Source organism: Nymphaea colorata, chromosome 1, assembly GCF_008831285.2.
Source record: "Nymphaea colorata isolate Beijing-Zhang1983 chromosome 1, ASM883128v2, whole genome shotgun sequence".
Taxonomy (NCBI): domain Eukaryota; kingdom Viridiplantae; phylum Streptophyta; class Magnoliopsida; order Nymphaeales; family Nymphaeaceae; genus Nymphaea; species Nymphaea colorata.
Window position 1 is genome coordinate 28,581,940 of NC_045138.2, and position 141,715 is coordinate 28,723,654.

General features: G+C 38.0%; 11 protein-coding genes across 24 annotated transcripts in view; 7 read left to right on the forward strand and 4 right to left on the reverse strand.

Moving 5' to 3' along the window:
• Positions 1-1,004: 1,004 nt before the first annotated feature.
• On the reverse strand, positions 1,005-4,719 carry LOC116252899 (auxin-responsive protein IAA2-like). 2 transcript variants are annotated; one of them, XM_031627547.2, is made up of 5 exons: positions 4,071-4,719; positions 3,630-3,883; positions 3,376-3,520; positions 1,802-1,866; positions 1,005-1,279 (listed from the first exon to the last, which is right to left on the reverse strand). In XM_031627547.2, exons 1-5 carry the CDS (start codon positions 4,547-4,549, stop codon positions 1,209-1,211), a joined length of 1,014 nt encoding a protein of 337 aa, XP_031483407.1. In that variant the 5' UTR covers positions 4,550-4,719; the 3' UTR covers positions 1,005-1,208. The 2 variants fall into 2 exon arrangements, with proteins under 2 accessions (XP_031483407.1, XP_031483465.1); XM_031627605.2 differs by having other exon boundaries at positions 1,798-1,866.
• Positions 4,720-15,414: 10,695 nt separating this feature from the next.
• LOC116261521 (lysM domain receptor-like kinase 3) lies at positions 15,415-24,333 on the forward strand. 2 transcript variants are annotated; one of them, XM_031640322.2, is made up of 11 exons: positions 15,415-16,960; positions 17,810-17,881; positions 18,664-18,951; positions 19,432-19,574; positions 19,733-19,822; positions 19,920-20,025; positions 20,743-20,894; positions 20,959-21,056; positions 21,159-21,306; positions 22,885-22,992; positions 23,880-24,333. In XM_031640322.2, exons 1-11 carry the CDS (start codon positions 16,336-16,338, stop codon positions 24,042-24,044), a joined length of 1,995 nt encoding a protein of 664 aa, XP_031496182.1. In that variant the 5' UTR covers positions 15,415-16,335; the 3' UTR covers positions 24,045-24,333. The 2 variants fall into 2 exon arrangements, with proteins under 2 accessions (XP_031496182.1, XP_031496191.1); XM_031640331.2 differs by having other exon boundaries at positions 19,920-20,019.
• A 1,360-nt stretch (positions 24,334-25,693) lies between these two features.
• LOC116250363 (senescence/dehydration-associated protein At4g35985, chloroplastic-like) lies at positions 25,694-29,594 on the forward strand. Of its 5 annotated transcripts, XM_031623999.2 has the most exons (6): positions 25,697-25,977; positions 26,145-26,219; positions 27,097-27,805; positions 28,309-28,475; positions 28,677-28,761; positions 29,258-29,594. In XM_031623999.2, the coding sequence occupies exons 3-6, from the start codon at positions 27,102-27,104 to the stop codon at positions 29,415-29,417; spliced, it is 1,116 nt and encodes a 371-aa protein (XP_031479859.1). In that variant the 5' UTR covers positions 25,697-25,977; positions 26,145-26,219; positions 27,097-27,101; the 3' UTR covers positions 29,418-29,594. The 5 variants fall into 5 exon arrangements, with proteins under 5 accessions (XP_031479854.1, XP_031479859.1, XP_031479866.1 ...); XM_031623994.2 differs by lacking the exon at positions 26,145-26,219 and having other exon boundaries at positions 25,694-25,977; XM_031624006.2 differs by having other exon boundaries at positions 26,145-27,805.
• Positions 29,595-31,801: 2,207 nt separating this feature from the next.
• LOC116265755 (uncharacterized) lies at positions 31,802-37,876 on the forward strand. Of its 2 annotated transcripts, XM_050080616.1 has the most exons (5): positions 31,907-32,047; positions 35,062-35,368; positions 36,141-36,251; positions 36,342-37,326; positions 37,428-37,876. In XM_050080616.1, the coding sequence occupies exons 4-5, from the start codon at positions 36,351-36,353 to the stop codon at positions 37,634-37,636; spliced, it is 1,185 nt and encodes a 394-aa protein (XP_049936573.1). In that variant the 5' UTR covers positions 31,907-32,047; positions 35,062-35,368; positions 36,141-36,251; positions 36,342-36,350; the 3' UTR covers positions 37,637-37,876. The 2 variants fall into 2 exon arrangements, with proteins under 2 accessions (XP_031502485.1, XP_049936573.1); XM_031646625.2 differs by lacking the exon at positions 35,062-35,368 and having other exon boundaries at positions 31,802-32,047.
• Positions 37,877-39,869: 1,993 nt separating this feature from the next.
• LOC116245882 (MMS19 nucleotide excision repair protein homolog) lies at positions 39,870-66,558 on the forward strand. The gene is made up of 23 exons (XM_050075555.1): positions 39,870-40,117; positions 42,148-42,210; positions 42,350-42,404; positions 43,861-43,958; positions 47,001-47,159; positions 47,261-47,320; positions 47,458-47,646; positions 49,817-49,870; positions 50,664-50,750; positions 50,864-51,617; positions 54,474-54,850; positions 54,984-55,057; positions 55,795-55,883; positions 55,987-56,096; positions 56,182-56,334; positions 57,697-58,601; positions 60,011-60,086; positions 60,209-60,320; positions 61,170-61,246; positions 63,749-63,829; positions 64,052-64,131; positions 64,213-64,287; positions 66,146-66,558. Exons 1-22 carry the CDS (start codon positions 40,016-40,018, stop codon positions 64,238-64,240), a joined length of 3,783 nt encoding a protein of 1,260 aa, XP_049931512.1. The 5' UTR covers positions 39,870-40,015; the 3' UTR covers positions 64,241-64,287; positions 66,146-66,558.
• Positions 66,559-66,717: 159 nt separating this feature from the next.
• Positions 66,718-77,061, reverse strand: LOC116253359 (tryptophan--tRNA ligase, chloroplastic/mitochondrial). Of its 2 annotated transcripts, none has more exons than XM_031628152.2 (15): positions 76,891-77,061; positions 76,655-76,792; positions 75,935-76,022; positions 75,053-75,094; positions 72,982-73,071; positions 72,769-72,891; positions 71,869-71,940; positions 71,071-71,183; positions 70,937-70,958; positions 70,784-70,849; positions 69,769-69,825; positions 68,488-68,534; positions 68,109-68,190; positions 67,175-67,264; positions 66,718-67,042 (listed from the first exon to the last, which is right to left on the reverse strand). In XM_031628152.2, exons 1-15 carry the CDS (start codon positions 76,956-76,958, stop codon positions 66,908-66,910), a joined length of 1,233 nt encoding a protein of 410 aa, XP_031484012.1. In that variant the 5' UTR covers positions 76,959-77,061; the 3' UTR covers positions 66,718-66,907. The 2 variants fall into 2 exon arrangements, with proteins under 2 accessions (XP_031484012.1, XP_031484005.1); XM_031628145.2 differs by having other exon boundaries at positions 76,655-76,795.
• Positions 77,062-78,347: 1,286 nt separating this feature from the next.
• On the reverse strand, positions 78,348-83,527 carry LOC116253373 (transcription factor MYBS3-like). The gene is made up of 4 exons (XM_031628164.2): positions 82,986-83,527; positions 79,708-79,916; positions 79,076-79,604; positions 78,348-78,700 (listed from the first exon to the last, which is right to left on the reverse strand). The coding sequence occupies exons 1-3, from the start codon at positions 83,278-83,280 to the stop codon at positions 79,083-79,085; spliced, it is 1,026 nt and encodes a 341-aa protein (XP_031484024.1). The 5' UTR covers positions 83,281-83,527; the 3' UTR covers positions 78,348-78,700; positions 79,076-79,082.
• Positions 83,528-95,099: 11,572 nt separating this feature from the next.
• LOC116246102 (uncharacterized) lies at positions 95,100-102,919 on the forward strand. Of its 3 annotated transcripts, none has more exons than XR_004170640.2 (12): positions 95,100-95,429; positions 96,020-96,105; positions 96,204-96,281; positions 96,672-96,784; positions 96,897-96,959; positions 98,202-98,303; positions 98,384-98,942; positions 99,910-100,115; positions 100,360-100,523; positions 101,393-101,532; positions 101,616-102,013; positions 102,288-102,919. XR_004170640.2 is itself a non-coding variant. In XM_031617807.2 (11 exons), the coding sequence occupies exons 1-10, from the start codon at positions 95,320-95,322 to the stop codon at positions 101,526-101,528; spliced, it is 1,617 nt and encodes a 538-aa protein (XP_031473667.1). In that variant the 5' UTR covers positions 95,100-95,319; the 3' UTR covers positions 101,529-101,532; positions 101,616-102,098. The 3 variants fall into 3 exon arrangements, 1 of the variants encoding a protein (XP_031473667.1); XR_004170641.2 differs by having other exon boundaries at positions 102,315-102,919; XM_031617807.2 differs by lacking the exon at positions 102,288-102,919 and having other exon boundaries at positions 101,616-102,098.
• Positions 102,920-110,176: 7,257 nt separating this feature from the next.
• LOC116245890 (RING-H2 finger protein ATL17-like) lies at positions 110,177-110,584 on the forward strand. Its single transcript, XM_031617495.1, has one exon. It carries the CDS (start codon positions 110,177-110,179, stop codon positions 110,582-110,584), a length of 408 nt encoding a protein of 135 aa, XP_031473355.1.
• A 14,489-nt stretch (positions 110,585-125,073) lies between these two features.
• Positions 125,074-125,649, reverse strand: LOC116245898 (probable E3 ubiquitin-protein ligase RHB1A). The gene has a single exon (XM_031617507.1). The coding sequence runs from the start codon at positions 125,647-125,649 to the stop codon at positions 125,074-125,076; it is 576 nt and encodes a 191-aa protein (XP_031473367.1).
• Positions 125,650-136,726: 11,077 nt separating this feature from the next.
• The window catches only part of LOC116245717 (2-oxoglutarate-Fe(II) type oxidoreductase hxnY), a 7,079-nt gene continuing 2,090 nt past the window's right edge, over positions 136,727-141,715 (forward strand). Inside the window, exons 1-9 of one of the 4 annotated variants that reach the window (XR_004170588.1) lie at positions 136,727-136,966; positions 137,052-137,247; positions 137,318-137,416; positions 138,431-138,482; positions 138,669-138,790; positions 138,870-138,979; positions 139,067-139,125; positions 140,460-140,516; positions 141,632-141,677. Coding sequence is in view for 1 of the 4 variants with exons in the window: in XM_031617229.2 (XP_031473089.1) it covers positions 136,889-136,966; positions 137,052-137,247; positions 137,318-137,416; positions 138,431-138,482; positions 138,669-138,790; positions 138,879-138,979; positions 139,067-139,125; positions 140,460-140,516; positions 141,632-141,677 (810 nt within the window). In the remaining 3 variants the exon portion in view is untranslated. The remainder of the gene's footprint in view (positions 136,967-137,051; positions 137,248-137,317; positions 137,417-138,430; positions 138,483-138,668; positions 138,791-138,869; positions 138,980-139,066; positions 139,126-140,459; positions 140,517-141,631; positions 141,678-141,715) is intronic. The other 3 variants (XR_004170589.2, XR_004170590.2, XM_031617229.2) reach the window with 3 other exon arrangements.

Genomic DNA, 141,715 nt, shown 5'->3' on the forward strand with positions numbered 1-141,715 from the left:
CCCCTTGTTAGGTGTAATGTTTGGGTCCAAAAAAATTCTAAGGCAGACTAACAGTCTGTCAGATTGAAATTGATAAGAACGAAGACAAAAGAGGCCTCCCTATACGAACAAAATGGAAAAAAATGAATAACCTTTTTTAGCAAAAGATAAACCACCCTTGACAGAACAAACGATTGTCTGCTCCCAATCAGTAGCCGAGCCACATGGTGCCTGGTGTCATAGGTTATATATTTGATTTTATATATATATATATATCCTTAAAAACATTAATGTAATTAAATTGGTGCTCAGCTAGAGGAACAACATATCCACTTTGCAGCAGAGAAGTTCAGGGCCCAGACTTAATCATATATTAAAACCCTTGAATGAAGGGTTCCTGTGCGCAAGGTACTTAACCATTGAGAGGGGCCAAAAGGCCCCCTTCACCCTCAAATAGGCCAGAAGAACACATGCCATGGGGCCTTCGAATGTTCGGGTGATCTAGGTGACAAGACATCCTGAAAAAGATGAAAAGGGTGCCTCTGAATATTGTTTTCCCATCTTCTCCCGTTCGAGGCAATGTTGTGCGTTGCGACGGGGTCGAACAAAGGGAATCATCGATCATCATCCCCGTGATCCTTTTCTCCATGCATGTATTAATTGTTTGTCCCCATGCATCACCCCGTGTGGGGATGGAAGTTCTAGCACATGAACTAGACAGGCACACCAACCATGGCCTAGAAGAACGCGTCATTGCCCATATATGTTCCTTGTCTCTGTGTTCTGCTGTTGGGTTTCTCTTTCTCGATAAGCTTGTTACTGTGCACATCTTTTCTCTTGTTCCCTTCTAAAATAGCAGCTTAATTGGTGTTGGGGATGCAGAGAAAGTACACGTTTACCATGATCTACTCCATCATTCCTTGGTATAAAGTTACTCTAAATTTCTCGTTTCTATGCATAGATTGCCAGAAATCCAGCAAGACTAGCAGAGGGAGATAGAGAAAGAAAGAAAGGGAGGGAGCAAATTAAGGTAAAAGCAGGAATACCAACTTGCAATTGCATCAGAAATATTAACCAAAATCAGCATCTGATGTACATCTTTCTTCTCTCAAGAAGCAATAAGACAGTGGAAACAAACGCAGTAGTCAGTCAGGTTGCTTCATCTTTACATCCAGAATAAAGCAAACCAGGAGATGTCCCAAAATGAAAGTGAAGGAAGAGTCTGCGTGTCAGACGAGAACGTGATCACGAGCGACCTGCTTCATTTCAGCCTTTGCTTCTGAGCTGACGCTTGGAGGAACTGTGCATGACGACACCAAATCACCATAATTAATCATTATCCTAATAAATAGTTAACTGTTTGCCTTTTAGTTTCATAAGAAAGTAAATGAAACTTTGTTGCCACTTATCAAAAATTTAATTAGTTAGAAGATAGATAGTTCTAAATCCTCAATATGCACATTGCATATTACTGCAGTAGATAAGCTGTGTTGCAAAATCGGCCTCAAGTCACCAACTCGAATTGAATCGACGCAAATACTGGAGCGCCACGTATCATTCCGTGTCCTTTTTTTCTAAAAATGTTTCAAGTTTTTTCTTATTTTTAGAGCTTTTTTATGTATTTTCATTAATTAATTTAAAAAAAATAAAGATACTTTTTACCGATTCATCGCCAATTGAGCTGAATCAGCCAAGAAAAAGATGAATTTATGTACTATTGTTTCACGAATTTTAGTGTATCATCCCAGATTTCTCAAGAAAGAATCAGAAGCAAAAGATCAATGAACAGAAAAATCAAGAAGGAGACGGATATTTTACCCACCAAGCAGCCCGGACAAGTCGGAGCTCTTCAATACCCGCAGCCTCTTCACCGACTTCACAAACATTCTGCACCATGTAGAAATAAAAATAACTCTTTTTTTTTTAATTCGTTAAAAACTGTTATATATATATATAATTTGAATGGTGATTTTGCATAGCTAAAGTTAACAAACTTACACATAAAGAGTTTTCGGATAATTGAGGAAAATACAGAAAAATTTATTTTTTCATACTGTTGATAGAAAAATAAAGAAAAAATTACTTTTTATTTTTTTTCCTATCATGATGGATTGGACAACTCACATTTGATATCTCTTGTTGTCTATTAATTAAGAGTCATTGGACTATATATATATAGAAAAGATAGTATGATCATCATGATAAATGGTTAAAAAAATTAAAATTAAAACATTTATTATGATGAATGGTTGAGAAAAAACAAAAAGAAAATAACCCTTGTATGGAAAGACAAATTCTCCTATTTTTTCTCTCATCCGTTGCAATGACCGGATGACTCTTATGAACAAAAAAAAAATATGGATTTTCTGTCGACCGATGTTCAATAGGACAGGGGTCATACAAGTCATTATTCAATTCTCTCTCTCTCTCTCTCTCTCTCTCTCTCTCTCTCTCTATATATATATATATATATATATATATATATATATATATATATATATGTGTGTGAAGATAAATAAACACAATGGTGAAAGTTGTCATGCTTTGTGGAATTGGTTATTTGTTTGTGCGGGGGTTTGTGGCAGTGAATGGTCAATTTTACCTACAGACACAAGTCGGGCTGTTGGCTCTTTCTTTTCCTTGACTTGTTGCGGCGTCCGCCAGTAACCACTAAGGCGAATGATAAAAGCGAAAAGTTGAAAGCATCTTTTTCTTCTTCCATCGGATAAAATAAAGGATTTCAAAAACTGACCAATTTCTCCTTCTCCGACCATCATGGTCGACAGCAGGAACAGAATTGTCCGCGTCAAGAATTTTAGGAAAGAGGTCAGTTTCTTTTGTCTTCTCTCTCTCTCTTCCCTTTCTGTGAGTGTGTTGAGAGATGTGGTGGTGGTTGCGGGGTTACTCACACAGTCAGAACGACAAAAGACCGTCACAAATTTGGCGGTGTTCAGTAACAGAAACGTGCTGCTCGTTCCAAGCTAGCAGACAAGAAGATGATGCCCTGCTTCTCAGCACCAACAACGGATGAGGTGCCAATTTCAGATAAATATCGAACCAGGCCAACTGTAACGACAGTGCCAATCTATTCTCAATCTAATATAACTAGTCTAGTTAGAATTCAGGAAATAGGATTGTTATAATTAGCTAGTTAATTACTTTTTATTATCGGTTCTGCATCTAAATTATTTTCAAGGAGCGGAAGGCAGGAAAAGAAATGAAACTGTGATCGTTCATTTGAAGGTATCAGTTAAGAGAAGCAGCAGAAGGTAGAAAACAGCTGAAATTGTTGTCAATTTCTGTGTATGTTAATAAGATATCTGCTGTGATTTCTCCTGCGATCACCGTTATTAATGGTAAAACAAGAAATAGCAAGACAGAAGAAGGAAGACGAACCCCCATGGTACATCACCGGCCAACATCCTGTCCCCTTCATCATCTTCATAAACCAGCGTGTAGTCTCCACTACCATCTAGCAGTCCTGTGATAGGCTTCTTTTCTCCACTACCATCCTTAGCTGCACTCATGGTATCTCTTTGAGCTGAGGGAAAACGGAAAACCGAAGAGGACCACATTTTAGAGGAAAAATTGTTTAGAACTTCAGGAAAACCATGGAATCAGTAGTTTCTTTGGAGGAAGAAAACAATTACCAGCGAGAAGAGCGCGGAACAATTCATCAACAGCAACGGAGAGTTTCTTGTAACTGTCATATGCACCAAGGTCAATTTTCCTTCCAATGGGAACTCCATCCATATTTATCTTCACAAACAACCCTTTCTTACAGCTTTCTGCCTTACTCTCCTTCACAGAAGCCCCATAACTCTCAATTTCCCCCGATGGTTTACTGGAAGAGCTAGCAAAATTCTTCCTGAATGATCTTAAGGGAGGCCATCCAACAACAACCCTGTTTTATTTATTTATTTATTTATTTTTTCGGAGAACAGAATGAACGCATGTTATCATCATTCCAAAAGTGCAAATCTTTACTGCGTTTCTAACAAGTTGAACTGATACCAACATTATGACAAGGCTACAACGCCAAAAGGAGAGAATCAGTTTCCGAAATAATAAGCAAAAATTGAAGCAAATACCTCTGTTCTGACGCAGCCGTATTTGTGTTCTTCAATTCTAGCTGCATTGCAACTGGAGGTGGCTCCTTTGCCATGCTTGGCACAGCGGTCTTCTGTTCAAAATGAAGAAGGGCGGTCTGTTTGCTGGGCAGCACAGTCAATGAAGGTTGTGTTGAAGAAGACCACGCGACTAAGTTATGGATGCTTCCTTCCTTAGTTGAGAAACCATCTACAGTGTCTGAAAACATCCTCTTTACACCAACAGAGTTGGTTCTGCTCTTCGAGTGCAGGTTATCACAAGGATTCTCAGGCAGATGGGTTTGCCTTCCTTCCGGCCAATCTCCTCCAGGAAGGGCTAACCTCAGCTCTGTCTCTCTGGTCTTAGGCCCAAGGTCCTTCTCCTCCAAACCACCAACACCTTCATGCTTTCTCCCATCTCTCACCCCAAGCCCCAAGTGAAACAGAGCCCTCCCACTCTTCTCCTCATCTTCTCTCTCCATTGTCTCACCAAACTCCAGAACTCAGCGGTACCCACATTACAGAAACTCCTCCCAATGACAAAAAAACTCAACAAACTTTAGTTATTTTGAAACAACCGAGCTGAAGATTGAGAACTTCAATCTTTTAACACAATAAAAATCACTGGGGATGATGAAAAGATCTAGAGAGAAAGGCGTGGATACGTGAGCTTTTATACAAGGTCGGATGTCTTGACCACGGTTAACATTGAGGGAGGGAAGGTGTGCTTAACCATGGTTAAATAGTAAGGGAAATATGAACCTAGCCTATCTACGCTCACGCAGTCACACTTCTCCTCTTTTTTCCTTTCGTAAGTAAAAGCAAAGGTAACCAACGATCCGATAAAAGAAGGCAATGACTGCCTACCCCTTAGTTTCTTATGTCTTCTCCATGTAATAGAAAAACCTGAAGTGACTTTTTTTTCTTTTTTCACTTTTCAATGCGAGTAAAAATTCCCAAGCTTCTTCAAACCAAGGTTAGACTGCTAACCTCCGCGTCAGGTTACCCGACACCCGAAGCTGGACTGGTTGCAGCTCATGATGAACGGCTGGAAGCAGCTGCTTCATGTTCCCGTCCTTGCGATCTTGCCACCTTTCAGCGGTAGTAGCAATTCAAGCTCGCCCTGTTGGTATCGAGTTTTTTGTATAACAAAATTGAAGACAAGAAGTTCCTTAAATAAGAGAATAGACAACAAAAACAAAATAGAAAAACAAAATATACAAAACAGCAGTACAATAAAACAAAATAAAAGAGATTGGAAAAGAGTGGATAGACAGAACGACAGAGTCACCCAACAACAAACAAAAGACAGTGTCGTAGCTGAATAGCAAAATAGACATCTTCTTGCACAAGACGTGCCACAAAATCCCACAATGTGAGAAAGAGAAAGAAAAGAAGAATATAGGAAGGAAAATTTAAATGGTTGACTATAATGTATAGATTATAAATTAAGAGAGAGAAAGAAAGAAAGAAGAAGAATATATAAAAGAGAATTCAAACATCTTAGATTATAAATTAAGAGAGAGAAAGAAAGAAAGAAGAAGAATATATAAAAGAGAATTCAAACATCTTGGTTGACTAGTTGAAAGCAACATAAGCAGTTAATAAAGCACTATAACCTGTTGTTGCACTGTAAATCATCGGCAATATTCTGATGATAATTGTTTTTTATGATAATTTTTTTATTTTGAACCATTTACTAATATTCTGTTCTTCTCATATATATATATATATATATATATATATATATATATATATATATATCTATATATTCAGTAATATTTTTACCAATTCACAACTAATTCAGTTGAACTGCTGAATCCACTAATGTGATTCGTGGTTGGGCTTTTTGTAACACTGGTCAGTACTGTGCGTCCTTGAGTAAAGTTAAACATATTTGTTTAGCACAAAATCTGAGGTTCCTCAATTTTTCTTCAATCACATCAAGGAAATAAAAGGTGGGAACCTTTTCCAATTGCAAGGGTTTGTATATTGCGAATATAAAGTGATTATTAATAAAGAAATGAACTAAAGCATTCATGTGGGAGTCGCCGCATAAGGAATATTCTGAAGCTCCTAATTGCAGCCAAACAAAATGACTTCAGAATGTGCATCGAAATAAGGGGAAAACAAAATGATTAAGGGGCTAACATGGCCCTTTATAATATCAGACAATACAAAAGCAAAATTGTTCTGTTGCAAGGATAAAACGAAAATTGTATCGTTAAAATTAAATACATGATGTAAAAGACCTTATTTTGTTGCAGGAAACATAATACAATTATGAAAATGTTTCTAAATCCAATGTTCAAGTACTGGGTTTGGTTACACCATGTTTCCTGAAGTAACAACATGGTCTTCTATGTCATACTATTACAAAGACTCAATGTTCTTTGTATTATGCAACTCTTGCCCTAGAATGGTTGTCATCATGTGCAAATGAATCGAGGCATCCAAACCAAGCACAACAAGTGGGAAATTGAAAAGTAGTAGAAGATTTCGGCGAGGGCTAAAAGTTGTTGTGGCCAACGGCAAAGCTAGAAATTTTTTTTTTGGAGAGGCTCATTCACAAAAATTTATATTACAAAGGGCACTCATATATATAACAGAGCAAACATTTGAATATGTTAATGTGAAAATAAAGAAACATTGAGAAGCTTTGCTCACAGCGGCCCCTATGCAGTTCCGCGCAGGGCCTAGCATGGTGGTGGAGCCCTTAAACTGGGTTCATATATATATATATATATATATAAAGATTCATTCATTCCTAGAGTTCAATACCTCATTCAATAATTTTTTTTTTTTTATCCAACTCATATGAATCAATAAAAAAGGCAAATCCTTTATGATGCACAAGATCAGGCTCAGTTATTTGATAGAGTGAATAGATATGCTATTTCTTGAAATCTTTCTTCTAATTCAAAATTGTGGTACAACGTTTATCTCCCTTTGTTTCGACAAGTTTTTGTTCAAGAATGATATATATATATATATATATATATATATATATATATATATATATATATATATATATATATATATATATATATATATATATATATATATATATATATATATATATAGAGAGAGAGAGAGAGAGAGAGAGAGACTGATTCATTAATAAAATAATAGAGAAAAAATGTTTCTACTTTTTGCTCAATTTACTATGGCTGATATAAGTTAATGAACATTAGCTGATACGGCCTATCGTTCAAGGTTTTCATCCGGGCTGGAGGCTGACATTTGCGACAGTACTGACAACTATAGCCACCCTACTTGCATATATATATATATATTATTAAATTGCAGATAATTAATTATTAGTTTGCAGTGCATTCATGAAAGGCAATTAATGAACCCCCAATAACTACCTGCTAATGCACATTAGTAAATTGCTTTCAGTAAGTTCAGGCGGTTTCTTCCTTCCGCAGATCATATCCTTCAATATTTAGCTACCAGAGCAAATGAGTGGAGTCCTCACAGCCACTTGTAAGGTCTCAGCTACGAGGGATATACAATTCAATAAATTGTTTATGCAAAAGATTCTTGCTCATATCTATCCATTCAAAAGCTAAATGATTCTCCCTGTGCTTGTTAATTTTGACATTTGCAGGTGGAATATACGCAGCCTTTTGAGCTTACTGAAAATGGAAACAGATCATTCAAAGTAGCTTTGGAATTTCTTGGGCAACTTTCAGCATATGTCTGCCTCTATCTACTGTCTCCTCAGACTTCTAAATGATCTTTAAACGTGCATGGTGGTGCTCTCGACAACATAAGAACAAAAGCAGCAACAAATCTTGACATTTTATGAAGCCATCTTCGTATGTCCTTAACAGTTACCAACTTAATGATAATTTGCACTAAGAGGGTCTAAAACTGAAGGAAAAACGTTGGCCGCTCAATTTATGCAGTAATCCGGGGTCCAAAATTTAATATTTCACTGCCATAATATACAATTCCGATTATTATTATTATTATTATTATTAACCTGCTTTCTACCAATTATTGCAGGAATGACTAGCTGTTTAATTACTCTCTCTCCCTCCCTCTATCTCTCTAAGTGAATCAACCAAAAAGATCCTTGTAAAAGGATTAGCATTATGACTAAAAAAGGAGACGCAAGAGTGCAATGATGAAGAGCATCTGTTGTTCCATCCTTTTTCGATCAAAATATTCACTTGGTTGGCTCTATAGTGATATATCTTTGACCTCCTTTCTTTTCGATCTCTTTCCTCGTGCAAAAAAATAAGCAAAATCTGGATTTCTTTCACTTTTTCTTCCTAGTTTTGCTTGTATAGATGGCGATCAGGCCCAGCTAACTAGCCTCTCTTATTAAACGAGTATTTAGTACATGGTTTCGTGCATGCAGAGTCAGAAATTTTTCATGAAGGGGATCGAATTATAGTTTCAAAATTTTGGCAGAGCCCAAAATATTGTTTTCCAAAACTTTCATATAAATAAAACAAGTAAACTTCTTAAAAATTTATTAACCCCCCCACCTAGGGCGTATCTTCCTCATAATATTACGTTCCTAAGGTGAGGACATTACATTATTTTTCAAATCACATTTTGAAAGAGATTTGGTATCTCTACCGTCCCTTTACATGATTCAATATGTGCTTTTTGAAGGGTGGAAGATGCAAGAAGAATTCTTTGGAAATGTAATTGGACAGCAAGAAGAACAAGTTTTGTTCCAAGCTAGCTCATGTCCACAATGATGTGACATTTGAAGGTCTCCATTCAGCTCACCTTTTGGGTGCTTTGAATTGGTGGAAGGGAGGTGATGAGATCCACCGCTCATGAGGCCCACCAATTAGGGGGGCAAATGCCTGTGTTTCACAAGAAAAGAAGATACTCCACATTAGTACAAGTGGGATCTCTTTTTGAATTGGTGGGTTTAGTTTTTTTCTTGGGTGCAAGTGATTTCATGTTGGTACATTGATGATGACACATGAGTGCATCTTTTAGAAACTTCAAAACATTTTTATAGCTAGTGGGTGTGTGGATCTTAGGTCTTGTTTGATTCGATCCTATGGTTCCCGCAAATCCATGGGCTCAACGTAACCATGCAAACACAGTATAGAAATTAGGTTGTGTTTGATAGTCTCGGACATGAGATCTGAGGCTGATCTAAAATCTCTTTTATATGGGACCTGCCATGTAAATAAACTCCGAAGATTACTAGTATGAGAAAAAAAGAATTTTACAAATCCTTAGTTTGTGGCCAAAACTTCAGATTTGAGGTCGGACGAGAGAGGGATCTTACTGGATCTGAGATTCCCAATGAGCTCAGTTCACATCGGGTATCAGATCGAAAGATATCAAACACCCTTTTAAGGATATCAAAGGATCCGATTTTGACTGGAAGTTCCACTGAACTGCTTTAAATAAGTCGGACATGAAAAAGAAAAACTTGAGATTCAATGAGGTAAGGTCGAATTTATATTTAAGAAATGACATTCGATTTGGATTTAGATTCTAATTGAGTTTTAAATAAATACCAGATCGATATCAGTGTTAGTATAGCCGGTTAATTCTTTTATACCCAATATCCTTACATTTTAAAAGTCGGTTGTTTTATTGTTTACAAGATACTACAATGTGATTTAGATTAGATTGTGAGTTTAAAATTGGATTTGAATTGTAAATTTAAAAGTAGGATTAGCATAAGTATAAACTTTTTCTCATCCACATTTGATTTCTGAATTTCAAATATATTAACATCCGGTTAACCGGATACGGTTCAGAATTCGATCAACCAGTTCAAATCTGATGTGGGCACCTCATGTAATTTTTGAGTAATTATAGCATAATTTCAAATGTTTGGAAAGACATTTTTTTGTCCCTGCTATAAGTTGGATCATGCAAATAACATCGGGCAATCTAAATTGTATTTTTTTCTTTCCGAAGGGAGTAAGTGCACTGGCTTGGGCGAGTGACTGGTAGACAGCTGGTCTGTGGTTCAAGTGGGTATGGATGCAACACAACCTTTGTGCCATTGGAGGGAAAAGTACTGCAGTGGAGTGCAGACTCCACCCGCAGGTACTGATGCAGCACTAGACCAGTAGTGGAACCACTGCCCATTCTTGCCCAACAAAATCTTATTACAATGTCTCCTGATTACATTGTCATATCTCAAAATTCACATGCAGTTCCTACACCAAACTTGTTGGCGGCAGCACTAGACCAGTAGTGGAGTTGATGTCCGCCACTGCCCACTCTAGCCCAACAAAATCTCATTACAATGTCCCGAGATCACATTGTCATGTCTCAAAAATTACATGCAGTTCCCACACCAAACTTGCTGGCGGCAGCACTAGACCAGTAGTGGAGCCGCTGTCCGCCACTGCCCACTCTAGCCCAACAAAGTCTCATTACAATGTTTCGAGATCACATTGTCATATCTCAAAAATTACCTGCAGTTCCCACACCAAACTTGTTGGTGGCAGCAATAGACCCGTAGTGGAGGGCGCTGCCCACTCTAGTGCAATGTTTCATATCACATTGTCATAACTCAAAAATTATATGCAGTTCCCACACCAAACTTGTTATTATGTTCATGATTAATAGCGTGTTGGAGTCATTTTCTAAGCAAAATGGGCTTATGTTATTTGAAATTTATTGAATGTGCCACTCTAGCAACCCTTTCATGTCTTTCATTTCAAATTGTAAAGGACTATGTCTCATACGGGAACATGTCCTAATTGACAAGTTGAGCGAGAGGGTTATCCCACCGCCTAGATAAGAGCGAGAGGGTTATCTCACCGCTTAGATAAGAGAGAAGATCACAGTCTTCTTCTTCTTGCCTCCAGGGTTTAGAGTTGCATGGGTACCAAATGGTGAGATCTATACATGCTTCAACTTGTACATAGGACTCAACGGTACCAAATGGTGAGATCTATACATGCTTCAACTTGTACATAGGACTCAACCCCCTTTATGGTATAGGAGTATATCCACGGGTTTCGAACTTGAGACATGCCAACGCACCCAAAATCCACCGGTGTTGGGGAGCTTCATTAAGTAGTCTAGACACAAATGAAATATGCAGAATCAAACACGGACTCCCTCCCCCTGGTTAAAGGCTTAAACCCAAGGACTTCTAAGTGATGGAAGAAGGTTGAGAAATCGGTACCTGGGCTGTGTCTCTCTTGGCATTCGAATTAGATTAAACCGATCCAGGTTTGGCTGGTACTGGATATGAAACCTGAATCCAAATTGTGGATGTCCAAAAATTATTAGGAATCGAGGCAGGGTCCTAAGCTAAGGTACCATTATGAAGTCCTCCAGCCTGGACGTGCCATCTCTGCATAGTTTGAATTATTGGATCAAACCCAAAAGCTGGCGTCCCTGCACCAGCAGCACATGGTGTTCTCCTTCTTCTTCTTTTCTTTTTCCTTTTCTCTTTCTGGGGAGGAGTTTAACTTGTTAGGTTCAGATCCAGGACAGAAAAAGCGGGGAATAAATATGAATCATGGAGCTCATATGAACAACCGGAAAGTTTGCTTCACCCCTGCTTTAAGCAAGGAAAATGATAGCTCTCACTCTTTGAGACCAGAAGGGCCGGATGGAAGCTTCTTGTGCATGTTTCTTGTGAGTGTGTCGGGGTCGAACATACTGTTCATGTATTTTTGCATGAGCGAAAGGTTAACAACCCACTGCCTAAAATACATGTACTTTGTATCCACATAATTGTATATAAAGACGCTCCAGTTGCCTTGAAGATTGACTAACAATCCTGCCATATGTTGCTCCATGGTTCCCTTTTTTTTTTTTTTATTCAAGGTCAGCTCCAAACACCAAGCCTTACAAGGACAATGCAAAAAACTCCAGCCAACAATTCAAGCTTAAAACTTCTTCTAGGTTCTTCAACACCATATCTTTCACATTTGATTAGATGCACCTCATTTAATTTTATTTATATGTTCCCATGCATCCCATAAATATAGGACACTTCAACTTTTTTCCCTTTCTTATATGAACAAGTATCAAGTAGTCCAATGGACAGCACATGGGATTCCAATAGAATAATTATAGTTCTGATTAACTATATTTAATTACAACACTAATTTTTTAAGAATATGAAACAGGCCAAAAAAAAAAAAGATTTATAGTGTCTAGGTGTTTGTATCACTTGCTTCGAAGTCGGTATATTGCATACTTATACGTAGGAGATTGAATACTCGAAGGCACATCGAATTTGACCACCCTCTCTACATGACCCCTGGTGAACCAGGGGACTCTGTAACAAGGGGTCAACCTCAATGTGTCCTCGAACCAGTAGCAAAGCCACATATAAGCTGGTATTGATAGTTACTTAGGCCCCACACCAGCCTCATGCACACTTTTCCTTATTATTTTTTATGTAAGTGTCACTTATCGAAAGGAAGTTTTTAAAATAGTGTCCTTCAGCCAAAAATTTCTTATTTTCCACTGCTTAGAGCCACGGGCAGAGCCAAGATTTTCTTTAAGAACGGGCCGACAGTTCAACTTCTGGAACTGAGTAGGGCCAAATTGAATTCAAATCCAAAAAATACATGGCACAATTAAAAAATTATATTTCTTTAATGTAAATTTTTTTTTTTCATTGGTCAGAGTGAGGGGGCCATGGCATAGGCGGCCCCCTCCCTCCCTCTGCCCCTGCTTGGCGCATTAACACTGCCCTCCAACCTGCCCATCTCAGCCAGATGGGTGGTCGAGTGGAATCACTATCAAGATTGACTGCTCAAATCGATGGGATCTCCTTACGAAAACGGACAAGTGGCGGGCCAGGGTTTCAGGTGTCCGCAATTGGGTCAGGCCCAGTCAAGCTGGTGCAGTGTCCATCCCTAGTCCCATGTGGATATATATATATATATATATATATATATATATATCACTAAAAGCCAGATAGATGGTAGCTACTCATCTTGTACCCAACTTGTTTTACGTCACCTAGACACCAACTGCAACCAATTTGAGTAGACCAGTGGAGTTAACTTATCTGTGAATATGCAGTAAAGATGTTGATATTGATACTTATAATAGTTAAGCTGGGGTTGGTTGGTTGAGATCAATTAAGTATTAGGAGACAAGGGACGTGTGGTCGTCGTCCCAACTGATCGGGCACCCGACTTGACAGATTTGTCGTGGCTGTTAGTGAAGTACGGGATGTGAGTCGATTGGACACATTTGATTGTGGAATATCATCCTGTGAAGTTGTAACATTTGCTCAACTTTCTCTTGTGAATTATTTTCAGATCAGGTCGGGGCGGCCAGCAAATATTTGGAACTTATGGTCTTAGAAAATATAAGAAAAAGTATAGTCGAGCCAGGTTGAGATCTAAACTTAAGAGTGGTACATAAAATCCAGTTCGATAAAGGGCTAGGTCCAATCCAAATATGAACCGTTATCCTGTTTGCTACATAATTTACACTCTTCCAGTAAGTGTAAAACGACATTATCTCATCGGGGAAAAAATCGGATTTAACGCGATGAGACCGACACCGGGACAGTGAAATCTGTGAGCGCGGGACCAAATTCTTCAAGGGAATCGGTTCCATAATCCTCAGTTCTTCTCGGGTCTGTCTATGCGTGTCGCTGCACCCACAGTCATTTGTATCGGCCGATACGTGTCGTTTCAGTAAGCAGTTCATTGGAATTTCAGTAAACCCTTGCCCATGACGGCAACCTCATACATGCAATATATTAGATTGGCCAATTAATTAGTCTAAATTTTGTGGTCATTACTAAATCCGATACGGATCGGAAAGTATCGCCGATTTTTGAAAGGTCCGATACTTGGACGAGTACTTGGCCGGTGGATGGGGCCCACCCTTGTCATTTCTCCCTCAGCTTCGTACAGTCGTGATGCACAGAGTTCATGTTCTTTAGTGAATTAAATTACTGAATTACCCTCGCAGTAGACGCCAACCTCCCTTCACGTGGGGCTCATGGGAGGGTGTTTTTGGCACTAGCGGAATAAAAGTAATACGAATAATATGGTTTCGAAATTGTTTTTTATTTTTGTGCATTTTTTTTTTTTTCTCTTTTATGTGAAAGCCAGGTGACAGCGGTGTGCGTGGAATCTCCAGTGGGCCCCACTCTCCCTGTATATCCAGGTGTGGCTTGCCGGCCTGGGGCCCACTGAATGAGGCCCCAGGCGGCGACTTTGCGTGAAAAATCGCAGGTCTTTTCGACAGCCTGTTATATTCCCGAATCTCGTTTGCAAAGCGATTAGTCGCTGGGAGAATATACCGCGATATTTTCATATTTGGAGGAAAACTAGGACCTATGCTAGCATATATTATTCTACAATATCTGAAAAATAAAAAGAAATAAAAACACATATATTTATTTTTAAAAAATAAAGACATTTTATCAAGTTAGTTTTATAATCTAGTTGTCCTGAAAAATAACTTTGGACGTTATAAACGGCCGATAAATGTTAAGATACGGTTTCCATATAGTGCCGTTCCTAAGATCTGAAATCTGGCGCGACATCCAATTAATCGGCGATTAATTGACTGCTGGCGGACAGGAGGGCCAGTGATTCAGAGACCTCAGCGTCGGCGTTTTTTTGAGTGTCCTGTCCTTGGCCCATTCCTCGCCCTCAAGTAGACATTCTTCTTCTTCACTAGACTCCAGTCTCTGCCATGAGAAGAGCTCAGCAGGTAAAAACGGGATAAGTTGGGAGATCTTTCACCTGTAGTAGCGCAACCCAATTTCCCATATTATCCAATTTTTTGTTGATAACTTGGGATTTTCTTGTTATGCTAAGTTTTATACAGAAAACTTGATTTCTCATTGATGACATTCGGATAATCAAAGTTCTTGGGTTGAAGATTTGCCAATAAATGAACTGCCAACTAGTTTCGTTTCATGAACTTCGCACTAAATTCTTCTAACTAACTAAAATATCTGTTAAAAGATTTATTTGCAGTATCTAACAATAATTTATAAGCAAGGAATAAAAAATTACACGCTTCCGCAAAATATAAAATCATTCGAGAGTTAAAAGCATTGATATATCACGCTACATGCGTTCGTCCAGAGGAATTTCGTTAGGAAGCTTGTCATTTAGCTGTAATTCCAAAAAGGGACTCCTCTGCATAAAAGCTTTTTCATTTAGCAAATAAGGGTCTGACCGAGCCCCTTGATATAATATGGGAGTTCGTGTTCCCACGTTTTACAAAAGAAAAATCTTTTTAAGTTTCACCTGTGCCTCTTCTTGGCATTTCTTATAACTTTGACACGGTTCTGAAATTTAGTAAAGCAGGTGCCACGAAATATTGTGAAAGATGTAAGGACTGAAAAAGCAAGAGGTTTTCCTTGGGATTCACTGCCGTTGACACCGTATCCCAGTTTCCCTCTGCCTCGCTGCCACACGGACGTGCTGGAACTCCTTCTCTCTCTCTCTCTCTCTCTCTCTCTCTCTCTCTCTCTCTCCTGTGAATCTCGGGTGTGATCTCGGGACGCTCTGTAACTCTCTCTGTTTGATCTCTCTTTCATTTTTCTGTAATACGGCGACGTCTTCCCGCCATCATCGTCAATCATCGACGTCCTCTCTGTTCTCTGTCTCTCTCTGTAGAGGCCAGGACTACCCACGTCTCTTCCTCTGTTCGACTGCTCTCTCTCTTTCTGAGAGACCGTACTTGGCTGAGCATCCGCGGCTTGTTCTTTCTTGTGGATGCTATTGCTGGCCATCACTAACTAACAACCAGCACCGCATCACCTTCATTGCCGTCTCTCTCTCTCTCTCCCTCTCTATCTCAACGACTTGCGTTTACATTGTAAAAGTCTCACAAAAATTCTTAATCTTTTGCTCCGCAAATATTGCGAGTTCTTCTCGTTCCTCTCAGTTGACTCTCGACTTCCTGTTCGAATTTTTTGTTCTCTCTCTTCACCTCTTCGTTTTCCCATTCAAATCCTTTCTTCTCTTCAAGCGTGTTTCTTTCACAATCTCGTGTCTCTCTTTGTCAAGAATTCTCTTGACTCTAGATTTTTCACTCAAGGTTTAGTCTTGACTCTTTTGTGACGAAAGGATCCTTTTTTCATTCATCTGTAATGCTCCTTTCTACCCGAGAGAGTATTTCGTAAGTATCTGTTGTTACACTCGAAAAATCACCTATTTATTGCATTTTTCGCATTGTTGGTGCCACTACTATCATCAAATTTTTTCTCCCTTTGATTTCGGGGTATTTCTTGGCGCTTCATTTTTTGTCAAGGCCGTTCCGCCTTCGTTTCTTTCTTCTTTTCCTTTGGGAAAATAGTTTTCTTCTTTCCATGGGACCCCTGCAATCTCACATTCCCCTCATGCCAACATGCCGACTTGCTTTCCTGCTGTTTCTTCTGAGCTTCCCATCAGTTTTTGCTTCGTCCCTGCCCCTCAGTTGTTCTGATACTTCCCGGGTTTGCACCTCCTTCATGGCCTACAAGGCCGGGTCCTATCAGACCTTCTCTGAGATTCAGAGCATGTTCGATGTCCTGCCGCCTCAGGTGACTATGGAGCCAAGCTTGGAGCTGGACGGGCACCGTTACCTCTTCATCAAGAAGAACTGCTCCTGTTTCCCGCCGGTGAAGCGTTACCTGAGCAACACAACTTTCACAGTGAGGGAGAATGATGGGCAAGTTGCAGAAATGGTTGCTCGCGCCTATCAGGGACTTGCCATCCCGCCCAATTCGACGAGGACGGTGCACACTGGTGCTGTGGTCTCCCTGCGTTTGCTTTGTGGGTGTTCTAGCAGCCTGTGGAACTATCTTCTGACTTATGTCCTGCAAGAAGGGGACACGGTGGCATCATTAGCCAGTAGATTCGGCGTGAGCATGGCAGATATTGAGAGCCTCAATGGCATTGGCGATCCGAGCCTCATGTCCGTTGGGAAGGCTTATTACATGCCATTAAATTCGGGTCTGTTCTTGGTACTTTTAGCAAGCATTTTATTGCCGAATGTTTTTGAGTTATTTCGATGATGGTGCTTTAGAATGTCAATTTGTTGACCTTACCGTGTTCTTCAAGTTTAGGCGGAACCCTTACATGTATCCTAGTTGTTGGTATAACCAAGTCCATCGCCTTCGTTTCTTTGTAGATGTTGGTTTGGCGGTGTGTTGTGTTGTTAATTATCTGACCTCTGAGCTGCGTCTGTTCAGTTCTTATGTCATCGTTTTAGTACTTCTAATATTGTGGGGGATAGCTAAAACCATAGCAGAACAGTTTCTTATAACCTGGAGTGAATTCATTGAGGCCCACCATTGATCAGGCAGTGCAATCTGTTCCTGCCCTGCAAATTTCTCATCGTTATTGATTTCATACCCATGCTTCTGGTCTTCCTCTTTGATTTACAACGTCCAGTGTTTAAATCGATTTCTCTTTATTTATTGATTTGAAATTTTAAATATATAATTCAGTTTCTTCCCTAACACAAAAGATGATGGTTGCACGAACCAAAGCAGTAGGGACTGTAAGAAGCATTAAATGCTAAACATCTTCTCAATGGTGCCCACATGCAACAAGCAGATATTATCGCCCTCTGTTGTTATCTCCACGGAACAATGGTGGATTTGTCAAGATAAGCCGATTGTTGATGCATCTTCTGGCATTATTTACATGAGAATTTTGTATTATAGATGTTGGTTTGTTTAATTCATTAACATAATTAGTTAACCTTTCTCTCAAATATAAGCAATAGTTGGGCTGCTTTAAGTTCTAATGTGGAGATAAGTGGCTGAAACTAAACTTCTTGCCATACTTTTATTGCAGTTCCTGGTGTACCTTACTCCCCACCTGTTGCAACTTCACCCGCTCATCCACCAGTAGCTCTCAACCCATCAGGTATATCGCTCATCAAAGTTTGTTACTTCCTATCGTCTTATATATATTTATGATGAAAGATGTAATCATAAAACTCTCTAATAGTTTGACATAGTTATGTTTTTCTGCATCTTGTGTTCCACTATGTATTACTTTTATCCATGTTATATCTTATTGATATAAGTACTAGTTCTCAATATTTTTTGATCTGGTAATCTGGGTACAAGTCCATTGTGTCTGTTTTATCATGCGGTCAACTTATGGTCAACATGTAGGGATTGAAATAACTAAGTTTACAATGTATTGGTTAGTGGTGGTCATCTAATTATATATTCCAAAACAGAAAATATAATTGCTGTTCCTAGAAGCATTGTAGTACCCATAATAGATCTAGTTCCCCATTAGGTTTGCAATCTGGTAAAATTCAGACCATGAGATCCTCTTCTATCAGACAATAAGGTCTATTAGACAAAAAGTACTTGTAAGTAATTGATCATATTCCAGTAACGGCCTTGTGCCCTGTATCACACAGCACCGTAGCCTGGATGCAAGCCAATTGTTTTTAGATTTTTAGTTAATGATAGACACTGGAAAGCTCCACCACTTAGAGGGCCTTGTAAGGTGCAGCAGAATTGTGCGGTGTATATAGGCATCTGGCTTGTGCATGATTCGAATTGAGTAAAGTATAGCACTACAGATTCACAGTTCTATGAGCTTCATATTTTAGTGATCGCCATGGTCATAATTTTCTTCATGTTGTTCCAGAATGTAACTAAATATTCATGTATTTATCTGTCTTGCAGATGTTCAAGTTCATCACTCTGATCATTTTCCAATAGGATGGACGTTGGCCGGCATAGGACTTGGGCTGGTCCTAATATTAGCTATTCTATTGTGCATCTGGTGTAAAATGTATTTCTGCTGCTCCCAGGTCCAACTGGGGCATGAGAAGAACCCTGACAAGAAAAGTTATAAGTTTCACATTCTTCAAGGATCAAATTTCTGCTATCCATCTGGAAGGTATATATGCTGCAAGTCTGGGAAGCCAAATACTGAATTTGCCATCAGTAACCAGATTAATATTCCCAAAGGTAGGATTATCTTTTTTTTTTTCATATTAAGTTGGAAGTATAGTAGTCACTCTTCTGTGGTGATCGGTGATCAGTCTTTCTATAAAAATAAATAATAAATAAATCATTTCTTGAACTTTTCTTCTTCCTGTTTCATGTCATGGTAAGAAATTGTCTAGTACCTATCTATTTTCCCTGCATCTTGTCGAATGTGTGTTGTTATCTCCACTCATTATTGGCATAATTTCAACAAGTTTCATGTTTAATCATCGAAACCTTGGAGATTTCCTTGATGATATTGGATAAAATGATAGATGTTGTGCACATCTGTGCTACTTTTCCTTTTCAAGCATTTTTTTTGTTTTATTATAAGAATCAAACGACAATTGACAATTTGGTAGCACATGAGTTTTGATGAGATGGTTATTATTTTCTTGTCTTTCTTTTGCCTTTTCCCCACTTTTCCTTCTAATTTAAATAATAAAATTTAAACTTGTACAGATATGGCTGGTGTATTTCATGCGGACAAGCCAGTAATCTTTACCTATGAAGAGATTCTCTCCTCAACAGAAGGTTTCTCTGACTCGAATCTCTTGGGACATGGTACATATGGTTCAGTGTACTATGCAATGCTTCGTGATCAGGCACGTTTTTCCTTTTTTTTTTTTTTGCCATATTTCTGTTCATATTAGTTTCCCATAATTCGATGTCTGACATATTGGTTTTTAACCTCTGGAGTTGGTCTGTCATTTTATTTCTGTTCCCATCGTTTTTAACATCTGTCTCTGATATTGCCCTCCAGGAGGTTGCTATCAAAAGAATGACAGCTACAAAAACTAAGGAGTTTATGGCCGAGATCAAGGTTCTGTGCAAGGTTCACCATACAAACTTGGTAATCTCCCATGTCTTTGCTTCTCATTTCTCACACGATTTACAGTATAATTTTCTTCCATAATCTGCATACTGAATTTGTTCTTGACTTTGTCAAGGTAGAATTAATTGGTTATGCAGCAAGTGAAGACGAACTTTTCCTTGTTTATGAGTATGCACATAAGAGTTCTCTTGCAAGCCATCTACATGATCCTCAAAGTAAGGGTATGTCTGCATCAGCCTATAGCTGTTTTTTGTCAGTGTTTTACATTTTGAACCGATTGTGTCCTTAATATTAACAAGTGAACATGAAACATGTGGATGACGTGATGAAAATACGGACCTCAGTATGACGAGGCATAGGACAGGTGTAGGTTGTCAAATTCTGGTTATGCAGAGGTACCTTACACTGAAAATCAAGTAACGTATAAGTGCATCATAACCCAATAATCCAACATCTAAATGGTTCTGTTCTGCTTAAGTTAATGCATCAAAAACACCAAGCCAAACTATGCATCTGTGTTTGTTTAAGTGTCCTTTTATTTTTTTGGTAGGCCTTTTAGCTTGCTTCTTTGCGATTGTTTGCTTTTAACCTAGAAAATGTGTATGTAATTTCTTCAAGAGAAAATCATGCCATTAACTGTTAAATGATATAAAGTTAACTTTATTGTTATCTTAGACTAGTAAAGTAAAAATGTGTTTGAGCCCCTAGCATCCCCAGAAAGCCTGTCTTCATCCTTCTGTTAGTCTATCTTGAAAGGAAGTCTAGATGATAGGTTCTTCTTTTCTTCGATATTCTCTATTGTCAGGGGCTATTTTCCCCTCCCCATGTCAAATCAAATTTTTTACTTTTTGATGATTCAATAAATCTGTCATGACATGTTATTCATCTTGATATAGCTCTCTCATGCTACGTTCTAATGTTTTTATGTACTTGTTCAGGACATACATCTCTTTCTTGGATTTCTCGAGTTCAAATTGCCCTTGATGCTGGAAGAGGGCTAGAGTACATACATGAGCATACCAAAGCCCATTATGTGCATCGTGACATCAAAAGTAGCAATATTCTGCTTGATAATGCCCTTAGAGCCAAGGTACTTAATTTTGGTTATTTTCACTTGGTACCCTATGCATATCTCATCTGTTCTTTGCATACAGATCTCCGACTTTGGACTAGCAAAACTTGTTGGGAAAACCAGTGATGGAGAAGCTTCTACTACAAGGGTCGTTGGTACTTTCGGCTATTTGGCTCCAGAGTGAGTAAACTTCTTAAGTCAATCTCTTTCACTCTGTTGTTTAGTTTTGTTCTCTAGTTATGTTAATCAACACAATTATATTTTCCTTTACATCGAGAACAGATACTTGAACGATGGCCAAGCATCAACAAAGAGTGATGTTTATGCATTTGGCGTTGTGCTTTTCGAGCTAATTTCCGGGAGAGAGGCAATAACAAGGACAGATGGCAGAGTGAATGTTGGCATTGAAAGACGATCACTTGCATCAATTGTAAGTGATGCTTTCTCATATTTTAGTCATCTGATATAACTTTTAGAATTTAGAAGGTACTAGGATTCTGACAACATCTTTTGAATCAAAGATGCAGTCTTTCTCATAAACAAGTAAGCTTGGGAAGTCACATATTGAATATCAGATCTGAATGTATAAATACAGTCTTATCTGGAATAATATTCTTTTGTTTTGCATAATTTGTCATTGCTTTTTCAGTTCATGCAAACCAAGCTTATAGCTACTGCTAGTGACTGTGCAAACCATATTATCTATTCATAATGGCTGTTCTGTTTGTAGCTGCCTATTTTTATTGGTCTAGCATGAAATTTTGGACTTTGAATCATTTTATTCTTTGTAGCAAGGTGTGGAATAGAAATCTTGAGACCAGTGTTTGTGAACCATGAACTTGGGTTAGTGCTTTTGTAACTTGGCTTATCTCCATTGATTCAAGGATGCAGCTTTAGATATCATGCTTTTCATTATCTGGATGAATGGCTAGTAGAAAAATACCTCGGGCCATAATTTAGTCATTTTCATGATAATGAATGTTGAAAGTTTCCTTCAAATTTCTTGAAACTTGGACAGCAGATTTGCTTTCAATAGGAATCCCAATTAGTATCTGTAGTAGTAACAAGGGTTCCCTCTTTTCTCACACAAGTTCCTGCAAGCCTTGTTAATGAAATTCCTTCTATCTTGAAATTGAATGTATGCTGTTCGATTAGATATTAAGGAAGCTGGATTTTTTTTCTTCAAGCACAAAGGTTGCTCCTGTCAGTCTCTTTTCTAGAGAAGCATGGTGTAGTATGTTACTAATGGCATGCTTTTTTAGTGATGGTCCTTTCTGTGTTAATGTCCTTCGCTAAACTTTTCTGACACTTGAAACTATTTGGCCTAGCAACCATGGCTAATGCACATAGTGATTCCATTTCTTACTTTGTTCTGGCAGTGGATAAACTATAATCCTGCAAATTATTCTTTTCCGATATGATTTGTGGATTTGCACTGTTGTCTTACTCACTCACTTCCTCCGTGCAAAACTTATGGGGAGATTTGAGTAGATTAGTTGATATAGAAGGTACAGTGTTCATGGGGAGGAGCATCTACCCTTGGCTGGGTCATGGGACCCAAGTGAATTGATTGTTGTGTCCTGCAAACATTTTGTGCTTATGTACCATTGAAATATGCACTTTGCAGCAATAGTTCTTCACATAAAAAGTGTTCTAATCAACTAATTATTTGTTTTGAGGATCAAGGAGAGCGCTGCAACATATAAGAATGTAGTGGCAGTTTACAGATACCAGATTCAAATTTTTTTTATGTAGAATCTAGATGTTAGTTCTCAAGGGCCTGATTTTGAGGATAAAACTGCATTTACCTTAACATTCTTTCAGAGCCTGTCTAGTTCTTTTCGATATTTTTAGGTGAGAGTGATTTATGGTATTTTGATCTCTTTCCCTCATTATTGTGCAAGCGTATAACAAATATTCATGAGTTCTCACATAAACTTGATCCGCTGGATGAGGTGGAATATGTTTCAAGGCCTAAGTTATCTTCCTTTGGAACATTGAACTATAGATGCTAGCTGCACTTCAGAACTGTCCTAACGCAATGGGCATGACAAGCTTGAAAGGTTGCATCGACTCCAGCCTCATGGATTTGTATCCTCATGATTGTGTGTACAAGGTGTGACCTCTCTCTCTCGTGTGCTCTCTTGCTCTGTCTCTCTTCACGCACATCTGAATTTAATTTTCCTTATGTACTTTATTTCTCTATTAACTGCCTCTCTTTTTTCTGTTCTGATCTCTTTTGGATATATGATGTTCTCATTCTATGTTGGTTCTGTTGAAATTTCTTTAAATGCCTTTTAGAATGTATACTTTTTATCGACTCAATTCCTTTGTTATACCTTGCAAGGACATTTCATCACTCACTATTTCTTCTGCATGGATTATTTATTCTTCAATCAATTTCTTTGTACTGTGGAACTAGTCCTACCATAGTTTAAGAGAAATGCTTTCTCAAAACTAGCTTGGACACGCTAACCTAGTGCCCTTGTCTTCTTTGATCTATAGAGTAAGAAGTTTGGCATAAATTGTCCTTGGCTGTTAGGGCAGTCATGGTTTAAGTTTCTGAAGTCATCTCCAACATTTAATCATCCCCTAATGGTCAATTTCTCATAATACCACCAAAAGAGCTTCTGTATAATACTGCGGATGCATGAACACCTTGTCCAGAGGGGTTGAAGTATGTTTATTGCATGGTACCAATTCCCGTGCAGGACAATTGATGTAGGTTTACATGATGAGGTTGAGGCGGTACATCCAAGAGTCCTTGCCGCTCCTTCTTAGAGGGTTTAGGTTTTTATTTGCACAAATTTCCTTCTTGATTTGTAACCAGAATTATTCCCCTATTGTTCTATAGTAGGGAACCCGTGAACGTAACTCACTCCGCTACTGGATAGCATTTTCTAGTTACCTTTCCATTTTATTTGCTTTCTGCTATCCTGCAGAAAAATACTGGCGGTGTTCCTTTGAACTGTTATACTTACCTACTTTTTTTTCGTTATGAAGATGGCTATGTTGGCAAAGCAGTGTGTCGATGCCGAACCAATTCTACGGCCAGATATGAAGCAAGTGGTGATCGCACTTTCACAGATCCTCTTGTCCTCGATAGAATGGGAAGCGACATTAGCTGGCAACAGCCAAGTTTTCAGCGGCCTTGTGCAAGGCAGATGATACTTCCTAATCAGTTTCTTCCGTTTCTAACTCTCTTTTTCCAATCCTATTTTTTCCTTTTTATTCTGTCTTTCTAATGCCTTGATGGGGATGCCCTTCTCTTGCCATCTTCTTCTTCCTCGCACCTTTGGTGATCGGAAAAGTGTAGGGGCACGTCTCCAAAGGCCACCACGTTAGTATCAGCTGTCATTCCACTTCAAAGCTGCTTTCTGATGTGCAGCCACTAACAGCATTGGAGTGTATATGACAGATTATTTTGTAATTCTTAAGATGATAGATTCCTTGTCAATTTGTGTCACGATGGTATGTATTAGTGGAGCGATGGCACCACTAAATTTTCAGTGTTGAAATCAATTTTCGAGCAATCAAACATGCCATAGCGCGAGGCATTTTCTAAAAGGTACCCAGCCAATTTGCTTCATCACTCCCCCTCGGACCCCAAACGTCACTTTGATCCTCGCGAAAACAATTTTGTGGCCCATGTGGACTGGTACTGGTCTTTATATAACGCAAAGTTGATGTTACGGAGCTTGAGTTAAATTTAGTTTGTGTTCGAAAAAGAAAGATGATTTTAACTCGAATCAACGTTTTCAGACCAAAGCTGTAGATAGAAGTCAAGGTTCGTGTTTACTGTGAGTTCTCAAAGAAAAGCACATCTTCTTTTGAGTTAATTAGCAAAATTGAGTCCTGCACACGTACTGTGTTTCTTTGGCTAGTAATTGCAATCTTATGGTGTGCCCCAGTTACTCCCATGTGATTCCACTTAAGAAAATTTACATGCACTTTTCATTCCCCATCTGTTGCACCCTGGCACTGAATGGACTTTCTTCTGTAAAAATAAAAAAAAATAAAAACATTATGTGGGTTTTCCCATTGACTTCCCAAAGCATATCTAAGACCTTATTCCTTTTCAGATCGATTGCCACTTTCCATCACATCCTGGCCAATCCAAACCTGGAAAGTGCATGCTCCTCTTGCTTACAAGCTGGAAGCTTCACCGCTATTGTTTGGCTTACAAGTAACAAAGAATGGCACTATCAATATATATATATATTGATAGATGTTCCTTCCCTGTACATAGGCGAATATTTTTAACAACCACGCAAAATCCTTGTTCTTTCCTCGTTTATTCTCAATTTACAACATGGTTCCAAAAGCATGACTATCTCCACATCTCAAGCCAAGGTATGTCGGCCGGAGAAAGGATTAACCCTGACTTTACAATGATAAGGCACATGTGAGAACGGAGGATGAACAGGAACGCGTGCTGAAGAAGATCTAGGTCTTAAGGCTTGCAAAAGACAAAGATATTGTCAACTTGGTCACTAAAATGTTGACATCATCCACTTTCAAAAATTTCAGTAGTGAACTGAGATTTAGTAATTTGCCATCTAATTTGAGAGAGGATGAAAGTTTTTACCTTCATTATTTTAAGCAACTTCTAAATAACTGTGGGCATCTTTTCAAATTTCGTGCTTTAAGCAGCTAGGATATAAAGTAGAACAATTTGGTCATTTTCATTTCATCACCATTATTAACCAGTCGTTTTCTATTACAGCCTGAATGCTCCACTTTATTCCTTTTATCGTCTAGAAGTAAGGCTAGAATGAAAGTAACTCTCTAATGCACAGACCAAAAAGCTGGAGAATCCTTTTGACAGGAGAAAAGCGCTACTTTTCTCTTTTAGCCAAAGAACAATTCCATGCTTGTGAAGCCAGGAGTTTGAGATGATGCTCTGCTAATAAACATGCGTCCGTTCATTATTGTTTTGATCAAGATCAAAGAAGGCATTTGATACGTGTAGAAATGCATGTAGAACGGAAGGCTGCACCCAATTCTGCGGGTGAATCCAGTAACATATGCACTGAGGAACGCGCACAATGCACCGAACCCCGTGAACCTGGCATTTTCTTCGAAACAAACACCCCGAAAGGTGCATATCTTGGCTGTTAATTTGTGCTGTAGCAGAGAAATCATTATAAATGAAGTTGGTGTTTTGATTTTCATTGTGGCCGATGGTGCAGAGCAACTTTCACATTCTTGATTCGTCCTTTTTGAAAAGCTAACTGCGTGGACATGGCCGTCTTCTTCGTTTTGTAGGATCGGCTCAGAATTGCCTGATCACAGAACGTGTTCTAAGGGTCGATGAGTCAAGAGCTCACCATTTCTGTAAATGTATGCAATGTTTCTTTTTTACGAATTTGGATGATAGAACGGTCGTTTCTATGCCAAAACATGTCTCCTGATGCACATCCATGCCATCTATCCTCAACACTGCCCACTCAGGATCTCGTTTTCTTCCCAGTATCATGTACCCATGTAACATCGGCCATGTTGATATTGCTACTATTGTGTATTCTCGTTTTAGTTCACATAGATTTATACAGGAAAATCAGATTTTGAAGGAAACAAAATCATCAAAAAAGCTGTAAACAGAAGTTTTGCAACAGAATTTGAGTTGGGCATGGTGTGGCAAAATCCGTGGCTGATTTTTGCTCCCTTTTCGAGGATTATTTCCATCCTTGAATTGATTTTTTCGTATATCGTGAAAAATTACATAGTTAACTTAATGTAGAAATTTTTCCTACTAGAGGCTCGCCTTTTGCCATTATTACTGTACCAAGCCTCACATTTTTAAGTGTATTCATATATATGGAACTTGGTTTGGTTGACATTTCTATTATGTTGCTTGAGGTTTTACGTGGCATTGTTTTCATAAAACTTAGTGGCTGAGGATCACCCTCAAACAAAAATGTATATGCCAACAGAGCCTTCACATGTGAAAGTAGGCAATCGCTTTTTTGAATCGAAATAGCAACGGAAAAAACAACTGGCCTCTGTTAAGCAATTCCCAAACAAGTTTGGCCATATTGAATATTAAGAGAGCAAGACTCTTGAATGGAGTTGCTCAAAAACTTGGTCCTTTAATGAAAAGTTTAATATACTGGAAACAGCATGATTGTATAAAGCTGGTCTCTGCTTTTTGGCATGCATAGCTAATTTTTCTTTAGGTCTTTTGGACAAAAGACTAATTCTTCCTTTATTCCTTGAGGAAACATGAGCTGCTGCCGGCACCCTTCTAAGAAAACTCCTCAAGGGTCAGAAGTCACCATGGAGGAGAAAGAAATACTAAGCATCCCTGCAGCACAGCTCACCCTTGTGGACTCTAATCACAGTTTGAAGATCTGTCGTGGTGAATTCACCATCCTCAAACTCATCCAAGAAGGAGCCGCAATTGCCATCATTGTCAAGGTCGGCGATGACTACCAGTGGCCGCTGACAAAGGACGAACCTGTCGTGAAGCTCGATGATCTTCACTACCTCTTCTCCGTTAAGCCACCTTCAACTGAAGAAAAGAAGAAGGCTGAGTTCATCAGCTATGGTGTCAAGTTCAGTAAGAGAAGTAGGGCGGTTGATGCACTGGACGCATTTCTAAGTGAGAATTCTTGCTTCAGTGCAGTTAAAACAGAAGCCGCCACGCCGGTGGCAGAAACCGCCACAAAAGTGGGTTGTTGTGGGTTTGGGAAGGGATTAGAGGATGACGACTGGAAGAAGTATGCACCAAACGTGGAAAATTATCATGGAACTTTAGCCAAGGCCATTGCTAGTGGCACAGGTGAGGTAGTAAAGGGAGTGTTCATTTGTAGTAATGCTTATAGGTCTGCCTTGCAGAATGGTAGTGAAACGCTTAAGAATGATGTGCAAGTTAAGGCTGGATCTTCAAGCAAAAATAAGGGCCTTGCTAAAAAGGGCCTCAAAAGGTAGTGTTTGATCTCTCTCTCTCCCCCTTTCTTTTTCCTTGTTTGCTGAATTTTGTTTCCATTTGGCTGGTTCATTCACTCTCTGCAACATATTCTGCAATGTCTATGACAAAATCTTGGTCTGGATACAGTGGCAAATGCAGAAGTTTTCAAAAATATGCTAGTACTTTTGTCAGTTTCTGTTGCAGGGTTTCAGTTTTCAACATCTGATATACTGTGAAGAACAATTTTCAAGCATTCGCTTATTCCGAGGAAAACACAATCTTTTTTGTGATTCTACAAATATTTTCTCTCTGTTTTTCTATGTTGTTCGTGCCTTCTCATGCTTTCACATAAGATGCACCACATTTTTTCCCAGGTTTCTTTCAGAAACAATCAGAATGTTTAAAATGCTTCAAGATTTTTCATCCGTTAGAACTGTCAAGAAACATATTTGCAGCTATTTTTGTTTGAAATGGAGACCATGAACATACATTTCATTGGAAAAAGTATTGCCATCTCAGGGTGCGGAAGATGTCAAAGATGACCGAGAAGTTGAGCCATACTGTGCTTGAAGGTGTTGTTACGGCCACAGGATCAATTACTGGTAGTATGGTTAAATCACAAGCCGGAAAGAAGTTCTTTTCATTGATGCCCGGGGAGGTGCTTCTGGTAACACTGGATGCTGTTGGTGAGTATCATACATATGATATCTTTTGTGACCATGGCTGACACTGACGACTAATAGGTGGTTTAATTCAGTATGGATTGTCCTCATGCTGCTACTCCATATCTGTTGTTAATTTATTCCAGGCAAAACTCTTAAGGTCAGGTCGTAGCTTGCATGTTAAGTGTAATTCATTCTCAGATGTCGGTGTCCTTTGTATTGCAGATAAGGTGTTAGAAGCTTTAGAGGTTGCTGGAAAAGATTCTCTGTCTGTAACTGCTGGTGCCACTACAAGAATGGTCTCCGAAAGGTAAATTGATGGCATGAGCCTTTTCGCCCTCATTTCTGTCAATACTAGCATGCCACCTTGAATAACAAAATCGAATTTGGCAAAACGTTGTCAATTGTAGTTCATCAATTGCACTGAAACCCTGCATTCCTTAAGGCAAAGTACCTTATTGATCATACACTCAAGGAATTAATGTTCCACGCCTTCAATTGCTATGTGATCAATGAACTGGAACCAAGTGAACTCATGGAGTACTAATTTCTGCTGCTAATTGCCATGTTCTTGCATTCTGAATTGAACTCATGAGCCTGTGTCCTTTGAAGTATTTCCGTCTTCACATTATGGGCCAAGTCTAGTTTAAGAAAGCACTACCCATCACCTCTGGTCTTATGGCATCATCAATTGGTCAAGCCTCTGTTTCTTTCCATAAAAAATGACCATGGTCGCCATGCTTATGGATGGTGGAAGATTATAACCTGTAACTGTCTTTCTCTTTCCTTTTTCCTACTTTTTCAAGGTTTGGAGAAGATGTAGGAGAGGTCACAGATGATGTGCTTGCTACTGCTGGTCATGCACTTGGCACAGCCTGGAACGTGTTCAAGATCAGGAAAGCCATCAACCCAGCATCTAAAAAGGGAATTCAAAAGGCTATCATGAAAAGTGTAATAAAGAAGTGAAGGCCAAGGAATGTGGGAGCAGAATTATCAGAATATATACTCATTTTTTTGCCAATTGACCTACAAAATGACGCTTCAATATTTGTTGTTGTTGTTTACCTATTATTATATGACTGGACATTGGTTCCTGTTCTTGAGTAAACTATGCGACAGCAATATATTCTAGTTTTCTGTTTTCATTTTTCCACGAAACTGGCAGAGATCAAAGTAGAACATCTTTTAATGCCCTGATGATAACATAAAATGCGTCGCTCTGGAAGATTGGGAATGCTAAATTACAGAGGGATACGATATATATACCTCATTATGCAACAAATACGGCTACTTCTCATGGCTAGACAAGGACGAGAACTTATAGATAGAGATCTAGGACTCTACCACAAACTTGATCACAATGAGAAAAGGCAGAGACATACGTCCGTAGAAACTTTCATCCTGTCTTTCTCCCTCACTCTCCCCTTCATGTTATTTCACTTGCTTCTCTCATAATTCGCCAATATATACGGGCGCAATGCTTGTATGCTGATCAATGTGAGTTGGTTACCTACGTGACCACTCCCATTTACACATGATGGGTAGACAGGTTACTAAACTTTCAAAGTGAACTTGACATGCATTCTCAATCAGCATAATAGCGACAAGAATATGCCGCCCTCGAGCATATATAAATAGTGACCAATAGTGTATTTATTAGTGTAATTCAATAGTTTAACCTGATTAAAAACCAAACTATGTGCAAGCAAATGCACATTAAATCTCGTTTTTGCCTTAGATCAAAGTTCACCTTCACAAGTCTCTACATATTGAATCCATAAGTAGTTGATGAATATGTGATATATATATATATATATATATATATATATATATATATATATATATATATATATATATATATTGTGTGTGTGTGTGTGTGTGCACACACAAAAACACAAACAACACTATCTAAGCAATTTTACTTGCTGATAGTAAATATAGACGCCTGTAAGGTATTAAATGATTGTTCTCTCCTTTATGTATCTCTTGCATTAGAAATAGTTGTTTCCTCATACTAAATTAGCAACATTAATTCATCACTTCAAAATAAAGTCAAGAATCTATAGTGGTAGCACAAAATTTGATACATACAATAACATAAAATCCAATATCTTCATGGACTTGACAATGGAAAACTAGTGGCCATTCTTCATTTCCCCAATTTGATCGACTTATTCTTCAGTGCAACATATACTGTATGCCTCACATACTATGACAGAGCTAACTCATAATCACGAGGTTATGCACTATGAGAAAAAATGGATTTTTTTGTCGTATAGATCATCAAGGATCAAGCTTTTCCCAAATAGTTGGTTCCAGTTCTCAAACATACCAACCTTAGTCCAACTATGAGAATTTGAGCCATCAAATATGGTTGGTAAGTGTACATAATTTGGGAAATTATATTTGTCTTTAATTTCTTAATATGAGACTTTGCTTTGATCCAATCAAGGTGATGTTCCCAAATAAAATATATGTGAAATGTCATCCACCCATCGAAGTTTTTCTTTTTTCAATTTATTAACAATTAAACTCATAAAAACCCATCATACTATTAAATAAGTTTCTCCAAATTTTGTCCATTTCATTTGAACTCACCTATCAGTGCAACTTTCCTGCTTGTTCTATCATTTAACAAGGGAAGGACAAAAAAGAATGAAAAAAATAAAACGTCCAAAATAGATCTTTTTTTCTTTTTACATCACCAAAATATTTCCATTGGTAACATGCAATTTTGATTTATCGTGGCCGATGCCAAAAACATAAAACACATGCAAAGTATGTCAGGAAAAAAAAGTATGCAAACACATGCAAACGTATACCAGCGTAATGCTCGTATGCTGGCCACTCCCTCCATCTCCATGAGAGCGGATCTGGATCTTGACCCATCATTGACAGATCTAGATCTAGTCACCAAACGTTACAATCATGTAAATTTTTTACGGACAGTGACGTCTTTAACTTCAAAGTATGAGAACGCCAGTGACTGATATTCGATTTCAAGACATCGAAGAACTTGGATTACTAAACCGAAGGGATATATTTTGTGGGTTTTCATTAGTTTTAAGAAACCACAAAGAACCAATGGAAACAGTAATTTTATCAGTAGATTGTGATATCAAAAACAAAAATTGTGACTAAAAGTTTCAATTTCTCTTGTTGATAGAACTTTAGTTGGAGCCCTTTTTGATAGTTTTCATAAAAAGATTTTAAGCGTTGTGTTTTAAACATTTTTTATTTAAACACTTTTCGTGCAGTTTTCTAGGATTACGAAAGAGTTGGATTTGATAAGAGGGTTTTAATACCTCACTTCCAATATATTTGGGTGCAACAGTCCTGACCCGTTTCAATCAAGACGGGGAAGGAGGGAATTGGAATTCAAACTCTCTCCGTCTCTGTACCTCTCCCTCGCTTCATTCTCACCTGCATCCTTCGAATCCGGGATGCCGAAAGTCGCGAAGGATAAGTCCGCAAAAAAGCTTTCCGACATCTCCAATCTTGCCAAGAGTTCGAAGTCGGGCAAGAAGGAGAGCGAAAAGAGCGGCAATCAAACTGAGCGCCTTTTCCATACCGACTTGACAAATCTCATTCATCAGGTGAACCCCTAAGTTCTTCCTCTCTTAGATAATCGAAAAAATGAGAAGAATAATTTGAAATTGTGGCACTCAATGTGGGCAATGTTTTTTTTTTTTTTTCTGATGGGTTTGTTTTGGTTTCTGGTCTATGAAAATGTTGAACCCAAATGTGGGGATTCGTGTTGAGTTGAAGGGCAATCTTTGTTCTTCTTTCGCTTTGTGCTTTTGCAATTGGGATTCTTTTAAGTTGAACGGAACAAGCATCTGGCTGCGGATTCACAAAAAAATTGGAAGAGGAATTGCTGTGAGTTCCGGATCTTGACTGTCTTGAGCACCATCTCCAGAGGATGCATTGTTCTGGTCCTGTGCTTCATCTCTCTGTGTGTGCGTGTGCGTGTGTGTGTGTTTTTTTTCTTTTTTTCTTTTAGCTCTTCTTAGAGATGGGTTCAGTAAATTTTACGTGGGAAAGCACAAATTTTCTGGGCAAGTTTCGGAGCTTACCATTTGGGAGGTGCCCTTTCGTTATCATGTTATGCACTGTTCGCATTGTTTCACTATGCGTCACAAGCTTAAGAGAATGAAGGGTGGAAAACTGAATCACACAGAAAAATGGGTTTTACGCAGTTCGGCCACTGGGGCCTATCTCCACGGGCAAGCAGTTGAGGTTTATTATCTTCAATATAGAGTTACAAGCAAACTTATATAGTGGTATCAAGAACAATAGCACCCAACGGCTATTGCATGAACTAAGGCAAGCATTGCTAGGAGAAGGACTTGCGATCTTGAGAGAAGCAATCATTGCTGCTTCTACATGAGTTTCCTTCTTTAGAAAGCAGAATTTCCATATGAGATGGCAGAGATGAATGTTGTCAAGAAATGTAGCATCATTCTATCAGTTATTGGTACGGCGTAGCAGCCGATACCTACCATTATATATATCGACCCGTATGGCCCTCTTCTAAATTTATGAATTTTTTAAGTTAATTTAAATTACTATTAAATTAATTTAATAATTAAAAATACAAAAGCAGTAAAACCTGTATCGACCTTGTATCGCTTATCAATCGATAACCAATGCGGACTGATATTTATAGCATGAACACTGCGACAGAGAACATAAATGGAGACCACCGTTCTTCTCATAAATTAACTACTTTAAATAATCTTTCTCAACACGCTATTGATTACTTTAAATAATCTTTCCCAACATTCTCCTTCAAGTGGAGTTTAGGGGTCATATACCTTCATTTGTTAAGAATATATTCAAACTGAAGTTGAGGAAATCCTTTAGCAGGTGTGTGCGCTAGTTGCTCAAAGCTCTTGATATAAGGTGTAATAGTATTTCCCCTTTAATTCTTTGTCTAATAAAAAGAAAGTCTACTTTCATGTGTTTAGTTTGTTCACGATAGACTGGATTTTCTGCAACATGGATTGTTGATTGATTCTCACAATCTATGTCACTTGGGTGCCTCTAAATGGCTGCCGCACCTGTGTTGGCGCTGGTGCTGATTCTGGTGCTTCTCCAACGCAGCACATTCAATTCGGTCAGCCAAACCAAGTCAAAACTGACTAGTTTAAATGTGCACATAACTAAGTTATCTTTAATACAAAATTTTATATGTAAATATAAATAAATAAGGCTACTAACCAGCTAAATAACTATGTAACAAATGATTTATATTCATATATACACATATAATATACACTCTTGCCCCCCCATACCTATTTTTTTAAAAAAATTTCCACATTTGCACCAGCTCCAACACCCACACCCCGCACTCATGTGACATAACTCACAATTTTTTTTTTTTTGGGAAGTTCAACATGCAACGGTAACTTAGTGAAAAGTGACGTGAGCTATGTAAGTTCACATGTCACTGCAGTCATGGCTCACTATTCAGGTTAAACACTGGATCTTGAGATAGTATTTATTTGTTGCTTCTCCAAATTATCAAGTTATCTTCAACAAAGGCACTGTATCCAATTGTAGACTTCTGGATACTGCTATTAGCTTAGTCTGCATCTGTATACCCCTCAATATGATGATAAGTGCTCCTTTATTACCACAGAGCAAGGCCTAAACTATTCTTGATGTATTCATGAATGCGAGTGTGATTGCTGTAACATGACAAGGTTTTGGTATGCATAGTTGCTGAATTACTACTCTTTACAACATAGGAAATACCAAACCAGTTACAGTCAAATAAAATAGTTTGCCCACTAATCTCTGGGACTGTTCAACATCAGGTAAAGATAATATTTCTTCATCACTATCAAGTTTACTGTAAGCCTCTATTGGGGTACCAATTGGTTTAGATCTAATTTTTCCAATCTCTTTCAGAATATTGAGTAGATATTTTTTCATTGAGAGAGATGAATTTCTTTCCTTGACAAGCAATCTCAATCTCAAGACAAAACCCTGTCTTCTAATCCTCCCAAGTCTTCTAATGTCAAAACCCTGTGCTAGATGCTCTTTGACTTTAGTTATTTCTAATTCATCATTTTTGTAATAGCACTGTCATCAGCACAAATGAGGACCATAGTAGTTTTATCTCAATATTTTCAAGATGAATAAATATGAATAATGAATTGTGAGAGATGAATTAATGAAATCTCTGTTCTTCATGAGTTTGACAGCCAGAAATACCATGTTCTAGGTGATTTCTTGATGCCTTATATGGCCTTTTTCAGTTGACAAACAAGATTAGGTTTGCCTTCTTAAGGACGACTAGCCAGTAACTGCAGATAGACTTCTTTTTTTAAGGTTTCCCCTGTAAAAAGAAATTTTTAGCGTCAACTTGATAGAAATGCTGTATTCATTTTTCTAACTGGAGCAAAAGTCTCTTCATGATCAATTCCAAAACTTTGTGTGATTCCTTCTGCTACATGCCTAGCATTGTAATGTTCAGCAGGTTCATACTTTATTTACAAACGAATTGGCAATTGACCAATTGTCTACTTTTTTACCTGTAAGAAGTATACGTACTTCCCATTGTCTGATTTTTATGAAGAACTTTATTAACTTCCTTTTGCAGGCTTTAGGGCCTACATCCAAGGGCAAGCAGTAAAGAATTTCTCGTTATCTTCAATGTAAACTAGAGAGTTACACAAGAAATTTAGTGCCATCAAGGACTAGCACCCAACGGCTATTACATGAATTAAGGCAAACAGTTACAGGAGGACTTGCAATCTTGAGAGGAAGGCTATGTTGCTGAGTCTGCATGAATTTCCTTCTTTAGAAAATGAAAATTGAGATGAGATGGACCGTATATGGAGATTAACATTCTTCTCATGGGCTGATTGCTGCAAAGAATATTTCTGAACACGATGTAAAATTCTGAGGTGCCCATCCCTTTCCTAGTGGAAAAGTCTCCCTGTTGATTTATTGCTGCTTGGAAGGGCAAAATACAAGAATTGTGGTTGGACACTGACCTTCCATTTCCAACCGCTGGTATATGCAGACATGACTTTTGACTAGTTACAAACTTAGAACCATAATCAGGCCTACTTTTTGTCTGCCATTGTTATACCTAAAAACTATTGGCATAGTCACAGCCTCACAGGGATCATGCATTTCTTTTCTAACGTTGATCAACCCTAAATGATTAATCTTATACATTTGTAATTGTAAATTTGTAATGAATGCTAAACGACAAATCTTGACATTTGTGTCTCACATTCACAAACATGCAGATGCGTGCATTGAAGGCATCTTTTTGGACCATATTTGCAACATGCCCTGTGATTTCACAACCATTAGCTTGGTAGTTATATTTCATGCATTGTTTCTTTTATTAATAATTTATGTATTCAAGCTGGTATTATGTTGATGTTTTCTTGCCTGCCAACTTATTATTGGGCTAGTGCCATGTGATTAAAATGTGAGAGACTGAATACTGAAGCTTCAGAAGTATACTTGCAACTGGTCATTTTTTTATGCTGTCTGTTTTGCATTTGAAATCAAATTTCAGCGAGCTATATGGATTTATTGCTATGTTGTCCATTAATGTTACACAAGTTTTTTCTCGTCTCCGATATATTGCCGAGTGGAATGCATTCCAATGTTCTGAATTCTGCTGCACTATTGTTGAACCATGTGATTCTTTGTTTGCAGATTGATGTTCTTCAGGTTCGTGCTAACAAGCTGAAGACAACTAGTAGTTTAAGAAGCCATGAAATTGAGTCCTTTAAGCGTGTACTATCTGATGTGCATGCTTCTTTACAGGTTTCAACTGCTTGTATTTTCTGGTGCTTAATTTTTGTTTGTCTCTATCTGTTCTACTTATTGATCTCACACTACATTTTTGTGGTTTAGCCATGGCTTATGAGATTCCAAGTGCCATTCCTGAAACAAGATATATCTTCATGCAACCAATCTATACCACAGCTAACGGGAACTTTGTCCTGCAAAGAAAATGATAATACCAGTTCACCCACAAGACCACAAGAATTTGGTGCAGGAACATCAATTTCTCCTTCACCACTTGTAGCCTGGCATGCAGAATACCAAGCTGAGAATGGGAGACAACTATTTCTGCTGACACCCCTGCCAAAAGCAAAAGTTATGTCAGTCAAACGCCAAGATTGCTTGGCATCTACACTGAAGTATCACAGTAAGATTGGCCCTTCTACCAATCAATTGTCTATTCCTGAAAATTGCCAAGATGATCGATCCCAAAGGGTAGCTGCTGCAAAAGGGGAAGCGGTCCATGGTATGGTTGAAAAGGTAGCAACAGATCCTGAGAAGGCATTGGATAGTATTTCTGATTCTGCTTTCATGAAGGCAAACTCTTCACAATCTGGTGTTCGATTGAAATCGAAGCTCTTGAGTAATCAGAAATGCAGTAATGCAACTTTTCTCATGACACCTTGTTTGAAAATGTCTCCACCAAAAACATGCTTGTTACTGGAACAAATCTCTGAAAATTGTGAAACAGAACAAAACAATCCTCCTGAGATTACTCCAATTACTGTTAGAGTTCTTCATTTTGATGAAACTCACTCAGTTGAGCAATCTAAGGGAGATATTTCAAAGATCTTGGCTTCGAGGTACCCCACAATGTTTCAATTGGCAAGGCCCAGTAAGACAGTATGCCTGAAGCAAGAACTTGAAGCTTCTCCTGAAAATCTTATCTCACCTCCTAAAACTTGTATCCTACTGGCACCATCGCCATCTGTCAATAGAACCCCGGTCATTGATGATGTTGCCAACCAGAAAGCGGTCATGAGCGTCTCAACTTCTGAAATAAATGAGGAAGATGATGGTCAAGTTCAATTTTGTGAAGAGTTACTTCATGATGGTGAGTTTTCTTTAGACCCCATACTATTTTGCTTGTTTAGATATGTTGATTTCCAAAGATTCAAATCAGATTTGTACTAATACATTCACATTGTTACTCAGCTACCACAAATATGGCAGTTCCAGAATGCACTCCAAGGAGCTTGGGAAAAGCAAGAAACACTGGTAAAGCACCTGGTGAGCAGACACTTAAAAGGGAATTATGGACTAAATTTGAAGCAATCTCTGTTCATTCTTCAAAGTTAAATTGTTCAGCTGACACGATTCCAACAAAGTTCCTCCATAGACTGGAAGAGGCCTCTGAGGAGTAGTCTCTTGTGTCTAAAACAGAAGATACCCATTTGTATGTTTGAACTTCTGCTTCTGTTGACTGATGTAGAAACTGGATATCGGGTACACATTTTTGTACGCATTTGTGGCCTTAGGTTTACTTGCTCCTAAGTAGTTCCATCTTTTGCATATCTCTAAGCAGCAGATGTATTACTGCGATGTTGTTGTAGTTGATATCAGATGTTACATATCTGCGTCTAATGGCAGCTGCAGTTTAACTATTTCCCTAAGTATACTTGATTAGCTTGCACATGACATGCCCCACCTGAGTGCAATATGCTTTCCCTCAAATTCAAGTTTTTTGGTTAGAGTTGTGCTAGTTGAAATTTTGGCCATAATGTATGTCCCATGACTGTCCTTGAAATATGTGCGGATCCTCACTTTCTGGATTGGGGATCTATTTCTTTTACAGGGTGTGTTTTAAACTATTTCTCAGCCGTACAATGCATAAATCAAACACAAGATGCTGCATCTCGAGAAACTCGATCACTTTTACTTTGGAAACTCAAAAGAAATCTGCCGCAACCCAGGGAGTTTGACAAGAAACTTTATTTTCTTTCATTGCTTCTCTTGAATAAAATTTAGCCCGATAGATGTAATATATTCGGATCAGCATGTTTCATGTAAGCTTCCCTCTTCATATATTTTAGAGAGTCTGATTAGGCAGCACATATGGTCCTGTTAACACAGATGAATAGACAACGGGCACAACTTGGAAATTTAAAAACCGAAGCCACAAAGGAGCATCCTGCGAAGTGCGAACCGCCTTGAAATGTCACATCTTTTAAGAATGCGTTATTTGTCAACATATAAAAAGTATATAGTGCCATTTATTAATTTATGCTCCTAAACTCACTGAATTGGTCTATATTTAAGAATGGTGGATGAAGTTGGGGAATCTGATCAAGTAACTCATGCTTTGGATTCGTTCCATTCAACTCGTGTGTTCCAATCTCAGCTCGATTCAACCAGTTGGCGAGGAGCTGAGAAGTTGAATTAGTTCAATATAACCAGTGAATCCCGAACAAATTAATGTTTTGGTAAAACTCGTGACAAAGTACAAAATCTGTCCCTGCTTGAAATCAAGTGTCTGTAGTGAAAACATACCTGAATCCATTGCTTATCGATTCATGGCAGAGTCTTTCACAACCTAGTCACCCTCTCTGGAGAAATAAAAATTGATCTGAAAACGTAGTGTTGTTCAAATGAAATTTTGTCTGAGTTGATCATTCAGATGAGCTGCTAATGAGTTGATCGCTCGACTCGAGTATACGCGTGTGCATGTGGGTCTATAAAGCCCAAAATCACGTGGTTCGTAACTTCTTATAGCATGTTGCCGACTAATAATATATTTTACGAGCAAATTTATCTCTAATCCCGGCCTACTAATATATAATTACTATTAGTAAGCAAATTTACCTCCTACTTACTTTTGTTAATGGATATAATGTCAACCTATAAACTCATTGGGAAAAAACAACGGTGACTACAACCAGCAATTGAAGTGCCCCTGTTTTGTCTCATTAGCTGAGTCATTGCCCCAAGCACAAAAGTTGGGAATGCAATTATATTGTTGTTGGATCACACTTTGCCATTACAAGCAAGGGTGGAAGTAGGAATTTCTTGACTATAATTTCAAAATTTTAACAAAAGTCAAAACAAAATTTTTATTGTTTTTTATATATTAAACTAAAATACATATAAGTTTTTTAATTTTTAAAAATTTGAGAGGGGCGAATGCCCCTGTCGGCCCCTTGCTTCCACCCCTGACTACAACTACAAGTACCTTTCTCATGAAATGACTCAATCTTCATTCATGGTGATTATGAACCGATTTTGAACTACTTTATATACATATAACCGTGTTTTGGATATTGCCGGATATTACCGGTGGCTAAAAACTAAAAATGTCATTAGAAAGAAAACACCACATCTATATTAAACAATTCTTTATGATGCAACAGTACTTCATAGTGTTTCTAGCAACTACTCATGATGCTTCTAACAAGAGATTTTTGTTTTTGATCATCCAATAGGACGCCATAACCTTAGATTTCGTTCATTCAACATCTTATTTTGCATGCCATACAAGTGGTTAGAAGGAAGAAATTGGAAGCTAAGCCACTATGGAGTGTTATCTCCTCTAATCCTTTTGCAATTCAACGTCTAGTAGAGACCGGACTGCAGCGTTGCTCACACTCGAACCACTTTCCTAGTGTCGTAATTTTCCGGCTCAAGCGAGGGCTGATTTAAGAGGCGAGGCCCTTTTGAAAACCCCCGCTCTTCTTCGCGGGTTAACGATCTCTTGCGGGGTGGCGGGAGAAGCACTGAAGCGAAGAGCTCCCGCTTGTCGAGACCTAATGGCTGCGGAAGGGGAGGTATTCGGAGAAATGGCGTCCCCGAGCGAATGGATTCCTCACGTCCATGCCTTTGTTGATCTTAGCCTCTCGCAGGATCATCACGTATGGCCCTAATTCTTCTTATCTTTTCTGTCTTTCTGTTAGACGATTTGATTCCAGAAGTATCCCACCCTCCTTTTTCGCGGATTTTTCGTTGCGTGTAGTGGACGATTTTGCTTGTTTGTTAATTCTCATTGTCAAGGCATCTTGGTCGAAATCTTGATGTGCAATGGGTTATGGACTGTGGTCCCAGTCCCTGTTTTTCGTCGCAAAGGTAGGGTTTAGTTCAATTGGTTTATGTAATTTTTGTTTTCTATTGAGGAGGGTTTTTATGAAGCCGTGTAGTTAATTCTCCTGGCCTGATGCTATTCTGTTCGTCGTGACTTCTTGCTTTTTTTTTCCCCGTTTTTCTCTTTTCAGTTTGTTAAAAGGAAACAGCGCTAGGTAGGCAGCTTGCGGTGCTGTAGGCTGTTCTGGAAAAGTCGGTCTGGTCGATAGACAGCATTTCGGTCTTAAGCATCAATATTTGTTTTTTGATAAGTTGTTGCCTCTAAGAACCTACTGAGTGGATTTACTTCTAAGTTCTATTTCCGAGATGCATGCAATTTATCCATGCATCAGATGCAAGCCTGCGGTAGATCTTTTAGTGTTAGTGCATGATAATGCATCATCGCAAACTTTTTATGTGAGAACATTGGAAAAAAAGGATGGTAGTCTCATTTGGCAATTACCAGCTGTCTCGTGAACTTTAGGCCATCTTATCTTAAAAAGTACATTAAAAAACCGTATTGGATAGCTAATAAGTCTCTTTGTACTTTAAGCGACAGTTTTTAAAAAAATCGTGCAAGTTTATTCTCATTACCAAATTTAGAGAGCTATATTTTTTCGGGCTTGGCTGTTAGAGTTTGTATGACCTAGGATTTATAACTTTCCTTTTGGGGCTATTGACGATCCCTTGGAGTCGTCAAAATATCTTTCTTCCCTTTACTATTTTTATTTATTGGGAAAAGGACACTAAATATTTCTTATGAAAAAAGGTATAGCAATTAAAGTACGGGGGGAGACATATATATATATATATATATATATATATATATATATATATATATATATATATATATATATATACAAAAGTGTACACTTTCGTCACAAGTACAGGGAGCAGAATCAGGACCTTTGCAAAATTCTACAGGATCTGGAATCTGTACGTTAGAAGGAAGCCACATCGTTTAGAAAGTCGTGCAGTCAGTAACATATGCATAAGAGTTGGAATATCTTGCAAACAGATATTCCTGAGAGTAATGCTTCTTGATCTAATTTCCATGAGATAGTGAAGGTTCTCAATATTGGAAATCAAGACTTGTTTGTGAGCTTCCCCATCTTGGAGTCAAGATTCCCTTGTGAAAGAATCAGACAGAATTGGGATTTCAGAAGAAAATAAGGATTTAGAATTGCAAAATTACACATTTGTCCAGATTGTCAGACCTTGGAATTGCAAGTCTCATGGCAGGTGTAACTGTAACCACAATGTGGCTGTATTACTCAATCATTATGACAAAAGCAATCATAATATACGCAACTGGGTTCCCTGCCCAGGGAGTAAGCTGGGTTTATGCTTCAGCCGTGCACCTAAGTCCTCTGTGGGCCTCAGGGCCTTGTCAAGCCTTTTAGGTGATGGGGGCTCAGGCACCATTTGGCAGACACTAGCATGCAAACAAATGTATATGAACAGAATATTCTAGAAAAATAAGGAGTCATTAGTCTATGTCTCTTTCTCTCTTGTTTTCCTCATTTATTAAGCTTTCGGTGGCAGTTCTTCAATGTGCTTCTAGCGAGATCTAGTTACAGCCTTACAGGTGTAATTGGTTTGTCTGTGCAAAAGGTCTGACTTGATTATGCATGCTTTTGTTTTTATGCACATGTTATTTTCATGCATAACAAAGGGAATCTTGAGCAAGTTCTAATTTTGAGCATTGACTGGGATTGGAAACTAATGCTGTTCATTTTAATTCTTGTTGCATTTAGATACATGAGTTCCTCCTCCAGTACTGTGAAGGGTTTTGTGATTAAACATTGGTTATTGGTGTTCACAGGATGCATGTCTTGGCAAGATTGTTTCATTTATAAAGACTGACATGTTAACATTAGAAATCTTGGTGAGTCTTAAACACCCTTTGTATTTAGATTTATATAATATCTCCAGACCTGTTTGGTTGCTTCATTGAGCATGATAGATGCATGAATCAGAAAGCGGATATTTACTGTTACCTTAACCAGAATCTCTGCATACTGTAGGTTAAAGAAATGGAAATGTATTTGACCACTTCAGATGCTGTAACGCGTGCAAGAGGTACTTTATCCACACGACAATAGTATTTGATTTTATATATACTCTGACGTTCTATTCCATGTACACTTTTAACCTACTATATGATCAGTGTCAAATTGTTCAAGGAAATCTTGTCATAGGTTTTACTAATAACTCCTGTACCTTTTGTAGAAAATCGCATCAATTGATCACCTTATTTTCATTTTTTTTCTCTAGTTCCTCCTGAAATATGGAATTGATTAATGATTTAGGTAGTGCTACACTAGAAATTGTTTAACTAGTTACTTTATGTATATGAAACATTACATTTGTATGATATAATGTTCATTTTGTCTCTTTCTACATATGTAAATATATTCATTTATGTGCCCATGCCTGGAAGCATGCAGGTATGATGTGTATGTGAAACTTTTGGAGGAAACTCAAGGTTTATTTCACGTTAGATGTCCCTTATTCACTGGGGATCACATCACATTATATTTAGTGTGGTCATGTCAAAGTAAAATTCTACTACCTGAGAAGGCTTCTGGAAACTTCTCTGGATGATCATCACTATTAAGCTTGTACCTTTGCCTTTAAGTAAATTTATTTGATTGGAACAGACATAGAAGAACTGTTGTGTATCCCTAAGGAGAAAGCTAGAGGCTAAAGTGGGGGCTTTTTTTCTCCCAAAAAAAGTGAAGTAGTGATATTTGAAACTAAATGGCAAGTCTAAGCAAATTGAAAATTAAAAATTGTTTCTATGGGTTATAGGAGAACAGATCCTTGCGAGAAACTAGTGGTTCTTGTTAGAGAATGTAACATGACCAAGTATATGCCAAGGCTCGTCTATTCTATATACTGTTACTATCTTAAGGATGCCGGCTTCCACAAAAATATTCTAGATGACATCTTCAATGTTTTAATCACACACTTAGTTCTTGGGCATGGATATTTGTGCCAATGTGGTGGTACTATCGTTAATTACTAGAAGAATATTGCTTGTGTGCTAGCTACTTGCTCAAAGCCTCAAAAGATGCATGTGTACCACCAGTCTCTTCTGATTAAGACTATCAATGTGAAGCCATTGATGCACCTGCATGGCTGCACGTGTTTTGTTGCTTTGTGCATAGAGCAAAATATATTAATGAGATCTTTGTCTTCACAAGGTAGGAAAGCCAGTGGAATTCTGCAGCTATGTGCTTTTCACAACTTTCTCATAGATGTATAGCTGCTCTTGTTTACTTGTCTGCTAGCAACTTCATATAAGTGAGAGTTGTTCTGTTGGGTAACTGGGGTTTCTGTGTGTTTTCTTCCCTGGGTTTATCAAGATTAGAATGAGTACTTGGGATTTCACAGTTGGATATCCTCCATTTTCTGCCTTTTGTATATCGGACAAGTAGACATCTAAATTTATTCATCCTTGCTATGTTTTAGATGTGATCTCTTGTGGAATTGCTTTTGGCCTAGCAAATATTGATTGCTTTTGCTGCTTCAGGCATTCTTCTTCTAGCTCAAGTTCTCGTTAGCCTTGTATCAAAGCCAATAGATGTTGCTGCAGTTCATAGCTTGATAGATTTTTTCACGTCTAGATTGGTAAGTCAAAATAGTTGGAGCATCATTTGTTGTTTCATGCAATTTTTTCTTTGGAAGCTTATGCATGGCAATTCCCACCTTAACTATGCAGGAAAACAAGAATTATTTGATATATTATTGTGTAAATTTTGTAGTTCAATGAGATGCAAATTCCATGATTCTTTATGTCATTCCTTTAGTCAATAAATTAGTTGGTACTCATAATCATGAATGTTGTTTTTTTATTAAATGCAAAATAAGGAAAATAAAAAAGCAAAAAAGGGAAAAGATCACAATATTTAAAGTCACCAAAATGAAGATATCACGTTTCTATCTTCTTTTCAGAAATATATTTTTAATATATTTTAGTTTTTTAATGGTTTTTTTAATATTTGCAACTCTTTTGAACTTTGTTAAATGTTTTTGACTTTTTTCAATAAACTTATTGGGAAACTCAAATTCTCATAATTTTTTTACTGTTTTAGTCTATGTCACATAGGTACGGGTATGGGTGCCGGTGCTGGTACGGGTACGAACCATTTTTAAAAAACTTGGGTACGGGGGTACGGCCGTACACACACATGCACATATACATATATATGTCAAAAAATTTCAAACAAAATAACCTATTCGCACATATATATATCAAAAATTACAAACAAAACAACATATTCATAAATCATAATCCAACATATTCACAGGGAGACACAGAGACAGAGAAGGTCAATCGAAAGGTGAGAGAGGCGACTTCAGTGTGAGGGTTTTGAGCAGTAGGAGAGGGAGACAACGAGTGTGCAGGAGAGTGAGGCGGCGAGAGAGACGACTTCCATGTGAGAGTTTCGAGCAGCAGGAGAGGAAGATTGGCTGGAGACAGAAAAACAACTGTTATTGAAAAAAACAAAAGGAAAGAAGCAAACAGAACACCGTGAACACAAAAAATAGAACAAGGGTGGCCGTCGGCGGTCGTCGCCGAAGGCAGGGGTGGAGCCGATGAAAATGAAAAGAAAAATGAAAAAAGGAAAAAATCGTGACAGTTGCCTCCTACCGTCTTCTGTCGCCGGTCGCCGCTGCCGTCGCCAGTCGCTGCTGCCGTCGCCAGTCGCTGCTGCCATCGCTCGGTGAGAGGTAAGAACAGACAAACGAAAACTTTAAGTTTTAAGGGTTTCGTTTCTTTTTGTTTAACGTTAAAATGGTTTTAAAAGTTAAAATCAAATAATCGTTAAAAATAAAAACGGACGGATTTGGACTCGGTCAAATTTGAACGTGTCAAAAAATGGACGGGTACGGCCTCCAGTGCGTTGATCGTACCCGGTACTGTCAACGCCGCACCATCGGCGTACCCAAGCCCGTACCCGTACTGGTGTCATACCGGTACCGGACGGGTACTTCACCTTTACAGGCGTACCCGTGTATCATAGGTTTTAGTTTTCATTTTCTTTTAATTCTCACGATTTTCCCCAAGAAAATGAAACGTCTCTTTTAATAGCTGAGAAAAACCTTGGTGATAAAGACCTGAAAACTGTATTGTGACTATGGCTGATACTATGCGATCTCATATACCCTTTCTTTTTTATAGTAAATTATCATTCTAAGTTCCCCCTTCTTTCCTTTTAAATGTGTGTCACAAATGTAAATCGAGCAAGAATTAAGCTATAAATAGATGGAGGAAGGTAAAACGGCTGAATGTAATCACTTTATAGGAAGGTGAAAAATTTGCTTAATCATGTGACTGTACGCTAAACCTACATAACCACATTGCAGTAAGGGCACAATAACTTGCCTGATATGGACTATTAATAATTTCCCCTTTGTCTTGCAGCATATTTTCAGTCAAAAGGAAAAGAATTCGAATGTTGTGCCCACTGCCCACGAATGTCAAAAACATAGCAGTCTATATAATAATCATTAGGGGGCGTTTGGTTGACAGGAAAAGCACTGTTCAACAGGAAAAAAAATTCAAATTTTTAAAACTTTTCCATTTCATCAAACATGGAAAAAAAATTTGGACGATTCTGGAAAAATATTTCCGGAAAAATTTCTCCAGCCAGAGGGGTGGAGAAATTTTTCTAGAAATTTTTTTGTGACCGTTGGAGGAGGAAATTTTTTCTCCCTCCTCCCTCCTTCTCTTCTTCCTCCTTCTTCCTCACCATTCTCATCAAACAAAGAAATTTTTTTCTAGAAAAATAATTCCTCCATAACAAACACAAACTGGTTTTGGAAAAACGGAAAAATTTTTCCGTTTCTTCAATTCCAGAAATTTTTTTCTAGAAATTTTTTTCCAGAAATTTTTTTCTGACCATCAAACGGCCCCTTAGGGAGTGCATCCTCTGTGCAGTCTCTTTTGCCACATAAAAAAATATGGTGCATGTGTTAAGCGGTCATCTTTGTTTGATAGTCATTTTCTTAGTATGTGTTTGGCTCTGTCACATGGGTGCAGACTTAGGTGCTGATACAGGCACCAGTGCAAGACATTTTCGAAAAATTTAGATGAGGGAAATATATATATATATATATATTTGTTGCCCTGGTGTATATCCAAGAGTACTCCTATGGCCAATCGATCACCCATTCATTCTTGGTGGGGCCCTGTCCCATGTGGAGTATGCCCCCCAGACTACACTTGATGGCCAGATCATGACTATATATATAATGCGTAGGTTGGATTTTATAAGGGTTCAGAATCAGTAGTTTGAACTCTTTTTGGCTGATAAACTCTGATCTATGTAGTATGTAGTGAAGCCCATGCATTTTGGTTAACTTTTTTGTGATTCCATGTTTTTAAGCATCTCATGTCCATGTGTATGATTGTATTTGCCAAAAAGTACTTAACAATGTTGTATGACACAACTGAATTTCATATTTTCGGATGGGATATGAGGATTCTAAGCATATGTACGTAGCTATGTATGAGTAATGTGTGTACACATGCATATGTTTTGCATGTACACATCAAATGCATGAACAGAGACATTCCTAAGCCTATGTATATATGTTGTCAAAACTCAAAACTCCATTTTGTGGGTTATCGCAGACTGTGTTGATGTTCATATACATTTGCTTCAGGCAGATTGGCAGGCTATACATGGTGCACTTATTGGTTGTGTGGCACTTTTACGAAGATATAGTGCTGTTGGAATGGTTTCAACGTGTGATGCAAGAAATCTTGCACAATCTTTTCTGGTGAATCTTCAGGTTCAAGCTCTAGCACAAGCGGACCGTAAGGTGGGGAAAACAAAAATTGGACCATAGTGAAGTCAGCATGCTATTTGTTTATCATAGGAAAATCCAAGTGAATTTAATATATATTTTTTCCAAACTTGCAGCTATGCTTTGAACTTCTTGAGTGCCTTCTGTCTGCACATCCTGATGCGCTCAGGCCACTGGTGCACTTCCTTTTTACACTTGAATCATGAAGCCAATTGTGTTTTCACAATATCATGTCTGTAATTTGCTTTCCTTAAAACTCTAGATATGGTGTTTTTACTGCCGTAACTTCTTTTTTCTTGTATTTTCATTTAAGGGTGATGACCTTGTTTATGGAGTATGTGAAGCAATTGATGAAGAGAAAGATCCTTGGTGCCTATTGCATTGCTTTCGCATTGTGGAGCTTCTGGTGGATCTGTTTCCTGATCCATCTGGTCCTCTAGCAAGCTTTTCCAAGGATATTTTTGAAATATTGGGCCGCTATTTTCCTATCTATTTTACACATGTAAGCTGAACAGCATCTAATGCACATCTTTTCATGATAACAATGATGTATTATTTACAGTCTCATTTTATGTATATAATCACATTGGATATGATGTGGTTTTGATGTTTGGAAATTGCATGCGATGAAAGTATGACCTATCTTGTACTAGTTTCTATTTCCAGTGGTGTATCTTCATATTAAAAACGTGCCACGGCCAGAAGAAAAGTTAGTATAGTAACTATCGCTGTGACCATGTGGAAGCTAAAACTTCGTTCATTGCAGCTACTGTTACCGTTTTTCTACAATCGGAATGGAGATAATGCTTTCAACAATGAATATAATTTTTTTGCTTGTGGTACCAAAAGGAGCCCTGCCCATGTGGCTTAGGGGCAGACCTGAAACCTTTAGGTTGAAGGAGATCAAAAGTGAAAGGAAGCTTGAATTACTCCACTTAAAGCAGACATAGGGTCAAATTTGATGAACACTTTTACCAGATGTTTCTATTTCTTATTTATTGAACAGGGGCTTGTCTGGTGCCCTGCATATCTTAGCGATTCACTAAAATCTCTGCTTTCGACATGTGGAATTCCTTTTATTGCTCCATCTATTTTTTTCAGCCAGCTGCATTGCATACAGAAGGTTCAGACCAATGTTATAAAAGGCATAGCGTATCGCTTATCGGTCGGGCCGACCTATACGCTGTATCGTATCGTAAAATTAATTTTTTAATTTTAAAAAATATTTAAAAATCAGAAAAAATAGAAAAAAATTATTAAAAATCTGAAAAAATGAACAAAAATCAGAAATCAAGAAAAATGTATTCAAATATAAAAAAGATCATCATACGTAAGGAACATTCATGTGTATCAACAACACATTCAAAAATAAGAAATTAGATATTCAAAATAACATAATAAGCATTCATCACAATTTTAAACTTGAACTTGGAGTTTTAGGACTTAGATTACATCACAATTTTATAAGTTCAAAACATATAGCTATCATCTTTCATGATTTAACGATAATATCTCCCAAATCGATGAATCCTTGGTTATTTTTGATAAAAATGTGCAAAATCTGTCCCTCCTACGTCTCTTGAAGTCTTTAAATACAAGAAGAGAGAGAGGGAGGAGTGTTTAAACTTTAAAAAATAAAAAATTTTGTGTTTTAACCCGTATCGTACGATACGGGGGTGTATCGCATATCGAATACGTATACATATCGTACGATACGCATTCGTATTGTATGATATAGATAACATTGGTTCAGACACCTTTTGTCCATCTTCCTTTTTATGTTGTTTCAAGACAGCTCCTTCATATTGGAAAATAGCAACATGGTGTACTTAAAGTCTGGGCCATGTAACACGGACTGTTTGAGGTGGTTATCACACTCATGTTGCACCTGCATTGGGTGCTGGTGCTGTTCCGACTCACCAAACGATGACAAGTCTAGCCAACTAAATGTGCTCCAATTGCACATTACTCACTAAAATCTCTGCTTTGGAAACGTGGAGTTGCTTGTATTGCTCCATTATCTTTCAACCAGCTTTATTGCACTAGAAGGTTTAGACACCTTTGTCTATTATCCTTTTTTATGGCATTGTTTCAAAACAGCTCTTTTATATTGGAAACTAGCAATATGTTATATTTAAATTTTAAAGTCTTAAAGTCATGGACTCTTTACGGAGGTTTTCACTTTCACACTTGGGTTGCACCTGCACTGGGTGCTGGTGCTGCTCCGACTCATCAAATGCAATTGTCAGTTATGACAAGGGCAATCAACTAGATGTGCACATTAGGTTTCATTTCAGCTCGATTTGTTGTTGTAAATGAGTCATAAATTCATACTTTCAATATTTTAGTGGCTTTAGTCTCATAAACTATTTATTTTTTGGTTTTTTATTTATAATATATATATATATATATACACACACACACACACACATACAGAATCAGGCACACACACACACATAAAACTACATCCCTGCACCCAAGTATTTTGAAATTACGTTGAACTTGTTTGCACCTGCACCACATATGTCTATTGTCTACATATATTTCAAGTTTACAAATATTTTTTTGTGGTTTGCTTCTAATAATAAAGTCTGTTACATGTAGTTTCTGATAATACCAAGTTTTTGATGTCCTGCTGTAGTTCTTAGTGTAGTTTCTCTTTCCAATGACAGGCAAAAGATGATACACTTGATGTGAAAAGAGAGGATCTTTCAAGGGCTCTTATGGTATGCTAACCGTTTCTACGAAATCTGGTGCTCTTTTACTTGATTTACCTTTCTTTTTTGGTGGGAAAAGTTTACTTGCATTTTTGGCTGATGACCGAAGTTTCAACATTGGTAAGAAATTTTTGTGGATGATAAAGTTTTCATTATTTTTACCTTTTACTTAGAAGAGGGGATTTTTTGGTTGAGAATGTTTCATGGCGTCTATCCTTTATTTCTTGGTGGTTCATGCTTCAGATAGGAACACTGTAATAACAACTACTTTTCCCAAAATAAAGAACCTTAAATGCCACCTTACTTCTTTTAGTTTTTCGAAAATACCTAAGGTATTACTACACGAAAAAGGTGAAGTGTCATACTTCTGCCATTCGGTATTCCTGTTGCTGTTGTTCCATATTTCCTCGTGCACAAATCATGTTGGGAACTTCATAAAATTGTTTCGTCCTATTTGCCTCCATGCAAACTAGGTCTTTCTTATCCATGATGTATCTAGCGATCTTACTATCACCCTGCCCTCCCCCTTTTCGAATGCCAGCTTTTTGGAAGAGGAAAAAGGGCGATGGAAGAAAAAAGTTTGAAAAATGATGTAGGTTATAGTCATGGATGTGATATCATTCCTATGATCAAGTTTCAGGTTCTCTTTTTTCCTTGTTATGCTGAGAATATAGTTTTGTAGTATGGCCTGCATTATAATTTGGATAACGATGCCTGCAGACACATTAAGATTCAATAAAATTCAATATGTTAATCTTCTATCTTTTTATGGACCTTCTAATTATTAACCTTTGTTTTTCAGAATGCATTATCCTCTACTCCTCTTTTTGAGCCATTCTGCATTCCACTGCTTCTTGAGAAGCTTACTTCATCATTACAAATAGCTAAGGTTAGTTAAAAATATGTTTTCACATTCTGAGGATTGACATTATTTTATATTCCTTGCATTTGGAAGTTTCAACAGTGGCTTATAGTGTTAGTGATTTTTTTAAATGCTTGCAGATTGACGCTTTGAAGTATCTTAGCCACTGTGTGATACAATATGGGTCGGATAGGATGTCAAACCATGCCAAAGCTATTTGGTTATCCTTGAAAGACATAATCTTTACATTTTCATCATCACAAGAACCAGTAACCTCATCTACTTTGGAGCTGCTGGAGAACCAATCCAAGGAGAATGAAGTTATGAAAGAAGCTCTTATGTGCTGGGCAAACTGTGTTCTGGTATGTGATGGGTCAAATGAGGTCTTCCTTCCTCTAATGATGCAGGACAGTGACGTGGTGATGATATTCAGTTCCATAACTGGGGATTATTGCTGGGCACACATGTCAACAGAATGCAAAAAGAGGTTAAATGCACTTGGTAGTCTTGTATATGTGGCTGCAAAAGTTTCATCTACTTGCTGCACCAAGGTTATTGAAAGTTTTTTTCCACGCTTAATGGATTTACTGGGTATTTCTTCAAGAGATGTTCCTTTGGATTCAGTTCCAGAGGTGAACAACTCACTTTCCATTAAGTTGAACTCTGGAGCTCTTTTCCTATGCATTGAACTTCTTACTGCATGTAGGAATTTGGCTGTAGATTTGGTTTCTCGAGATGTTTCTTCCCAATGTGTTCCTTCTCAACATGGTTGGTTCCATTTGCTTCAAAATTTTGCTGAACCTTTGGTACTTGGTCTTAGATTTGCTTTATCATCAGCTGAAAGCACTATTATTAAGAATCAGGCCATTGAGGGGACAGATGGAATATGTGTAGGTACGCATATCTACTTGATCCAATAGCCTTTGATGCTCCACTATTTTCTCTCTTTACAATTTACATATGTCTAAGTGCAAAAAGAAAAAACATTGATTTTACTAGGAATGAGTATAGAAGTTTGTCATCTTGGTGACATTATATCTGTCTGTTGACCTGCTGTTCATAAACAGAATAAAGATTACCACAGATGGATTATACACATAAATGTTCACATTTTCAGTTCACGCATTTCAGTGGTGCTGCTTCTTAGATCACCTCTCTTGTGAAAAATAGTGGGTTTCTGGTATTTTTTCTCTTTTTCGAGAAGCAGGCAGGGCAGGGCTTCTGATCAGGGCGTTAGGGAATGGGAAATGCAGTCAGTTTCTCAAAGTGCACCAGTATTGCTGAATACATTGTAACTTGATTCTCAAAACCATATTTTAGGACCATTTTGAATGCATTGGCAAGACATATTCTTTGATTTGGCTCCACTCTTCTCTGACAAGAGGAAAGCAATTATCAACTATGTTACTCTGTCAGTGTGTGTGTGTGAGAGAGAGAGAGAGAGCTGGTGCCGCATCTGTGGACTAGATTTTGAGACCCAAAATCTGAGTGCATGTGAAATGGGTCATTGAATTGCTTTTTTCTGCATGGCTTTAGTACCTGAAAGCCAGAAGAAGCTTTCAAACAACTTTGGGTTTGCAATTCTGTCCATTTGAAAATCATGTCCTGCAATCTATGTCACATGGGTGTGGGTACGATACGGGTACAGGTATGGCAGAACGGGTTCAGACACGACAATTTTGAAAATTGTGGGTATGTGGGTACAGCAAATTTTATATTCTCAAACATGATCATAATGAAAAAAAAAACTTAATAGTTCACTCTTATAATCTCATAAAAAAGTCTCAAACAACACATTGTTTATCATAAGAACACTATTACTATCAAACATGAACTTGTAGTAGGCTGAGAGATTCCTTTTCCTTTGTTCACCATACTACATTAGAAATAATAAAAATATGCAAAACAAAAAACGTATAATGAACAAAAAAAATTGAAGGAATAAAAAATAAGAATATGTCAATAAGTTACCAAACATGCACAAAAATGGAATTGGAACTCCAAATATCGCTTGCATCTTTTGAACTAAAAAAATTTCACATTGGTCATCTACCAGACTAGCTCTTGAACAAACAACAATAGACTCCTTTCTAATGGCTCTCCGGGAAGCAAGAATCAAGCTCACACTAGAACAATAAAGAAGGCTATATTTGTGCCACTGCCAACGAGATTCATAGAGTTATTTTTCAACTTCAAGGAAGTGATAAGTATAAGATTAAAAAAAAATTAAGACACCAAGGAAAAACAAAACTTTGAATGACACTGCAGAAGCAACCGAGTAGGTTGGCTCTAGCCTAACATCAAGTGTTTGAAATTGGTGTTATTAGTAACAACAAAAAAGAGTTTAAGAAATGGAGCATGGGAGAAATAGGAGGTCTCTTTTCATAGGCAAGAAGTTTACAACTAAAGACCGTAGGCTTTCGCTCGAAATGGAAACAACATCAGATTTTGCTCCACCTCCATTGCTGTAATTAGTTGAACTAGCAACAAAAGTGTCACAGCGGTTTTACACGTAAAATCAATCAAAATATGAAACAAAACATCCCCAAATAAAAAAAAAAAATCCAAATCAAGAAAATGAAACCCTAAGTTGTAATATTGAAAAGAAAAAAAAACACTTACCTGGCTGCCGCTGGACACCACTGGACATCACCGTGGGTCACCGGACGTCGTCGTCGCTGCCAGTCATCGCTGCGGAAGAGATCTGCTGCAGAAAAATGCAGGTGAGTCGAGCTCTGCAACAGAGCTCGGCTTCTTTTCGTGAAATAAAAAACAAACAAAATTTTTGGTTTGGATTGGGTCTGACCCAGACCCGATCCAACCCGTACCCAAAGCTTCTGCCGTACCCGTGGGCAAATCCACGTACCCGTGTCACATAGCCTGCAATGTATAGAAACTGAATTTGCATCTGAATACAAGCCTTGCAAACAGCGCCTGAGTTTTAAATTTAGAATTAGATATATGATTCACTTGTTAATGCACCATTATCTGCTGTCCATTTTCTATCTTTTTCCCTCTAGAGAATTGCTTAGTTCTATATTTTGGTGGCTTGCACAGCACATGGTAGGCATATGTCTGCTGATATATGCAAACACAGAATTTTTTCCCTCATTTTGCTTGATATATACATGCATGTGTTGTTGTGGAGGGACATGTATATCTCTGTATTTTATGGTTTATCCTTGTACCTTTTAAATGTTATTTATGCTGATGTTTCTTACTATGTCTTTTTCATAATTTCTTAAATTTTATTGAAAGGTTTCCCTCGTTTAAAAAATTCTGAGACATTTTGGATCGATAAGTAGGCCTAATCTCTCATGTTTTCTGGGGAAAACTTTGGACTTGGGGATGATTTTTAATGATGACTGTATCTAATGGGTCATGTCTTTGGTGAAAGCTAATGGTAATAAAATTTCACTATAAGTTCCTAACTATCATGTTGTTTGTTCCTTGAGGTGTTGAAATTTCTTGTATCTAGTTACAATATTATGGCTGATATTTGTACTTTGCTTCTGATTGTTATTGCTGGCTGGTTCAGCTTTTGCAATTTTATAAATATTTAAATTCTTGATTACTTCGTACTGTAGTACTGGCTGCTACAATATGTCTTTGTGGGTGCATAAGTTTTTGCACTTCTTTTTAAATTAATTATGTTGGCTCTACTTGATCCCAGATGCTGATTTCAACTTAGCTAATGATATTATTTCTATGTCCAAATTCAACTTTTCATTTGTTTTTTTTATTTTACAGTGAGATGTTTGCAGATATTGGCAACGTTTCCAGGTTGTTTTTCACCACTCCCTGAAGCTGTGTTTGGGGATATTCTGAGGAGCTTTATTTTGGTCATAGCTGACAGCTGCAGAGAGAAAGCCTTATGGAAACATTCTTTGAAAAATCTGGTGCAAATTGGTTCATCAATTGAGAAATTTGGTGACCCAAAAAGATGCATAAGCTACAAAAATATTGTTGTCGAGAGGTCTCTATCATGGCCCATGCATGAATCTTCTGTACCTCTGTCAGTGAAGCTGGAGGTTCTGTTTGACATTGGCACCACGAGGGTTGATTTTGCTGTGAGAATACTTGAAGGACTGAAGGAGATTCTTTCTAGTAATCTGATTGAGGCTTTGGTATGTTCTGTTATGATGTTTTGCACACATTAACATGTTTCTTCTTAGTTTTTGAAATATTATTTGGCCCTATCTGTTGAAATCATTCTGCCAATCAAAGATCATGGAATACTGATTTTGTTTCTTTTGTCAGGTTAAAGGGAATCACGTTTGTGCAAAAATAGCAACTAGCGTGTTAAACTGCTTGTCAATTCGGTTGCTTCCATGGTATTCTTTACTCTTCTGATCTTGCTTAGTTATGAATTGGACAAATTTGTAAACAACAAATCCTATTTACCCAACATGCAGCCTAGTTTTTGTTTCATCAATTTTATTCACCTGGACTCTTATTTTGTCTCACACAAATGGTCCTAAATAGATCAACTAGCCATGGTTTGGTTGGTTATCTAAGAGGTGAACACAGCATGAGTGATGTTAAAAGAAAGGGATAGATATACTTTGATGCCTGTGTCTGGTACTTGGAACATATCACAGGAAGTGGTAAGCACATGATTGTTAATTGAACCATTAGGTGATCAGTTGATTTTTTTTTTTGCGATTATAAAAGGACTGTGTTTTTTCATATGGGTAAGTAAACTTTATTTTTTCATGTGAGGAATTAGCTTAGCAAAAGCAAATAACTGTTTTGACTATTGTCGTAGATATTATTTGTGGATTTTCTTTGAAGAGGTTTTTCTTGGGCTTTCATTCCGAAGGTTTGTTTTTTCTCTGGAAAAATATGGAGAGGTTGAAAATTGTAAAAAAATAATAGAAAAATTATGAGAATTTTAAAATAATTGTTGAAATGTTAAAATAAAGCTCAAAAACATTGAAATATGTTAAAAACATTTTTTTAATCTGTGAAACACGATATTTTTGTTTTAATGTTTTTTTCTCCTGATATATTGTAAATTTATAATGTTTTTGTGGTTTTTTTTCTGTTTTTTCAAACTATGTGTGACAAGGATTTCTACCTGTGGAATGGCACAATTGGTTTCAGCAAATCTAAGGACATATACAAATAGTGTTGTTCAAATCAGAGAGCTGCCATGCAGTCTTGAAATATGCTGATATTTAATATTTATAAAATGATTCATGTCCATTAGAGACAACATTTCTAGCATGCACTATGTGTTTTGACTTTGTATTTGTTCTAGGTGAACTTTGGAGCTTTATGACCTTATTATCGGCTTGTTCCCCCTTATCAAGCATGACTTGTGTTGATGAAAGTTTGATATTACCTGAAAATCTTTGCAAGCAGAACAGTGTAAATTAATGGTCTATTCCCTAAAAAAAAAAAGCAGACTCTTTTTAGGTTTCCGAGAAAATACTGTCCTTTAACTTGTAAACAGTGCAAAAGTTTTCGGGAACCTTCTCTAATTTCTTGGTTTTTCGACCAGGATGCAGGAAAAGAAAGTAAAGATGAAGCTTTTCTGCTCCTCTCTGAAAGCTTGTGGCTTTATTTATCTACTATTCTGGAGATCAATCTAGGCCTTCAAGAACATGTAAGACTTCTGACACTTATCACAACCTTCAAGGACATGTAAGAATTCTGACACTTATCACAGTGGTATCTCATATGTATTGTGCTCTATGGCATCAAAATGGACTATCAATGTTGCAGTGATATCTACAAAACTTTTTTATTTTTGGAATATTACAAATTAAATTGCTTTTGCGGTCTTTATCTTTAAAACCAAATTTTGGAGACTGCTGATTTTGAGCATCGTGTGCATCAATGTTATCCGTATCGTATAGGTCGAAGAAACCTATACGATACATATTCGATACGTGATACGCGTGCGTATCGTACGCGTATCGCCCGTATCGTACGATACGGGAGAAAAATTAAAAAGGGGCCCAACGACCCCTTTTTTGCATGCTCTTTTAAAAGCTACGCTCCTCTCTCTCTCTTTTCTTGTTTCTAAACACTGCAAGAGACGTGGGAGGGAGAGATTTTTTCCATTTGCATCAAGCTTTGCCAGTGAAGAAGCTTTCTTTCTCGTTGCGAGGACGGTGGGGATGATTGACGAGGATTATTGTTGAATCATGAAAGATGATAACTATATGTTTTAGCTTTTGAACTTATGAATTATGATGTAATCGAATGACCGCTTATCATGTTATTTTGAATGTCTCATTTCTTATTTTGGAATGTGTTCTTTATACTTCATACTTCATAATTCATATACGTGAATGTTCCTTTAAATACATTTTTCTTGATTTTTTCTGATTTTTGTTTTTTTTTTCGGATTTTTTTGGATTTTTTGTAATTTTTTTCTATTTTTATGACTTTTAATATTTTTTAAAAATTAAAAAATTAATTTTACGATACGTTATGATACGGCATATAGGTCGGCCCGACCGATATGCGATACGCTATGCCTTTGATAACATTGGTGTGCATATTCAGGGATTCTTGAACTTGATCTGGTAAACAGTAAACTTCTTTTGGTCTGCAGCTATGGAGTTGCCAGCATTCAGGTTATTGGATGAGTTGATTCACATAGATCTGCAAACTTTTTTTTTTAAAAAAAAGCAACTGCAGATGATTCAATTTCCTCTTGGTTTATCATATTTTAGTTGGTGCCATTTCAATGTTGACATATGTTGCTTTTTTAATGTCAATATGTGGCGCATATTTAGGTGAATCTCATATTTTTAGTGAAGTAGGCATACAAGATGTTTGTTTCCATCTCATCTAGATTATTTAAAGAGGTTTCCTCTATATGATTTTTTCTCATTGTCAGCTTGGTAGAAGAAACAAGTTGGTTAAAATTTAAATAGCTCCTATGCTCTCTTTTTTTGTACTTTGTGGGGCTTAGTAATGCACCTGAATGTCATATTTTTGTATCTGTGCTTTCTAGGGTCTTTTTGATGCATTGATGTTAATGATGCGACTGGCTGTTTCATACTGCACTGAAGAGCACCAAACCTTGATTGTCATGAAAGGATATCAGATTCTGATGGCAAAAACATCATTCCTTCATAGAGACTCGTGTTTCTTCAGTGCTTCTGCATCGGAGGACATTATAAGACGAACTACTGCTTCCTACTTTTCTCTGTTTGATAAATGGCTTGTCTCTTTGCTAGCTTCAGTCGTAATTGCTCTTCGTCCTCGTGTGATACTTCCAGATGTATGGATGTTATTAAAGATTTTCACTGTGGCAGTTATTACTGGACTTGAAGCAGCAGCTCAAGCATTGGGATCCATGGTTAACAAATGGCCAACAGCATTGGACACTGATATTGTTGGTGCATGTACACTTGAAGATGCATTGGACTTCATATTGAAAATTGTCTGTGACAGCAGCCGTTGGAATAATCAGTCAGTAAAATGTGTAAGTTTGGCTAACATTCAAAAGAATATTACGCATATCAACATTGATGGAGGATGTTTTGTTGACACTCATGCTGTAGTTGGGATTGCATGGATCACAAAAGGTTTGGTGATGCGAGGTCATGAGAAGGTCAAAAACATGGCAACGTTTCTGTTGGAATGTTTGTTATCAAGTGGAAGAGTCAAACATTTGACAGTACAGATAGACAATGGCAGCTTTAAGGATAAATCAGTAGAAAGCTTCGAGGATAAATCATTTGAAGCCTCCATCAGTGCTGCCGATGCTTTTCAGTTAATTTCTTCTGATTCTGAAGTTTCTCTAAACAAAATCTTCCATGCATCTATTCGTCCGCTATATAAGCAACGCTTCTACGCAAGCATGATGCCTTTGATAAGCCATAACATTGCAGAATCTGATTTTTCTGTAACCAGGTATATCAATACCTAGTGATTGATCCTTTTGGCCACTTTTCTGCTGTGCTTTTGCAGTGTCTCATTTGGATGTATATTGTACTTGTATTTGTCATAGTTTGTCTGAAGTTGGTGGTGTAGATCATATACCATGTAGGCATGTGTAAGGATCTGTACTACAAAATTCTTCAAAGATGTTTTTTTTACTCTAAATATTCAAAAGAATTTCACTGCACATTGATCTTGAATCATTGTCTTTGCTTTAGGATTTATGCAATATTTTTTGTATTATGTCATTTTTGAGACAGGATAAATGTATCCGTTTCTCTTCCTCACGTCAAACTCTGATACATTTTTTATGCATAGTTTTAAAAGTGTTAAACATTTTGTTTGAAGTCATTTGTTCTGTTGCAGTGGATAAGGGTTATTACCTATCCAGGTTCTTACCTTGAAGGAATATATTTACATCAGGATAAGACTTAGTTTTCCTTCCTTACCTTTGAAATCTTTCCATGAGTCATTTATATAGATTGCATGCATATTACTATTGCAGAGTTGAGCTACATCTCTTACATGTGGTTATAGGATTGCTTACTTGCATAGGATTGCTTAATTCCAGATTTTTAAAACGAAGGCACCTGATGGAGTTCAAGTATTTTTCTATAAGTACATGAATAAGCACGGACATTGCAAAAGGTTGTGTGAAAATTGTAACATGTTAATGAGGAATACTTAATGTGAAGTACTTCTATATGGAAGTGTTTGTGTTCTGAGTTATGAAATATGGATCTAGTGTTACTTGATTATCAGCTTGTATAATCAGCACTATTGGCTGGTTATACATGAGTGCTTGTGTGTGTATGTGTTGTATATACATGCATACTCGTTAAATGCCTTTTCTGTGCAAACTGAACTGGTAAAGGAATAAACTACATAAAGAACACAGTTGTCTGGGAACTATGTATTAGGTGATTGACAAGAACTGCTTACGTGGAAGTGGTGGGCTGCCTTAATGAGACAGACTTCTTATGTTATAATTCATAGCTGCTGTGACATGATTATGATCATTTTGTGGTTGGCAGTGTTAGGATAGTTGGTCCCCTAGATCAGCAATTCATTGTAGTTACCGGTTAGCAATATCATTTTGAGTAATATGGACATAATTCAAACCGTGCATTGTGATGTGCATGTAACACATACTCCTGCATCAAAATTTATTGTGGACATTGGACAACATTAAGATTGTGTGGAAGTTATAACCCTCCATCTGAGACACCTTTGTTCTTAATGCACTATGAATTTGCGGACTTTTTAAAGCTTAGGGTGAATTTCTTATGAAGTATTGATTGATTGGCTTTGTCACACCAGTTTTATCATGTGGATTTTGTTACCTTAGTGTGACCCTGGTTTCAATTATATCTTATTTGCAGGTCACTTTTGTACCGTGCTCTTGGACATATTATCTGTAATGCACCTCTTGTGGCAGTTCTGTCAGAATCCAAGAAGGTAACTTTTGAATGTTAGAAACTTATAACTTATTTGCTTTCTCTTGGTGGTGTGCATTAACGTTCATACATCGTGCTTTATTTTCAGTGATTGACTATTGGTTCTACACTCATTTCTGACAGATAGTCCCATTGCTGCTGGACGGTTTAAGCACATTGAGTGAAGAACAGCTAAATAAAAATCTCATCTACAGTCTTTTGCTTGTTTTGTCTGGGATTTTAGTGGATGAGATTGGTAAGATTTATCTATTTCTGATTCTTTAAAGAATCTGATATTTGCTGAATAGATTTTCACTGGGAATTGAAGAAGGTCCACTTTATTTTTCCTCATCTATAAATTAGGATGCATTTCAAACTGCATAGGGATGACAAATACTGATCTGTTACCATCATTTCTTGATTATACTGGACACTCCTTAAAAAAATGACCACATGAGCTACAAAGTTAGTCAAGCACAATTCAGCATGAAAGTGTCTTTTGCAAGTGTCTTTCAAACACATTATCACTTTTTATTATGCTTGCTCTTTGTGGCTATTGTTGCTATATCTTCATGATGGACATGAATGGAATATTTCCAAAATTAATCTTTGCAGATGATTACAGAATGTTTTTTGCAAATATATTTTCTCTGTATTTCCTTTCCATTACTAAGACATCCGTTTTTGTGGTCATGGGCGTCTTTTACTGCTATGTATCTACCTTGCAAGATACTTTCTGTAAGTTCATCTTTTTGTAAGCCAAACATTTCATATACAGGACTGAGGGAATCCTTTTTATGAGCAGATGTTATTAAAGGAGATAATAATGCAAAAATGTGGGATTAACTAGTGTTAGAAAGAAACACTATATGTTGGAGGACCCTTGTTTAGTTTTTTTTTTTTTTCTTTAATTGCTAGACCATGCAATTGCTTAATTTGCTTTACTTTGAATGTGTCACAGTGGTCGGTTATGCCATGTACAAGAAATGAAGATGTATATGTAGCGTGTGCTTCATTTTATGGAAAGTTACTGTCCTTTGGTTAAAATGTCATGTGGTATAAGTCTGAGACTACTTTAACAAGTCCAATTTTACACTGCATGCAGGAAAGGAAGCTGTTTTGGATAACATGGCTTCTATCATTAATAACCTTGTTCAACTAGTTTCGTTCCCTCACATGATGGTATTCTTACTTCATCTTAATCTGTTGCGGAATAATAATATGATTTCTCTCTCTCTCTCCCCCCCTTCCATGCATATACAGCCTTCTATGCTTTTTTTGATAGGGTTATTGGTGCTTTCACATGCATATGAAATCAATGAAATTAGATGCTAGTGAGTTACTTTTTGTTGATTGGAACTTGCAATTGTCAACCTACCGGTTGACCTAGTTGGTGACCAGCTGAGGAGTCTATGTCCATCTAGTTATCGGGACATGTTTCATAGACTTGTTGGCAGAGTAAGTCAACTCATTCCTAGTCGTTCATCAACTAGTAGGTTTTTGGTACATAGTATGTTTACTTCTTTTTCCCTTTTGTTACTATGTGAGGTTATGTGTGTGCGTGTGTATGTATATAGCCAACTTGGACAACCTTAACAACAAACTCTCTCTTCATCAATTCTCAAGAGTGTGCTTTGAGATAGAGAGAATTGTTAGAGTCATCTCAACAGCTAGCTGTCAGGACAAACACACACACACATGCACATACATACATAGACATATCTATCAAGCTTAACTAAGTACTTACCCATTTATGCTACTATATTCACTTCCTAACTAGCTAGTTACTGTATACATACTTGTTGAATGGCTTGTTCATGTATCTTTTGTTATTAACTAGCTCTTGCTCTCTCTCTCTCTCTCTCTCTCTCTCTCTCTCTATACACACACACACACACACACACATGCATATACACACGGGCGCATAACTAAGTACTTACACATACACACACATGTGCACGTGCTTTGGACTAACTCAAATAGACAGGGCTTTGTTCGACCTTTGTCCAACTTCTGATTTTGACAACTTATCTGGAACTAACCTTTCATCATGGTTGATTTGTCATGGTTGTTGGTGGATTTCACCAAAATGGTGTCAATATTGGCAGACTCATCATTGGCATTGACGAAATTGATGTCCATTTTCTCATTTAACCATGATTGAGTTCATTTGGAGTGACTGCTGCTTCAGATTGAAGATCAGATACTTTATTCTGAGTTTGGGATTTTTTTTATGGGGCATTGGTAACTCTAGTAAAGAGAATACAAATTGTAGTGATCTAGCATCAAACATTAGAAGCCACAAGTTGTGAGTGTAAACCATTCAGCTGCAGAAAAAGAAGTAAAATACATGGAACAGGGGACGCACGAGCGAAGCCTGTGAACATATAACTGGGGAGACGAAAAATATGTGAACATGATATTGCATACAGGATATGAGAAGCTGTTAGATGGACACATCATATTGAACTTGCTCATCAATTATAATGTAATGGACAATGGTAATAGTAGTTTAATGTATGATGTAATTTTAAACTTGATGAGTGATTAATATGGCAAGGACAATAATTGCTTTTTCATTCATATGACTATATCATATTGCAACATATGCCAAAATAATTTGGAAAAGTGAGTTATGCATTTTGCTAATGAAGGAAAAGTGAGTTGTGCATTTACTATAAAATGTTTCATTCCGCTTTAATGCCTTAGTACTTAAACTGAGACTTGTAGGCATTAAATTTTTAATAAATTGATTGAGATAATAAAATATGCAGATGGTATCCAATATAGATTGCAATAACAAGCTACTTACCTGTTCACTTGTCTTTTCTTTTGGATGTTCACTCGTCTATGACATATTGATACTTGAGTTAACATGTTATCCTATATAAACATGACATGGCACTTGGACTCACCAGGAGTTAACATGTTATCCTATATAAACTAGTGCGGGACACAATTAGCATTAGTTATTTAGTTTTTGTTGTCCTGATTGCTAGTTTTATCTACTTGTATTCATTAATTAAGATGATCAGTTATATTTGCTTTCAAGTTTGACCTAGCTTTGTTAGTAAATTTTTAGTTATAATGTTTCAGAATACTGTTCGTAACTTTCCACTAGAAAATGTATTCATGTTCTATTGAACCACATACACGTGTATGTCTCGTGGCAAGGTCCTAATCATTGAAAAGCACCATTTGTATGAAACGTATTTGTGCCTTGTCCAGTTCTAGTTATTTGTACATACAATTAGCTTCTGAACAAGTACAATCATGGACATTAACAATCACTAATGGGACTGGATAAATCCACCATGATACCACTCATGATTGCTTAACAACTACAAAAAGGTATGTATACCAGATTTAGCACAAAGATCATTGAGGGAGCATAGGCTTATGCTTATTTTTCTTGAAACATCGTATGTTACATTCATTTAGAAAATGTGATTACTTCTGACCTGCAAAATTCTTGAGATTGGCATTTCTGGATTTTAGCATGTGAAAGAATGACTGGTATTTGCTTAGTTCATGTACTGCATATATTTTGTGAGCTACTGCATTTGTTTTCTGGCCATCAATGTTGTTCTCATATTACTATTTTCATGAGCATTTTGATCTCACTTTCCAAGTTCTCAGAGCTGCCAGCAGCAGAAACTTATTAGGACTTTTGCTGTATTTCAGGTTGTCCGTGAGACTGCAATACAATGTCTTATTGCTATAAGTGGACTACCTCAAGTACAAATTTTTCCTTATGGTAGACAGGTTAAAATTTTTTCTTTCTGTTTCATTTCTTTATCTTTGTCATGTTATCCCTTTGATATATATTCTTAAAATGTGACCATGTATTTCTTGCTTGAGATAGACCTTATGAGAATTGGTTAAATAATTCCTGCAATTTAAATTTATGACACAAACTGGCTTTTGTAATCATATAAATAAATTCTATTATATGATGGTCAATGGACTGAGAACGTATTTATCCAGGTGTTGAAAGCTATTAGAAGGGCTCTTGATGATCAAAAGCGATCAGTTCGCCAAGAAGCAGTCCGCTGTCACCATGCATGGTAAGAATTTTTATTGCAAGTTCTTGTTACACAACATATTACAACCATTTGATGTTCATTCTTACTATTATAATTATGCAGGGCATCAATCACATCAAAAGTTGTCTAAGTGTTGTTGGGGGTTTGAAGTGCATGAGGATTTCTTGAGGCATCCAGGTTCCCTTTTTTTTTTTTTGTGGTCATATGTTCTGTTTGAATCCAAATACCAATTCTGCTGGATGTAATTGAATCATAGATGCACATTGCTCTTGATGGCTTTTTGCTGAGACTATAGTTATTGCAGATGCATATAGTAGGGTACTTCGCGTGGATTTTTTTTTATCTTCTCTGTCGATGTGTAATTGACACTGTGCAATCTACTTAGGGGTTATAGAGTTTGATAAAGATATCATCAGTTCCAACAGTGAGTCACGCTGCTTGTACATCACCTCCTGAAGTTTCTGATAAAAAGCTTCCTTCTAACTCAAATACGTTATTCTTGAGTTGATTCTTTACTAGAAAGAAAGATATGCAAGTTCCAGATAGCTTTATTCTGAATTTTGATTTTTGAGCATCTGATATCAAGATATTGCCTTTAGATCATGATCATCTAAGGTGTGTATGCAAAAGTCTGCAAGAAATTTAAGGCCATTTCTTTATTTTAATCTTTTCATGAGAAGAAAGAACTAAGCAGTTTCATGTTTCCATGAAGAAGGAATTGGAGTGGTTAATCTCTAATTTTGAGGATATGATTCTGCATGTTTCATGTTCTGTTTCATAAATGTTTCTCCTAGATTTGTCTTTCTAATATTTTGCAACCATAGACAAATACCGTTCACATCTGGAAAATGTCTCAATTCTATTGCAATTTTAAAATGTCAAATGTTAAATGTAAAAATGATCTTTCATCTTTTCTTTTCTGAAAATTTGTGATGATCTTAACTTCACTCTGAGGTGTTGTCCACTTGGCAGAAGTCCCACTAACACCTAAATTTGTGGCATAACTTGGAATATATTGAATGAGAGTTAAACATGCAAAATTGGAGAAATTACAGTACTGAATGACAGTTAAAACTTAAAAAGTAAAGGGGAGTTAGTGTCCTTGCTATTTATTGCTTGTGCAGTATCCAACTCAAATAGGGATGTTGCTGACAAGCAAAAAAGAGTGCATTGCATATAGGAACAGTGATGGAATATGGTTAGTCAATTTATTTAGCTTTTTCATGTTTGAACCATCTGATTGGATTTTTTGGTAGATGCAGCAAAACTTTAGTTGCTATTACTTTTGCCCTCAAAGGTTTAGAACAGGAAAAGAAATATAGGAGGTTCACTGCTGTGATATGGAGCTCATACATATCGCAATATTCTAGGTGCATGATTCTGAGGCAATTGATGTCGCATTTTGACGTAATACATGGTAGAAGGTTGAGGTGATTGAATGAAAAACTCAGTGAAAAGGATAACTGCTCGTGGTCCATCTTGTTGATTTTTATCATGAGATAAAAATGCACATTGAAAGCTTTTGCTAATGGTTGGATTCAGATAAAAATGGCTAGGAGGGAGAATGAGCAAAAGACTTTCTGTTTCCTTGGTGCAGATGTTTTTCAATTGTATCTGTTGAAAGGGATCTCTATTTTGCCGTTAGTTTTAAACAGAATATCCCTGCTAATCGCCATCGTGATATTACTAGCCATTTCATCTTTTCACGTTCGTAGTAGAAGGCGTAATTGTCTAGGTCTTGTATTAAGCACACGATATCAGTTGTCAAACCCGAGCCTTTGCCTGTGCTACGATACTTCAGGGAAAATGATGTAAAGTACCAAGTTCGGTATGGGTGAAGAAATAAATGAGAAATCTTTTGGCCGCAAAATACCTTCTCATCTTTGGCACAGTTTGGACTTAATCTTGTTTAGTTTAAACTTAACTTTACACATTTATGCCCAACGAGAAGTCGATTGATCTTTCTGATGGCAGCAACCTGAGTCTTTTGAATTATATAAATCGTCTCTAATTCAGAAGTTCTTATCATTTTCAGAAGCCAGAGGACGTGGACACTTTCAAAACAAATGTAAGGTTTCATGGCTATTGGCCCAATCACTCCTCAAACTTCCCAACGATGTGGACAGGGCACTAGAAGTTGCCGGGAGTCGACAGTATCTTTTGGAAGAGGAGGCTCACTCTCGGGTCAGAATCAGTTGGCCTCCTCTGGAATTGTCTTTCCGTTCGACTTTTGAATCAGGAATGTTGAATGAGACTACCACCAGTTAGCTGTTGACTTGTAAGTTCAGATGTTGAGTGTTGAGGCTAATGACAGATTCAAGTCGATGTTCCGATTTTGTAGGTAGTGAACGTAATGGACTTGATCTATTTCACCAGTTTGAACCTTTAATCGTGTTAAAACATGAACCGGTCGTATCAGTAAAGGGTGATAGTATCAATTTTTCATAATTATATCGTTTCCCCAGGCTACAAAACCCTAAATACCATCAGATTGAGGATGGGGGACTTAACAACCCATTGTTGCTGATATATCCATCCACATTTTAATGTCGCCTTGTGTGTGCGTGAGAGAGAGAGAGAGAGCACTCATACCCGAACACGACCCGAGACACAAATTACCTCTTAACAATGTATTTCCCCAAAGTTACTGTTGGCAGGCCGAAGTTCACAAAAATCAAAACTTTATACATAATAGGGATATAAACATAGCTAAGTATTGGGCAAAAGAATCATCCAAAACAATTAAATTTAAGTTGCATTGCTCAATAAAAAATGCCGATGGCAGATTATGGTGTTTCTATCTTCTCAAGAATCCCATTGCCTGGTAAACGTTATTGAGAGTCGCATCTGCTAGATCGGCAGCTTTCAAAGCACCATCTTGCAGTACCTTATCAAGGAAAGTTGCATCTGATGTTATCTCTTCATACCGGGCCTGCAGCAACAGCACAGACGCATATGCATTTGCTTCAAATTTGAACTTGGAAACCAATTAGGTAGGCAATTTGATATATTTACCAAGCCTGAAAATGAGATGGGCAGGCCAAAAATAGAAAAAGCCATTTACCTGAATAGGAGATAGATGATCGATAAGTGCATCTGTAAGGATAGATTTGAAGACACCCCAGTTCATGTTTTGGCACTCTTGGACAATTTCCTGACAAAAATGTGTAGACATTTATCTGAATCGTATTTAAGCTCGTAAGGTTTTTCTCAGTGACAAAGAATGTTAATGTGCTCTTAGAACGGTATCTTTGAAGGCCACGGTCTTACTGAAACTTGTCCTGAAAGTTGGCTAGTCGATTAATGGAAACTTGACATGCTGGTTTGTTTGAATATACCAGACTGCAAGTCCATTGAGAGAGAATATCACGTATCACACGTAGAATAACATTAATTTTAAAAAGACTTGTAAAATTCCTTTTGTTGTTTTTTCATTGTAATGGTCCAGGGGAACGAAGGGGAGCTTGCTAGAAAGCTGTTGCTCTAACTAGAAAATAATCTTGCTATTCATGCAGCAGTTTTGGTTGTAGGGAATAGGTTATATGCAAATAGTAAATTTACAAATCCAAACATATCACAAAGATTAACATGTAACTCTATTATACATAAAACCCTAATAGGCCAAAATTTGCTATTAAGGCTAAGGAAATTCCTACAGAAATTAAAAACATATGATGATGAATGTAGGATGGCCTCAAAAAAAAAAGCTCCAAGTTCATGCAGGAATGACAAGTGCAGACTACTACAAGACCGTTTATATGGCATTCATCAGCTGGGATGCACGTTACTAATAAATCATTCATCATAAGTCTTAAATATGTGTGTGTGTGTGTGTGAAAGAGAGAGAGAGAGAGAGTTCATGCCAGCCTACTATATAAAATGGACAAATTTTGCACAGGCGAGACATATTTGCATTGTTCATAGCATTCTCACAATTCATTGAAGAAGAGAAAAGCACCCCAAACCATAGTACAGGGCATGTAGCCATGAATATGTACCTCTTTGGTTCGTCCAGTAACAAGCTGATATACCGTTAGAAGGTTATTGCACTCAGGCCTTTCTGGATTGTCAAATTCCAAGCTTCACAGACCAAAAAGAGTAGTTACAAATTTAAGAGATGAAAAATAAAGCAAAACAATCAAATTTTCAATTGCATATACAGTTCCCAGTTCGTTGTATTAACTTCTGAATGAAAAGAAACGCTTGTTTTTACCATGAAAAGGATGCTCATAAAATTGATGTAAAATTAGCAAAGACAATAAAATTGAGTGATCTACATGCACTCAGAAGCACATCAATAAAATGGAAACAAGATAGGATCCTGTCAAACACGAATGAAGATCTAAATTCTTGCGTCCTAATGGTTTAACAACTAACCCTGAGAATGAGTCTGTTTTGCAGCGTTTAATCTTGTTCACAATAACCTGTAAGGATAAAATTGAAATAAGGAATCAATAAAAAAAATCTAACAGCAGTTAAATGTACTGGAAAAAGAAATGATATTTGGATTTAAAGTTTAAACCAGCCTAACAAAAAAGATACAAGGAACAGAAAAATAAGACACACTGACATTCTGATTGATAATTTTCAGAAAACACTAGCGGCAGCTTTTCTAACAAGAAATGTGGAACCCATCTTTGTGCTTCCACAACAGTTTGCAACCTAAAAAGGTCAATCAATATACCCCCCAGCTCAGTTCCTGCATGACCAGATTGTTGAAGACCTATCTGTCACTTCATAAACCGCTTTAACAGCGACTAAAGCTCAGATGATGTTAATAGATGAAGACCTACAATCAGTCTCTAAAGCTGCTAAAAACTCGTTTGCTGGATATTAGTAGTGTTACGGCTGGTTTTTCTTTTGAGAGAGAGAGAAAAAAAAAACAAGTCAATACTCATTAATCTGCCCTAATCTCTTGTTAAAAGAGAATTAGGGTGAATGAAACTAACAAATTACAAAATAAGTCCAAGACAAACAATTATTAATAAAGAGCTGTTCCTAAAACTATTAAATATTCAAAACACCACCTAACATAAATGTTATTCAACAAGTAGTTTTTACGGGCATTTGAACCTCACATCAAACTGTGAAGCAAGCACATCTCTCTCTCTCTCACACACACACACATACAGACATATATATAAGTATGTATGTCTGCATGTGTATATATGTATGTATGTATTTATTGACAAGAATAAAAACGTATTAACAAAGCAACATGGACTATTTGTCTTCTTTGTAGCATGTACATTATATTAACAACATACGAAGCCTAGCTACACAGCCCAACAGTTGCCAGGCTTCAGTCACACATAGGCAGCTAACCTAGGAGAACAGTTGGATGATCCAATTATGCTCGGGAGTAATGCATTTTGAGGCATGTCTGTATGTAATTTAGTTTCTTTAATATTCCATTAGCTCCATTGTTTGCATGTTAATCTCTAATTTTTCCTACTCTACAACAGACACTGGACAAAGCTTGAACACCATCTGCAGTAGTTCATGAAGCTCTCTGTAGCTACATCTATCCATCTTTCAGGTGCTAGAACATTGGTCAAATTCCATGCTTACTACAGATATAGGCATGAACCAAATTGAAGCAGATGACGAAAAGACAATGAACAAATAAATTTCAAAGTTATGGAATGAAGCTCTCACATCTTTTGGATCTAGAAGATTGATCCGAGACTGGTCAGAAGGGGCAGATTTGGACATCTATGGAAAATATGGCAGTCAACAAAATATTCATTAGAGAATGCATAATGGTCAAAGAACCAAGATAAGATATCATGAATAGAACAATGGAGTATTAAACACCAACGTTACTTGATGTAGGTCAAAAATGTCATAGTCTGAATTCATGATTTATGCACCAAAAATATGTTAGTTTTTCATTGAGTTGAGACTGTAAGAGAATTCTGTCAGACCATGTAACAAGAAGGGGAATATTTTTCCTCTCCATATATCTGATACAAGCAAGGATGGGGACTGTAAATGAACGCTGTCAGACTATTTAACAAAGAGGGAACTTTTTCTTGTCCATATATCTGGTACAAGCAAGGATGCAAGTTCATAGACCAGTCTCATGTGTAAATCTAACAACATTGCAATTTGAGTTTATAATGCATACACAGATCTGCCTACATTGTACATTATTTGAATCTGTAATGCAATGGAAATGTCATAGGACCGATGTAAATGTCTAAACTAAGGCTAATGAGCATAAGACAGATAGACTGTGTTTAGATGGACATTAAGAGCAACTATTCATCTACAAAATAGAGTATCATTTCAAATACCTGATACATTTTCCAGATATTGCAAAGAATTAATCTTAAATCTTTAACTAGGTCTGTTTCATGTATGCACCAAATACACTTACCATATCTATTGATGGAAAATAGTAAAATACTATACAGTTCAATTGAAATAATTCTCAAAATAAGCCTACTTTTGACACTAACATGCATCATACCACCATCCCTGAGTACTGGTGCAATGACTAGTCATGATAACCTAACAAGCCTGGAGATTCAGAGAAGAGTCTCTCCTTTACAGTCAGTCATGACAGAACTTTCTAGTTTCCATGACAATCCATCAAGAGTGCATTACAAGCCAATTCATATTCAAACTTTTAAATTTCCAAGATAATCCATGAAGATATGTCAAGTACCTTGGATAGACCATCAGTGAGAGACATTACACGGGCTCCATCTGGTGGAATGAGTGCGTCAGGGACCTAAACAGTATGCTTAATCAGACCATATATAGGTGTCAAAACATGCATGAGGAAGAAAAAACAATGAGTCCAATAAAGTAAATTCACCTTGAAAAGTGTGCCTCCCCTCCTGTGATCAGAATGTGGAAGTAAATACATTCGTGAGACATGGAAGAAAAAACATGGAACAGAATCTTCAACAAAAGATTTTGATAATCTTGGAGAGTTTATGAGAGTCTCACCCTCCCATTTTCTTCCATTTCCTTCCTCCAAATAAATTATTTACTCGTTGAGCTAGCTCACGTGTCAATTCTAAATGTTGCTTTTGATCTTCACCGACAGGGACCAAGTCAGCCTGCAGAAACGTCCTACAGTAGGTAAAAGGATTGGGTTTTCTTCTCCACCTTGATTTTCATATTCGATGAGTTTTAAAATGAGCAACAAAAAACAGCTTTACTTACAATTTCAAAAGTAAAAAAGAAAAAGCTTCAACAATGATAGTTTTCCAACAACTACTATTAATACTTCTTAGGTTTTCATCCATGAGGTTTTTCTTGGGTGTTATTTGGAAGCTTTGTTTTCCTAGCAAAAATCTAAGGAACTCAAAAAATTAAAAGAAAAAAAAAACAAAATAATAGAGAAAAAAATTATACATGTTCAGCTAGTTTCCTTGCAGAAACATGGATAAAAGTTCAAACAATTACTACGATATTAAAAGAACACAAAAAAGTATTAGAAGTCTATACGAAGAATCAAAATGTCTTTTAATTTCATGAATTATCATTACATTTGCATGAGAAATTGAAACTGGCAGTAGTTTCAAAATTCAAAAATATTAGAACAAATTCCCTTTGTTTTTTGTTTTGTGATATATAGCAATATATGACTAGGGTTAGCAGGTGGTTTATGAAGTAAACAAAGATGCAGGCCAAAGACGCATGCCATGAATAAACAGTAAGCACCATCAGAAGGAACTCTAAGAAACAGCAGAAACAATCTGGATGTCACTCACCAAATGAAGTGCAAAGAGATTCCAATACCTGATACAGAAGTATGTCAGAGGCCATAAGAATGGGATAAGTCAAAAGTGCAGCTCCAACATTTTCATCTCCCTGTGAGAAATTAAGTGAAATTCAGATGGGGAATAGTAGAGAGAAATGTATATTCACACAGATAGAACTGGGATATGTTACAAGTTACAACCTCTCGTGCAATATACTAGCATCAGGACAAGTGGAACAAAAATACATGCCTTGATATAGAGATAATGCCATAAAATATCTCAACTATCTAGAACGAAGAAAAAGGAAAAAGAAAAAGACAGTAAGATCAAGGAAAAGATGGCAGCACCTTATGGCAAAGATCGCCCCATGAGAATGTTGTAATCCATATTAAGGAATTTAGTTGATTCAGGTATACCACACTCTTTATGTTCAAAAAGGACAAATTATTGATGAATGAATACTTCTATATTGACAACGCAAACAACCTGTAAGCCCATTTCTAGATTGAACATGATCATGTGAATTAAACTGCCATCATTAATCATATGAAGGATCCCACATGCATTATGATGTAATTTCTCTTCTGAAGCAAGTTCAGGAGTCTATGTATTTCTTATCCAACTCAATGTATCCAGAGAACATAGGAAGTGGGGGTGGGAGAAGAAGGGATTCATGCTGCTGAATTTGGCAGATAATTTCACAATTCCTTCACTAACATATAAATGTCACATCATGCAAAAACAGGGACTAACCAACTAAGAATGAAGCTAGCTAGTGTCAACAAGTAGACAAAGAATAATATGCAACACAAAAGATAGCCTCAAAATAGTAATAGGGATTTCATATTTCAGTGGAACTTAAAAGAAAGGCAGAAGCCAATGTGGATGCAGTAACAATAATAATGTACAGGGATGCCATCATACAGCTCCAACGCACCGCCTTGCGTGATTTCTCTTTGAATTGGATCATCCTGTTCAGCCAACCAATTGGTGTGACAGAACTTAATAACCACATAAGTTCCACATGCGCAGGAACATGGGATTGCACAAAGACAGAAGCCTGCATGTACAAAATAGTGTCTCTGTGAGTAGTCACCCTGACTGCAACAATCAACAGAAAATGAAACACAATTTAGATACTGCCTTAAACCTTAGAGGTGTCCACACCGCATGCCAAATAAATTGCTGCTGTTTCCCTTGTTGCTTTTGATAGTTGTGGAGCCTCATATGGCAGAGTTATCTGGAATACAGTAGCCATATTTTAAAAAATCCAGAAAGAATCAATGAGCTATAAGCACTTCTGTGATCTGTAAGTGGCCCTATCTTTACCTTCTTTATGCGTGAAAATATTTACTTCCCTCTTATTGGACAATTATCAACATCGCAATGAACAACTAGTTGCCCAAGTTTTATAAAGGACTGCATTCTACACTGCAGCTCTATGAAACGTTATATGATCAATCTAACATTTTCACAAGGCCAAAGCAAATAAATCCAGAAAAAATTGGTGTACAAATAGTTCCAGAGTGCAACCAAACATGTGGTCTTCTTTGTGCAGGAAATGTGAGTTGATGGTTTGGGTGCAATATTACTGATACTGATTTTATCTTAAAATGGATGCTGCACAATAAGATAATAACAGCTACGATAAGTAGAAAACAGTGTCAAACTTTTATCTTTTCCATTTTACAGATACCACATATGTTAGCTATTTCACATTTTTTTCTAATCCAGAACATCATAATATTTTGCATATACTTTTAAGTTCTTTTTTTTTTTATGCTACAATATGAATCATATGATACACCATAATATAATAAAGTTGAACCCTGGATCTCTTTCATGCATATGCTAATTTGCTGTTACTCCATAAAAATGCACATACCATGCATATCATAATGCACATGAAAATTATGTTCTTTATAGGAAACTTGCGCCTTTATCAACTTGCCTTTATATGCTGATGCGTATAAACTATAAAAGCCACCTGTTCGCCCCAAACTCTTTTGAAAAGAATCACCGTCATCTCAGTTCGCGAATCCAGTAAATTGGGCCTCGAGCTTGTACGAAGGAAGGATGAATTTAGAACATTCTCATTTGAGCCCCTGACATCCAGTTACGGTACTTATCGGCTAGACAGACACCGCCAACCGCTGAAACTCTTGTTTCAATGACCCCTGATGAGATCAGACTTATCTCATTCAATTTGAAGTTGACTCTTTCTCAATAGGGCACTCTAGTGGCACTGTCATAAACCCATCTCTTGCTAAAATCTGTGCATTTGTCCAATACAAACCTCCATATTGTATATAAGATTATATATTATATGAATAATATATAATATATATTAATAATATAAGAAAATTCTTCTTTATTATATTATTAATATTTTATAATATGCTATCCGGGAATGAATTTCTGTCTATGTTAGCTAGCGAGGGTGGGCTTTCCTCTGGTAGTCCTGCTTCGGCCTGTTTGAATGCTTATTTCCAAAGACCTCACGTGTCGATGCTAAAAATGTGGTCGTTCAAAACGGAGTACCTAACCAACGTCACAAACAAAGCCCTAATTGAACAGCGAGTGCTTTGTACAAAAAAGCGTAATTAGTGACCTTCAGTATCAAGAACCATTCAATGAAAATGAATACAGATTTTAGGAAATGAGAACCTCATCTTATCATCTTTTACAATATAGTGCGGTATTACGACTATTTCTTTTCATATTCCCATAACATGAAAGTTTTCAATTAAACAAGAAATAAACTAGATCAAATTTGCTTACAAAATGTCCATTATTTTCCTAAGAAAACTATATGATGCTTAACAAGAATTCATGTGATAGACATGCCTCAATGTTGATGACGAAGGTCACACATATGCATAAGGCCCAACTCCCAAGTTTGCATATGCATGCTTGCATTGCGTGTACATTGACCTACATCAGCATATGTATGACTAGGATTTGCATCCTTCCACTTGATGCATCTGATATAAAATATAAGTTCATAAATTGTAACTAAGCTGATAAACACTGTTAAATTCCTAGCTCTCTGATTCACTGTTCTACTTGGTCACCAAGTATGACAGAAATGCACAGACAATGTCAATTTGTGCACCTTGAAGTTCTTGGTCGACATGGAAAAAAATGCTATTCATGGTAAATAGAAAGAATTTTTTTGTGCGAAGAAGCAAAGAAGCAAGCCCCAAAAACAGTGTACATACCGCATGCAGGTCCACAATGAAGAACAGTGTTTCATATGTATTCTGATACAAAAAAAGGAGGGGTCAGTACACAGCAAAGGATGGACAATAGTCAAACATTTTATTTACTGCTCATTCGAGCAATCAGAATGCTTATCCGTAATTTAACACCTCTTAGACGAGGACAAATAACGATCCTCCTTCAGTATATCGTATAATGCAGTAAAAGTATGGAAAGGGATGAGCACCACCGTTGCATTTACTGTTTCTCTTATTTTACTGCAAATCCATATTTACGTTTGACACCCTTTTTATGGGTCTGGATCCATGGGGATGGTTTACACTTGGTTATAGTAGTCATATGTGTGGAAGAAACTAATGACAGTGACAATCTTATAAGTAGTGAACGGAAGAATCTAGGATGAGCAAGTCCTTCCTTGACGATGTCTATTTTTAACATATGAGATGGGTTAAAAGGTCTTGACTAGGAAAGCGATCAAGTGCTCTCTCAAATAACACATAGTTCAGCCAACATTCCTTACTTGACTCAGCATAGACACCAAAGCACAATTTACTTGACTTCGCATGACCTACTAAAACTAACCTTTGTAGAAGTCAAAGACTAATCATGCTAAAGTTGAACTTTCGGTCACCATTGGTACTTTTAGAAGGAGAAGAAAATGTTTAAACTTGGCCATAGCTTAACCTAAACTTTCGGTCAACAAACCTCACTTGACCCATAACTATACACCCAAATAAAATTTCGTTTAGTTGACATGACTCGCTCAAAGTAATATGTTGAACACTTGAACACGGAGATCAGACCATCCGATAAGCATTGGCACTAATGTTCCTTCTAATGTTCAACTCCACAATGCACAGGAAAAGGAGATGAAAAGTCACCTGGAGCGAAGTCCAATTCTTTATGGCGCCTAAGTAATTCCCTAGGTGTACCAATCCTGTTGGTTGAACCCCAGAGACAACTCTCTTCCTGTATAAAATGCAAATGAAGATAACACCTCAGAAAGAAAAGTACTAGCTTTTACTTTCTGTAATGCATTATCGTACAATAAATGATAGTTATACAATGAGAATTGCATTAGAACACGTTACGACCATCATAGCTCAGCAGTCAGCAGTCACATGCATGGACCTGCACCTGTGCTTCGAATGAATAAATTTCAGGTCAAAACAAATATTACTGCCAAATATTGGTTATATTTTCAATCTCATTTCGGTTAAGATTTTCTACATCACTGCATTTTCCAGAACTTAGACAGGAACAATTCACTCATATTTTGCTTTTAATTTAACATCCCGCACATGGTAAAATTCCCGACTGCGGGCTCCCGATTCCGAAATCCACGAGTCGGTTAGTCTCAGCAAAAGAACTACATAAGGAAAACGTGATAAATCCTACGTCCCCACTAAATATAATCATCCAGCAAATTCACCTCAGACTACCGTTCTCCTGTTCAGCTCCTTGAGTCACTACATATCATTGGACGACGACCCACATTACCGATCAGGTTCCCAATTCAACCCGACCAGTAATTCTCAAACTACCAAAAATTTACTAGAAGAAAGTCCAGAAAGAAGATCAAGTGCAGGTCAATGGTTCACCTTCGCTGCGCGGCCCCTTCCGACTCCGCGGACGAGCTACAGCATCGGAACTGCGATGGAAGAGCGACATGGCGAGCCGGAAACCTTCTTGCGCCCCTGCTCACCCTCCAGTAGCTGGTTCCCATGCAACCACAGGCTCTGCTAGCTCAGAAAGAGAAGAAACAAGAGAGTTAACGGAATGCACTCAAAGGAAGGTGCAAATGGGGAGGAGGAAAGGAAGAGGAGGTGTCACCCACATTGAAGAGGCAACACGAGGTGGGTAGTGAGAAAGATACAGGAAAGATGAGAGGACCGAATGAGCCATTGTTTTTCTTTCTTGCTTTTCTTCGTCTGCCTCCCTCTCGCTCTCTCTCTCTCTCTCCGTGGTGGGGGCTTTCCTCTTCTTGATAAACCGAGTTCGCAATCTGCCGGAGTAATTTCGTCCCGAACATCCGAATGTTTCGAACATACCGTGATTTTATCGTGAAATCTTCCATGGCTGTATAATGCGTGAAAACGTTATTTTGCAAAATCACTTAGTTTGCAAACATTTATTGGCACATACACCTATACCCTCAGGGAAGAAACAGTGTTTTTGTTATTTATTACATATTATTTCATCCTTTCTTATACAAATTTTTTGGTGGAGGAGTAAACTTATCAGATTCACGTAAACATGAGGATCGGACAAGAGGGAAATAATTTGCAAATTCCAGTAATGAATATTGCGATAGATCCGATGCTAATTTCTCTCTGTGTACTTAGTTTGTCTATCTCTATATCTACTCTTCACGTCCTTATTTGTCATACCATACATCATATGCAATACATATGTTTACATGTGCTCTGCAAGTAGAAAGGGTACTATATGCCTCATCAAGAAATTTGAGAAACAGTAAAAACTGAAGTGTACATATACGTAGATAGTGCGTAGCCCAACATAGAGAGTAAGGTTCATCTTTTACCAAATTAAAATGAAAAGGGTAACTGTTCCGCCAAATTGGGTTTAAGTCGGAGATTGAAAATTTTGGTGCAAACAGTGAAGAGAGACTTAGAGCTCCATTGTCAAGCAGGTCATTATAGTATAGGGTGAGCAGGAAGTTCACAACCTACTGAAAAAAGGCCTGAAAACCTTTCAATTCCTTCCACCTCCGAAGTCATGGGCTGTATTGGCATCAGTGGTGGCAGCATCGTTGCATTCATAACAGTACACCAACAAAGAGACGCATCGCAGAGCTACTGTTTTATGTTGACAAAGCACCATTTGGCCGGTATCTAAGGATTCGAACATCTCGTTATGTTATTCAAAGTCGTCCAAGCGATCTACACATTCAACCCGTTACCGAAACAACATATGCTTGTTATAGAAATAACATAACAAAAGGGCATGCTGGACGCACTTCCCCTCTTTCAGCTCCATTCCAGAAATTTCCTTTTATCCGATCATGCAGAACACGTTACAAGAACACCATGTTCTTGTTAAATGTTGTCTTTAAATCTAACAAACAGATGTTGGACATAATCAGAACATCTATTATTTCCAAAACATAAAGTTCTTTAGCAAGCATAAGTTACGACAATGCACACTATCGTGAACGTTTAGTGTGTTTTTTGCTTCTTTTGTGAACTGTCCGCCGCACTTTTAGCTGTTACCATTGTGCAATAAAGGCCGAAGGAGCTTTTTTGTCTAGACTGAAGAAGTCAGCATAACAGATTCAGAAAGGAACATTTATTCATGTCCGACAAACACAACACTCTAACCTAGAGACGAAAATTACAGGCATCAAATCAAACACAAGAATGTTTATATATTTACAAGTTTGAAGACCCAATCTCCACCTTGCAAGCATTTGAGCCGACTCCTACCACCTGCTCAACAGGCAGCAGCATTTGGCAATGGTTCTACTGAGGCTTCTCACAAACCACAACCGAACCCTTCAAATCAAACTGATGGCAGGACCAACTTTAAGATTGTTCTTCTGGTGGCAAGCAGCAAGACATGCCTGCGAGTCCTCGAGTCCCTCCCTCCACGATATACACACGGTCTAAGGATCTCCAGACCTTGATCTAGGGGCAAAGAAACACGGACAGTAAGACTCACACCGTGAAGCCTGGACTGACCAGGAATAAGAAAACTACTTTTCAAAAGCAACAAATGGAATCCTTCTTAACACAAGCAACAGAAATATTTTATATCATTAGCGTTGTGCCGATCCCCTTTCATTTGCACGCTCGGGCCTGGGTGGAACCAGGAACCACAATAGACGTGCTAATTTTATTTCCATCAACCAACACTTGGGGCCACAGCAATGAAACACAAGCTACACTAAGTCTTCATTAGATTTGTTTACAGGAGACATAAGAAAGGGAAGAACGAGGAATTTTATGAGAGGAGAAAAAAATAGAAAAAACAGCTGAATTAATCCTAATCCATTGAAGCACCTGCAACTTAAAGTGCATGTATCACGCTTCCATTGTTCTGATTCAAGCCTGTTGTGCTCACTGGTGGATTTGGATGAAAAGCTGACTGCCTTTCTGGTCCTCCTAGCTTTCCTGCCAAGTCCAGGGGATTCGCGGGCTGCCCAGAAGCTTCACCCAAGCTCAGCTTTGACATGCCAACGAGCTCGTCGACGTTGATAGGATCCTTGGACAGTACTGCTGTTGGCTTCAAAACTGGATGGGGCTCAGAGTCCTTTGTGGGCACAATAGCATATGGTGGCCAGAATGGGAACGGAACTGGGCAATATGGTGTGAAAAATGCAGGGACCATCATTGGAATCGGAGGGCAAGGAGCAACAGGCTCTTCAACATCAATAGGCTCTTTTGAACTCGTTTCAACAGCATCATTTTCTTGATCAAGAGCAAGACCCAACGAAGGGAGTGGGCTACTGTCAGTCTCAGTTGCCAATGATGGTGCACTAGCGGAACTCACAAGGCGTGGTTTGTCTGCTACTGGGAGTTGGTCAACTGACTGCAAAAGTCAAGCGTGTGATGGTAATGGGAACACACATTAACATGCATGAGAAGAACATTTAAAATGAACTCATATTCCAAAAAAGTAGAGGCAAACATACCATATCAGCCACAATGTCAAATAGGCTGGATCTCCGCTTTCTCCTGCTTGAATTGGTCTGCCGGATGAAGTACTTCTGAGCATGGCTTGCTACTTGTGTGGGTGTCCTTGAAGTCACAAAGTTGCGGGAGATTCCTCTCCAGTCCCCCTTACCCAATTTCTGTAGACCCATTAAGAACAGCCTGTGTTCTTCTTCTGTCCAGGGAGTACCTGTAACGAAAAAGGTCGGGAAGTCAGTACATTTACGAAAGCTGACAGACGATCATCAGAACTATGGACTTTACATGAACTGTAAACAAAAACCAGGATAAGAATATAACCTCAATTTTTTTTTTCCTTTCAGTCCCATGATTATGCCATTGTTATCTAGAAACATATTGACAAGATTTTGCACATCTACTAATAATAGTTTTGCCATAATGCCTTTATGCTTCTTTAACAAAAGAGAACCGTGAAATACAAGACAGCAGGATTTTTCTTTTTCTTTTTTCTCTCTTTTTTTTCTTTTGGTGGTTTTGGCTGCACAGAATTAAACAAACAGAGCACAGCATGCAAATGGCAGAGCCATAATTTTTTGGCTGAGGAGAACTTGAGCCATTGACCCAGGTGTGGTGTGGGCACCGCATGTGGCCGGACCCAGTTCTAGCTTGATCATAATGTATTTTTGATGGGCTTGTGTGGGGCGCCAGTGTGGGCAGTGGCCCACACCCACCGACAAGTAACTACCGCAGCATGTGATACCATTCTATAAGGTCATTAAACATTGACTTGCACATTAGATCCGCAAGAAAAGCACAAGTTCACAGTTCACTATAAGAACACATTAACCAGCTTCCATTCAAGAACGAGAGACCCCTCCTATGTATCCCGAGAGCCCTAATGAATCTCTTATCATGAAGACGCCATATGGAGATGTACTTCACTTTCTTTTCTTCTACACAATATGTCCAATATTTTCATGAATCCTCCCATCCTAGGAAAACACTCCTCTCATGCATTGAGAATCTGGTAGATGAGACCATTTGAACTCCAATATCAAGCTATCTGACAAGTAAAAAAGTAGCTATTTTGCAATAGACCATATCATTTACTTCATAGAGCAGAAAGGAACGTCAAATAGAACCTCTGTGACTGCCTAAGACATTCAATCCGATCAGCTACCCAACATGTGCACTAACTGGGAACCCAAAGAAGGAACGTGCTGTCTGATGTCTTCTCAAGTCTAAGTTGAATAACAAGGTCAGGAGTCTGCACAAAGTCTACCAGACTGCTTGCTAATAAAATTTAAATTCCTCAACAAAAGATAGACATGTTTCCAGAAGCCTATGTTAGAACCAACCTACTTGAATCTCATAAGTGCAGCAAGTTCTACACAAGGAACTTGAAAAATACTTGGATGGATTTCTGGCATCTCTCCATGACTTTCTTGTGAAGCACAAAAAAGTTCAGGTGGTGTTTGATATCCACGCCACATGGTACTCACTGTTTAGCAAACAGGAGATCCAGAAGTGTGGGTCTCAGATCAACGCTACATGGAAAAAAGTGGCGAATGAAGAGGGTTATCTACATATCTGAAATCCTTCGTGATAGCGGTTAGGAAAGACACCCTTAAGTTCCGTAGGTACCATCTTCCAGTCATATTAAGGAGAAAAATATAAGGTGGATAAGACGAAAGGGAAAAAATGTCCGCATATACAAATATAAGGAATCATGAAAAATCTACTAGCATTAAACGATAAAGGATGAAAGAAAACAGCATAAAAGGAAAACGAAAAAAAGGTTCTGATACAAGAAGCTGAGCATGTATAGTTCACATATTTTGCAAGTAACTTTTTGATAGAATAGCTGAACATAGTTTACCATGACAAGGCACTGGCTTATGATGCCAATATGCAACTCATCATGGTGCAGGACTCCACGCCTCCACATCCTATTCCAAAACACCATAGGCATGGTATATGCTTTGAAATGCACAAGCCAGAACTTCTTGACCAGTTTACTTCGGCATTTGTTCAACTTAAAGGCAATCTCACAGCTCGTACAAGAAAAGCAGACATGGAAGAAATCTATTATAAGTGATTTTGAAACTCTTTTTAACATCATAAAATGCTGATATTCCTCTCAAATGTAACTAATTTGCTGACACGTGCTCAACCCTAGTTAGGAATGAAAGGATTTCAAAGCACAAACCCCGTAGATCCCTTTAGCAAGAAGGTAAAAGTAAAACACGGATATAGTCAAATATCATATAAATTAACAAGACGACATATAAACAGAAAGACATCCATCAGCTAAGCATCAGTAGATCCCAACGAAGACCAAATGAAAAAGACTCGTGTCATAAATTTTTCAATCTCCTGTGCAGGCCCTTCTAATTAATCAGCTTCACCAAAATTTTCAATCTTTGTGGAATTCATAAACAATTTCAGGACATTACAGGTGATTCCTACACCCATCTAACATGTAGGGAATTCCATCGGCAACAAAATGCGAAAAATATAAATGGCATAACAACTGACTCGTTTCGACTCGTTTCGGCGGAGAGCTGAGAAGAAACGCAGGCAGAATATTATGTAAGCAGAAAGAGCTTTCTTTTAGTAGAATATCTAGAGTACATGTATCGGATTAGGAGAGGAAAAAACCACTTGCAGGCCGATCCACAGAAACAGCAAACTTGAAAAAAAAAAAACGATTCCTCCCCGCTCTTACCGTAAGCGTAAATCCGTTTGTGATCTTTCGTCCAGCTTAGCGTGAAATTAACGAACAACAAAAAGGAATTCATGTCTATGCAAGGTTTCCCTGGCGATTAAAAATGGATTGATACCTAAAAATTCCACCGAAGTACCTATGCACCAAAAGATGAGGTGAATGGACAAATTTCGCAACAAATCATCGACACTTACGAAAGCGAACTCCTAATTTTTTAAAAGCAGCAGTCGCAGAAATCAATTTCCGTCAAAAAGACAAGGAAAAATGAGAAAAACCACCTGTTCAAACAAAAATATGAGACAAAGAAACAACGAAAAAAAAAATGAAGTTAAAACGCTGGAAAATACGTCGCCATGTACTACCCAAGGATGAAACGAGTCAACACAGAGAACTCCATCCCTCCGATCGGCAACCGAATCACGGAAAATTACATGAAAGGAAGTATCAAACTCATACAACAACCGATCGAGAACGTTTCTGACCTCAGAAAACGGAACAGAGGGGGCGAGAGAGAAAAGGAGGGAGGGAGAAGGAGAGAGAGAGAGAAAGATGGAGAGGCAAAAATCTGACCTTTCTTTCTCTCACGACAGCTGGAAGAGCACGAGGCGTGCAAGGCATCATCTGAAGCGTATCCGCTGCCCCCTGCGCCGGCTGCAGGCTCCTCGGCCGGATCGGACGGGGAGCTGGGATTATTCCCCACCGGCGACGCCCCCCCGCTGGTGTAGTGCGAAAGATTGCCCATGCTGGCGCTCTTCTTCATCGACGATCCATCGGTGAGCCTGACGCCGAAGAGCTTCACCCCTCGCGACGGGCACGTCCTCGAGTTGTGCCCGTTGTGGCTACAGTGGGAGCACCTGCGCGTCATCTCCGGCGGCTTCCGAACCGGCACGATCGGCGCATGCAGCGCAAGCGCTCGGAGGAGGCGACAAACGGCCGGCAATCAAGGCGTCGACGCAGTTGCCGGATCACGGCCGTCGACCCAAACGCGCGGCAACGGAGAGAACGAAGCGGTACCACCAATCGGAAGGAGAGAAATAAAATGAGGAACAGGGACGAAGCTCTACCTCTCTCCTTCTCTCTCTCTCTGTGGCTATGGCAACTTTATCCCTCTTTCTTCTCGCTGTAACCTCCCCCTTTATTTAGGGCGAGTTTGCTATCCTGAGTGAATTTTCAAGATACCGAAAAAGCCCTCTTTGTTCGAGCTAACGGCGGTCTCGCCCGAAATCTTGCAAAGCTTTGACTTGCCTTGCCGTGGGCGTGGGGCTCATGGGCTCGCAGTCGTTCAATCGGTCGGACTCACTCAGTTGGACTTCCAATTTGACCGAACCCAACCAGTTGTTTCTCTCCTTAGTTCATACTGAAAGAAAACTAGAGCAATAATGTATATATACTATGAGTCTCTACGTATATATACGAAAAAATAATGTATATATACTATGAGTCTCTACGTATATATACGAAAAAAAAGTTACTGTAACACCTGGAAATAATCCTCCAAGATATTTTCGAGATTTATCAGAATTAAATTGTTGACGTGTTACAATCTACATTCTTAAAACTGCGTGTGATCTTATGTTCAGTGTTGAATCAGAAACAACACGGCCCACTCCCACACTGAAATCGTATTCTCAAATTAGTGAATCTTAACCATCCATTAATAGCTTCGATTACAGTTCAGAAACACTGGGAAACATAACAATTAATCACTTTAACGACTCATTTATAAGGTCTTGAAATTTTTTTTTTTTAATGATTGATTGTTGTGGTTTCTAGCCCTTTTTGATTGAAATCAAAATCCATTCAAAATAGAATGGACGAGTTAAGATTTGGAACAATGGGAATACCAGCCTAGTGTGGGAGTGCACCGAATTGTAATCGCAGTATCAAGGTTCAATTGTTGAACTGATTTAATACCATTGTAACAACCAGACCCACTTTTACGTATAGATCGTATTCCTAGTTAGTTAATCTTAATCCATTCATCGATAACTTTGGTTTCAACCCAAAAAGGAACAACTGCGACAATTAATCACTTTAACAACTAATTTATAAATCTTTGAATATTTTTTGGTTGGGATCCGCTAAATTGGGAATATGAGTATGATTTGAGAGTGCACTAAGTTGCTAGAGTGGTATTAAAGTTTGAACTGGCTTTAATACCACTATAACAACTCAGCCCACTTCAATACAAGCATACTTTAGTGAATCCTAACCCCTCCATTTATAGCTTTGGTTCTAATCCTAAAAAGCTAAGAACCATAACAATTAATCGCTTTAACAATTGCTAAAGTGATTGGTTCCCGTGGTTTCTAATCTTTTTGGCCCGAAACCCAGTCTACTAAGAGCATGAGCATTGAGTTGCTATAGTAGTATCAATGGGTTCAACCCTCAAACATAAGTTCATACACTCGCGGATGCGTGTACCTTAATGATTACAGCAAGAGTGTCTATGTATAAAAGTCTCAACATCATTTTTTTTTTCATTTGGGGCTTGAGTGGATGTATAAACACTATATGCATATTGTCATTTATGGTAAATTTGTGCATCTACTATTACAGTGAGTTAGTGTCCTCACTAGATGTACACAGGTCGGTTGTTTGTTGAGATAATTTTTTGAACTGAACTTGTTAGCAAAAGATTCAAACACTCAGCTGAAACAAATGGGAGACAAAATCTTTGTGAATCATGTCAAAAGTTAAGTCACCCGAGACCCAATAAAAAAATAAACATATAAGCAGGGGCAAAGATAGGTGGAGTCTTGGTGGAAAACTTGGTCTAGTTATATGAGGTAACCTCATGAGACCCGAGCCAATTAAAAATTTGTCAACTATATATTTAATGCTGTGTAGAAAAAAAAAATTGCCTGCATATAAGGAAAATGAACATATGAAACAAAAAATAAAAGTTCATTTGAATCAGACTATGTATCGTGCCGGAATGGGTCGGGTTCGATCTAGATCGGTCTCTTCCAGCCATCTTCCTTGACATATATGAAAAATATTTGTGCTAGTGAAGATGCCAGATTATTAAACTGGAATCACTTTGTTTCTCCATAATTTTTTTCTCGTCATATTAAAAATGAAACCTTGTTGGTGTCACTTGCGTGATTTGTTTAGTTTGAATCATGTGATTACCATATGGATATTGGTTATTAAAGAGCTTCAAGTGTTGACCAAGAAAATGTGCAAGAAATCTAATGGCTCATACATATCCCATTATATCTTATTAAGATAACACGATATGAGATCCGTTAATGAGTTAAAAAAAAAATGGCAAGGTCTCCACGTACTTGGGTTGTATCACTCACATGTTTAGGTTTATGAGACTTGGAAAGATTGTGTTCATGTTTGAATGCCTAGACAAGTAATACACGAATGAGATTGAATAAGATTTAATTAGTAATCACATTAAAATTCAGCATGAAGTTTTTGTTACCGGGTTTGACTTCAAAAAAAAAAAAGAATGTGAAAGTAAATGATATGGCATCACTACGTATAAAACAAATCAAAGAACTAATCGGTCTTACCTTTTCTATCCGGCTCCGAGCACTGACACATCTCGGACTCAATAATTTAGGACGACGGTGCTCGACAAGGAGCCCAGCTGCGGAACAAGCTAGGTCCGGTGGGTTCAAGTACAAGATACTATCATTACCGCCTGGATAATTAGACATCCAACCCGTAATCGCAACGACTCAATTGCAAGAGTAGAGCTCTACCAACTAAGCTATATCCCCTGAGCGAAGTGGAGAATGTATGAAGGAGTCACATGCTTCTTTTATTCTTTTCCCTTGCAAAGTTGGGCCATAGTGGACTTAGCCTTCCGGCGGCCTGATCTTAGGCCCTGACTCACCCTCCGTGGACGAACCTTCCGGCCCGGGGGCACACATCAGTCAGTCTCGCGATTTGTCGAGGGCATAATTGTCTTATTTCAGGTGCATCCACAAAGGGGACGCCCGCGTTCATAACCTTGCATTTAGAGAAATTGTATTTTATTAAATAAAGTCATTATTGTCCTTATCTTTATTGACAATGTTCAAAGCGAGCCCCCATTTTTGGAATATCTCGCTATATTCGCATCCTCGCAATAAATTTTCCAATTAATGCCATCCGAATTTGTTTACTTTCCTGTCTGGATGAGGTGGGCCCCGCACCTTATCTTCCTGCCTTCCTCGTTGACCGTGAGAATGGATCCGGTAATGTCTCGTCTCCATTTGGATCCGTGGGTCCAAAAACGTATCGAAATTGGACTTAAACTTATTTGGGATTCGGAACACTATCGTCTACCATATCCATTTCTATTTTTGGTTTATCGATATAATCCGGAAGTTTTATCCGAACCTAGATAATCCTTTTTGGATTTAACTGAGGCCCGGCTTCGCGATATCGATCCAATATATGACCCGTTTGAAGGCAATTCCGTGGTCCGATTGGTGGGGACGAATCTGGAATTTGTTTAAATGCCGGAGGATTTCGAAGTAATTTAAATTTCGACGGAGGAGGGCTCGTTTCCTTGCACTTGAAGTTCGGGAGTTGCGTGGGAGGAGTGAATGGTTCTTAACTACCGTTTTACCCTTACTTTATTCTTAAATGACCAAATTCCCATCCGTGCGTTGGACGTTAGCTGGACGGGGTCTTCATCGAGCCTTCCAGGGAAAGTTCCGGACACAACTCCGATTCCGATTCAAATACTGGATAATGTTCCCATAATATCCAGATCCCAGACATCAATCTCAAGTTGCCCCCAATTTCAGATGCCAATGGATTTGAGTTCTTGGATATGGATTGAAGACCCTGGATCAGATTCAATTTTTGAAATAGATCTGGCGCAACATTAGTTGGTTCTTTGGATGTTGGTGGACTCAGTTAATCTGCGCAGTTAAGAATATCGTTAATTGGATCCATAATCCATGTACAAGTCTGGATTGAGTGCAATTCAAAGGTTAAGTTGGATCAGGAGTTAATTTTGGATCAGATCCAGTATGTTCGCATTTGACATACGTGCAAGACGCACAATTTCCACAGTCCCTTCATCTTAAGCCATCAGTAGCGTTATTCACAAACCTGGACTCAGATCTGGTTCTTTCTTTACCCGAGATGTTTACAATACAATTCCCTTTTAGAGAGTGGAGCACATATTCGGCATTTCGGCAATTGTCGGGGGACAGTTGAGCGAATTGGAAGGGCGGCCTGCCACGTGTACGGTTAAGAATCGAGCCGCCCTTCATGGCTTTCGTCCCAAGGAAGCGCGTGACTCGTGTAGGGACCGAGATGGCAATTCAATGCCCCATGTAGGGGTAGTATCGTAATTACGTTTTGGTATTGGATAATGACACGTTGTACGAAACTTTAGGCGTTCGATGCACCTGAGAGCCCCATTGGCTCCGCTTTATGCGCTTGGATCTTCTGGAGACCCGTTAGCGCGTCAGTCCTACTCCTACTCCTCGCCCGCCACCACGGCCGGGTCACGGTCCCGGATTCAGGTGCCAGATCCGGGTCAGATCTAGAAGTTCAACCAGACCCGATGGCCCGGGCTGGACCCTTGCCGAGCCCATCTTTCTCCTAAGTCCGGTATGGGCTTATAATACGTAGCTATTGCTCTAAGTTTGGTGCCTAAATAGCAAATCTAAAGGTCGTTTGGTACCAATAACAAATTGTTACTATCCAATGAAGCTGTATCAAAAATTAATGGTGAACTCTGGCTTGTTTACTGCATCTCCTTGATCAACTCAAGGACTTGGACTGACCCTCGGCTAGGTCCACTGAAGTGACCTAGGTGACTTACAAAGTCTACCTCACCAAATGACTAGGTTTAGCTTCAAATTCGTGGTCATTATTCGCTTGACAGTCAGTCAAGGCACTAGGAAACTTCCTCGGATTTGAGTCAAAATCCGACCCGGTGACCGGCGACTTCATGGAAGGGACCCCTTCAAACCCCACCAAGTCCTTGTCATGTCCTTGGACTGGGACACACCATGCTCCAAATTTGGCTTTATTGTCATTTTCATACTCAAGGGTCAAAGGCCAAAATCGTCGTCAATTTGGAGTCAACATAATACAAAACATGCACCCAATGGCTTTATTTAGGATAAGAAAGGTAGAAGAGATATGTAATCAGTTTTGGATATAGCAAATCCAAAACTTTATTGTTGGTGTTTCATAAAGCATTGGTTAAGGTATAAAGAAAGGAAGATGTTGCCCAAGAAATGAAATTTCACAATTCAATGAGGACCCACCATGGACTTTGCCACATGTTGGGGTAGACATCAAACAAAATGGCAAAGAGAAAAATGAAACCCTAAGTTAAAAGACTTCCAACTTATATTTCTAAAGTTTTCATGTTGGATCTCTCTCACCTAACACCCAACCTCCATTGACAAATTTGAGTTCATCAAGATGAGACTTGAGAGTCAATAGATCTGCTCTGTGTTCATACCTTACCTTTCAAGTTGAAGAAGGTCAAGAATCCATGGAAAATCCAACATCTAGCGTCTTTTGCAATAATTTCGACAATGTCTACCTAACTTCAACTTATTAAAGAAAAAAACAGCCCTAACGATGCTTTCGCAATATAATCTAAGACCCAATCCTAATCACAGTCATGCTTGAACTCGAGCCAAGCATTACAAAGTCAGCTTGAGTTCGACTCATTTCAGTGCGAATAAAAAATCAAAGGAAAGAAAAAAATTCATACGAAGGTAACTTGACTCGAACCAATCAAGTTTAACCGATGACTTGACTCGACTCATTTATAACTCGAGCTTTAAACAAAGCTCAAGCTTGATTTGTTTGTAAAATGAGTAGAGATCCAGACTTGTTTGTTAAATGAGTTGAGCTCAAGTCTAGCATAAACTGAATCGTGTTGACTCGATGTTCAGCCTTACATAATAGTTGCCTGTTAAAAGAATGCGACTCCCCATTAAGCCAACCCATTTTTAAATACTGACTATTTAAAAATGATGGAATCCTGCTAATATGTGGCTGAGGTTTATCATAGCATTGTGGGATCCATTTAATGTCTGTATTTTCGAGGGAGTATTTATGAGGGAGTTTGTTGAAAGGACATTGCATTTTTGCAACCCATGTCCTTATAGGCCTTACTTCAAATATATGGATTTTAAGATGCAAGGATTACGTATTCTTACCCTAATTCATGCTTCTTTCAAACAAAATATGTCATTCCTTCGTAAGAAATCAAAGATATCAAAGTTTGGGATAAAAAATTCCAAAACCTGACACCTTGGATTTTACATTTAATGCAATCAAACGTCTTCTAGATGACCTTCTAGGGTCAACCAAAAAGATGAGACGAAGACAAAAAGGAAGTTTAGTATCTTTTTTTTTTTGTCTTCTTTTTCAGAAAAGACTTTTTTCATTGCACTTTCAAGAGGACTTTTTTTGTTTTTTTACAAATTTAGAGTTCAATTTTTTTTTTTTTTTTTACAAATTTAGAGTTCAAACTGCTTGCTCTTAATCCAAATGAAAGCACCCCATAGAGCACATGCTCCTGAAATCTAGCAGATCTGTCTGATGGAAGCATTATCATTATGCTTTCAATCGTATCAATGTTATATGTATATGTATAAACGTTAGACCATAGTGTTCAATATTACGACAATCTGACGACACCAATATATAGTTGAAAACCCATAAAAATTTACAAAATCCAATTCTCAAACATATTAAATATTAATAATTTAAGTTCACTATATCATAATTAAAATCTTATTTATACATTAGATTCTTACTATTATTTTAGACAGTATGAAATTTGATCAATCCCACATAACTGACTTGCCAGAAAACATGCGGATTGGCTAAAAGGGCCAGATGGGTCAATGGCATGTGGCATTGAGCAATGATATATATATATATATACTTTAGGTCAGGTGGGCACGTGCCGGCGGTAGACAAAGATCTGACATCCACTATGTTCCAACATGCCCGAGATAGAAGATATATGAGTAAAAAAATGTGGGAGGGACCTAGGGCTTCATGGTCTAATGGAGTGTATAATATTTTTTTAAGAAAAATGTTATCTTGAAGAATCATTTTGGAGTCTTTCACACGCTAAAATAAATTAGATTAAGCTGACTTTAACGATGTCACGTGTAGAGAGCGAAGTTTCATTCACATAAACGGCACGAACAAATTTTTCATTCTTAGTAGCACCAACAATCATTAGGGTTCCAGAGGATTAGGTTTTGTGGAAACTGCTAGATAAGAGCTATCAAATTGAAATGTTGTATGATCTTTAGAGTCCAAAGTTTTCACTTGGCTCAGCTAGTCCAGCGAGCTTGAGCCGAGTTATTTGTTTAATAAGTCAAGCTCAAGTTCATGAGTCGATTAGTTCAAATAATTGAGTTGAGTTTGAGCTCAACATGTAACTGCCGAGTCGAGCTCGAGCCTTAATCAAGTCGATATTTTCAAACGAGTTTATGAGTTTGGCGAGCCTTAATCGAGTCGAGCTTGAGCTCAACACGTAACGATGAATATCAATTATATTCTAACGAGTTTGTCGGGCCTTAATCGAGTCGAGCTCGAGCTCAACATGTAACTGCCAAATCGAGCTCGAGCTGCTTTCGTCGAACTATTCTTGAGCTCGAGGTTTTATTAGCCGAGCCGAGCTCAAGCTAACTGAACTCGGGCTTGACTCGGCTTGTGTTCACTCCTAGTGGTGGGTCAATGGCACGAGTCGAGCTCGACTGATACCAACACGGAGTCCACGGTGTGAACCACACGGCCTATTGACTTACATGGTGCCGCCCAACGGGCAATCAGCGAAAGCTTGACACTAGGCCCACAAAAAAAAAAGCTGTCTTACCAAATCAAGCCAATCATGACTAGGGGCCAGGTTTTGGGGCAACTACAAGCCAGTCTTAATGTTCAATCACTTTCATGTAAGCTTTTATCTTGTTTTTATATCATTAGGCCCACTGCCGTATGTCGGCCCATAGCATTTATATTTATAGTCAATTTTGGATTTGTTTGTTCTTCATTGGGGTTGAGTGCATTCTTGAAGCATAGTACCTTATCCACCATAGTAGTCTAAAATGTTTGGTTCTCATTAGCCAATTAGTGGAAAGTTATGCCCACATGCAAGTTATCACCAAAAGGGCACTTGGGTTTTGCTTGTGGAACTCCGCCTAATAAATTTCCTAAGGCACATCTTTTTATGTTCCCAAGTTTAGATGTGAGAATCTAATTCTCCCCTACACTTTTAGGGAGAAAATTAAAAAAAACTTTGCTCCAAACTTGTATATAAGGATTTAATTACCCATAGAAGGATAAGAAAACTTTACATGCAGCGTTTGTGTCTTTGGTGGAACTGCAGAGATCAAACACCCTTTGAGTCTCATAAGTTTGAAACACCCATGCCTCAAGGGGCATAGAGCAATCATGCACCAACATGACTCAAGAGATCTAATGTTCAAATCCTGTGGTCGTTGTCAAGTTTTTGTGTATTACTCATCTAAGCTGCATATGGTGGCAAACGAGATATTTGAGTTGGAAGATATACCATAAGCCCACTCAGGCCCTGAAACAAGTCAGAACCTTCAAAGTACAAGGGTATGGTCTTTAAGGGTTTTATATCGAAGACGGTTTCTTTTAAGTAAACAATAAAAAAAAGTTTGAAACATCCAAAAATTTGGAAAACATCAGCAATGAGCTCATAGAAAGAGGTAAAAGAGAACATTGGTAAAATTTCAAAGTTACAATGTTAGATGTGATGGCTCACTGGCCAGGGTGAGACATGAAAAAACAAAGGGCCCTTGGCTTTGAAATTTTCACTGCAACACATTTATCTTGGAAAAAACATGCTTGAAAAGTACGTGGGGATTGCGTGCAGCGATGGCTCTCTCTGTGCAGCTTCATATCAAACAAATCTCCAGGTCGTTATCTCCATGAATTTCGGCGGTACTGCAGTGGCAAGAGTTGCTCAATGTATACGTATCTGATGGTCAAGCAGACGTATAAATCTCACCTAAGATTCTTACTCTGCATTTTTGAGCACACGCAGAAGACCATCTTCGAAGTTGAAGTCATGTGAGCCAGAGAATCATTTGGCCTCTATCTTATTCTTAAAGAGATACAACATCCCTTCTTCTGCTTTTTTTTTTTTCACATGCAAATGATAAAAGGCCAAGTCTAAAGGCGTGTTTGAATGGTGTAAGATAGTTCATGAGATTGAGTGTTTTCAGATACCTCTCTTCTATCTTGCCTTGAGTTTTGTGTGGCAAATCACATGCATGTTTGGGACCAACATTTCAAAGTACATATTGAGTGAGTAAGGGTGACCGGGCCACGGAAGGGGCAAGGTACCCGACCTAGTTCGGCCCGTCGGTGGGGACCCCATACCCGGCCAGTTCAGGCCTGGGCTCGAAAAACTTTGTCTGATTAATTTTAAAATTATTTATTATTAATAATATATATTTGTTATTAAAAATATATTTTATATTAAAAAATTCATTTTGTAATTAAAAAAATGCTTTTTATTATAACGGAGCTGAGCCCAGGTTTCGAGTATCGAGCCCAGAGCTGGGCCCGACTTTCATACATCGGGCCCACGCCTAGACACAACTTTCAGACATCGGGCCCAGGCCTGGGCCCGACTTTTGCCCTTGGGGTCCAAGACTACTTCATGGGTGAAAAGTTACATATCCGTCAACTAAAATATTGTGCATTCACTGTTTGTGGTCTAAAAGAATAGAACCCATGAGAATCAAACTAAAGACCAGCTCACCAGTTCAACCAGCTAAGCTACGTTCGTTGAAACTAAAAAGATGCATTATTAATGATCATGATGGTTAAACGTACTTATCACATCTTAAATTCGTCAACGATGATTTCTTTCTTTCCCTATCGCCTAAAAGGGGCAAGAAAAAAAAATGTGGATGATCACTGCCTCAAGCAGATAGCTAACTTGACTAGGCGCCTGGCGCTTGCGTTTCTTCTTGTGCACCTTCCCACTCTAAAGCCACCCAATGTGATCAACATGATTTCTTTAACTAAAAGCCCAAGAACTCAAGAACAAAAAAAAAAAAAAAAAAAAAAGCTCCCTTCAGTAAAGATAATCTCATTAATTCTTCCAAGGATGCTCATATGAAGTTGCTGAGCCTTTAAATTCTTGTAGTGAAACTTGATCGGTATGCAACTGGTCATGGTTCAAATCTCATGAGCATCACTTTTCGCGCAAGCCAGTTTTCTAGGTGTTGCAACTTCGAGCGCGAAAGTATACTCAGAGAGGTTTAGGCTGCGTTTGTTTAGCGCAGACCAAACCCAATCTCAGCTCCATGGATTTAAGGTCCGTCCAGTGGACGTGAGATCCACGCCGGAACTTGCTGCTGAAATCCAACGTTTGTTTAAACAGTCGATTTCGCGCGACATTTATTTGATATTAAAGAACTCAGATCTGGATTTTATCTTTCAATTGTGAGAAAAGAGTAGCTAGAGTGTGCAAGTGTAGCCCCAAACTAGATGAGCTTCTTCTTTTCTCTGGGGAGAAGAAAGGTTTTGTTTTCCCAGTGGTTCTGCAACTAGTGACAATTAATCTCGCGCTAAGAGAAACATGTACTCAAAGTCGTTTCTTGGCACCAAACAGGCCACAATTTGTTGTAGAAACAAGATTACCAAGAAATTCCATGTATTCACTACATAAACATAATGAATACTAATCTAGGTAGACAGGTAACTAGTCTAAATGCACATTAGATGCTAGCTCGAAATCTTGACGTAGTGTTAACAACCTCTTGAATAAAAAATGGTGTGAGAAAAATTATAACTATGATAATATCAAGCCTTGTAGTATCGTATTGAGGATCTAACGAGCACATCGTGAGATAATCTAATCTACAAGCAGTAGTAAATGTCGTGAACGTTCTCAGCCAAAAGGATTCTAAATGCTCTAAAACTGACATTTCTTTATGCTGTGTTTGATAGTCTTGGATCTTAAATTCGAGGCTGCCTTAAGAGGTATGTTTTGGGAGATGGTAGCGTGAATTTTAAATCTATGTTACATGTTAAAAACTATGGATTGAAGGTCAGATTCAGGGGGAGGGAGGTCCGAGTTCATGTGAGCAAGTTCATCGACTAGAAGCCAATGGAAACCACATCTTACCTCGTTAAAAGGCAAGATGTGAAATCTTCAATTTGGAAAAGAAGTTCGGAGTTTAATGCCTAAGGGGTCGATTGACATTATGAACAAGGCTTAAGTGTTTCATGAATCTGCTCCAAAATTCAAATGCAAAAATTTAAGCTTGAACACAAAGTAAGTGACCTGTTGAGCATGAACTTAGTTCATATACAAATTCGCATGCTTATAAATAGGCCAACGTTTAAACAGATCATCATCTGAGTTGGATCCAAATTCTGCTAGGTAGTGACTACCCAGATTTGGACTATTTACTATAGATCGGAGGTCAATAGTTCCGATATATTGAATGTTTTCAAATGTAAAGAATTAGAAAGTTCACATCAGATTAGGAATTAAAGTTATTGTATATGTTTTCTTTTAGCTTATCTCATAGATAACTAACTTTGACAAGCATTCGGATCTAGTTACGTGCAGGATCCTGTAAAGGTTTTTGTTGAAAAACGAATCGGATTCAGAATCCGATAATCGGATATCACAATAAGGTACACCGGATTTGAATCCAATCAGCGTATATCCCTCCGCCTGAGTCGGCGTACGATGGGCAGAGAGTGCCACAACGATGGCGCCGATCTCGTGCTGCCTGTTTTGCCTAACAACACAGCAAGAACAATTAGAAAAGGGTTCAGGAAAAATATAGGGAGAAGAATACGAAGACCCAAGACTCTAAATTGGTGATTTTGCCGGGGAAGTGCGAAAACTGTCCGGATCTTCTGAGGAGAAACGCGGGGTAGACCGATAATCGGCGGCAAGATGGACGAGCGTCTGCAGATGGAACGCGTCAGAGAGCTCGACATGGAGCAGCTGGAGGTGGAAGAGGTGGACGACGATGGCCGCCATTCTTCTTCCTCCGAAGAATCGAGGTCGCGGGAGAAATCTCCCATTCCCTCTTCTGGTTCTCTGGTTCTTTCTCCTTTTCGTGATGTTGGCGGTTCATTTCTTTCGTTGTAATGGATATTTCTCTTGGATTACGTGGAGTTTCGGGTGAATTTATCGAGCTTATTCTCACGTTGTGAGGATAACTGCGAGCCTGTTCTTAGTCAGTTGCACTTTTTAAAAAGAATTCTTAATCCGAAGTTTTGGAATTGTGCTGCATCTTTGTCCGACCATTACTTTTTGCCGCGTTCTTTCGTGGCAGTATTTCGATTGTCATGAGCTTTTTGTTTGGCGAACGAGTGTTGGAATATGTGTTCTTGATTTTGGGTTTTCATCATTTTGGTGTTGAGTTGAATCGGTAATTAGCTGAGGTTTGTGCTAATTTGTGTTTTTCGAATGAACCTTCTTTGCACTTTGCTGCAATTGGAGTGAGTATTCAGCACCAACCACGTTATGCTTACCCGCGATTCTGTTGCTTTATTTCTTGTTACAGTCGTAGTCCATTAGTGTTTCTTTGTTCCTGAATGTGGAATGTTTCTGAGTCTGAGGTGTTCTTCTATGATTTTCTGTGATGCAGCGGGTGCCATGACGACGGTGGGACGGGTTCATTTGGTCGACTCACATTTGACACTGGCTTGGCTTCAATGCATGCCTACCTCGGTGGTGGGTGTACATGATTCTTCTTTCTTGTTCTCCCCATTTTTTGTTGGTTATGGCTGCAGTTAATATTAGAGCCCTTATGTGGTGGACTGTACATGCAGAGGTTGATGACACTCATCATAGGATGCCATTCCTGGATGGGGGTACCATCATCGATTTGCCAATGTTCTACCTTGAAGGTTGGTTTTGGTGTTTGAATGTTCAGTTATCTATACCAAGTTGTAACAACATATATTTCGTTCTTTATTTCCAGGGATCCAGGACTAACGTAGTTGTTGAACAGTTTTGCCTCTCATTTAGCGGTTTAGCGCTTTACTGCTACGTTTGACATGATTTGATGCCTGTTCTAGTTAAAATATCATCTATACTCGCAGCATCCTCAGTAAGAAGCACAAAAGTGCATTTATATTCCCTCAAGTAATTGCTAACATTGGGTGGACTGGAATTGATAAAACTGCTGAAGGACTTGCTTATTTTTGGACTAGCCTATGTCATAGACATTGTGGTTATGGATTCTATGTCCAGTTTGGCTATCAATTTAACGTTGGGTAATTTCTTGATTCCTGCAGGCATCGTTCTTTTTCCAGAAGCAACGATCCCTTTTAGAGTCATTCAACCTAGGTTTGTGGCGGCTGTAGAGAGAGCAATGGGACAGGTCGATGCTCCTTGTTTAATTGGTGTGGTATGTTTTCTTTCCTTGTAATAAAGATAGTTGCATACTTCATTTATGTTATTTATCCTTTTCTTTTTGTTCTTTATTTCATGAAGCATCATTTCTTGTGTACATTCTGTAGGTTCGCGTGCATAGGTCACATGCTAATGGGCTTCGCTTTGCATCAGTGGGTACTACAGCAGAGGTATGGCTGCATTACTCCTTAAGAGTGTCCCCTAGTATGGTATTTGTATGCTTTTTAGGCTTGATATATTTCTCTGTTCTAGTTTGATACATTAATTTCAACGACGATGCATTCAATCATCTGCCGTTGTTTTCTGTGACTCAGTTGATTTCCTTTTCTATTAGATGGTTTATTTGCTTTCATTTAAGAGAACTATTTGCATATTAGCAGTTTGCAGTTTACCAGCAAGTGGTATAATTTTGCCTTTTTGATTCCTGTTTATTAGTTTTTCCTGCTTGCTTTGTCTTTTAGATACATAATCTATTAATCTCTTGTATCTCACATCTTTTACTAAGGGTAAATGATAAAAGAATTGCATGATGAAGTTGAATCATTGGAACTGTATCTAAATCTTTTGCCTAGGCTATTGGGTGGGGCCTGTTCTAGGAAGTGGGAAATTGCTTGTTCAATTGGTTTTCTGGTTGTTTGTGGACTGGTTGGACAAAAGTTGCATTTGCTGTTCCAAGACAGTGTATCTAGTGTGGATGTTAGTATGTTAAGAAAGCAATATTTCTTCAGTGTCTTAGATGGTCAAAATTTCCACACATTTTTAGGCTTAAGTTCAAAGACATGTCTTTGGATCTGATTGGATTCCTGACAAGAGGTTACAGTTGACATTTTTTTCTGGCTTATCTGACATAGTCCAGTCCATATTTAACCCATGACTGGCTGTCAGGCTGTTTGAATTCATGCTGAGTTGATACATCAGAGGATCATAATATAGAGAAAACAGGTGCTGTAAACGTGTCATGTTTTGAAAATAACATCCTTTTCAGAATATTTTGCTAGTTGAGTAATTACCCACTTGATTCAACCTCCTAAGTTACATTTTTGTTTCATGATGTGTCCACACCTTTTATTGGCATAAGATGCAACATTTTTTCTGTCTGCACACCGGCATAAAATGCACAGTTGTTTGAATCACTCGCTCTGCCATTGACGCATATATTTTCCCCTCTCTGATGGATCGTTTGTATCTGGACTCCTCACCACTGCTCAAATCATCTTATTCACTAGGGCAATGCACATCAATTCTGATATGCATAAAACATCGCGATCTTTATGGTGATAAGTTTCATTCTTGACCTATAGATACTCAATATGCCATTCCCTGGCAGTTTCTAGAATGTTTCATCACATTCAAATTTGTACAGAACTTTAACTGGTGGTTGTTTGTCTTTGTAAATTTCTAATTTTGAACAGATTAAACAATATCGTCGATTAGAAGATGGTTCCCTGAACATCGTTGCTCGTGGCCAACAAAGATTTCATGTGCTAAAAAGTTGGATCGATGTTGAAGGAGCAGTAAGATTTTTACTCTCTTTAATTTTCCTCATTCAAGTTGAATTACTTTATTCATGATTCTGACCTCAAATTTTGTTCAGCCTTGTGCACAGGTTGAAGTTGTTAATGAAGAAACACCATTGAGAACTCCAAAAGATGCATTTGGACAGTTGGCCTCCATCATTAATTTTCAAAGTGGCAGTGTCTCACATGTAGATAACATGAACACTTCTCATAGAAGTGAGGAAAGCGACTGTGATAGTGCTCAAAGTTTTCACATTGTTCACTCAGTAAAAAAGGAGAATGTGCTGCAGTACTGCAGTGAGTCTGATAGAATGGATGAATCAACCAGTGGAAGTGATGATGAATATGATCATGCATTGTTCAATAAGTTGGGAATTTCTCATTTGGCTGTTTCAAGAAGACCATCCATGCATCCTTCTAGGCAAAGTGCAAATGACAATGGTAGCATTGAGCAATGCACTGGTACAGATAGAGGAGCAATAAAAGGGGAAAAATCTGCAGATGCAGGACAGGAGACTGCTAAACAAGCCTGGGCAGCAGATGAATCTAAGTGGTTGTGTAGAGCTCAGAAATCCTTCTGGCCGCATTGGGTGTACAAAATGTATGATGTGGATATTCTTGCTCGAAGGGCTGCGGGTAAGTGGACTTGTTTGGAAGAAGAAGAATATTTCACCTAATACCTTTTTTTAAGAAATTCTCTCTCCTTAACCATGTTCATAGCATGTACAGGAAGTGCTATTGCAGCATTCTGTTTCAATAATTTTTATGCTAATATAAACTCTTTGACTTGTAGATATTTGGTATTGGTCAGCAACCAATATCTAAAACAAATTACCTATTCTAAACATCTAGTACTTATCAGAAATTGATTTTTATCTAAAAAAGATAATGCCTGCGGTATCTATAACTTGGTTTTGTTTCCTGTTTTGTTGTGTTTTTTTAAGTATTATATTTTTCAAAAGCACTAAGATTAAGAACAATGCCGATTTTGGATTAGGGAGAGGTTCAGGTGGAACTTGGAAAAGAGAAAAAGCATCACGAGGATAGGTGCATCTAGCAACAATATGCATTCAGGACCTGTGAAAAGAATAAAGTAATCTTGGATATGCTTTGACATTGTATTATGTAAAGTGAGATTATCAAAAACTTGACATGGTTCTTGATTCACATAAGCATTAAATTTCCTTGCTTACAATGCATCCGGCTTAGCTTGTTGGATTTTATGGGTGTTGGTTAAAACTTCACTAATATGATACCTAAATATTGGCAATGGAGCTCAAAGGGCATGTTGTGTACATCTGTGGTTTGTTTCTGGGTTCTATATTTGTTTAGTACATCATGCTTAGCATTTAGGATATTATGACATCTTGGTTAAAAGTTAACTTAGTGTTATATTGCCAACAAAAGTGATGAACATATTATATAGCAAAAATTTTGTTTATCATTTATTAGTTTTCTTGACATGGGGAATTCTGCATACGAATGTCAAAATTTATAGTCTTGCTGAACCTGTGTCATGTTCACATATCATACTGGAAAGTCATGATTTAACAGGAAGGTCGTTTTATAGTTGATGACTGTTGAAAACGATTTTTTTCTGCAGACATGTGGAGGCAAATAATTGGATATCCTAACATTGAAGGCCTGATAAGAAAACCCAATTTCTTATCATTCTTTATTGCAAGTAAAATTCCGGTATCAGATTCAACAAAGCAAGAGTTGCTTGAGATAGATGGCATTGCCTACCGACTACGAAGAGAAATACAGCTTCTGGAGCAGTTTGATCGTGTTCGTTGTAAACATTGTCTGGTATGACAGTTTGTACTTTTTTATACACTTACATGCAAGGGTCGTCTATCTCCAGTGTCAGCAAGATGGGATTTTTAGCTCTTCTTGGACAAGTTAGACTGGACTCTTCTCTCTGAGTTCACGTTTTCTGGATCCATGATATGTCTTGTCCAAGTTATTTGACTACTGCCATTATTGCTGTAGTGGTTGTTGTCCTTTCTCATTTACTGTTCATTGGCTACTCTAATTGATGACTGTATTTCAGACTGTGATTGCAAGGCGTAGTGAAATGATTGTGATGTCCAGAGATGGACCTTCAAATGCATTTGTGAACCCACACGGCTATGTGCATGAAATCATGACCCTGAAAAATACAAAGGGGTTAGTTCGTCTTGGACGTCCTGTTACCGAGCACAGCTGGTTTCCGGGGTATGAATATATTTCCTAGTTTTATTTGGAGAGCTTAATTTAACTACTACATTTTTGAGATTCATTTTCTATAAAAGCATTAAAAAGGACTATTTTCCTGGATGACCAGCGTATCATTGCAAATTATTTTATGTAGCAGTGGTCAGCTGCCGTCAATTCTTTTTGAGCATTGTTGATTCATCTGACTTTTTCCTTCAAGCTATTTAGTCTTGGATGGAATGAGTGAACTTTGTTTCGGATGGAATGAATGTACAGATCCTGTCAGGTATCAGCGAGTCGGTGCTCTGTCGAATATTTGAGGATGCTTAAAGTTGAGATTTGTAACAGAACCTAGTAGGAATGGCATATGGAATGATCCATGCTATCATACTATGCTTCTCCGCTCTGTTCTCTTACAAAGAACTTCAACAGGGTCCATCAGCTAAGGGCCAATCTTGTTTGACAGTCTGTTCATTTGAAATGTTTTTTCTAGAACAATTATTCTTCATGTTCTCCGAATGGGAGCTATTCCTGGTAGCTTTAGTCGTACCATAATGCTATGAAGTTCATCTCTTATATGTGCTGTCCAGAAATTTCTACTCGAACACGAATAAGATGCTATTGTTGGTCTGCTGAATCGCTACTTATATCTTTTTCCTTGGAAATAGTGGATTTCCTTGCACATGTCCCTCCATAGATAATTCTGTTCTCTATACTGCTACTGTAATGTTGAGGACTAGATTGACAGGTCACAGACTGTCTTCATAGCAAACTCATCCATGTTAACTAGTGATTTTGCCGTCTTGAAATGTCTTAGCTCCAGTTAGCTTTTCGGATTTTGTCAATTTAGTGTTTTTCTTTTTTGAGTTTAAATCGACTGAATGATTCAGGTATGCTTGGACAATTGTGAACTGTGCTACTTGTGAGTCTAACATGGGTTGGCTGTTCACTGCAACAAACAAGAGGTTGCAGCCAAGGTCATTTTGGGGCATCAGGAGTTCACAACTTGCAGATAACGTGCAATAAGAAGGTTCCTTCCCTCTCTCTCTCTCTCTCTCTCTGCCTTTATGTGCGTATCTCCCCCTTGATGGTTTTTCAGTTTCCCTTTTGCAGCCTCTTAGAATAGTAAAAGATATAGGGTAACCGCTCTGATGATGGGTGGTTCAAGTCTGCTCTGCATGTTTATCTACACGTGCATTCAGCATCAAAGTGAGAGTTGTGCAGAACGCAACATACCCTCTTTGCACACACAGAGGGAGAGAGATCCTTATAAATGTTGTAAAGGACACCTGTAAGCATGTGGTTGGGTACTAGCAAAAGGGTGTGACAGAAGCTACGGACGGTAGCAAGGTCCTTCATGGCGGTGGTCTGAGCAAACTATGTTCTTCAGGCTGGAATCTATTCCTATCATCGGTTACATCACGTATATTGTACAGTGTGGTGAAGTCAGAATAAGCGCCCTTGGGGCATGGAACCTGCACACAGGAACCCTGACATTGCTTTAGACAATTGTAAGTGCTCCTCTGTGAATTTGTTCTCTTTGTTCCTTTTGTACATACCATATTTTCATGTTGGCAAGGAACCTTTTCCGTAGTAGTTTCTCTTTTCCTGACTTAAGACATGAATTCAGACAAAGTCGAAGGTAGTGTTCTAAATGGTGGTGGTGGTTAGGGGGCATTATGGGTTTCACATTTTAAGTCCATTGAACGTTCCTTGTCTTTAAAAGAAAAAGACTAACGGGAGATGGCACAAGCTTGAATTTAATAGATGGTGTCTTGATGCAAGAAATGAAGCTGGGTGTACTGCATGCAGTTGCCAAACGGACTTGAGACTTGGGAGGAGGCATTTTTTTCTCAACAGTTCATGGAACTCCGAGCATTGGTTTCCTGACCCTAACTTGGAAGTCTGAGGTCTAATCCCAGAGCTGGAGATCTTGTTGTCTCGTTCAAAACAATTGCTGATTTTGGGCGAGAAGTTGAAAGCTGTAGGTGATACCGAGAAGCAAGCCAAGGTGCACAGCTCGTCCGAACTTGTCATATGATAGTGTTCTCAAATCGCTAAAGGTTATTGGCTCAGTAAACCTAGTTTGAACTGTTCACAGCTGGCACCTTATCTTCACTATGCCAGTTTAAGTTTATAATTTATCCGTCACTAGACAGCTTCTCGACAAGAAAATGTTTCAAGTGATAGACCAAGTCTATTTCCTGGTACTGCTGTCTCTTCACGGCTGTCATTACTAGTCACACCTTCCAGGCTTAGGACAGCTTCTCTGCTCTTGACTGAAATGGTTCAAGAACAGATTTTTCAGACTTTTTCTTTCTTCTTGTGCTAACTGACTGAGCTCTCCCTACGTCCTTGCTAACCGATACCTGGATACGTTAAAACGTGTTGTACCATGCAAATGCTGTGAAAAAATGACTGGTTGAGCTATATGTGTGAGTAACAGATTATCATAACTTAACGTGGATTGAGTAAGTTCAAAAGTCTTAGACTCACTAATTTTGAAATTCAAATAGATGCAAACGGGTTGGGTTTGCGGGAGGACCTTTGCCATCTGAAGAGCATTCATGGCTTGAATCGCGCGGCACCACTGTGCGTTACTCGAAGTTGAGTGAATCTCCTACGGTCCAGGAAGCTCAGTTTTCATTTCTCTGAAAATCCAAACAGTTTTAGTCCCAGTGATTAAATATGCATTTCTTGCAATTTATCCATCTTTTCCAAATTGAAGCAATTTTTTCTTAACCTCAAGTTTTTCCCGAACAGAAAGCGGTTTGACAGATCCCCACCGGCATGAAGGCAACTGTATTTGGTAGAAAGAGATTCTTCGCCTATGAAACCGGCGTTCTTTAACAAACGTTGTTCCTCACGGCTGGTGAAATGGACAACTTCATTGCATGGTCGTGTTCTCAATAAGAAGTCATTTTCCCTTGAAGGGTCTTAAAATCGGCCTAAGGGTAGACCCTAAAAATGGAAAAGATGACAGAAACATGAACGGGAAGGAAGAACCTTTCTTCTCCTGTGGCAGTGTGCCACAAAAATCGACAGAACCATTTCATTCAAATTCATTGGGCAGCAGATCTATTCGATTCATGGGTTGATACAAGGGCACGCATGTCGTGCGCTACATCTTTCATTATTTTCAGATTAAAGGTTTATTTTTAATAATTTTTTAATTCATTTTTTAAACAATTGTATATACTTGATTGATAATGTTGATCCAAAGGCTGCAGGTAAAGCTTCCCTATTCGTCACAATAATAAGAATAATATTATTATGTGGCGATCCAGCAAGTTTTGGTTCTTAATGATCTCATGGTCTGGTGAAAGTAATAACTGCATGTCAAACCTAACGCACCGTCTGGAACATTAATCGTTCACTGTAAATCCAACTTTGACATGAGAATATGATTCACAAGCCGTTCATGTATCCTCGACTTTCCGGAAATACTTCAGTCCCAACTCATACTGCCATTCATTATGTTTGCAACTTTTGAACTCTAATAATGAACAAAAGATATGAAAAGAAGATCGACTTATGCTATCCTATCCCCCAGTGAACCATGAAAATATTAACAAGATGAGAGTAAATGAATGAAGTCAATGAACAGTCATTCATTTCATGCCATATTTATTTTTCTTAAAAGAAGTACAGAAACTATCATACTTAAAAAACTTTATTTCGATAGTAAAGAAACCATTTTTGAGATAAAAAATATTGCTCCGTTGAACGTATCCTTCGAAGCCGTATAAAAACTTTGAACACCACCAATGCCCCAAAAAACTTGAGCTCTGTATTGCATCAATAAAATCTCAGAAACCCGAAAAACAATTACCTTAGACTGTTACTGCTTAAATCTCTATGAAATTTTCAGAGATTCTCGTCTCTTGTAAAAGCGAGTTTCATCCCCTGGTCAAATGGTTTGTCATGGTTCTGCCTACCATTAAATGAGAAAAAAAACAGAACAAAATTATTTCCATAATTTACGTATCGTCGGATGGCTGTTTGTAGATAGCTCGACCTGTCCCTCTTCTAGCCCTGAGTATGGCCGCCGTGCCAGAATTCGACGATCGTACCGTTGCGAAGGATAGGTGCGCTAATATCTCGTTTTCTGCAAAATAAAATACTTGACAATGTTTCTGCAAAATAAAATACTTGACAATGGCAAAGCACATCAAATAACCACAAAGACAACTGCACCAAGACCTTAATACAGTTTAGTCAAGGTGACCTACAGCCACAGGGCATCGAAGAAGAGATTCCAGCCCGAGGGCACCACATACGGATATATCATTCAGACTGCCAACATACAATCTGCTTCAGCATGGGAAAAGCTTTTGTCAACATATTTGCACCATTTTTCATTCATGGAGATATTTCTAACATGAAACAATTTTTCCTTAAATATATCTCATATCTAATGGTACCCCATGTCAATTTGCTTCAACTTGGAAAAAGAACTTGGATTATAATATAATGGCTCTCTGCACTGATCTTTGAAGTGTCCTTTCCTGCCACAGTTGAAACAAGTGACGTCTTGATCTGGTCTTGACTTGCTTCTGACAGCTTTATCTGGTCTTGACTTGCTTCTCCTTCTTTGGTCGACTTTCCCATCCCTTGATCGACCTCTACCTTCCGATGTATTCACCATCAACCCCTTCCCTTTATCATCAACCTGTAATAGTTTCCTCCTAATTTCATTCGAAATGAGCGTACTTATAACTTCATCAATCTCTAGGTGGTCACCAAGTGGTTATATGATGAAGGCAATGAGGTTAGCAATGGAAGGTCTTTGTCTTCTTCTTGGAGCTTGACATTCATATTTAATATTATCGGCAATAATTTTAGTGAACGCATTAAGGTGATCAACAATGGGGGTAGCCTCTCTCATACCAAGTAACAAAGATTATAGAGTTGCATCCAAGTTCAATGGTATTCCGTTTTATCACTGACACCGACGCAACTCAATATTCTAGAGACAGGACGAATGAGAGGGCCTTCAGGGGCTTCGCTGCGGACAGTGGGATTGACCCTCTCACTCATCCAAAACACTATAGAATTGCATTTTCAAGTCCTAACTTGAGAGGTTTTTAGACATGTATAGCCTCTCTAGCCGCAACCACAGACCTGCCGCAGTCTTCTCTTCCATGACATTGTACATCACTTCATTCGACAAACACAACTCTATTACACTAGCTGCCCTCATGTCTAAGTCATGCCAGTCGTCCTCTGACATCGCCTCAGGCTTATTTGCCTTTCCTGCAAGAGCCTTGTGCAGGCCTTGTTGAGCTAGAAGAGCCTTCCCCCTTCTTTGCCATAAGAAAAGTTTACCTTTTCCATCAAATTTCTCCAGTTCGAACTTGTGGTCAATTGGCTTAAACGCCATGCAGATTTAACAACCTGTCAGAGCTTTACGATCACTTGTTGGGAAGCAAATAATGGAACCAAGAAGACAACACCTAGATGCACTACAAAACATGTGACAACGCAAAGCACACCAAATAACCGTGAGGAAAGTGCTCGGCCAAGGTGACCTACATACAAGGGCATCGAAAAATAGACTACACCATCATTTCAGCAGAGAATACAACCTGAAATATGAGCACAGCAGTACAAGAAGCAATCCACATGGAGACATAAAAAGAAGAAGAGGATTTGCGTTACCCCAAAAAGGGCTTAAAAAATTGTTTTTCCTTCTCCGTCTCTCTCTCTCTCCCCTTCTTCTTCTTCTTCTTCTGCTTCTTTATCCTTCTTTCCATCTCCTCTGCTTCTTTTCTTTTCTGTCCTTGCTTTTCCTCTCTCCACCACCGATTTCACTGCATTAAGATCTCGGGTGTAATTCAAACAAGAAAAAAAAAAAATCAAAATGCTAACTATAGATGCCAGTGGATTGGATATAATCTAATTCGAGTCAGAGTGGAAATATTTGCAAGAAAATTTTCTTCTCACAAGTGAACACATTAAAATTTGACAGTGCCGGACATTCAAATCTGACTGCATGTTGGATTTGGTTTTGTATTTTGCACATTTGGATTTGGAAGACGCCATTGTTGTGAATCCATTCGGCTTGCACCCATCAATATTCATTATGGTTTATGTTTTCTTGTGAGCAAACATGAGCTTTGAAGGCCTACTGCCTGAGGAAAGCCTCCTAATGTCATCTATACCTTGACGATGGAGTTGCATGCAATATTAAAAAGAAAAAAGTTCTTAAGGCAGATCCTACGTAAACCCTGAAAGACCATTACCTCCAAGGAAAACAATATCATCTACTTCTCATCACTAGCGACACTATATCACTGCCACTAGTTTCTGTTATGTTGTTGTCCCCTGCTTTGATGGGTTACTTATGTTAATTTTTGATATAGTGATGAATGATCCAGCCATATAGATCACAGACATTTTTTTTTTTACTGTTTAAGAGGGAACACACCCATTTACAATGTTGGCATCGAAGGGAGGTAATCATCCCTCTTTCTAATTGCTTCCATTCAGTCTCCTGTTGTAGGCTGTACTGATATGCTCACATTCTTAATTTGGTCTTATTTTTGGAGTGCACTTAGATTTTATGATTATAGATCACAATAGCACTACTTTCTCAAAAATTTAGCTGAAGATGATCAAAGTGTTAGTTCTAGCTCTCGCTTGAGAATGCTCAACACACGAAGCCTGCAGCATTCGATTGCCATCCGCAACTTGAGGCCAGCAGTCACAGCTGCTATTTCCAAGCTTGTGATTGTTTGATCCATCTGTGACCAAAGAAAAAGTGTGCAGAATTGGAAGCGTCTTTTGAGTTTTTGGCTGCCCCATTGATGATCTAACTGCGCGTGATCCCTCCTGGATGAACTTTTTTGATCTTCAATATGCAATCGAGTTTGGATTTTTATAGCCCAAGCTGTGAATTAATTCATTCCATTGGTCTGGAAATGTTCAGCCTGATAAAACCTTATAAATGAACTCCTACTTGTGTTCTTTTACCCAAAAGAATATGTTCTTCTTCCAGTTTGGAAAAGTTCGATGCATTTTCAGCTTGATCACCAAAGGCACCTTGATCCCAACAATCCAAAGGCTGACCAACCACACATATCTTAACCATAGGTTTGATTTTCAAAAAGTTGAAAAGCAAAAAGGAAAAACAAAGAAAATCCAACTTGATTGGTTACACAAATGATTATATACATCTTTTAGGTTGAAAACCTTCTGGGAGGGTCTTTTTTTATGTTTGGCTACTGCCACATAAACCAGATTTCGACTTTTTAAAACCTGGTTTTTGTTTGGATGACAAAAAAGAAGTTTTAGAAGGTGCCTTAAAAAACTGATTTCAGCTGAATGGTAGTTAATTTACAGTTACTAAACAAGAACACAGTTTCATGATATGCTTTACATATTTGTGTTTATATTTTTGTAAGAACTGAAGTATTAATTAAGATGGCATTAGTACTTGAAAGAAAAGCTCATCAAGACAGAGAAGAGACAATCAGATTTCTAACAACAGAAATGCATATGATGGACGATATCAAATCAAGTCCTTTTCTGTTGTAAAAGAAGCAGCTCATGAGTTTACAGTTGATTCACGAGCTCTCCACAGTAAACCTCATTCCACAGATTCCTTTAAGGATCATCGTCATCTTCTAAACTTGCTTGTCGCTAAAATTTTCCTCACGTTTCGATTTGAGGATCATGGATGAGAAAATCTAGTGAAACCTGGCTGAACTGCCACTGTCAACAATGTGCCCACCATCTTCCTTCATCCAACAAACAAAGAAGACTTCTTTTTTTGAGTGAAAAACCTTATTGGCATTTTCCCTTTGAAAGGCTGTTTTCAATGTGCATCCAAATTACCCCGAAATATTTGACTTTCCCAGTTTCCCTCAAATTCATTCAAAGAAAAGTGACTTAGAACAACTAATTGCTACTTAAGTTTTGGAAGTTAACAAGTGAGCACTTGACTTTTCAAATGTAAAGTAATTTTTATTCTATTTTACCAGAAACGTTGCAAGCTTATGAGGGGGTTTTGAATGACAAATTGACAATCCAAAACCAGATTTTTGTACGCAAAACTTGGTTTTGCTTTTAAAACCAAGCTTTTGAAATGTTTGCATGTCATCAAAATTGGGTTTGAGAAAACCCCAGTTTTGACAAATCAGGAGTAAAAAACCTAACCCCTTCAGCGTGTTTGTTACTTGAACAAACAAACAAAGTTTTCAAAACTGTTAAATAACATGATTTTCGTAACACAAAGTTTTTACAAAACTGGGTTAAACAAGGGTGTCATCCAAGGCACAATCAAAATTGAGACATTTTGTTATACATGCAAAAGAATCTCGAATTTTGATAATTGAAAAACTTAAGATTCCACTTAAGTTTACATGGCATTTGATCTCCGCTGGTCCTATTAGTGAATAAAAATTAATAAAAAAACTCTGATAATTGTCAACTAATGTTGACAATGAGCCCCAACTTTTTTTTTTCTGTATTGTTCTCAGTCAACCAACCAACTCTATTCAAAAAGGCAAAAGGAACAAAAACAAAAAAAGTAAGTGATGTCATCACACGTGTTCTGACCTCAAATCAACATCTTTTTAAAAGTTGAGTTCCTTTTACCATTCCTCATCCCTTTTTGAAGGGTTGTGGATACGGATCGGGACAATGCATCTTGGATCACTCCGCTCTTTTGGTACTATTTCCAAACGGGTCGGGTCGAAGACACTGAATCTGGTAGTATTGAAAAACGATAAAATCCTGAAGTTAGACCCGACTCCAACCCTAAGGACCCGAGTTTTGGTATCCAGACCGTTTAGTAATTGAACTGGACCTTGTGGGTGCTAGTGCTACCCGAACAAATACACGGCCCTGCGTTTCCTTCTTATCAAATCTGGACCTGGGTCATGGTGGAGTCATACCCGATCCATCGACCCCCACCTCCACCGCCTCGGTCGGTCGCGTCTCAGACCGTCAGGTCAGCGGCTTGCCAAACTTTGGCCGCGTCCCCTGACGTCTCTGACCCTTGACTTTTTCAACAGGACGATAAAGGAGTCCTTGGCTTTCCGTAGGGACCGCCGCTTTCCCGATTCCACAAACGTGAAGATCTGGTCGATTGACTTTGCGCCTCCTGCCGCCAAGCGGGTCGGATCACTTGTTCATATCCATATCGGCCTTCTTTTCCATGGTCCTTACCCATCACATAATAGATGTTTGCTGAAAACTTTAAAAATAGTTCCATATCGAATACTTTGATAGAAGATCTGTGAAAATATCTTTGGAGTTTATATAACTTTATAAATGAAACTTGACTATGATATAATATATATATTTTTTTTGTAAGAAGAGAGATTGCAATTGTTGCCAATGTTAAATTCAATACTAGGACTTTAGATACGATATCTTATAAAGCGTAATATAACATCCCAACTGTTGTGGCAGTGCATCCGAATAGCTTTGTATTAAAAAATCTTAAGAAAACTTTAAATTTGGTGCATTTCATTGACTATGTAGAGAATTAATCAGGATGTTTTAATGAGTTAGGATCCGATCCATTTGCGACAAGCAATGGAAACCCAGAATAAGGGTATTTAAGTAATTTACACGTTTTTCCTACTGCTTATAAATGGCAAGGTCTGCCGATCACCGCCACGGTGCCTCCCTCCGTCCGTTCGTCCCTCTCTCTCGCGGAAAGTATGGCGACAGCTGCGACAGAATCCGGCAAACGAACGTCGGCAGCTTGCCGGAACACACAGCGCGACGCTCAGCCGCAAAGCACCATGTGGGTGCTGCCAATTGTGCCCTTCCAAGCAGGAGGGGCTGCGCCCTTCGACCTCGACGAGGCACTCTCCCTCCCTTACTGCGGGGCCCCGGAGACGGAGTCAGGTCTCTCGCCGCCGCAACCGTCGCCGGAGAAGTCAGTCTCGCTCATGCACACCGTCTGCTCCACCGGCGTCTGCGCCGTGTGCATGGAGGAGTTTGCCGTTGGCTCGTGCGGCAAAATGATGCCCTGCTCGCACGTGTACCACGAGGAGTGCATCGCCGCCTGGCTTGCCGGCGGCGGATCGTGCCCTCTCTGCCGGTGCAGAGTCAAGCCGGAGTGAAGACGTGGCCGCAAAGCAACGGCGCAGGTAGCGAATCACTTACACGTGAATATGTCACAGTTGTTAATCTTGTGACTGGTTTGCCTTGTTATTCAGAACTATATGACAATAAACGAAAATTATCGACTCTTTAGCTGCCTCTTCGTGTTTGTTCTGTTGTCTCGTATTAATAATCCAGGGACCAACATCGATTCGAAAGAAAATGATCTCAAAACATTGTCATTATCATGCAAAAATTGGAATACACTTATCAAAGCAGGTCACCAAAGTTTCAAGGGAGATAAAAGAAAGTTAATTTGAGCAGTGTTTCCAAAGCGAGATTTACGAACATCCAGGCGAACATCAGTTAGGAGCAGAGTACAGAAAGAGAAGGAGCTAAGAGAAGGAGTTAGAAGCATAAATGGAGCTAAGAACACCAGATCGCATTGTCACTTCTTGAATGGTACTGCTAGAGATTCATAAAAACTTAGATCGTGAATTAATTAACCAATTTTGATACTCAAATGCCTTAATCTCCTTCCAAAGTTGATAATTGAGAGTCTCGTGACACACTGAAAGCAGAGATCAATGATGATCAGTACTAAAACAATCCACATGATCAATTTTAGTTTTAATGCCCTTTGAGCGCATAGTGATCAGTTTTACCTACCTCTCTTACCTAAGCGGCTGGAACTTAAAGGTATTTTAAAAACACACGCACACACAGACACACACACACATAGGTGGTTTGTATTTATCTTGACATGAATTGAGTAAGAAGTTCTCCCTCTCCTCTTTAAGGGGCTGTTTGGCATTAGGAACAAGGTGTAATTTTTCTGCCCTAAAATTAGAGTAGATTTATAAAACACCTGAACAAGTGTCTTTGTGAATATATTTCATTGTAAATGAGGTAGATTATTGAAACACTCACATGTTGTTCTTAATGTCAAACGACCTTTTAGAGGTCTTGAAACACTCGCAGAGTATTTCATGAATTTACCTAAAGATTGAAGTAGATTCATAAAACATTAGAATAATGTTTAAATCTTCTCCAAAAAAATTAGGGTAAATTCTTGAAACACTCACAAAGTGTTCCAGTTCTCAAACTAACCCCTTGTAGAGTAAAAAAAAATTGCTTCCCACCTCTCACTTTTGTCTTGTGATTGCTTTTTACTTCATGAGCTAATTAAATCAGGACTTCCCCAACTTGCGCTTTCGTTTCCTTCATTGCGTCCTACAGTATCAACTAAATAAATCTGCTCTCTCAAATATATAGGAATTAGAGGTGGAGCTCATCATCATCATCTTCTTTACTAATTTATCACATTAGAAACTACGGTGGGCTCATAGCCTTACTCTCATTGTTTACGATTGTGCTTGTTTCACCCAGGATCTCAGATTCACGGTAATCTAAGATCTCAGGATCGCAGATCCATGCTTTAAAATCAAACTACTCTTCATCCGGCCTTAAATATATAGTTTTTAACATGTAACATGGATTTTTATGTAGCGTTAAATCTTAAATCCGAGGCTAAAAAAACATAAAGATATAGAACCGTGTGGATGGCAACCCTCACTGCAGATTATGATTCAGCTTATACTCCTGAAGAAGTATGACATCACATATTAAATATTTTAGAGTTCAAGTTCTTGTGATAAGAAAGGGGTGGTTGAATATTCTTTGAGTTCATTGAGCACTTTGTTGCTAACAGGTAAAACCAAACTATGTAACCGATATTCTTTAGGCAACGGAAATTTTAAATGTTTTTGACAAGGCCGGCCTACTACAGATTAATTAGTGATTCTTAGGGCGAGGAGGCAGTTGCCCTTCAACAAACGAGAAGAAGAAAAGGGCAGTTCCAGTCAATACCAAAGACTAGATTATGCAAATGCCATCTATGAAGCAGCGAGTTATATATATATATATATATATATATAAAGGAAAGTAGGGTGAGGATATATTAAGTGAGAAGTGGGGGCTATCATAAGCTAAGAAATAAGAAGAGTAGGTAGAAGAAGATACCAACAAAATATTGGACAAGTTAATCAAGTTTGAATTCTCAATAAATATATTGTGCATTCTGTAGTTAGAATTGCCCTGTCACTGCCGGAAGGAAGGAGAAATGAACAGCGTTCAGCGGCTCAGATTCGTTTAGCATCCAACAAGCTCGACACCCCTTTAACCGGTCTACCATACTGAGAAGGACTAGGGATCGAATGCAAAGGTTGCTTAGTCGAACAAGGAGCTAGGAGCAAACACAAGCCGAGTCAACCTTGAGTTTAGTCAGCTCGAGCTCAACTCAATTAATGAAACCTCGAGCTCGACTCGGCTCGAACTCAAGAATAACTCGACGGAAGCAGCTCGACTCGATTAAGGTTCGACAAACTCATAAACTCGTTTGAATATACTGATTTGATTAAGGCTCAACAAACTCGACTAAGGCTTGAGCTCGACTCGGCAGTTAAGTGTTGAGCTTGAACTCAACTCGATTATTTGAACGAGTGGACTCATGAACTCGAACTCTATTCGTTAAACAAATGACTCAGCTCGAACTCATTCACGAGCAGGGCTTGAGTAGGTTGACTTGTTGTTCGCCCCGAGTAGGCACATGGTGGTTGGTGTGGGCAGTTGCCCACACCAGCCTCACAAAATTAGATTAATATATATGAATGTTTTGATATATTTGATTGTTATACATTTAAGTGCATCAAAGAAATTAAAGGTATTGAATTGAGTGCCCTCATTTTAGTTCGTTTCTGTATGAAAAGCCCCACTCCTTTTATTGACATTCACATTTTCTTGATATTGACAGTACATTTATCAACGTTACTATCGAACGTCTTCCGAAAGATTGAGGGGATGACCAAATCCAAATCGTATTTATCTTGACTCTGCCCCCTCGAGGCCACGAGAGACTACATGGCCTCATATTTCTATTTGGTTCATCCCTTTCTTGACTTTCTAGCTCATAAAAATGACATATATATATATATATATATATGAAGCACCATGAGACAGCATCGTCTGTATGTAGACAGAGTCAAAATGAGGGTTTCATGGTGGAGCCTATGGGCCATATGATAAGTACATGAAGCACCATCATCTGATGTCAGCTGGCCACACTATGCATTTGTCATCCTCTGACTGTGCTCGCTGCGAACTGATGTAGCTCTGATCTGAGCTTCTCCATAGCCGATAAGGTTAGACCGAGTAAATCAACATCCCCAATGTAAGAAAACTGAAAGGTATCAACCAAATTTTACTCTCCTTGCATATGAATGAAAATATTTGTGCGTGCGTGCGTGTGAAATGAGTAAAACTAGCGTCATCTTAGTATATATATATATATACTCATGATTCATCATAATAGATTATTAAGAGAAACAAAGAGAAAAAATGTATGAACTCCTATTAATATGATGAAAATGTCGATAGTCTTTTTCTTGTTTTTTTTTCTCAATTGTCCATTATGATGAAGCAGATAACCATCATGTGTGAGTTGCTAGCACGAGTCCCCATTTAACTTTCCTATACGCATATACCTATCACTTTTCTCTCTCTTTTTTTCTTTTCCTTTTTTCAACTGACTATTATGATGAATCAAATGATTCTCATGAGCGAGTTGATAGCTAATCACTATATACATATAAAAATTTAAGGGTGATTTTGGCTTTTCAAAGTCACCAACCATGTAAACCAAAATAAAAACAAAGAAAAAATTATGATGAAGGTTTTTGTTATATAATATTAGTTCACACTTTTTCTTTCAACTCTCTATATGCTTTATATATATTATATTATGTTATATAAAGAAAGAGAGGAAACCGATTAAAAGTCACCAGAATCACAGGTGGGAAGAGAGCTTATTCCTCAGTTAAGGTACATTGATTTCACTTAACCAGATGGCCATTTCACTTACCCTGATGACATAGATTAGCGGGATCTGTTTTTCGTTTGGTATCATACTTTTGACGTTTCCCTTGGAAAATAAAACTTGACCTTTCGATCCACTTACAACTTTCGTTGCATTTCGAACCATTCGGGTCATCATGCCTTGATTTTCCTTTTATATATGCAATGAAGTACTGATATGACTCAGAAACCGTTTATTCGTGCTCATTCATCAAATTGTCATGGCCGTGTGATCACTGTTTGAATCTCTGTGTTTTGTATAAGAATCTGTATTATGAAAGACAGAGAGATCTAAAGCGTAGATTGTGGTATTACTTGTAGAATCTGTATTATGAAAGACACAGAATCTCTCTTTCTTTCTCACCCACACATAGATATGTTTCTTTCATACATCACACACACACATGCATACACGCACACACGCACACACATATTTTATTCGTTAGGGTCAATGGTATCAACTATCATTGAACTCGACTCTTGCTGATGTCAGGACTACTGTATTACTATGTCCAAGATCTAATATTAAAGTAACTTCATCCGCTTTTCATGACTTTGTTTGTGTCAAAAAAGAATTTTAAATGTCTTGAAACTTTTTTTGGAACAGGTCCGAGTCAAATAGTCATTCAAAACACTTCTTTTTATAATATTTTGGAACCTCCGTCATATGGATATGTTTGATTGGATCCGATGCACCAGAAGTGCACACACACGTACACATACAAATATAAGTAAGGGAGTTCAATGTTGTTGCGTGAAAGATGTTACTGAATGATTAAATTTAAAAATTCATCTCTAAAAAACAATCATTAAATTGATACTATCTACAATTTATGATACAACAACATTGATAGTGACTTTAGCGATGATTTGTCGTTTTTTTATGATGATTTTTTAAAATTTACCAGCCTGGTAACTATCCTGATAACATTTTGACTTTCTTTTATATATATATATATACACACACATCTCTGTCTGTGCTGGTCTATGTTAACCATATTACAGCACCAAAAAAGTCTGGCTCTATTAAATTTTTTTGGGAAATTCTTAATTATTATCTTAACAAATTAAGCATGATATTTCCAAAAGAAACATTCTTGTCAATATTGACAGCATTTAAGCCATGAATAAGTATCATTTCCTCATACTTCTATTTGCTTCCTCCTGCGTATATTGACTTTATCTTTCAAAGCCAGATCATTCTACAACGAGCATGTGCAAGCAGCAAGAACCAGGGGGTGGAGTTAGAATTTTTTCATGAAATAGGTCAAATTAAAGTTTTAGGCGTCAAAATATCATTTGTCAAAATTTTTATATAGGACGAGTGAAATTTTCTATTCGGCACAATAATTCATGGCTATGAAGCCATACGATAACTACAACAAGAATCCGACGTATTGTTTTCCGACCACACTAAGGTTCATGTTGCGACCACCGGCGGCGGCCGCTGCATGCACCGATGACTATCATCGCCAATAACAAAAGAAACTTTTTTTGGCTAAGGGCCACTAGAGTCACTGGCTACGTCTAGTGTGGGCACCCTATTTAACTTTTCAATCACAATATAGTTTCAAGTCAGAAATTTTTCATTAGCTGGTGTGAACATATCACTGCCACCCATCAATGTCATGTTTGGCGGCACGTGGCGTTGATCAAGAAAATTTTTCTAATAGAAGGGATTATTTGACCTTAAAATGCGAGTGTATGGCTCTTGAATGGCTCCGTGCAGTGGGGAAGGTCCCAGATCATGCATGGGCTTTTATGCCTCTGTGGATGTGTAATTAATGGGCATCGACCCACCTAAAATTCATGCGTTTTAATTTAATAGTATATATTTTAATGGCTTTTAAAATTATATATATATATACACACTTGAAACTAAGGACGTAATCATGCAGAACGAGCGAACTGAGCTCGAGCTCGGCCAACTCAAACTCAACTCGACTCACATGTAGCTGAGTTCGAGCTCGACTTGCTTAACCGAGTTTGAGCTCGAGCTCGACTCGTTGAAGCTCGATTTTCATATTTTTATTTAAGTCATTTTAAGTTTTTGAAATTACAAAAATAAGTATTAGTGTTAAATGAACCTAATCAAATTTAATCGAGTCGGGTTCATCCAACTCGAACTCGACTTGTTTCCAAACTCAAGCTATCAGTGAAGCTCAAACTCGACTAGTTTAACTTACCAGTGGAGCCCGAGTTAGCTCGACTTGTTGAACATTCCCATCGGAAACGTGAAGAGGGAGAGAGGGAAGACAGTTACCGACCGATGGGTGCAACCAATGGTTGGTGAGAGAGAAATATTTGTATCAATAAACTCCATGATTGAAGTTGGGTGAGCAGGAGGAATACGGCATCTAGTGACAAGCCACGCCACCCTTCTATCTAATAAGTTATTGCCAGATCGGTGTCTGATAAGTTATATATATTTCTGTTTTTCGCCTAACTTTTTTCATTTTTCTTCTTCCAGTTACTCACCAACCTTCTGCTAACAACTACTAAAATGCGTAATGGATGTGGCTCTCTTAAGTTAATGAGTTTCCCTTAGTTTTTTTTTTAATAAGAAAAGGAATATAATATACTGTAGTCTTCATACAACTGGGGTTCAGAAAGATAAAAATTATATCTTATATTTGCAATCGTACGATCACAGCATAGATATCTGAAATGCAACTTTTTCTTTCTTCTTTTTTCCTTTTCTACATGGAACGGCGTTGATCATCTTTGACAAAGCCTAATTAATTCTCTATATCAGAATGCAAATGAGTATTTCGTAAACACACACACACACACACATATATATATATATATATATATATAAGTGATTGGTGGTTACCAGACCACTTGTGTAAGGGCTAAAACCAGACTCTTAAATTCATGCTAAAAAGTTTTTAAACAAAATACGAACCTTCTAATGTGTTTATAAACACTAAGTTAATATAAATCATTCTTTAGTTCAAGTCATTTTTGTTAAAAAAATAATATTTATACTACAAAATTTTGATGCTATAAGAGTTATTCATTTTTTTTACTATTACAAAAACATAATTTAAAAAAGAAAACAACTAACTTGATACATGTTTCTCATCAAATCATTCTTAAGATCATATCTATAAGGTTAAATTTTTAAAAAATATTTTAGTAATTAATTTCAATAGGTTTGATTTCTGTCTCTCTCTCTCTCTCTATATATATATATATATATATCTATATATATATATATATATATATATAAACTCATACCACTTTGGTCAGAGGCACAACAACTGGACCTCCAAATTCTCGGCAAAAATGATTTTAAACGAAATATGGAAAATTCTACTATGTTTATAAATATATACTAATCCAACAACCATGTTTTAATTGAAGTTGTTTATATGAAAAACACTTATTTTTCTACAAAACACTTATTTTTCTACAATGAAAAAATCGATGTCACAAGAGCCGTGCAGTTTTTGATATACTATGAGAACACGTTGACAACAAACAATGACTTAGTGTATGATTCTCATCAAAATCATTATTAAGATCATATCGATACAGTTGGATTATGTAAAAATGTATTTCGACAATCACTTTTGAGTAGTCTGGTTTTCATCCCTGACCTAGCGGTCTGGGATCTACCATTTACCAATTTTGACTCAAACTGCCATTAAGATTGGGTAAAACAAAACTAATGAAAGTAAAAAAAAAAGAAAAAAAGAAAAAGAAAAATCCTGTGAATAATACCACATACTTCGGATGATGACAACAAAAAATCTCGAGGATTATAAATGATACTAATTGCTATGAGCAAGCTTCTTTACAACCAGAAGAAAAGCACTACCGCCATTATTTGGCAGCATATACATAATAATACTTGACACTTCAATGAAGACCAGTTATTTTTCCGACGACCCCAAATGTTGAAATTGTAAGATCATGTGGACCAGTCTTTGGAAAAAAACATTCTAGACCTTATCCATGGAAGCAACTACAGAGTCCACATTCCCAGAAAAATCGTGGGTTGGAAAAATGTTTTCTTGAACAACAGGGAAGGAAAAACGAAACTTCAGGATTCTGCATTCCAGGATTTCTCATCCCATTCTGGAATCCTGGATTATCTTGAAGGAATCGCTTCCAAATAAGATTTCATCTTTGAAACTACTGGTACATGCCAATCGGAAAATTCTGCTGCCGGTCACAAAATTCTAGCAGAGTGTTCTAGTAACATGGGTTGCGTGCAAAATGGAATTGCAAACTTTCCGGCCTTTCTTGACCAAAGAAAAAGGAACTTGACAAGCTCAATTTTTAATGGACGTTTTCGATAAGCCACCTAACTGTTTTGAAAGTTGCTTTTCAGCGACCCTTTGCTGGTTATTAGGTTTCTGTGCCTGCAACTTCCGCCATTTTGGTGTCGCCGCCGCGGAGGAAGAAAAAAAGAAAAAAGCCGGCCGTCGTTTCAGCTGTGTTTCATGGTTCTCACTGGATCGTTCGGACCCAAGGGATGCAAAACTTTGTCATTTTTAAACTTGTAATCCTCGTTTCTAGAGGATTAATACAAATAAGAAATGAAACTGCAAGGGTATGATTCTTGAGATTTTTAAACTTTGTCACATCAGCACCGCTCTGGTTCATTATTGTCAAAAAAATGTTTGTTCTCTTCCATTTGTAAAATCACACACACACACACACACACACACACATATATATATATATATATATATATATATATATATATATATATATATATATATATATATATATATATATATATATATATATATATAACGCTGAAATATTCAACCATTGATAAAAAGAACAATAATCCGATTCGGATTTAAGGAATGTCATCCAGTTAGATTCAGATCTACACAAATATTTAATTGGCTTTGGATTCAGATTCAAATAATATTTAGTTTTAAATAAATATCTATATTCGATGCCTTGACCTTTTGAAATTGAGTCGGGTTAGTTTGAAATTCAGATTCAAATTTGGATGTAAATTTAAATATCCGATTTGAATCATATTCAGATTGTATAATCTGATTTTTGATTCGGATTCAGATATAACTTTTCTTCATTCACATGAGAATCCAAATATGTGAACATTAAAAAGGTAGATATAGTATGGGAAACCAGTATATGCTATGCACACAAAAGTTCGCCAATTACAACTCACATAAATTGGATTTGGGTCAGATTTTCAATTTTTACCAAAATCAGCTAATTGAAATTCACATAACTTGATACAGATTCGGCCTCAGATTTGAAATTATATATATATATATATATATATATATATATATATAGGTTATTAAATTTCTCTTGCTCATAAAATACGCTCAATGAGCTAAGTTCCAAGTATTTACTGACATGCTCTGATTGAATGGCGTTTATAACTTTAAAAAACGTGTTTAAAAAAAACGTTAAAAAACACATTTTTCACTTCTTTTTCACTTTTTTTCATTTTTTTAATGCATAACAGTTTTCTTTTTATTTTCTATCTTTTATTTGTTGCAATCTACTTATTTTTTTTTATATTTGTGCTATTAATTTCTCACTTATTTTATTTACCCCTCATTTTTGGTTTTTTAAACATTTTAAAAATTTACCGTATTTTTCTTTTTGTTCTCATTTTTTTCAACATCACCATATTATACCTGAGAAAAACCTGCCATTTAAAATTCTGAGATGTTATTTGTAACTATGATGTTTAGTTTGGAAGTAGAAAAGAAATTTTGTCGCTTAACTTTAGCTTGAGCACCGTGAGATGCACGCGTGGACAATCAACACCAAGTTAGCTTGACAAGCTTAGAGGTGTTTGGCAGTAGTAACATACTATTATTGTCTCATGAATCCATCGCACAAACTAAACCAGATTCATGAAGCACTTGTTGAAAGATTCTTGAACCATTTGTTGAAATGTGTCATGAATCAGACTCATTTTTTGAAGAGGATTCATGAGACATTTGCAATGAGTTACTGCTGCCAAACAACCCCTAGAGTTCGGACCCATAAAAATTTTTAGGATTTTCATGGAACTAAATCAGGTGAAGCTTCTCCTTAGATAGAGCTTCACCTGCCCCAACCAAACAACATGAGAACCATGAGGGGCATAGCGGTTGGTGGGTAAGTGTGTCAGTTCGATTTTCATGAGTACTATTCCTTTAAACTTTATGATATGGGGCATGACACCAACCTAGTAATGCATTGTCCTTACACTTCAGGCGTTGCCTCCCAACTAAAAAATGTATAAGAGAGTTCCTGAATGAAAAGGAAAAACAACCTCGAGCGGCATAGCAGAGGGAGTTGGGCTGGTGGCGAGGAAACCCACCCCATGTTGCCAGCCATTAGTGTATTTGCCTCTATGTCGTATGGGTTGGTGTGTTGTACTAAATAATATAAGGTTTACACCAGACATTGACGAAGCTCTGAAACTTTTTAACTCTTTTTTTTAGCGGTGGATTGTGGAATGTTGGTAAGCAGTCGACTAGTCATGCTTCAATTGCACGTACTTTTTTAAAGTTAGGATCAACGAACAACACCCTAACTTGACTATTTCTTTAGAATCATTATGGTCAAATTTCAAGACTTGTGGATTTCATCCGCTCTAATGACCAGCCCATTATTCAAGTGAAGCAGTAATTAAGCTAATCCGAGAGAGGAACAAAGCAGGGAAACGAAGTATTTTTCTTTCGAAATTCAGTTTTGTATATAATTGGATTTATCTTGTTATATTTTGGGGTGAATCCATTCAAGACCCACATATTTAAGGTTCTGGTATTTAATTAATGGGATTTTCTTGTATTTTCTTACTTGTATAACATAAGGTCTTTTTGTGCGCCAGAAAAAGTTTTCAGTAAAAACTCGTCTGATTATGACCACCGACTGTCCTTGGAAAAAGTTTTATCCTATTTTCTTCGTGTTCCCAATGGTGACTTCAAATTGCTTACATCCCGTTTGATGTCAAGGTGAAATTTAGAATATTAAATTTATCATATGAAAAAAATTCATGGAAAAAAGTCAGACCCTCTCAAGTTAGACTTTTTTTGCAGGGTAAGATTACCTTGTTCCATCTTATTTGGCAGAGTAATTTTTCTTGTGTTTGCTTTGAAAAAAGAAAAACCCTACAAAAACATACTGTTTCCCTCGATGCGGAAAATTCCTGTGCATCAAATGGGACCTTTGTGCTCCTTTAGAGTCATTTGGCAATGACCTACTGTTTCATAAATTATAACATATTCACGAAACACCGCAGGTTCTTGGAAGAGTTTGTTACTATTTCCATTGTTAAATGACTCTGGCAAGATATGAAACTCGAACTTTCCGACTCAACTGGTAAAATTTTACCAGTCGAGTACACTTTGAAAACTTTGTCAAGTTCAACAAACAACGCCTCTCAACATACAACACCACCGATTATGCTTTCTTGGCAGCCTTCATCATATTTCTTTCTTCGTCCGTTTCGAGGGCAGAGGGAGGGGGTGGGCCACCTAGGCCATGGTGCCACCCCCAACTATTTGAAAAAAAAAGAAACATTGAAAAAATTAAAAAATTTTAGTTATGCAATGTATTTTTTATATTCGGGTTCATTTTGGTCCTACACGGACTTGAGGTTAGACTGATTGGCCCGCTTTTAACAAAAATCCTGGCTCCGCCCTTCATCCATTCTCTAGTGAATATTAGTGTCCTTTGAAAGTACATAGCTGGCGAAACGAGAAAACAGCAGGTTGGAACGTGCGGTGCCACTGTTTCCAACAATTCCTGTCTCAAGTTTAGCATCTTTGACAAAAAGAGAAGTGAAATTCAAGCAGTCATAATTTGACTTACGTGTGTTTGTGTGGGTACACCCACAAACACAAGTGACAACTTTTTTTTTCTTTTAAGAAAGAAAAAATGTTACAATTTTGAAACCCAAATTAGCAGGAGGTCTTCAAAGGGTATAGTATAGTTGGTTAGATAATTATGAAAATGTGAAATTCTACTTCTTTAATTCAGTTCTGCTATGTCTCTGCATCTTAAATACTGAGGTGTGATACCTAACTACTGATGCCAAAATAGTTCATGATCTTCGAGAGAGGGATATAAGGGGGACTTCAGGCCTTGAAGGTTAATTAATTTATTAATTTGATTTTTGTATTATGTGACAGGCGTATCAGGTAAGACTTATTATTTTTTTTAAAATTTTAATTACTTGTTTATATTTTTATGCAATAATATTTAAAAAAAAATCAGTACAAATTTTTGAATATACTAACTAGGCCTTTTCAACCAGCCATTTTTGACCCCCTCCTCCTTTAACACACGCCAACTTCAATCGTTAGATGTGTCCAAAACACGATGACTCCTCTGGTGGTGACTTACATGTTTTTCACCATAACAGTCTTGATTATCGGATATTACTTTTGGCTGGTCGCACATTTTTTTACAAAAGCAAATAGCCTCTCAGCCCAAAGATTATTCCCCTTGGTGTTCCTCTTAAGGATCAAACAAGAGGAGGTAATCAAATCATAGCCAACCGGTTCGTGCCCTTCCATTATTATTTTTAATATATTTAACATATGTAGAGCCATAAATCGGGTGACTTCATATTTAAAACACCCACCTTTATATAAAATACGTGATTTTGTTATAATTATGAGTTTGAGTGCAAATTTTAAATTTTGAAGGCAATGATTCTTTCTCTTAGATCTGAGTGAGATCTCAAATCCGTTGTATATGAAGTCCATCTTTTTGGGCACGTTAGACCTTCTAACGTTGGTTATTTAAAACAAAAATAATTAAATAAATTTTAAAAAAGTTTGAGAAAAATATAAACAAATCAAATAAAATTAAAAAATAATATATTTTTAAGCTGATTAACGTACTTAAAGACTAGGGCTGCACATGAGTTGAGTCGAACCTGAGTTTGGCCAACTCGACGTTGACTTGGATCGAGCACCTTATAGCAACCTCGAGCTCAATTCGGCTATAAAAAAATCAAGTTCAAACTCGATTCATTTAGCTCATTTAACTCGTTTAGGCATTAACTTGTTTAACTCATGTAAGTGTTAACTCATATAAAAGTACCGATTCACAAGTCTAGCAAAGTATAAACGAGTCAAGTTTCTGAAACTTTTAAGTATCTTTGTAAGCTCAAACTCAACTCATCAAATTTTTTTGAAGAGAGTTTGAGTCGAACCTCGATTTGTTGTGCAGAGCCAAAGCACAAGTTAAAATCACGAGGCCTAAAATAAATTAATTTGTGTCTAAAGGTGGTATTTTGAAATTATTGAGACCGCCGTACGAGCACAGACGAAGAGACGCCAAGTTTGTATGACCTTTTGAGCTTTTTGCCTTTCGGGCTTCTAGAAGCGCGGAATTCGTTCCTTACACGCGTCCTTCCTTTCCTTGGACACACACAAGTTATGATCCGAGTCGGTTCCGTTCGGATCTCATAAAATACTGTTTGTTAGGGTGTTCGTTGGGAAAGAAAGTAGTGCAGTCAAGTACTTTAGTTGGATCAGTTCCGTATCGGATCGCATAAAATCCTGTTTGGTATGGTAGGAGAAAAAAGAAAAAAGAAGTGCAGTCAAGTACTCGTGTTGGACTCATGGAGTTCGGACCATGAACGAACGGTGCATATCGAGTGTAGTAGTAGATTTAAGAAATTTCCTGCCAAGCCAGTCTCGGATCTCGTCTCAATTGTGATGAAAATGGACAATTTTTTGATGTTCATGTCGTTCACGCAATGAGATTTCAAGAATCACACCATCAAAATGACATCCACACGGACAAACTTTAAAATAAATTTTAAGAGTTAGCACCGACGGGTTGGTGCATATGGGTTAGATAGGGACTCGTAGACAGCTAGTCACTAGTTCAAGCTCCGTGTTGGTGCCAGCCTCTTGTTCTTATCAATATGTGTTGTGGGGGACCAAATTAAAGTTTGTGAGGCCAGCGCCCATGCAGGCCCTCCCTTGACTTTGCCCCTAGTTGTGACTTTGGAGGCAAGGGAACAAAGGCGGCTCGCTAGGAAGAGTTGTGAAAGGTGTTCAGGTTACCGGCCTTAACAAGTCAACCCAACTCGCTTCAAAGAGAGCAGCACTCGTGGTGGGGCTGGCGGTCTTGTGGGGTTGCTTCCTCCTCCGCCTCATGAAGGGCGGACGGAGTTAGAAAAGCTCTGGAGTACTATATATAAAATTTTTCATCTCAAGAATTCCCGTTGAGATCCGGAAAGTAAAATTCATATCTGGGAAGATCTTTTGTTTGATACATTGAATTTGGATCAGATTGAGTAATGAAAGTAGCTGCGTCCCATATGCATAAAGTACATATGCCGGAAATAAAGTTTGGCAAGAGTGATTTACTTATAAAACTTGCTTGGCACTCCTTTGAACGGTTCGAGCACCACATCAAAACTACCACCGTTTTCAAGCAATTTTCCTTACAGCGGTTAAACTACAGGAAAATCGAGATGAAAACCCACACGGTACCTCGAGAACAAACGATACAGGTGAAACCGCGGCCCTGGGAGACAGGAAGGGCACTTTGGACATCCCGAAGAAAAAACAGACAAAAGCACAATCTTCCCGGCGGATGCACCGGAAAACGTCTCCCTAACGCAGCGGAGCACTCATTCCGGCCGAATGCGACTCCTGCAGAGTGGACACGAGCTCTCGCGCACGAGCCACTGCAATATGCAGCCCTGGTGGTAAGCGTGCGAGCACGGCAACCTCTTCCCGCACGCGCCGCCGCCGAGCTCTTCCATGCAGACGGCGCAGGTGCCGCCTTCGGAGGCAGTCGGCATGCCGGAAACCAGAATTTCCGGCGTCGGAAAGTTTCTTGAATTCGCATCCACCGGCGGCATCCTTGGCCAGTCGAAGATCGGGCAGCAGAGCGCCTCGTCGAGATCGAAGGACGGCGAGTCCGACGGGAGGACTCCCTGTCCCGCTCGTATTCTCGGCGAATCGACGACGGGACAGCAGAGAGCATCGTCAAGATCGAAGGACGGCAGCAAGGCCGACGCAAAGACTCCTCCTCGTTCGGTGCGCATTCCCGCCGGCCTCGTTCCCGAGTCGACGATCCCGGAGCAGAGCGCCTCATCAAGATCGAACGAAGGAAAGGACGGACGAGGGAAGCGTTGTTCCGTGCCGTTCTCGGCAGGATTCCGGCGATTGATGGGCTTAGACCGATCGGATTCGAACGCCATAGTCGGATATTCTCCCGTGAATTTGGAATGCCCCTGCCAGTCGAGGCTCTGGCGATGAATATATAGAGAACAGGTGGAACATAACTTTACCAGAATACCCTTATTGCTACCGTATCGGGTAACGGAACGGAGTTGTGTCTCTGGTTCGACGTGGAAATTCCAATAACGCCACTTTTGAGAAGTTTCTATCCTCACGGGAACCCGCACGTGACTTGGGTGCGTTTGCCCCTCCATTAAAATCCTACCAAGGTCAAGATCTTATCATACATTCATTTTCCCAGGCGGCTGATCAACTATAACACGTCTTTGTGGTTTCTCCTCTTAGTTGTCATGAAAATTTTGTAGGATCTTCGACAGTGGAATCTGATCGGCTCTGATTCTGCTGCGCAAGTTCGCCAGCAGCTCGTGTGGGCAGCTGCCCACACCAGCCTCACAAAATTAGTTTAATATATATGTTAATGGTTTTGGTGTATTTGATTGTTACCCCATCAAAAATTTTTTTTTGGCTCTACTAGTGGGGTTAGGCTAGTTTCTGGGGTTTTGCTTCGGGGAGGCACCGGCTAAGGTAGTCTCAGGATTAACCCTAAGTTTCAGATTAGCTGGGTTTCAGGTTACATAAACAAGGAGAAGAACTACAGTCTGCCATCAATTTTAACACTGTCAAAGTAAACACCTTTCATACTTGTGAATACAATTTTTTTAGTGTTGTCCCCATGACTTCACAATAGCAGAAGATGGGTCTGAGAGTTGCCATTATTTTGTGCAGTGTTTGATACGGCATGGAATGTGAATCAGACTCCTGTTTGTATCCAAAACTGACATAGCGATGCAAGTTCTTCCCTTCATATCTTAAAGAGACCGACAAGGAGTTGAATAGACTGAGATTTGTATTAATAACATGTTTTGTCTTCGCTTTGTGTGGAAAATCGTTCGGTTTGAATATGTGTCTGATACCTGTGATTGTGACTCGATAGGTGAAATATTATCTCTATAGAAAGACATGTTTTTTCCCGATATACAAACAAATTCAAGGTAATTGTCCACATATAATATTCAATGGCATGGATGGCTGTCATTTCATTCCCCAAAACTAATAGAAAGAGAAAAGCAGGCAAGCTTACATTTTATGTAAATTCCTTTGACATTGAAACTCTAAGCTTATCCCTCTCAACCAGTCCTCCTTTAATTCTTGAGAAAATCTCAGAAAGCCAAATTTGCTGGCTAGTAAGACCAAACCTGCATCATCTCAGCATTTATTGTATTGCCTAACAGATAAGAACAACTACTTTTTGAAGATTCAGAATACTCCAAAGTCCAAACATAAAATTTCATTCCATGGTTGCGGAAAAACCCAACTCTCTGCAGAAGTGGAGAAGAAAAACACAAAAAGAACCAAGAGTGGTTCCCTGAAGTAGAGAAAAGACAACTGAGGTGGCCAAATATTCAAAACGAAAGCCATACTCTCTAAGACACACAGGTCATGTAACTTCCATGGAAATTGCTCCACTGTTCCATTGCAGTCGTTTCCCAGAGGGTTCCTTATCAACAAAAAACAAAGAGAACAAGCAAAATATGCTTTGGATCTGAGAAATGGGTAGAAGTTAAAAGAATGAAAAAACTGAATTTGCAACTTCACATGCCCTCAGACATGAGACTGTTTAATGTCCAACCTCACCCACCATCCATGTCAACATCATCAATCAGCAGAGGTACCACAAGTTTCTTATGGGCCGGCGACCGGGGTCATGGGCTTCCCTCAGATCTTAAAAAATAAGAAATTCATACGTAAATTTTAACTTATATAAAAAATTTGAACAAAATTATACTTCGTCCTCTGTTAAAATTTTGAAACTATAGTTCAATTATGACAATAAAAAAATCTTAACTCCACCCCAAAGTATATAACAAAGGAAACTGGTCGGGTTAATTTTTTCTGTCTTGTCTTGTCTTCTAGAGGTGGGGTACTCTGGTTCTTTGTCATTTACCCTGTGTTGAGATCTGATACGTATAAGAAAAGGCTGTGTCACAGTCATCTAGAAGGAAGAAATTTAAACAAGTGACCTTCTGATAGAGTATGAAGACGTGGGAGTCCACTGCTTTTCATGGATTCAGGACAAGGGGATCTTGGCGTTTTTGGCCGGAAGAATCACGTGAGCTGACTGGTCTCTGACTCTCTAGACACCAAGATTTCCGACCCAAACCTCAAAAATTTCCAAACGGTGGGGATTCTTAATACGGTGGCTGCCCATGGTACCAGTGATGCTAATGCATGGCAAGATACTTTGAATCCTGGATCCATATCTTGATATCTTAAGTACTCAGACATTCAAGAAACTCATATTTTGTTTCAATCAAATTGGACAATGTTCATAGATCCGCCATGATCTGTTTGATTGGGTATCAAATCTAACTTGCACAGACGAATTCTAATGAACAGAAAAATTATATGCGCCGCCGGTGCCTTTCTCATGGTAAAGAGTGCATTTTTTGTTTGAGAAGTGTTTGAATGGCCGGTTCCCTGCAAAATAAATGCAATGGACCCATTTGTAAACTTTAATTTAATTAAAATAATGTGGATGGTAGACTCTTGAATAGGTTTCATACTTTAATGCAACCATGCTGTTTAATGGTTTGATTCTCATGGACAGGGGCAGAGTCATGAATTTTTTGTTGCAGGGACTGGAATATAATTTTATATAGGTTAAACTAAAATGTTTAAAATTTACACATAATAGCGTCCCGAGTGCGGTTTCTAGTTTAGACGGTTAAGAGGTCGTTTGGTTGGAGAAACACTTGGGAAGTGTCTAATGAATCTGTCCCAAATATTGGGGGAGGTTCATTCAACACTAGAACAATTGTTCTATGAACCTGCCTCCATATTTGGGCTAGATTCATTGGACCCTTGCTACCAAACGACCTGTTAATTATTCTGATCCGAAATGTTTAAGTTTGTAACCCCACCATGCAGCTTGATTTTCTTAGTTGATCAATGTCCTCGTAAACCCTTAACCCACTAGAAAGGTAGAGAAACCAAAGGGAGTCATTAATATAAGTACTTAAAAAGCAAACTGCTAAAAAGGAAGAAAAATGAGAAAAGCTTGGTGTCTTACATCAGTCTTAGTCTAATGGTTGGTGGCAAGCAAGCAAGTTGGGCCATAACAAAATCTATTCGGGTCCGAATTTATATGGTGGTCAACATCTAATAGTTCTATACATATTATCTTTGATCTAATCAAACCCCAACTCGTATACCAATTCCATCCAAGGGAGAGCCAGTAGTACTGAATCCACATAAGATGGGAAACTAACGGTTGCTAATATGCCTTTATCAACAAGCAATTCTGTTTACATTTGGATATAAAACTCAAAGATAATTTAACTTACCAGTAAAATTTTTGCCTCTGTCCTGATCTTGTTCTTAGTCCTTTTCCATAAAAATGATCTATGTTTGTGGAAGCGACGCAGCGAAGCAGCACCAGCTAGGTGGGAAGAACTTGTATTTGGTCCATTTAATGGGTTCACACTTCACACACACCCATATATGGGAAATGTGTAAAAGCAGTCTCATTCTTGGACTCGCTTTCCAAGTCTCTTCCTATCCTTAAGAACAATGGATGGTTCCAGACAAGGAAAAACAAAGTGGTGAGCAAAGATATGTAGGTGAAAGAGTGACATCAGAAAAAAGCATATGGGAACACCACTTCCAAAATGAGATTGATTGAACTCATTCACCTCTTATATATATATATATATATATATATCCCTGACAGGCTTGAATTTGAATCTTTGATTAAAAACCACTTAAATTGTTATTTCATAATTCAAAGGGGTTCCAGCCTTTCACTACTCATAAGTTCAAACTAACAGGGTTGTAACTGCATGGATTTCCCCACACATGGGCCAAGGTGCACTTGGTAACTAGCATTTGCTGTTCTTGGACACAATAATTGTGAATTGTGTAAGGAGTGACGTCCACGAGAATCAAGCCACTGCATGTCCGGTTAATGGCAGCGCCCCGCCTCACTGTGCGGCTTTGGCATCAATTCTCTATTTGACAGCTTTCAAAATAATAAAAACAAAAGGTTCTATTCTAAACTAAGATCAACAAAGCTTCTCCATGATTGAGTGTTGAATCAGCCAAAGAAAGTCCACCAATGAGCTAAAAAAGGCTGAACTTATCAATCACTTAGAGTTCTCAACTGCCTTGGCACCAGTCTGTGTGAAAGGACATGAGTTGACAGTCATCAACTGCTACTGCTTGTGCATGTTGGTGAAGAAGGTTTTGGTAGGAGCTGGTTGGTGCTGGTTTGGGGGGTCTATGCTTGACTTTTGGTTCATTGCTTCCTCTAAACTAACTCTGTAATGACAGTTTCCTTGATTTCTCATCTGGTTTATGAGCATAACAAAGAAATGCAACCATCTTTAGAAGGAGGATGCATGTGTTGATCAGCTTCATGGACAGGTAGATAGACCAACTCCAGCAAGCTTGCTTTGCGCGCAGGACTTTCGGGATGGATTGCTTCTCAGAAATGATCTTAAAGCTCTCTCTCTCTCTCTCTCACACACACACACACACGTGTGTGTGCACGCATGTGTCTGGTTCGGTGTGTATGGAGCCACGACGTGAAGTTGACAATGAACCAACTGATTATTGATTCAAGTAGTTTGTTGTTCAGATATATATTTCTTGATTAGGTTATCATGAAGAACAATTAGATAACTAATTCAATTGATCTCCAACTTATATCTGCACTAACAAAGCTTGCTAAATCATTCTCAAATTGTTAAAGATGAAACCAAAGATACTTACAATGAGGTATCTTGAGCATGTGTTTTGCCAGTTTTACTGATTCTCTTATACTTAAAGCCTAAAGGTTTCGACATTGTTCCAGTATTTAAGCCTTTTTCACTTCCACTGCGAGATTGCTTCATTCAACAAAAACAAGCAGCGAACTAATCATGCTCATAAAAAATACCTAACTTTTACTGTTTTCACTAATTTCACCTGTAATTACAAAATTAAAGCTGAAGAGAAGACTGAACTACCCAGTGGGGGGAGCCACATTGGATTGCCCACAGCAGCCTCACAAAATTTGTTTAATCTTATGTTCATGCTTTCACATATCTGGTTGTGTGTGTGTGTATATATATATATATATATGTGTGTGTGTGTGTGTGTGTGTGTGTGTGTGAGAGTGCCCCTAAATGAATTAAAGATATTTGTGTGTGTGTGTGTGTGAGAGAGTGCCCCTAAATGAATTAAAGATATTGAATTAGTGTCCTTCCAACCAACTTTTTTTGAATACGCTAGTGAAAATACCAGTACAAACTGTGCAATAGAAACTTGCTTAGGTCAAGGACTGAGGCATTACTGAGTCTGACCTAATCATGTACACTCTTCAAATTGGACTAGTATTTGGATCCAAACCCGACCCCCTAGAGATAAGTCTCAGGATAGATTGCAATATGACCTGATACCTATATGTAACTGGATATTTATTGGTTCCAGATTCAGATCCAAGACATTTAGACAAATCTGCAAACAATTTTTTTTTTCTTTTAAATTAGAGCACACCACTGCATTGCTTTCAATTGGAGTCAACGATTTGGTAAACCCAACCCGCTGAAGTACTTCTATGATTATATCCACCTACCAAATGTACTTTTTTGTTGAATTTTACCTTATAGATGTACTCTAGCTACATGTAGATGCATGATTTTTGACATTTTCAATATCAAATGTCCAAAAAAAAAACCCAAAAAATTTGGTGATTAAAAAACAGTTTCTATATTAAAAAAAAGCATTGTTCATGTAAATATTGTCTACATTATTTTTGACATTTTCAAAATCAAATGTCAAAAAAAAAAAGAGAAAGAAACCCAACAATTTGGTTATTAAAAAACAATTTCTCTATTAAAAAAAAAAAGCATTGTTCATGTAAATATTGTCTACATTAGTCAAATCTCATCAAAGACACAGAAAGAGAACATTGAGCTTTCTTAAGGGCACTTGTAAAGGATCTTGCACATAAACATTCCAAGGATCAATATACTTACCCTCTTTGACCCGCAATGTCAACTCCAAACACTTTCTTCACGTCATATACAGGTCAATCTTTTCAAAGTTAACTAACATATTGAAGTTTTGTTGGCTCCCAAGAAAGTCTTTTCTAGCTCCTAACTTAAGTCATCCCCAATTCTATCTACTTTCCCTACTAAATAGCTAGTTTCAATTTTTTTCTTCTTATAGTGAACCAACCAACTGATGCATGAATTGTCCAAGCTCAGATTGTATGATTTGGTAAAGCCTGCTACATAAAATTAATGAACTATTGCCAATGAACCCTTTTCTAGTCAAACACGTTTCCTTGCACCAGTTTTGTTAGTCGATGCTGCAATGCCATACACAAATACGATTGTAGCCATCCTCGATATCACAATATATATTATTAATCGATTCTCTGGCCAATTATTGTAGGTCACTGCCCACATAAGTTATACACCCGAAGCTAGAGCTAATAAATGGATTCAGCAGTTTGCGCATCTTAGCTTGCAATAACCTATTCTACACCGGGCATGGTCCTCTTGGTCCAGCAGATCCCAACCTTGCCTACATAGGCAAGTTATATGCCTGAAACTAAAGCTAACAAATGGATTTAGCAGTTTGCACATCTTAGATTGGAACAACCATGCCCACACCATCCTTGGGCCTCTGGGTCTGGTGGATCTCAACCCGCTTACAACTTTGGTTTCAACCCAAAAAAGTCAGGAACTAGAGCAGTTAATTACTTAACAACTCCTTTTGTAAATCTCTTAACATTCTTCGTAACCTTAGATACAAGATTAAACTTTTTAATGGACTGTTATAATTGGTCCCCTTAAGGAATATGTATCTGCATGCGTGATCTTAGGCCGAGTATTGAACTGATACCACTATAACGACCTGATTCACTCTTATATCAGGCTCAAACAACCAATCACTTAACAACTCCCCTTATAAGTAACCAAAAATTTCTCACAATCTTACATAAGAGAATAAACCTTCAATAGGGTGTTATATATAGTATATGTTTCCCTTTTATTTTCCAGTAAAATCAAGGGAGGGGGGCGGGGGCGGGCGGGTAGAGGAGTGTTGCTATTTTTCAAGACTTAAACCTTATTTACATTCAATGTCTAACCGAACCCCGTAAAAAATGGATATGAAAAAAAAAAAGAGATATTCGATTAAGAATTTGGATCAGCCTGACATGTAAGAAATGATATTCGGTCAGATTTAGATTCTGATTTGAGGAAATATTGATCAGGTTCATATTCAGATTGGATATAGTTTCCAATACCTATCCTATACTCAATGTTTATAATTTTGTTTGGATTCTGTTTAAAAGTCAGATTCATATTCAAACTATGAATTCCGATTTCAGTTTCGGATATGATATAAAATTTTCTGTTCAAATTCAAATCTGAATTGAATCCAAATATGTAGATATCTGAAAAAGTAAATATAGCAAAAAAAAATATCCGATTCAAATATGATCTTTTGACGTTTCCATTTAAGAAGGTCATTTACATGATAATTTGGAAAAGATTTGGCAAAAGTTCAATTTACACATTTGGATGAGTCAAGTAGGAGCAAAGCGTTGTCAAGTACAAGGGGTGCTTGTTAATGGCAGATCCGAAAACACCGAGGATTTCATGTCTACGGTGTTTAACATGTATTGTGGATCCATGCTGTAGAATTTTTGCTGAAACCATTGAATCCACCGATTTCTTAAAGATGGATTTCACATAATATTTCCTCTTATGCGATAATTGAATGGAAACAAATATGGGTTGAGGGGCCCCGAGCGGTTGTAGTGCACTAGCGGCAAGGCAGTCTGCCTCAAAGGGCTTCGCAATTCAAAACTTGTGGTCACTGCCACAACCTAGTGCGCTCATTGTTTGGACTGCAATAGGTCTGGACTCAAGCTCTCTGAACCGATGGGCACAAGAGAAAAACAGTTTATCTTTTGAAAACAGTGGAAATAAACCACTAACCCTAAAAAAGGAAAATGAAATATGGCCCAGAAATACTTGTGAATATCATCATAGATATCGCAAACATCACCAGCTCAAAACCTAATAATAGAGTCAAGTGCAGAGCTAGGTGCTGGCAGGGACATGGCCCCACATAGATTTTGGAAAAAAAAATGTATTATAATATTCAAAATAGTAATTAGTTCTCATAGATTTTTTAGTTAAAAAATCTATTTTGGTAATTATCAAAAATTTTGAAATATATAGTTCTGCCTTCCAAGAAAAAGTTGTGAGCTCTGCCCCCAAAATAGATTTGCAATCCGAATAAATTTACTCTAAAAATTTTGCTTGATTTTGAGCCTTCCATCACTTGACTTATAAAATAGTTTATTGAAGAGGAGAGCTAGAATTTTTTTTTTAATTTTCAATTGACTATGATCCAATGACTTGGATCTAATGAGCTGCCCCATATAACTAGAGTTAAATTCACCCAAGTTTCAACACTAAATTAACCCTTTAAAAAGTGAGCTCCATGTGGCATATGCCTCACAGAAACCCCACCTACCTCCACCCTTTTTATTGCAATACTTATAAAGGAAGAGAACAAGATGATGGACTTGAGCAAAAGAAAAGAACAAAATTGCACATGTTTCAAGATGGACTTGAGCAAAACAAAAGAACAAAATTTCACGTGATGGACTTCAGAAAAAGAAAAGAACAAAATTTCACCTGTAGAAAGGTGATAGGAAACACTCCCATTTAGGGTCACTAACCAAATGGTGGACCCATCTTCCAAACACGCAAGAATAAAACACAAACAGTTTGAAGGAAAAATCCAACGAAGGCTGTTGCTTTGCTTGTCTTACTTTTTCTTTATTTGCATTTTCCTGAACGTCGATACATCATCGTCGTCATCACCAAGTCTTTCTTAAATATAAAGTCTTACGTGCATGTATTAAGGAACAAGAAACTGGTAAAGAACCCAAAAACAAAAGGAATTTGGCGGGATTCCTTTTACATCTCTCTCTCCTTCCCCTTGCTTCCTCTCCTCTGAGTTAGGGTTGCATGCAACTCGACTCAAAAAACTTGAGCTCAAACTCGGCTCGAACTCGAGTTGAGCTCCACAGAATAGACTCTGAGTTCGATCTCGATTTGACAATACAGCATCAAACTCGATATCGACTCCACTATACGAGCTCAACTTGCTTAACTCATTTAAATCGTTTTTGTTAAGTCTATCTTGTTTCTTTTACTTGTTTAGTTGCTATTTGTTTAACTATTCACTCATAGTCAAACCGAGATGAGTTGAAATGAATCCAGTTCTCACAGCTTGAACTCAAACTCTTAAAATTTCAGTCATACATTTTGAACTCAACTCGAGCAAATTGAACATTTATTTTGGCACTGCCCCATCATGCACCAACTTTACCAATCGTCGTGGCGCTCTTGCGAAATGAAAGAAGTGAAATCGGAGTTATCCAAATTGCAAATTTGGACAAAAGTTTGTTTTCATGTGGGAGTCTAGAAATCCATTCGTTGTTGAAATTTTATTTGTATCTGACTCTTTAACTCAACCCGCATGGAGGTAGGCCGGCTTTTGTTATTAACCAAAAAGTGTATTCAAACAAAGTCATGAGGCCACTTGCGCCTCCTGCTGAGAAGTGAAGTGAAACGAGCGAGAGCCCTCACAATATCAAGTTTGTTTCTCTATAATTACCATACAACTAATTTGAATTTATATAGTGAAATTATTTTATATATTTTTGTTTAGAAACACAAGAAATTAATCCAAGTTAGACATATTAAGGTCTTGTATACTTTGGAAGCGCATTTTGGATAATTAGGAAAACAGCTTGACTTCTATATTTACAATTTATTATCCACCATCTAATACCTTGAAGTCGGCGCCTTAGATAATTCTTATCAAGTTGGGATTTGAGAGCCTACTATCTACCTTTTTAGCATTTCATAGCCAAAAAACCTATTTGTGTTGTCTAATAGTTGTTTTTTTTTTTTTTCCAAAACATAAGTCATTGAGTGCTATTAATAGGCTAGAAAACTGGGTGTAATCAACCAAAATGATGTATTATATACAGAGTAAATGAGACATTCAGCTGATTTATCATGATAGAAGGGTGGAAAAAAAACAAGAAGAAAAAAGTATAAACTAAAAATGATCAAATTTTTTTCTCGCTTGTCTCTAAACTATTTATTATAACGAATCAAAACAATCTTTACGAGTGAGCTGAATGACCCTGAATAGCTAGATTCACCATTCAACACATTTATGAAACTTATAAGTACATCGAGCGTCTCTGATTGGTTGGAGCTCAAGATCGCTGGAGAATTTCAACTCTTGCTTATACATATTGAAATCAACTGGTTACTTTTATGATTAAATGTTTTTTTTTTTATTTTATTTTGTATCACAAAAAATTACTTCAGTTACATTCTGTTGCTAAGAACCGTCGCCTATTAGTTGACAGTCACAAATGCACTTTTTACAATAATTTTGAACGGCACAAAATAAAAAAAATGTAGCCAGCTGATTTCATTTCTTTTATATATATATATATATATATATATATCTCCAGTTATTATTGATTGTCCCTGTTCTTTCGTCCCAATCTTATCCGGAACACTATTTGAATAGAAGCTATGGACAACCTTTGCCTAGAGGCTAGAGGGGCTTCCCTCTCCATTTTTGTTTTCTCCATTTTTACGATAGGAGAAAGCTGGCACCTTGTCACAGGCATCATGAAGGCTGAATATTCATCATTTTATATGCACTCATAAAATGATGAATATTGAGCCTTGTTACGCCTCGGTTTTAGGAAGTTGTTGTTATAAAATTTGTCATTCGAAGCTTAACAGCGTGAGCCGTATTAAAATCAGACTTTTACTGTCTCATCATATTTTTAAATAAAACATAAAAAAAAATTTGCAGGCCAGGCCGGCTTTGCTCCATGTTTATAAAACAGTGTTAAAAAATTTACCTTTGTGAACATAATATTGCCAATTAATAACTTAATATTGCCCTTTTTGGCTCGTATATTTGGCGCTTCATGATTGTGCTATGGCAGTGATTGGGAGCTAATGGTCTAGAAGAAGCCATGCCTGTGCAATGAAATAAATTTCCAGGAGATGTTGTGAGCTTCTCACGCCAGCGTCCGTTGCATTCTCTCTCTCTTTGGCATCACAGAGAGCACGTCCTCTCTCTCTCTCCATGTCCAACTCAGCGTGCTTGAATTGCATCGACCTTTCCGAACCAGACATTCATAAATCCGTCTCTCTTCTGAAACAGGTGCTCTCTACTTCTCTCTGTCTCTCTCTGAGATGCCATCTTCTTTTTTCTCGTATCTTTTTTGTGATATGATTATTTGGCGCAGGCATGCGAGGACTCGGGGTTCTTCTACGTGGTGAACCACGGGATCAGCCAGGAGCTGGTGGACGAGGTCCTCGCCCAGAGCAAGAGGTTCTTCGACCTCCCACTTAAGGAGAAGATGAAGCTCTTGAGGAATAAGAAGCACAAGGGTTACACTCCTATCTTGGATGAGACTCTCGACCCTGACAATCAAGTTCATGGTGGTTTCCCCCCAACCCATCGGTGATTCACATGATTTCAAGTTTTCTTATGTGGGGTTTGGTTCAATAGGGGATTGCAAGGAGGGCTACTACATCGGCGTCGAGGTTCCCGAGGACGACCCCCGTTCCCAGAAGCCATTCTTTGGCTCAAACCGTTGGCCTTCTTCAGGTAATCCATAGACGTAGGAGATTTACTGCATAGTTCGTTGAGTTTTTGACAGTCGATGGGTTTCAGTTTCTTTGTTGCAGTCTCAAGTCCCGTTAACTAAGTGAGGTCTAGATTGAATTTGAACCTGGCTAGTTTAATTTAATAGAGAATCTTTACCCTGTCTTCTGCTTCTTTTCAAATAGAACTTTCACCTTCTCCTTCTTGACACAACTGAGATGGATATATTCGTTGTCCAGGTAGCAATTTAGTATTTTCCCGCCTCATACTTTTCATTGCCTGTGAAAGTACAGATTTCATTGCCTGTGAAAGTACAGATAGTTATATGCTCCATCTGCAATCATGTACGACCTACTAGTCCTTCCCCCCTTGCTTTATGAGAGAGTTAGAAAAGCAGACTCTAATGGTGGGACCCGCTAATGAAGACGTTATAAAGTAGAGGTATTCCAAACTGAGCTTTTCAAGTAGCAGGTAGAAATTCGAAAGGGCGCTACTCACTTGGTCCATTGATTAAGTGGTCAGACTTTCAAGTGATAGATCATGCTTCCGAATCTGACCACGTTCTGAAAAGGACAGGAGATTGGTTTTTTCAGTTTCCTCCTGTGGGCTCCCAGAATAAAGTACTGGCTAAATTCTTAGGGAATATGAGCAAGTCTGAGGGCTGTCTCATAGTTGTCTCTGCAGCCCTTGTACTTATTTTCATAAGAATGGTTGCTTTATACTCACGCCATAGATCTCCCCACAAGTTCCAAGACATCCAATAATCTGCCAAATATATGTTACACTATAATCAACAAGTAGGAAATGTTCACATTTCATCTTGGACGAGGATGAGATGGGTTGTAGTTCTCGATGTTAAATTGGATTGGACCTTTTTCTATTTAAGCTATGTTGTGTTTTCTTCTCAAATTCTCTTCATTTAACGTGTTCAACTTTCACATCTTTGTTGACATGTACGAAGTAACATATGTCGGGTTTATGAGGATAACTTACTGACTTGGATTATATTGTCTGAAGATGTACTGCCAGGCTGGAGAGACACCATGCTTAAGTATCATGAAGAGGCACTGTAAAAATTCTCACCCTCACATGTTATAGACCTGTATTTGATATTCACTTGTCCTTTCCTCTTATCTTAATTGTGTCCTCAGAAACAAGTTTTTCTGCACTTCCCAACCACTGAACTTATCTTTGACAATTTTATTTGCTTGCTTCAATCATATGTATCTCATGTAGATTTCCTTTTTGCCTTCAGTGAGGTGGTTAAGTCAATTTCTAAGATTATTGCTCTGGCTCTTGATCTCAATGCTGAGTTCTTTATCAAGCCAGAAATTCTTGGAGAACCCATTGCAACTTTGCGACTTATACATTATTCAGGTGTTTAGCAATTTGAACATCATAACTTCATTGTGTTTTTTCCTGTATGTATATGAATCACCATGATCAGCCTTTTCAGTGTTTCCAGATGAAGTATCTAATCCAGAAAAGGGAATATATGGAGCTGGAGCACATTCTGATTATGGTTTGATCACACTTTTGTTAACAGATGAAGTATTGGGTCTCCAAGTAAGATATGCTTGATTTTAGTTTCCAGTTGGACTGATTTACTTCTCGTTGTTGATGCTAGCTTCTTACACTTTTGGTCTGTGCCAGATATGCAAAGATAAGGATGCACAAACTCAGGTTTGGGAATATGTGCCTCCAATGAAGGGGTGAGCACACTGTTATGGAAGTTGTAGATACTAATACGGCTATAGAAATTAGAAAGTTTTGTGGATGTGTGTTGGTTGCTGACCATTCTTGTAGTGGCATGCTGTTGATGCATTGGTTTTGGCACGCATAGCTTGACAGTATTATTTGCTGGTGAGAATATGTACATTGGGATGCAATTCTACCACCCTACCATAGAAAAGACGACCATATCATGATGAACTATCATATTCAAACTTGTGCAAGGCCTAATATGCATACAACATGTGGGACAACAACTCTCTCTCTCTCTCTCTCTCAGTCTCTCAGATCCTGAAACTTTGAATTAAGTGCTCTATCATTATCAATTACAGTGTCAAAAGAGAACCAAGCTGAAACATAGTTTGGATTGCAATTAAAAGTGGCATGATAACTTTGAGCGCATGTGAGACATACTCTTTTTTTTCCTCTTTGTGTTTTCCAAGATAGCAACAAGCAAGAAATCAGCCGATTTGTGCTTCTTTTATCAACATTTCTACAGAAAATTTTGGTCATGGGTTCAACTTTCAAACATAAAACATGCTGCATGGCCATCAGTTTTCTTTTAGGCCTTATTCATTTTATTTATGCAAATTTAAAATTCTGTCCTACTTGTTAAGGCATTAATATGAATTGTCTCTGTCACACATCATATGTGTGAGGATGACCTAAAAGTAAGACAGCGAGAAATCTTCAACGGTTTATATACCTGTGTGTTATACTATCAATGGCCATGTTCATAGCCTTTTCCGGTATGAGCTGGAATCAGCTATGGGAAGGGTTTGGAATCTTTGGATCTGCTACATCAGGCACTCGGGTGAGGTCAATAGAATTTGTGGCAGAATCAGGTTTTGCTCAAATATGAGGTCTTGCACGTGCAGATGCATGCCTCAAGGGAGATGGATTATGACACCCCTTACATGTGAGGAAGACTTTAAAATAATCCTATATTGAACGTTTTTAGAAATCTTTAGGAAATATACCCATGTCATACTATCAGTTATTTTTATAAATCTTTAGGAGATATACCCATGTCTTACTATTGGTTATCCTGGTTTATGGTCTTTTTTATGCACAATTCTAAGGCAGCTATCGAACAGGTTGGAATCGGTCAGACCAGACACTAGGGAGTGTATTGGACTGGGTTGTTACAATAGCTGCTGTTAGGGAACATGGTTTCTTTTGTTACTTGATCTATTTTTATTTTTTCAATGGAGTTGACTGCACCAGTCTGTTTATAGAATTGACTGATAATGTTCACATTCAGTATTGACTTATATTCTGTGTGAAATCCAGTCTGATCTTGTGAAATTATCAGGGCGTTTATTGTAAACCTCGGTGACATGCTTGAGCGGTGGAGCAATTGTATCTTCAGGTATTCCTCCGAAGTATGCAAACAAAGGCATGATGTTTTTTTTTTCCCTCTTACATCTTAAAATGAGGCATCCTCTTATCTGGTACCTAGTTTAGGGGGAGACAAGTTGGATAATTACCTGTCCAAGAGTTATGCCTCACTTTGTTGCAAAAAGCATGTCATTACTTCATGGTAGATTAGAAGTGGCAACTATCTTTAACGTTGATGATAAGATCTGCCATACAACCAAGACTATTTGAAGTCCCTTGTTCTTGAGTAGGATAACTTCTGTTTTTGACAACCCTGACTGTGTTGCTCACATCTAATCTAAAAGATAATATAGTACAAAAGAAAATGAACACCAAGGATACTCGATCTCAGTTTTTTACAAGAAACAGATGTGAAACATTGGGGATTATGATGGAGGATTGAAACTGCATGGCCTTCTTGTGGTGGTTTTATTTGTTTATTTTCCTTGAGTATCTTTGGCAGTCAACATCATGTATTCCTTATACATTTGTTTGATATATTCAAAGAAAACTTTCTAAAAGGTTAACCATATCAGTGCAACTTTCCATGTGGATTTCGATATTCTTGTGAATTTCCTATAACTGCTCTGTTTCTTGGATTAAGATAGATAGTTGCAACTTAATGCAAGGATGGTTCTCTGGTACATAGTCAACATTGTGCTGTTTACCAAATCCATAAACATGCTGGAACAAGGCAGGAGATAGGCCTACCTTGGTTTCATACATTGACTTAAAAAACTTTAGACAGGATCAGCTTGGCATGATTCTAAGCTGGACCAGCAGTCAGTCTAATGGTAGGTCAACCATGCTTGTGTCAAGTTATTCAAGACTGTGGTTTGGTCCTGCTAACCTGCAGTTAGCTACTTTCCCTATTCAGAAAATGGTCCTAGAACGTTATGCCTAGACAGACAAATTGAATGTTGTCTTCTTGAATGAGTAGGAGAATTGGCTTGCCCTGCTGATTTGCACCTCCACTGATCTTTTCTAGAGACTCTATTGAAAGGAGAGCTTTCCATTAACTACCACTCAGTTTTCAAGCCCTGCAGTTTAATCAAATTTGGTATTAGGACTGAAAGATCTTCTCATATTTTCCTTTCCTTTTTGCAGATCAACATTGCACCGGGTGATAGTTAATGGTCAGGAGCGCTATTCTGTAAGATGACATTTCTTTCTGCAGTTTATTTGACTGTA

What these genes read in the sequence shown, in the direction of transcription:
- LOC116252899 (XM_031627547.2), bottom strand. Translation starts at nt 4,549, where the DNA reads ATGGAGAGAGAAGATGAGGAGAAGAGTGGGAGGGCTCTGTTTCACTTG. An exon ending in ACGGCTGCGTCAGAACAGAG is followed by an intron (nt 3,884 to 4,070) that starts GTATTTGCTTCA and finishes TAAATAAAACAG; the next exon opens with GGTTGTTGTTGGATGGCCTC. An exon ending in GTTCCGCGCTCTTCTCGCTG is followed by an intron (nt 3,521 to 3,629) that starts GTAATTGTTTTC and finishes GTTTTCCCTCAG; the next exon opens with CTCAAAGAGATACCATGAGT.
- LOC116261521 (XM_031640322.2), top strand. Translation starts at nt 16,336, where the DNA reads ATGGGACCCCTGCAATCTCACATTCCCCTCATGCCAACATGCCGACTT. An exon ending in AGTAGCTCTCAACCCATCAG is followed by an intron (nt 17,882 to 18,663) that starts GTATATCGCTCA and finishes TCTGTCTTGCAG; the next exon opens with ATGTTCAAGTTCATCACTCT. An exon ending in ATAATGCCCTTAGAGCCAAG is followed by an intron (nt 20,895 to 20,958) that starts GTACTTAATTTT and finishes CTTTGCATACAG; the next exon opens with ATCTCCGACTTTGGACTAGC.
- LOC116250363 (XM_031623994.2), top strand. Translation starts at nt 25,851, where the DNA reads ATGCATGTAGAACGGAAGGCTGCACCCAATTCTGCGGGTGAATCCAGT. An exon ending in GCTAAAAAGGGCCTCAAAAG is followed by an intron (nt 27,806 to 28,308) that starts GTAGTGTTTGAT and finishes TTGCCATCTCAG; the next exon opens with GGTGCGGAAGATGTCAAAGA. An exon ending in GGTAACACTGGATGCTGTTG is followed by an intron (nt 28,476 to 28,676) that starts GTGAGTATCATA and finishes TTTGTATTGCAG; the next exon opens with ATAAGGTGTTAGAAGCTTTA.
- LOC116265755 (XM_031646625.2), top strand. Translation starts at nt 31,895, where the DNA reads ATGCCGAAAGTCGCGAAGGATAAGTCCGCAAAAAAGCTTTCCGACATC. An exon ending in ATGTGCATGCTTCTTTACAG is followed by an intron (nt 36,252 to 36,341) that starts GTTTCAACTGCT and finishes TTTGTGGTTTAG; the next exon opens with CCATGGCTTATGAGATTCCA. An exon ending in TGAAGAGTTACTTCATGATG is followed by an intron (nt 37,327 to 37,427) that starts GTGAGTTTTCTT and finishes ATTGTTACTCAG; the next exon opens with CTACCACAAATATGGCAGTT.
- LOC116245882 (XM_050075555.1), top strand. Translation starts at nt 40,016, where the DNA reads ATGGCTGCGGAAGGGGAGGTATTCGGAGAAATGGCGTCCCCGAGCGAA. An exon ending in CTGATGCGCTCAGGCCACTG is followed by an intron (nt 47,321 to 47,457) that starts GTGCACTTCCTT and finishes TTTTCATTTAAG; the next exon opens with GGTGATGACCTTGTTTATGG. An exon ending in CATCATTACAAATAGCTAAG is followed by an intron (nt 50,751 to 50,863) that starts GTTAGTTAAAAA and finishes AAATGCTTGCAG; the next exon opens with ATTGACGCTTTGAAGTATCT.
- LOC116253359 (XM_031628145.2), bottom strand. Translation starts at nt 76,958, where the DNA reads ATGGCTCATTCGGTCCTCTCATCTTTCCTGTATCTTTCTCACTACCCA. An exon ending in CCTCGTGTTGCCTCTTCAAT is followed by an intron (nt 76,796 to 76,890) that starts GTGGGTGACACC and finishes TTTCTGAGCTAG; the next exon opens with CAGAGCCTGTGGTTGCATGG. An exon ending in AAGAGAAATCACGCAAGGCG is followed by an intron (nt 71,941 to 72,768) that starts GTGCGTTGGAGC and finishes AATTTCTCACAG; the next exon opens with GGAGATGAAAATGTTGGAGC.
- LOC116253373 (XM_031628164.2), bottom strand. Translation starts at nt 83,280, where the DNA reads ATGACGCGCAGGTGCTCCCACTGTAGCCACAACGGGCACAACTCGAGG. An exon ending in CTGTCGTGAGAGAAAGAAAG is followed by an intron (nt 79,917 to 82,985) that starts GTCAGATTTTTG and finishes TTTTCGTTACAG; the next exon opens with GTACTCCCTGGACAGAAGAA. An exon ending in TTGACATTGTGGCTGATATG is followed by an intron (nt 79,605 to 79,707) that starts GTATGTTTGCCT and finishes TGACTTTTGCAG; the next exon opens with TCAGTTGACCAACTCCCAGT.
- LOC116246102 (XM_031617807.2), top strand. Translation starts at nt 95,320, where the DNA reads ATGGACGAGCGTCTGCAGATGGAACGCGTCAGAGAGCTCGACATGGAG. An exon ending in GCCAATGTTCTACCTTGAAG is followed by an intron (nt 96,282 to 96,671) that starts GTTGGTTTTGGT and finishes TGATTCCTGCAG; the next exon opens with GCATCGTTCTTTTTCCAGAA. An exon ending in CTCCTTGTTTAATTGGTGTG is followed by an intron (nt 96,785 to 96,896) that starts GTATGTTTTCTT and finishes TACATTCTGTAG; the next exon opens with GTTCGCGTGCATAGGTCACA.
- LOC116245890 (XM_031617495.1), top strand. Translation starts at nt 110,177, where the DNA reads ATGGCGACAGCTGCGACAGAATCCGGCAAACGAACGTCGGCAGCTTGC.
- LOC116245898 (XM_031617507.1), bottom strand. Translation starts at nt 125,649, where the DNA reads ATGGCGTTCGAATCCGATCGGTCTAAGCCCATCAATCGCCGGAATCCT.